Source organism: Euleptes europaea, chromosome 20, assembly GCF_029931775.1.
Source record: "Euleptes europaea isolate rEulEur1 chromosome 20, rEulEur1.hap1, whole genome shotgun sequence".
Taxonomy (NCBI): Eukaryota; Metazoa; Chordata; class Lepidosauria; order Squamata; family Sphaerodactylidae; genus Euleptes; species Euleptes europaea.
Window position 1 is genome coordinate 7,722,140 of NC_079331.1, and position 121,896 is coordinate 7,844,035.

At 47.9% G+C, this 121,896-nt stretch overlaps 2 protein-coding genes across 3 annotated transcripts; one reads left to right on the forward strand and one right to left on the reverse strand.

Annotated features, from left to right (window-relative positions):
* The first annotated feature begins 25,859 nt into the window (after positions 1 to 25,859).
* ZNF609 (zinc finger protein 609) lies at positions 25,860 to 99,965 on the forward strand. 2 transcript variants are annotated; one of them, XM_056865887.1, is made up of 9 exons: positions 25,860 to 26,638; positions 77,764 to 77,989; positions 91,045 to 91,132; positions 92,197 to 94,561; positions 95,629 to 95,995; positions 97,221 to 97,396; positions 98,546 to 98,756; positions 99,303 to 99,381; positions 99,876 to 99,965. In XM_056865887.1, exons 1-8 carry the CDS (start codon positions 25,895 to 25,897, stop codon positions 99,374 to 99,376), a joined length of 4,251 nt encoding a protein of 1,416 aa, XP_056721865.1. In that variant the 5' UTR covers positions 25,860 to 25,894; the 3' UTR covers positions 99,377 to 99,381; positions 99,876 to 99,965. The 2 variants fall into 2 exon arrangements, with proteins under 2 accessions (XP_056721865.1, XP_056721867.1); XM_056865889.1 differs by having other exon boundaries at positions 98,675 to 98,756.
* A 4,944-nt stretch (positions 99,966 to 104,909) lies between these two features.
* On the reverse strand, positions 104,910 to 121,665 carry OAZ2 (ornithine decarboxylase antizyme 2). The gene is given in 7 exon segments (XM_056866073.1): positions 104,910 to 105,284; positions 105,515 to 105,600; positions 107,573 to 107,748; positions 109,992 to 110,072; positions 110,074 to 110,149; positions 120,286 to 120,347; positions 121,255 to 121,665. Coding segments are annotated over 7 exon segments (1,023 nt in total). The 3' UTR covers positions 104,910 to 105,153.
* Between the last annotated feature and the right edge of the window lie 231 nt (positions 121,666 to 121,896).

The following is a 121,896-nucleotide window of genomic DNA, read 5'->3' on the forward strand; positions in this document are numbered from 1 at the left end:
ATCTGAAAGGAATGACTTACTGAACAACGCCACAGAGGTGTGACGGTCCAGCTGCCGATTCTTTCCGACGCCAACATCTATTCTCTATGGGATGCTGGAGTTAAAAACACACACGCATAAGTTCGCTTAGGGCCAATGTAAACGCTTAAGAGCTTAGCTGTGCTGCTTTTGAAACCAAAAACTTGCCGTAAACAAAAAAGGAAACCGAGATTCTCGGATATATTGCTGAAGGTACCTATTTCTACGCTTGTGAAGCACAGTTGTAGAATATATATCGCCTGAACTACTGAACAGCTGCTACTGTGTGCCTTTTGCTCCTGCGGGGTACTTTGTTTCCTTATTTTTTTTTATTATGATATGTAAATAGTAGGAAGTTTCAGTTTGAGCTCGCAGCTGGCATTTTTCTTAGGGCTTGTGGTTTTCAAGGGAGGTATGCCGGAGCCCACCACAGACAGTCAACTGGGGCGAAGAAGAAGAGTCAGTTTTTATATGCCAACTTCCTCTACCACTAAAGGAAGAATCAAACCGGCTTACAATCACCTTCCCTTCCCCTCCCCACAACAAACGCCCTGTGAGGTAGGTGGGGCTGAGAGAGCTGTGACTAGCCCAAGGTTACCCAGCTGGCTTCATGTGTAGGAGTGGGGAAGCAAATTAAGTTCAGGAGATTAGCATCCACTGCTCATGTGGAGGAGTGGGGAAACCAACCCGGTTCACCAGATTAGCGTCTGCCGCTCACATGGAGAAGTGGGGAATCAAACATTTCTCCAGATCAGAGTCCACCACTACACCACGCTGGCTCCAGTATTTCAGATTACCAGGGCACGACTCTGTTGCTGACCTGAAAGCCACCTTTCTTCAAAGGGGGAATCTAAACAGAAATGGCTGACATAGAATTTATCAGTAGGTTTGATTATATAAGCCAGGTGTTAAACAGAGGTACTACAGGTGTTGCATTGTTTATCATAACTCGGTTATCACCTGTAGCTGTGGTGAATGGTCCCCATGCTTATCTTGTGTATATTGGACAAAAATGGTGCAGTCTAAAACCCTGCCATCCTAAACAGAGTTACACGTTCTAAGCCCGTGGACTTCAATAAGCTTAGAAGGGCGGAACTCGACTTAGGACGGTGCAGTACATCTTTTGCATTTCGTGGTCTTTTAACCAACTTTTGACGTACACATCTCAGCCTTTCCTCTGCTGTGTGTGTGCCACTTGACAGGTTTCCTTTCATGCCCCTATACCCCGAAACCCTTGTTGGTCTTGAAGGTGCTACTGGGGTCGAATCTGACTTCCATGCCCATGTTGAAGTGGACTCACACTTTATGCTTCAATAAAATCTCTTTGTCTTCAATGAACCGCAAGACAACTTTTGTTCGATTGTTCGTTTGGCTGCAACCCCCTTAACACTGCAAACCTCCCATGATCATAGAACAGAATCATAGAGTTGGAAGGGACCACCAGGGTCATCTAGTCCAACCCCCTGCACAATGCAGGAAATTCACAACTACCTCCCCCACACACACACCCAGTGACCCCTACTCCATGCCCAGAAGATGGACAAGATGCCCTCCCTCTCATGATCTGCCTAAGGTAATAGAATCAGCATTGCTGACAGATGGCCTTCTAGCCTCTGCTTAAAAACCTCCAGGGAAGGAGAGCTCACCACCTCCCGAGGAAGCCTGTTCCACTGAGGAACTGCTCTAACTGTTAGAAAATTCTTCCTAATGTCTAGATGGGAACTCTTTTGATTTAATTTCAACCCGTTGGTTCTGATCCGATCTTCTGGAGCAACAGAAAACAACTTGGCACCCTCCTCTATATGACAGCCCTTCAAGTACTTGAAAATGAATGGGTAGCCTACCAGCTGTCTGTCTTATAGCAATCAAAGCTTCAATCGTTCAACATATTGATCTCTAGATGGGTCTGGAGCATCCCAAACAGGCTTCGCCGGGCCTTGCCTGAAACTGCTGCAGCAACAGACTCCGGAGAGCCTATTTTCGTGAGACCAGGCTTACCCTGAATTGCTCTCCCATCCTCAGGAAGGAGGGATAATGTACTGCCATCTGAAGGGAAGCCAGGACCAGACTAATTTACAGAAGTCTGATGAAGTTCTTGAGAGGCAATAAATCTCCCCCCTCCCTGCGACAAAGATGGGTCAGGCCTGCTGCGCTTCCCTTCCTGGAGTAAGTGGCTTTTATTTATGGCGCAACTGGCCAGAACAATCTAATCAGCAATCGGTCTTGTAAATCAGGCCGTCCGCACCGAGATGGTAGGCAGAAGGGAAGAGCTGAGCCAGGCAATGTGGGCAACTGCTCCTCCCTGGTTCAGTGCTAGATTGGGCAGGAGGGCAGTGAGCAGTGCATGGCGCAGGCCAATGCCGTCTTGATCTGGCAGCTGCCCAATGAGTGCGTGTCGTCACTTTGCTGGCAATTAGAACGGCTTCCATTCATTTTAATTGGGTTCATCCCATATTAACGCATAGTTAAATGGTGGAACTCCCTGCCCCAGGATGTGGCGATGGCTGCCAACTTGGAAGGCTTTAAGAGGGGAGTAGATATGTTCCTGGAGGAGAGGGGAATCCATGTCCGGGAGGGAGCAGGAGGACGAAGGGAGAAGCAGTTAGTATGGGCAAAGATTTGTGTGCTGCTTTGAGGTACTTAGAGAGTCTCCAGAGTGCTGATGCGTGTTTATATACACATGCATCTTACAAGAGGGTGGATTTCATGGGCACTTCACTACTAGTCATGATGCATACCTATTCTCTCCAGGATCAGAGGAGCATGCCTATTATATGAGGTGCTGTGGAACACAGGTGGGATGGTGCTGCTGCAGTTGTCTTGTTTTTGGGCTTCCTGGAGGCACCTGGTTGGCCACTGTTATTTATTTTCAAGGCAAGAGACATTCAGAGATGGTTTGTCATTGATTGCATTAGCGACCCACAAATCACAAAAAAAATCACACAAGGTTGGAAGAGACCACAAGGGCCATCCAGTCCAACCCCCTGCCATGCAGATCCCACAGTCAAAGCACTCCTGACAGATGGCCATCCGACCTCTGCTTAAAGACCTCCAAAGACGGGGACTCCACCACCCTCCGAGGCGGCGCATTCCACCGTTGAACTGCCCTCACCTTCAGAAAGTTCTTCCTAATGTTTAGGTAGAATCGCTTTTCTCTCCCATCCAAGTACTGACAAGGGCCGACTCTCCTTAGCTTCTTATGGCATCCCCATACGATTTACAGGGCAAGAGCTGAAAAGAGGTGGTTTGCCGTGGCCACCTCTGCTCATCTCTTGCCTTGAAAGCCCTACAGAGTCACCATAAGACGGTACACAATTATTTATTATAAACACACAAAGAAATTACACTGCCTGTGCCGTCTGATGATTAACTGGTACCCTCAGTATGGGGGTAAAGGTCCCCTGCGCAAGCACTGGGTCATTCCTGACCCATGGGGTGATGTCACATCCTGACGTTTCCTAGGCAGACTTTGTTTACGGGGTGGTTTGTCGTTGCCTTCCCCAGTCATATTTCCCTTTACCCCCAGCAAGCTGGGTGTTCATTTGACCGACCTCGGAAGGACGGAAGGCGGAGTCGACCTTGAGCCGGCTACCTGAACTCAGGTCGTGAGCAGAGCTTGGACTGCAGTACTGCAGCTTACCACTCTGCACCACGGGGCTCTCAGCATGGGTGTAACCCAACATAAGTTAGTGACTATTAAGGCTTCAATTCTAAAAAATGTATTATATACACACACATGGATACAGGCCATGGCGTAGTGGTTAGTGTAGGACTAGGACTGTGAGACCCGGGTTCAAATTCTCATTTGTTAGAAAACTTACTGAGGGCCCTTGGGCTGGCGATTCTCCCAGTGTATCCTACCCCACAGGGTCGTTGTGAGGATGAAACAAAGGAGGGGAGGACTGGGTGCCCTTGGGCCCGTGATTATCTCGGAGCCAAACCTCTCTACCCCACAGGGTCATTATGAGTATGAAAGGACAGTGACCTGTTCTCTGAACTCCTTCGAGGGAGGGCAGGATTTTTAAAAGGCACCAAATAAGAAATATAGTGACAAAAAAAATGTACGTGGTGCGGCCAGAAGGCCCCAAAACTGCAAGAGGAGCCCGTCTGTGCTGTGTTGGAAAAACGAGCTTGTTAGATCTTGGCACCCAAGCAAGAAAACTGGCAACACACCGGCCAAACAGGTCTGTCAGAGGGATAAGATCCAATAGTGTAAAGCATAGCTGTGATCGGGCATGCCATCTGGGTTCGCAAACATGCCTGCTTGGCAAAAACCAATCAACAAAACAGGGTATCCCTCATCGCAAGTTGTCTTGTAGCCCCTTCCTATGTGCATCCCCCCCCTTCCCTTTGTGATTCAGCCTTCCTTGTTTGAAGAAGAAGAGTTGGTTTTTATATGCCGACTTTCTCTACCACTTAAGGGAGACTCAAACCGGCTTACAATCACCTTCCCTTCCCCTCCCCACAACAGACACCCTGTGAGGTAGGTGGGGCTGAGAGAGCTCTAAGAGAACTGTGACTAGCCCAAAGTCACCCAGCTAGCTTCGTGTGTAGGAGTGGGGAAACAAATCCAGTTCACCTGATTAGCCTCTGCCGCTCATGTGGAGGTGTGGGGGAATCAAACCCGGTTCTCCAGATCAGAGGCCACTGCTCCAAACCACCGCTCTTAACCACTGCACCACGCTGGCTCCCTCTCTCCAGCCCAGCCTGCTCAGGTATTTTCAGATTCCTGCTGTCTTCTGTGCAGCCAATGCTGCTTCTTTTGCCACCTGGCTCAAAGAGGCAAAATAAAACAGGAGTGCTGTGGCCCTTCGGAGACTGACACAGTTTATTCCTTCTGTGAGTCACAGCTCACTTCATCAGACGCACGGGAGTGCATCTGTCAATGGGTGGAAAGTAGGAGGAGGGGAATTAAACAAGAGAACAGTGGCTCCATACAAAAAGCGCCCTGAGTCAGAGGCTTGAATGGAGTACTCTTGGTCAGCTGACATGAGCTCTGCCTCCTGAAAACCATTTTTTACCCCTGGCATCAAGTGGCAGCTGACTTAGGGTGACCCCATGGGTTTTCAAGGCAAGTGACATTCAGAGGTGGCCTGCCTCTGCATAGCAACCCTGGACTTCCTTGCTGGTCTCCCACCTAAGTACTAACCAGGGCCAATGGCCATAGGGTTGCCAGGTCCCTCTTGGCCACGGACAGGTTTTTGGGGTGGAGCCTGAGGAGGGCGGGGTTTGGGGGGAGGCTTCAAAGCCATAGAGCCCAATTGCCAAAGCGCCCATTTTCTCCAGGGGAACTGCTCTCTGATGGCTGGAGATCAGTTGTAATAGCGGGAGATCTGCAGCTACTACCTGGAGGTTGGCAACCCTAATGACCAGGGCTATTCAGGTCAGGGCCCTGCAAGCTTCCCTGGGATAAAATTTTGTTGGCCTTTCAGGTGCCACTGGACCTAGGGTTGCCAACCTCCAGGTACTGGGGAACAAAATAAACACCACTGTATCCTTACCCTTCGTGGGATGTGCACTAGCTCTTTACCCTTTGTGGGACATCTGATGTAACCTACTGTACATTTTGAAAAGGAAATATGTAGAAATATATGGAGGACATTCAATGAAGGACTGAAGAATTGTTTAACAGCTAAGAATTTGAAACGGGCGTATCCTCCATAAACTGTTGGCCTCTACCTTACTACATGACATTTGCCTTCAAAAAGAAGAATTTGTACTCATAATTGAGACAACTTTGAAAAACTATTCCTATTGAACATATGGACACGTATATATGGCTTTTGTAGGTCTTTGATGTACATTTTGTCTTGTGTTGTCTTCATCTTCATATAGTAGCTTATAAAGAATGTTGCACTTTTGTTTTAATTGTTTTCGCTCCTGTACTGACCTCCCGGTACTAGCTGGAGGTCTTCTGCTTTTACGACTGATCTCCAGCCGATAGAGATCAGTTCCCCTGGAGGAAAATGGGCGCTTTGGCCATTGGACTCTATGGCATTGAAGTCCCTCCCCTCTCCAAGCCCTGCCCTCCTCAGGCTCTGCCCCCAAAAGGTGGCAAAGAGGGACCTGGCAACCCTAAATGGACCCTCCGTCTTTTATTTGGGGAGGGGCCGTGGCTCAGTGGTAGAGCGTCTGCTCGGCACGCATAAGGCCCCAGGTTCAATCCCCGGCATCTCCAGTTAAAGGGACTGGGCAGGTTAGGCGATGTGGAAGACCTCTGCCTGAGACCCTTCCATACCCTAAGGGTTACTCAACTGGGAAGGGGCCATGGCTCAGCGGTAGAGCCTCTGCTTTGCATGCAGAAGGTCCCGGGTTCAATCCCTGGCATCTCCTGTTAAAGGGTCTAGGCAAGTAGGTGATGTGAAAGACCTCTGCCTGAGACCTTGGAGAGCCACTGCCAGTCTGAGTAGACAATACTGACTTTGATGGACCTTGATGGTCTGATTCAGTTCTGTTCAATTCGCCTGCTGCAGTTTCCCCCAATCCTCGAAACTCCGCACTCCGGGTTTTCCCTCCGCCACTCCTTCCCCTCTTCAGGGCGTCCGCCGATCCTTCTCCCCGCCGATCTCCTCTCCGCGTTTTCCTTCCAGCCTCAGACCCGGGCTCTGCGCCTGCGCGCCTTCCACGCTCCTCTGTTCGCCCCCCCCTGCCTTCTGTGTGGCGGCCGCGCGGGAGGGAGGCCGGCCGGCTGGCTGGCTGGCTGGCGGAAAGGGCCGAGCGGAGCCGAGCCCAGCCGAAGGCGGCGCGAGGGCCTCCCTGCCCCCCCCCCCTCACCTTACCTCAGGCGGCGGCGGCTGAGGAGAATGGCGGCGGCGTTGGTGGCGGCGGCCGGGCCAGGCCCTTAGCGAGCGGCGGCGGCGGCTCCATGGAGGAAACGGCGGCTGAGGGTCGCGCCCGGCACCGGCCGGAACCGGAGGGTAAGTCTGGCCAGGGCGGGCTGGGGGGGGGGTAGGAGGAGGAGAAGCGCCGCCGTGCCGGGGATGGGCTCCTCATGGCGGGCGGCTGGAGACTGTCAGGCCGTGGAGACCGAGGGGAGTCGGTGTGAGGCAGGCGGGGAGAGGAAGAGGAGTACCTGCGAAGGGGGGGGGAGGATGAGGAAGGAACACCGCTCCCCTTCCAAAAGAAAGAGGGTCATCGCCCCCTATTACCCCCTTTATTCCCCCCTCCTATTCTCCCCCTTATTTCCCCCCTCCTGCTCCCCCTTATTTCCCCCCTCCTGCTCCCCCCTTATTTCCTCCTCCTGCTCCCCCCTTATTTCCCCCCTTATTTCCCCCCTTATTTCCCCCCTTATTTCCCCCCTTATTTCCCCCTTATTTCCCCCCTCCTGCTCCCCCCTTATTTCCCCCCTCCTGCTCCCCCCTTATTTCCCCCCTCCTGCTCCCCCCTTATTTCCCCCCTCCTGCTCCCCCCTTAATTCCCCCCTCCTGCTCCCCCCTTAATTCCCCCCTCCTGCTCCCCCCTTAATTCCCCCCTCCTGCTCCCCCCTCCTGCTCCCCCCTCCTGCTCCCCCCTTATTTTTCCCCCCCTCCTGCTCCCCCCTTATTTTTCCCCCCCTCCTGCTCCCCCCTTATTTTCCCCCCCTCCTGCTCCCCCCTTATTTCCCCCCCTCCTGCTCCCCCCTTATTTCCCCCCCCCTCCTGCTCCCCCCTTATTTTTTCCCCCCTCCTGCTCCCCCCTTATTTTTCCCCCCCTCCTGCTCCCCCCTTATTTTTCCCCCCCTCCTGCTCCCCCCTTATTTCCCCCCCCTCCTGCTCCCCCCTTATTTCCCCCCCCTCCTGCTCCCCCCTTATTTTTTCCCCCCTCCTGCTCCCCCCTTATTTTTCCCCCCCTCCTGCTCCCCCCTTATTTTCCCCCCTCCTCCCCCCTTATTTTTCCCCCCTCCTGCTCCCCCCTTATTTTTCCCCCCCTCCTGCTCCCCCCTTATTTTTCCCCCCTCCTGCTCCCCCCTTATTTTTCCCCCCTCCTGCTCCCCCCTTATTTTTCCCCCCCTCCTGCTCCCCCCTTATTTCCCCCCCTCCTGCTCCCCCCTTATTTCCCCCCCCTCCTGCTCCCCCCTTATTTCCCCCCTCCTGCTCCCCCTTATTTCCCCCCCTCCTGCTCCCCCCTTATTTCCCCCCCTCCTGCTCCCCCCTTATTTCCCCCCCTCCTGCTCCCCCCTTATTTCCCCCCCTCCTGCTCCCCCCTTATTTCCCCCCCTCCTGTTGCCCCCTTCTCCCCCACCTATTGCCCCCTTATTTCCCCCTCCTATCCCCCCTTCTCCCCCACCTATTTCCCTCCTTTCTCTTCTGCTTTAGGCAGGCAGGTAAGTCAGTTCACACACAAACATACACACAAAAGCCCCGCCGTGCCATGCACGCCTGGATCCTCCTGCAGCAGCCAGGCATGTGAGGGCCCCCCTGGAGGGGGAGAGAAGGGATGTGCACTAGCGATCGTGCCTGCCTGCCTGCCCAGCTGCCTCTCCTAACAGGACAGGAGAGTGCTCGTACATGCGCACACACAGGGTTATACTGGGTTGCCTGGGGGGAACCCTTGTATGTGTGGAAGTCAAGATCGTTTGGAGGAGGAGAGGTGCTGCTGTGAGCAGGTGGTGGGGAAGGCATCCTTCCACCTGAGAGCCTGGTAGAGCACCCGGTTGGCACACAGCAGAGTCAGTCTCCATCCGGAAGGGTCTGGGAATAGGTTGATTTGGAAGACTGGAGAGCTGCTGCTGGCCAGAGCAGGCGGGATCGGCCTGGAGGGACCGAAGGGCTGACTCAGTAGAAGGCAGCTACATGGGATCATTGCCACCATGCGGTTCCATGGTGGAAGGTCTTTGGATTCAATCCCTGGTGTCTCCAGTTGAAAGGGTTGGAGAGTAGGTGATGGGAAAGACCGCCGGTTGAAACCCTGGCACAGTGGTAGAGCATCCAGTTGGTGTGTGGGTTCCGTCTCTGGCATCTTCAGTAAAAAGGATCAGGTAGCAGGTGATGGGAAAGACTTCAACCAAAGACCCTGGAGAGATGCTGCCGGTCAGAGTACACAGTGCTCCAGTGGGCCCTAAGGGTGATTTGGCCCCTCAGAATCTTGTCCCTCCCAGCAGCTGGGCATCTGTGTCTTGGTTTCTTAACTCTTGGGGCATCATTGCTTGGCTGCATCATTGCTTGGGTGGGCTCTGGTTTGTATCTCAGATGAGATGTAACAGAAATATTCACACATGCATGCTGTTTTTTGATGTGGTCATCCACTGATGTGTGTGCATAGCATGAATGAACCAGTCAGAGGTTTTCATTGTAGGTAGGGGGGAATATCTGTCAAGTTATGGCAGGTACTGTAGGCCTGCTTGTATGTTTCCATGTGGGCATTAGTTCTTCAGGAAGCTAAGCTGCTTTGGTTCAGTGACTGATATCATAAGTATACCTTATTTAGCATGGGAGATGAAACTGTATGCTTATACATAACCTGTGCATTACTGAAGGCTGAGTAATAGTCTTGGACATTGGACAAGTTGGCTTTATGCCTGTGGAATAAAATGCTGTTAATTTCAGTATCTTGACCAATGGTATAAAATCACAGGCGCTGTCCTGAATGAGTTAACTTCATTGCATCATGTACAAATGACACTGAGAACACAGTCTTCAAACCCATCTGTGATTTTAGGGGTTCTGCTGCTTTACATCATATCAGCCTTGCTTCTTCTCCATCTGAAGCGTGCCCACCTCCAGAATAGGAGTTGACAGATTCTCAGCAGTGCCATGAGCAGTGAGAGAGGAAAGCTACTTATCAGTTGCTGACAGCTATAAGAATAAACGTACAGGCAGGTTGAAATGTCCTGGGTTATTTTCCCAGGATGCTCTGGGTTTTGTTCCTTAGTGAGCATTAACATTTGCTAGTGTCTGTATTTGAGATTTATACTTTTTGGAATGGTTATGATGCGCAAATGCATTCAGTCCAAATCCTCTTCCGCACAGTAGTAGCCAGTACTGCCTAAGAATAATTATTTGTTAAATCTGGTTTGTATTTTGTGTGCCCTGTACTAAGGATTTTCCAAACTTGCACACATTGTGCTCGCAGCCTTGAGCTGTCATGGCCCTTGATGTATTGTGAAAGAGTAACCATGATGATCTCCAACAAAGCCTGTGTTCTCAAGTTGTACATATGAAGTAGCTGGCTAGATCTTTATATTGCTCTTTTGAGTTGTATATGGTTGTGACTATGTAAATAAGAACCTGTTCCCACCCTACTGGCAATCTAGACAATCATATCACATTGGACTAATGTAAAATCAGCTGGTTAAAATCTTTTATTAGGATCTATCACATTGCTTAGCGCTTGGTGACAAATTTCCAAGTTCCCTGGAAAGAGTGCGGTTTTTCACCATGCCCTGATACATCTCTCTCCCCCATTCCTGCCCATCGAACACCCAGCCTGGTGAAGAGTTCTGGGGGCCTCAGAATCTTTCTTAGCATTCTTTAAAAATGTGGTCTCTGCTGGATTTTTACTTGCTGTTTTTCAAATTGACAAACATAGTTTTGTTTATTTAGGCTTCTTGGACAAATACTAAGATGTCATTCCCCAGTTAGACTACTATTTCAGAGCTGCTATAACCTTTTGCCATTCTTTTTGATCTCCTTTGGGTTTAAACGTAAGGATTATGTACAAGTCTCATTGTGTACCCTCGGACTGCCCTGTTTGTGAGATTTGACCACTTCTGCTTCCTATCTTACAGTTTGTGGGTGATCCCACAAAAGCATACCTATACAACATTTTGGTTCTTTTGGCTTAAAAAAAAAAAGCCAGTGTATGAACTCCCTCATCCTTATTAATGTATTCCTAAAGATTTGTTAAAGTTTCTGAGGTAGTAGTATAGAATTGGGCCTGTTCCTTAAACATCTCACATCTATCCATAATCAGTCTGGGTTTAACCAATTTGTCCAGAGGTCATATCAGGCACACCAGCCTTATAATTTCTAAGATTGCTTTTGGAATTTTCTTGAAAGAAAGGAAATTTGCATTAGCATTTGCATTAGCTATCATCCAAGCCTCTGATTTTGAGAGAGAGATGTTATAGGTTGTTGTCAAAAGTTTATGAATTTTATGTTTGACCCCTCGGAGATTTTGAGTAAACGCCATCTAACCACGTGTGAGTGTGGGACCTGGTTGTTGGGCGTCACAGGTTGATAACACTGAAGGTGTGAAGCTTGAAATACCCCTGTGTTTCTCTGGTAAATTATCTGGCGTTTGGAATATACGGCCATGTTTCCTTGTCACTTTTCATCTTGTGCTTAAGTAGCCTTAAACCTGCATATAATCGGCAATAAGGCTGGGTCTCTTGGTACTGTGTCCTGGCCATGCTTGGTAAATTCTTGACCTGGAGAGGGAGAGCAGAAAAGGAAACCAGTCTGGATACCGAAAGGTCTCTTGTAAACATGGTGTATTTATGGTTTCAGGTGAGAGTTGCTGCTGGAAGTTATGAGAAGTGCATTTCTTTTAGGGTCCCTGTCTGATGGCATAAGCTGATCACATGAATGCACAGTCAAAAGCAAGGAGGGAGGCCAGCCCTCTCATGTCCCATGCGGAGGCAGGTGATAATTTAACTTGGATCCATTGCTCATACTCTTGAAAAACAATACTAGCATGCTGAAGAGCAGACCTTGGTTCTCATTTGGTGTGTGTGTGTGTGTGTGCGTACTGGGGCTGAAGCCAGGTGACTGCTTCGCTGTAGTTGAGGGTCCTTTGTTGAACAGCTTTTGGAGCACAGGGAGACACGTGGCTTTTCTTTACTCCTGTCTCCATAATTGTCCCCGTGTTGGAGGGAGATACTTTGCACATCCTGGGGGACCCGCTGAAGGACTAGGTCATATATTTTCTGTGCTCTCTGTGAACTGTTCCTCCGCTATTAAGATCAGAAGTAATCCTGGAGAGCCTGTTCCCACAGAAGTGCCTGAGGCTTGCCACTTGTGCTTTACTCTTTTTTTAGTTTACAAAAAATGTTTTTTTAAAAAACTATAATACTGAACAGAGCTGTCAGCTGTTGGATGAGATTTGCTAATGTGTTTTTCACTTGCTTAGGACAGCCTGTTCTCAAGTGTTACCTTGGTAGAAGTTGTGTAGAGAAGGCTATTTAATTCACTGATAATGTCTTTCAAGTGGAGCTCTTCTTAGGCATCTGTTAGGGTCTTTTATTGAGCTGTGCCTGAGCCCAAAGACCTCAGCCATGCTACTTAAAAGAAAAACATATCTTTCAATATTGTGGTGGCACATGCTGGTGGGGCCGGTTATCAGTTGGTGGTCTCCTATCAGCAGGCAAAGACTTTCAGGGGTTTCGAACACTCTGTGAGTATGAAACAGACCTAGGTTCCAGATGCTGGTGTTAAGACTAAAAGGAAAGGCACCTGAATATGGAAATTGTTGGGCTGAAAGAGCTCTTGAAAATCACCTGCCTTATCCCTGGCTTTTTCCTTCAAGAGCAACACTGTGGCTTTTCTTTGTGTGTTTTTGTAGTTGGATTGCCAGCATTTCTCTTGTGAAGAGGAAGGTTCATTGGGGAAACGACCCATCCTTGCAGTCAGTGTTGATTCATACAAGGAAACGTGACTGAGTTTTAGGGCAGTGTTTGTTCTGGAGGGCATTGCCTGCCAACTGCTTTTCCTCCTGACGGTTGCAAAGGGATGGGCTGAGTGCTGTTGAATGAAGAAAAAAAAAGTAGATCCCAGAAAGTTTAGCAGACAGTTTTTCATGTCTAAAGTAACCTGGCAATCAAAAGAACCCAGTTAGCTTTGTGGGTTATGTTTTGGCTGTTCTTGTACTTGTTAGGTGTGCCATATGGCCATTGTCTCTTCCAGTAACTTCAATTAAAATTGTTGAATGCACGAACATTTTCCTTTTACATTGAGAAAGGCAACATTCTTCCTTAAGAAAGATTAAAAACTGAAAAGTGCAAATGGAAGTATAAATATACACTTTAAATTTAACATACATATCTCTAAACATTTTTAACGAAGTCAGCTTCAAAAATAGCCATTTGAAAGTGTGAAGTTTGTTTGACTTCTTTTACAAATCTCTACACTACTGGTGGTACATTGCCTCAAGGTGGGCACAAATCAGTCATGTTTACTTTTTCTTAGGTTAAAATTTCTGCTATTCTGAAGGTCTGTTCCAGTGTCTCTCTGTTTAAATTTGATAACCAGTACCAGTTTTAGGACAAGGAATTTTAGATAGTGCCGCGTGAAGAAAATCTGTATTCCCTCTTTCAGGTTAGTTGCATAGATGACCTTGTATGGTTCTGCATACATGTTTAATTTAAGTGACATTGTTTTATAGCAGTCATTGGACTTTTTGACTTGGATGGGGAAAAAACAAGAGTTTGGGGACAAGGGCAGGGAGTTATACTAGCTAGGCACACACCTTCTGGGGGCAATCTGCTTCAGGCTCCCTCAATCTTTCTGCAATATTGGGGAGCATGTGCACCACAAATAGCTGTGTAATGAATAATAGGGGGAATGACCAAAGCAAACATTCACAAAAATCATGAAGGACATGTCATAAGGTGCGGATTAGGTAGCTAACGCAACATTTGCTAATGCTGAGGCCTCCTCTTTTCCATATTTCTTATTAACCTGCGTGAACTATATCTGTCTCAAAATGTATGCAGGTTGGAAGCCTGTTGACATTTTCCTTGCATGTGCTGTGAACAATGCATTTTCATCCTAAAACCCCTGGAAGTTAAAAGAGGCTGGCCACAAATATGTTTTGTCTTGCAGTGATGACTTCAACTGTCTGCTTGCGGTTTAAACCTGGAGTAATTCCAATGCAACCTATGGTTGTTGTTGAAAACCTGTGCCTTCAGAGGAACAAGATATTACGCTCTTAATAGTTATTTTTTTCAAATTTGAAGCTAATGTTAAATACAAAGTTTGCTTTTAGGTGATCCCTTAATAAGATTTGGTTTTATTTCAATATGCATTGTTTCTCAGACAAGCAGGCATCTGTGCAGGCCCTTTATGGTAGGGAAAGGAGAGGCATGTTTGCATTTGAGTTTCACAATGAATTTCAAACATATGTCCAAACCCAGAATTCCACCCCTTCATCTTCTTTTGCTCTGTTGTGACGAGGCAGCCCTTCCACTTTCGGAGTTTCCATTTTAGACAAACAAAATCCGTGTTAATGTTTCTAGAGCTGTATTAGCTACTGTTGATGTGCTCATTATTTAACTAGTAATTTATTTATTATTTATATGCTTTTTCTTGGACAGCGCTGCGGATAAAAACCTAACCAGTAGCAACAGATTTAAACTCTACAACATAACTTCAGTTTCCAAAGGCCCTTTTGAATAATTGAGCTTTACTCTCCCCCCGCCCGAAGAACACCAGGGATGTGCTTTCCATGGATAATTTAGAAGAGTAAGAATCCTTTTGCTATTGTGTGTGTGTGTGCACCATCAATTCACAGCTGACTTACGGTGACCCAGTAGGGTTTTCACGGCAAGAGACCAGCAAAGGTTGTTTGCTACTGCCTTCCTTTGCATAGCAACCCTGGTATTCTTTGGTGGTCTCCCAACCAAATATTAACTAGGGCCAACCCTGCTTAGCTTCCAAGATCTGACCAGATTGGGCTATTTATTGTAAGTAGTCAAATAGTTAAGGGGGAATTATCTGCTGATGGTGGTATTTTGGCAGTATAAACTTTCTCTTGGTGATAACTGTGCAAAAGCTAGGTTACTCACACTGTCAAGGGCAGGGTATCACTTGATGAGGTAGAATTATCCTGCACATTATTATGCACATTTATTTTATTTTTTCAGATTTATAGCTCGCCCTCATCCCCAGCGGGCCAGGCTCAGGGCGGGTACCCCCTCATTTGATGAGGTAGAATTATTCTGTGAGAACCTGCATGCGGTATTATGGGCACCTGTCGAAGATGAGACGCATACCCTTCTCTCCTAAGGGATGCTAACGACTCCTTCCTGCTGCCTATTGTGTAAGAAAACTGAGCATACTTGGTCAATAGGAACAAGAGCCCTTTCCATTTCTTCCAGCACACTTTGCAAATTTTAGCCCTGTGCGCAACACAAGAGAATGTCCCTGACCTCTACATGGGTATATTGATGTGGCTGTTAGTAAGCACCTGGCTCTGTTTGCAGTATTTATAACAATGGTGCTATTCCACAGATGTTACCATTGCTGTCAGCAACAGCATGAGTACAGCTGTTGAATTTCTTTCTTTTCCATTTTTACAGAAGCAAACATACCGTGGATGTTAAAAGCCTCTTTTGTTTCTTTAATTGCAGAGCCACCAATTTAGGGTGTTACCCCCAGTCTTTAAATGTTAATGGTTCTGTATTGCCCCCGTTTTAATAAGATACTTGTTGCATTTTACACTCACATTTTTCATAGTGGGTGTCAGTCCTGTGGCCCTACTCATGCATCTTGATTTAGAAAGCGATCCTAGTGAGAGAGCAACCCTTGATGGCCTCGAAGAAGCACAGAGCAGCACTCGATTCTAGTACCTGTATTCTGGGCAAAGGGAGATAATTGTGCCACTCTCTGCCCATTAAGGGTGTGTATTCCCCCCCCCCCAAACACACAAATAAACCGCCGTATTTGAAAAATGTGCGAGGCCTGAAGCAGCCGTGTAGCCCCATAAGCCAGCGGGAAGGGCAGGAGGGAGCTGCACAGCCTCTGCCTCTTGACGCTGCTAAATCCGGATTAGCTTCAGTGCTGTGCTGCAGGGCAGACCCGCTACTCCAGGGTGGCAGTATAACACGAACCGTTCCATCCCAGCATCCAGGCTCACGCATGACAGCGGAAAAAATATGGCAAGGGCAGGTAAGCATTCTGCTGTGGCATACAAAACCCCATCCAGCTCCAGCCTGCCTCGCTTAATTAGTTATTGAACGAGTGGAGCTGAGGCCATTATCCAATAAAGCAACAGACCCTTCACATTCAGAATTTGGTAATTGTGTGTGTGTGTGTCTGCTGAAGGCAGTGAGGCTGCCCATTTGTGATCTCCCTCAGGAGGCCTTCAGTCAGGCCCCTCCGCTGTCCAACGGCCGCTGGACCCAGGAAGACGTGAGCCAGCCAAGCCATAAAGCAGACAGCTTCCAGTGACCTGTTTGAAAGACCAGGCTGTGAGGTCAGCGCAGAGGTCGTTCCCCGGGCAGTCTGGGGCTCTCTTCCTGCAGCTGCCCCCACTGAACCTAGTCTGTGCTGTCTGCTGGCCAGAACTGTTGGGGTTGCCCACACGGCTGATTTGGATTGATTTGTTCCTTTAGCTTGCCTTTGCCATGGGTGCCTTGAAGTTAGACTTGGTTTTTTTTTTTTAAGCTGTTCCTGTAATAATTGCTTTTCCCCGGGTGCTCATTGGTGTGGAACAGGCATTTAGCTTCGAATCCTACAACTGCGCAAAGTAGCCGTCCAGAATACTAAAATTGCAGCGAGCTCAGATAATCTCCAGCACTTCCTTCTCTTCCCCCCATCCCCTCCTTTTACTTCAATCATGGGAGTTGTCATAATCGTGAGGCAAGTCCTAAATTTTGTGAAACAGCATGGATGGCCACAGCCAATTTTGTAGAGCAGCTTTTCCCATAAGCTAGATAGCAGAGGCTTGCTGGATCGCACCCAGTCTAGCATCTACCGGAGAGGATTTCTTGAAGACCGTGAGTCCTTTTGAGCTTCGTAATTCTTTGCTTGAGGAACACTAACAGCAGTGAGGTCTAGTGGCTCTGAGCCACTACAATAATTTTTTTTTTGCTGTCAAGTCACAGCTGACCTACGGCGACCCCATAGGGTTTTCAAGGCAAGAGGTGGTTTGCCAGTGTCCACCTCCTCATCACACTCCTGGTATTCTTTGGAGGTCTCCCAACCAAATACTTGCCGGGGTCGAGGCTGAGAGCGTGGCAGGATGCTGCTTCCTAGAGGCACCTGGTTGGCCACTGTGTGAACAGACTGCTGGGTTTGATGGGCCTTGGTCTGATCCAGCATGGCTTTTCTTATGTTCTTATGACTGGCCCAAGGTTACCCAGCAAGTTCCCATGGCAGAGTGTGGATTCGAACCTGGATGTCCCAGATCCTAGTCCGTCACCTTAAACCACTACACCACGTTGGCTCTCTACTACAATAATAGAATGCAGATATGTTAAAATACTGATCAGGATGCACTTTTCTTCACAGTGTTTCCAGATAGTGACCTGTGAGCCCTGCCGTCTTGTACAGCAGAGGGTATGTTACCCTGGGTTTGCATTTGTTAATGGACGTAGCATGACTGCTTACAACCTGCCTAAAGCTTTGAGCCCGTCTTAGAGGCGGCTCTTCCAGACTGCCGTAGCGGAGCACTGTGTTGCCCCCAACGCCCTTCTGCTTTGCACGCTGGACTATCTGAGCATATTTTCTTGAAAAGCCCGGATGGCCAAGTTAAGCCCTTCCTCGCTTGGATGCAGAGCGGTTGTGGTTATGGATCATATTGCTCAGTGTTCTAAGAGAAGGTGCGGCGAACGCTATTTATGCCGACAGATTCCTGACAGAGATGCCTGCTCTGCAGCCCTTCATTTAATGCTGATTTGGCGTTGTGCTGTTGGCACTGGTTATTTGTTGCTTAGGAAAGCGGGTCAGGCATGCAAAGTCACATCAATCCAGTCATGGGTCGGTTCTTTTTGCCCAGCGTACGAACTTAGCTCAGTGGATTGTTTTTGGAGGATCACTTTCTAGATTTCACATTCTGTGCAATTTAGCGAGGGGGGTTGGATCAATTCTGTTCCATCTACGCACAGCCCGGCTTGTCCTTGAGCATTTATCGAAGTGGCAGGGGATTGGGAAGATGAAGCTCTTAACTGCGCAACGCAAAGTGCTGACTGGCATCTTTTATTTGAAAGAGCTCAGGCCAAGGGATTACAGAGTTAAACCAATTTGAAAGAGGCATGTTCCTCAGCGGACTTGACTTGGCAAATGAAGCCACCCAGAAGATCAATAGACTTCTCATGGATAATATAAATGGGTATCGTCAGCTATTACAGTTTCTTACCAGCTGCCTCAGCTGTTCATCTTAAAAAAAAAAAAATTCTTGCAAAGGCTCTTGAAGGAAGACCTGGAAGAGTGAAGGTCGTTCTGAGCAAGCGTTAGAGCTTAATGAAGAATATGGCATTATTGATGGAGAACGTCAACTACGTGACTCTATCTTCCATCTCTGTATTTTCAGGAGTTCTTGACCATCTGTGGCAGATGGCATTCACTTTGTAGGTTACTGCAGTATTGAATGTGTATATCCTATATATCGCCCTGACCTGGATGGCCCAGGCTAGCCTGATCTCATCAGATCTCAGAAGCTAAGCAGGGTCAGCCCTGGTTAGTATTTGGCTGGGAGACCACCAAGGAATACCAGGGTTACTGTGCAGAGGAAGGCACTGGCAAACCACCTCTGTTAGTCTCTTGCCATGAAAACCCCAAAAGGGGTCGCCATAAGTCAGCTGCGACTTGATGGCACTTTACACACACACACATCCTATATATCGTTCTTGTTTCCTCTTCATAAGGATTGTTTTTGCCATGGTGTTTATTTTGCGGTAGCTACAATGGAAACAACGTTGTGTAATTGTAACTGTGTTACTTTAAATTCTGGTAGATATAGATTCGACTAATCTCAAACTGTTGAGCAACATTCAACTTTGTGTTGGTTGTCAGATACAGGGCTTCTATCAAATGTAGCATGTGGTGGAAAGCGTGTCTAGTGGCAGCCGGCTAATGCAATGTAAAATTAAATAAATGTTACATTTTATCTTTCATCTTTTTTTAAGGCGTTGTAGAAAAATCCAGAGCTAAACTGTTCTATAATCTCTAATGGACAACTTTCTTTGAAGGAAAATAAATGGAGTATCGAGCATGAAAGCAGATGGCAGAATTAAGAGAGGATGGGCTGTGGCATAAAGGAGCAGGAAGAAGGATGTGTTTCTGCCTTTCAGCTTGTAATGCCAAGATCGGACAGCTGATCGGATGGAGTGTTACCATGCTCATGGCGTTCATTTCAATAATAAAGAGAATGATTACAACTAGGAATTTCATTCTGTTTCACAGGACTCTGTTTATATAAAGTGTTCAATTCTGACCTTGTACATGAGGGCTAAATTCAGATTTCAACATCTACAGAATAGAGCCTGGTTATTGATGTTTAAAAACATACATGCCACTTCGCCAGAGACCTGCTGAAGGCAGCATGCAAAGTAAAGCAATACAACAAACCCTAAAAACAACAGCACACAAATTACCCATAACAAACCATAAAAAAACAAGCCTGGCCATAAAACCAGCATAAAATAGCAGCCTAAAACTGATAGTCATAAAAGAGCCCTCAGGCTACAAGCGGACCATAAACACACCTGTGAAACCCCTCTGTTAAAAGCCTGGGTAAAAAGAAATGCTTTTGGCCTGGCTCCAAAAGGGAGTGGAAGGTGGGAATCAGGTAAGCCTCAAGGGGCATGGCATTCCAAGGGCAATGTGCCCGCACGTTAAAAAGCAAAAACGTCTCTGGTTGCCACCCACCTCACCTCTGCAGGTCAGAGCAAAGAATAGGGCTTGGGAACTGGACAGTATGGGAGAGGAGGTGGTTCTTCGGGCACCCCAGTCCCAAGCAGCTCTAGGGCGTTAGCGGTAAGCTCTAGCATGGAGGACCCTACCATATGTGATGGGTCACATGAACACATGAAGCTGCCTTATACTGAATCAGACCCTTAATCCATCCATGTCAGTATTGTCTACTCAGACCAGCAGCGGCTCTCCAGGGTCTCAGGCAGAGGCCTTTCGCATCACCTGCTTGCCTAGTCCCTTTAACTAGAGATGCTGGGGACTGAACCTGGGACCTTCTGCATGCAAAGCAGATGCTCTGCCACTGAGCCACAGCCTCTTCCCCTTAGTCTTAATGCAGGACCTGTCAGCACAGCAAAGAGGTTAGAAGAGAGTGAGGCAGTTCTCTACAATGAAACAAAGGAGTTTAATACAGTAGAGAGGGGAAGAATAATTTAGTTTAAGAAAAAATATAAGAACAAGCAAGGCTGGAAGTATTCCATGTTCCCAGTTGCAAACAGTGTTATTCCTATGCCTAGAAAGTTTATGTATTTCATTTTGTTAGGGCAGTTGCGTAACTGTGATGCTGACACCAGCAAACGTCATGCTGCTGACTGGCTAGGTTTTGAAATATTTTTTCCAGTCATGGGCACAAGAACCTTTAGGCATATAATGTCAATGGATGAATTTGAATTGGGAAAAATTGTACTTTCCTTGAATGATTTTAGAAGTATCTTTTCTGAATGTAACTTATGATTGAATCTGCAGGGGTATGTGTATACAAACAAACATTTTTCATCAGTAGGGGTTATTGAAGTTACAAGTGTTGATATTAAAAATGTTTGCTAGGTGGGTTTTAATGTTTGAATAAATCTGTTAATGTATGACAAGAAGCATAGAAATTCACTGAGAAACAAACTTCCTTCCCTGATGAGTAATGAGTACAGTAAAATATTTTCTGCTTGTTGTATGTTTGCCTTTTTGAGATATTCATTGCCCAGTGGATGACAAATAATGCCCTCACGTACAGTCCTTCATATTTAAAATGAATCTGTGGATTATCACTGTGGATAATCTGTGGATTATCATTGGTCCGGATGCTGCCTATGAGACTTCTCAGTTCCAAGGTACAGTCTTCTGAACCGAAAGATTCCCACGAAGCATTTCCCCTCTTCTTAAGAGGTGCGACAGCACAGCATGCTGGGACCTGTAGTCTTTGTCGGCTGTGCCTCCACATTGAAGGCAATAGATGGCTCCATTTTATTCCAGCTGTGTAGCCATTGTTTCCAGCACAAATTGCACCAAGGTCTGTCTGATTTATTAGATTAGAAGAAAGGTGACAGATAAGTCCTGCTACTGACCTCTTAGCCGATTCTTCTTTTAGTTATTTAGCCATTTCCTTGTAAATCTGGCTGTGTGTCCCAGCATTTCAGACTCTGTGTCTTGGTATGAGAAGATCTTTCCCTGTTTGGATGGTGAGAAAATGGGGTAGGGAAGATCTGCCTTGGATAGGGAGAAGCGGAGATTCCCCCCCTCCCCTGTGGACAATCCCTTGAACCAAAAGCAGCGAGTTAGGAAGCTCCTTTGTGCCGACTTCTCCGTCTCCTCCTCTGGCTGCCAGCTGGCTTTCATTCAATATTGTTTTCATCACTGGAGAGAGAGAGAGAGAGCTACAAAAAGACATGAGAGTTGCTTTAAAAAAAATCCAAGCTAAACAAAGCAGCTGGAGAGAGCCCTGCTCTGTAGTGTGAAGAGCTAAGAGCGCTGCAGTTTCCTCTGCAAACCATGATGCATCCCCCTGAGTTTCTTTAGTCGTAAAAGGAAACAAAACAAAAAAAGATCCTATGGAGAGGAAAGCCATGGGCTGGCTGCCAGCAAGAGAAGGCGGGAGGAGCAGCTGCTCGTGTTTCCATGCCGGCCTCTGGAAGAAAGGGCTCTAAAGGGACTGGATGGGGTTAACCAGAGCTCGCCACTGGCAATCCTGGGCTCCTTCTGGGCAACAGACGTCGCTGCTCCAAGCTTGTCCTATTCTGCTCCAATTGTTGTGATCGTCCCCGACTTATCTTCCTAAGGGCCGCCTGGAGCCGGAGGGCACGCTTGCGGTCCCGGACTGATCCCAGTAAAGCTGAGCGGTTTTCTGAAATCCTTTCAGCTTTGCCATGCTGTGGAGCGGCAGTCGCCTGGCTAGAGCAGCCTGCCTGGTGCAGGAGATTTTTTTCCCCCCACTGCTCCTCAGTGCAGGCATTCCTGAAAGTTAATCAGGGTGAAAATTACAGTCAGTCATGTCTGGAAGCAACCAGAGGCTAATCCCAGAACTCTGCCGATCTGAACACACTGGTAGGAGACATTCTGTTTATATGCTGCCTAACTGCCAGTGGAATCGATTCACCTTTGAGTGTCAAATCATTCTTGATTAGGTTTTCTCTGCATCACGTTTCACTGCAAAAGGTCAGAAGTAATGCAGGCTGTTGTGGTTAGGCTTGGAGCGGCAGGCGTGTGTGTTAAGGCACAAAGAGCCCCTGCTTCTTGGCTGCAAGCTGATCTGTTTGCCAGGGCTTTTTTAGCACTGCCTGATGAGATTTGTTAGCGGTATTTTGATAGGGGCTTGCTAGTTCAAAGCGAACTTTTCAGATGCAGTCTCTAATGAGGGGCTCCTTCTCAGAATGCAGACATGGTTTATAGAGGTTGTAGCCCTTTAATGGAGCTGAATGATTTATGTCTGGCGCTGCATGTGTGCAGTGTTCCCAAGTGAAAAGCCGTCTTCCTTCAGTATTTCTGTTCCAGGATTTCTCTTAGAAATTCCTCGTTGGCAGCTCTCCAGCTAGGCAAGTGAATGCATGTGCTTTCTGTTGTGTAAGGGATGAATTTTGTGTGGCATGGTGGAAGTGGAGAAGGATTTTGCCCTTGGATTGGGTTTCCCCCCATGTGATTTCAATACGTTCCTCATTTCCGAGTGCCTTTACTTCTCCCCTCTCATGTACTCTTCGGAAGGGCAGCGTGCCAGGAACCTGAGGGCTGAATGGGCCGTTTCTACCATTTTTCTAAGTTTACCGTGCGGGAACCTGGTTTGAATTTACTGCATGTCCCAGCATGCCGTGCTCGGTTTGTTATAATTTTTAACAGAGTTGTGTGCTGGGACTTGTAGTATACAAAAGTTGAACTCTTGAATTTAGTAGAAAGGTGACTGCATGTATGGTTTGTGTCTGTCTCGGGTCACCAGACTGACTCGTGGAGCTGGGCCCTAGGATAATGCATGTATTGTAAAGCAACATAAATTATGATTTTATAGGACTTGCCATCCTGTGAACTGTTTGTCTTGCACCTCAGATTTTCTTTTCTTGCCTGTTGTTTGTTTCCTGTGGAAACTGTGCATTTGTTCACCAGGAAAGTTTTTCTACCCCCTGTTAATGTTGTACATTCATGAATGCTAGAATCTGTATGCTCAGTCACGTATGAAGCCCTGTACGTCAACTTCTGGCAAACACCACAACTCCAGAAGAGAACAGAACCAGCTCTTTAATCCTACTTTATAGCAAAGCCCAAGGTCCAGGCTTTGGAACGCCAAAGAGAATGAACTGCCATTATTCAGAATGACTTGCAGTTATGCTACAATAGCTGGTCACAGGGCTCATTTAATTAGAAGGCCTTATGCTTTCACCAATACAGAGCGTTGCCTTCTGGTGCTAGAAGACTTTTTTAGGTTTCACAAATGTATTGAAGGAGGGAGCTAGCGACTACCCTAAACCATGCTAAAGTGTTTACCAAATCCTTGTCAGAGTAATTATTGAATACCCTGATGAGGATGAACTTGGCCTTTATCTGAGCACCGGCCTGCAAAAACTGGGTTCTCTTTGTGCATGACACAATTGTGCTGTTGTACGCTATAAGTCCCTATCTTGGTCCCTTCAGGAAAAAGGAATTCCATGAAGTTAGTGAAGCTCCAAGAGCTCTTACTGCAGTGGCTCTCAACCTTTTTTGCTCCATTCCCCACTTTCACCATTGTTCAGAATATAATTCCCCCCTTCCAAAGATAGTTATAAACTTTATTGAATGTCACAGATTAAATTAAAAACAAACTACAATTTTATAGATTGTACATAATCTACAGGACATCACACTTTGCTGAATAGTGGTCCCCATCCCCCCCGAACCCTAAAATCCCCCCCGGGGAAGAATTCCCCCCTTGTTGAGAACCCATGTCTTAGTGCAGGGATGGGGAACCTTTTTTCCGCCAAGGGCCATTTGGATATTTATAACATCATTCACGGGCCATACAAAATTATCTACTTCAAGCCCCAAGCAGGCAGCTGCCCCAGATGACCCCCTCGTGCAGGCAAAGGGTTAACACAAAGGGTTAACACAGTTTCTTGAGCGGTCCTAGCAGCTCCATAGCTGATGACTCTTCTGCAAGGCGGGAAAAAAGGTTCCTTTTCTTGGCAAAACAAACTTATATCTGCCTTGAATAGAGGCTATACTTGTCCGCGGGAGGGGGCGGATCACCAGTCGTAGATCCTTCTGAGCTAGAGATCTGCCAGGACCCATGAAGGGCCAGACCGAATGATTTCGTGGGCCTTAAATGGCCCCCGGGCCTGACGTTCCCCACCCCTGTCTTAGTGTGTGTATGCAGGGGCTTACTCGCTGTGATTTTGGCTGTGACGTGCCTCCTGGTTGTAACCTTGACAAAGAATAATAAGATATCAGCCATTATGTGGCTCTGACCTTCCTCCATACTAGCCCATGTAAGGAGGGGAGGTTGCTGATGATCTCAGTTGGAAGAATGACAGTATCTCTTAACAAGTCAGGCGGCTAGATCTTTCTAGGGCAAGCAGGTAGCACTAAGCTGCTGAGGTTGAGTTGCGGGGAGGGGGAGGACTGCAGCCTTTGAAATCTGTTACCCGACTCCGCAGCTGCTCGTCACCTCCTGATTTTGCACTTTCTCTGCCATTAAGATGAGAAGCCAGTGTATTTTATTTCCCGCTCACCCCTTGGCTCACGGGTTCAAAATCTCCATAATGATCTGCCGGGTCGAGCAGGGATTGTTAGCAGCACGTAACTGGTGAAGCGGGGGTGGGGGTGGGGAAGTCTGTAGGGGAATGGATGGAAAAATAGTCTGGCTACTGCAGCCCACCACGTGAATGAATCCCTGGCTTTTTACAGGGTGCCTGTCTCTGGATATATACTCCGCTGGTTTGTCTTTTTGGGTTTGTAAAAGGGAAGATTTCTTTAAAGAAAAAGAGAGCCACTAGCTTTAAGTGTTTCCCATCAGCAACTATGACACAGATCATCTGCCTCCAATGCCTAGTGGGGAGGAGCAGAGGACAATAACGCTTACAGAGGAGCCACAGCTGGAGGGGCAGCCATGGGTTTCACAGTCTTGCTTGGCTGCAGCTACCCATGGCTGGGGCTTGGCTGGCTGAGGGGGAATGCTGTGTCACCTGCTAATTACCTCTTGTAAATGTAATTGCCACATACTCATCTTGTGGGGCGACTTTGACTTGCTGCTTCATCGCCTCCAGGGAAATATCCAGTGTACCAGAGCCTTCTCAAGGATCGTGTTTTTTGGTCTCTTAATAATTTTCAGGGATGGTGCAGTGGGATCAGGTCTCCTCCGTTACCACTGATGCGTTTTGGTCTTCAGATGCAGCCTGTCTGCACATCTCTCTGCTGTGCGCTTTTTAGTTTGGTTGCCGACAAACTGTACGTGCCAATTCGGGTTTGTCTTGACTGGTCAGCCTTGAGGTGGGAATCACTTCATTTGTCTGTGTCTGGTTTGAATGTGAACGTCAGTATTTTGATTTACTCATGGAAAGAATTTTGGTGCTCGGAGTGGTGCAGAGCTCAGATAAAACTTCAGGGTGGCAATTCTCCCTGCTTAACCCCCAGATCCATTGGAGCGTAGGCACTGTGATGTTGGTTGGTAAATGTGGTATTGATGCAAGCCTGGGGGAGCCAACAAAAACATGCCCAATTGATCTGTGGGCTTCCTTTTGGGACTGAAGGCACAAGGGAAAGCAATAATGCTGAACTTAGGCAGGTCTAGGTCTGGTCAGTGCCTGGATTGAAGACTGCCTGGAACCCCTTAAGTGTGCTACTTTTGAGTTCTACAGAAGACTTGTGGGATATAAATAAATAATGCTCGTGTTGGTGCATTCCATTCTTGGACACAGATTTCCACATAACCATGGTGTAACATCTGTTCTTGCTCTCCATTTCAGCAATGATGCTGTCGTCAGGGCGCCCCACGACCGTTGGAGGTTCGAGAACATAGCTGAAGCTGCTACTTCATACCCTAGAAGGCTGAAGGCAGCAGAGAAGGACCTTGAACCTTGAGGTGGGTCGTTAACTCTAAGATGTCCTTGAGCAGTGGAGCTTCCGGAGGGAAAGGAGTAGATGCAAACCCAGTCGAGACATATGACAGTGGGGACGAGTGGGACATTGGAGTAGGAAATCTGATTATTGACCTGGACGCGGATTTGGAGAAGGATCAGCAGAAATTGGAAATGTCGGGCTCCAAGGAGGTGGGGCTTCCAGCGCCGAATGCTGTGGCCACACTGCCGGAGAACATCAAATTTGTGACCTCGGTACCGGGCCCGCAGAGCAAGGAAGGCAAGTCCAAATCCAAGCGGAGCAAGAGCGGCAAGGACAGTGCCAAGGCCGCCCCAGGATCCTCTCTGTTTGCTGCGAGTGAAGGGACCAGTGGCAAGAAGGAAGCTCAGGGGCGCCCTGGGGACGGTGTGAACTCTGGCGGCCTGGTGGCCGCCGTCGGCCCAAAGGGCTCGGAGAAATCGGCCAAGGCTTCTCGCAGTGTGGCCAGTTCAAAGAAAGACAAGGAGGGTAGTTCGTCCAAGAGTAAGAAGGAAAGGAGTGAGGGGGCGGGTGCTCCGGCAGAGAAGGAGCCCGGTGTCCTCCAGCCTCTTGCCTTGGCTGTCAGGGTCGGGCAGTACGATGGGGGCCAAGGGTCGGAGCCTGCTGTCGAGCAGCTTGGGAGTATCGCTATTGACACGGGATCTGCACTCAACCCTTTGGGAATTAAATCAGAGGTGGAAGATGGCGATGGCGAGTGCCGGCAGCTCAAAAAGGTGAAATCGGAGAAGGTAAGACGTGGGCTGGTGGTTGGGCCTAGTTCCGGTGGTGCTGGCAATGAGGACGGTGCTGGGAGATTAAACCCCTTCCCCAGGTTGTTCCTCATTGTAACTGTGCAAAGATGTTGCTCCATAACCTGTGATTGGTTTGGTTGTTGGCCAGGAGCAGAAATCTCAAGGCCGATTCCTGCAGTTTCACTGGGACCACATTGGTTTGCGCACCAATGTAGAAGGACTTGCAGGAAGGGACATTTTGAGACAAAATCTCCTTTGAAAAACGGGAAGGTGGTGTTTTGAAAGCCAGCAATGTGCCCTGTGGGGCTTTGGTCTGCCAGCAGCAGATTGGCCTAGAGTACAGCATATATAGGACCTGTAGTTTTCTGTTCTGTACCATAAAGATTGGGTCTTTGTTCATCTTAGCTGATGAGCACCGTTTTTGTTTTGTGTCGATACCATCCTCATCCAGTTTTTCTGGATTCTCTTTCAAAGCATGCTCAGTAGCTGCAAAATAGTACCTCATAGTTTGGGCTTCAGGAATGGACACATTTTTTTACACGGGTGTTAACTTCTGCATTAGGAGCCCCGTGGTGCAGAGTGGCAAGCTGCAGTATTGTAGTCCAAGCTCTGCTCACGACCTGAGTTCGATCCCGAGGAAAGTTGGTTTCAGGTAGCCGGCTCAAGGTTGACTCAGCCTTCCATCCTTCCAAGGTCGGTAAAATTAGTACCCAGCTTGCTGGGGGTAAAGGGAAGATGACTGGGGAAGGCACTGGCAAACCACCCCGGAAACAAATCTGCCTAAGAAACGTCGGGATGTGACGTCACCTCATAGGTCAGGAATGACCCTGTGCTTGCACAGGGGACCTTTACCTTTTAACTTCTGCATTAAATGCTGTATTTAACACACACAGGATGACTCTTTTGACAGGTGTACATGTAGGGAACCTGTGATTGGCTGGGTTTCCAACAGTAAGCACCTGCAAAAAGCAGACATGTGCAATTGAAACATGTCCCCATGTACATATGTACTTTGTAACATGGAGATTTATATCCATGTAGGAAACTTGGCTTGTGTGAAGTGGCCCTTGGAAGCACTTCCCCTTTATACCAAAAAGAATAAATCGCCATTCTTTCTGACACCATGCAAATAACATTTGGTACGCTGAAGCCCTTTTGATTCACTGGCCTAGATATTCCTTTTATTTTCTAAGTTAATGTCTAATTTGCCCCCTTGCGCTTTTGTTTTATTTGGGTTTGCCAGCTGTGTGATTCTTCTTCTTTCTTTTTTTAACTGGAAGAGTAGGAAATCTTCCTTTGCCTGCATCCAGTAGGCTTGGCTGTGCTAGCTGCTTCCCTGGGAAAATGCGGTAGAATAGTGGTCTGGCTTGTGCTCATTCTGGTCCAGCTGTGCTGTGCCAGGAGAGCGCTGGGCCACAGCTGGAAGAACTGGCCTGCAGCTGAGGGGTAATAGGGAACAAATAAGAGAGCTCATTGCTGGAATCTCTCCAGGATCTGGGAAGAGCATCTAGGGACAGCTGGAGTCGATCTAACAAAGTCCCAAACTTGGTGGAACCTTTGTATACTTAAGAAGGGCCTGATGACTGATAGAGGCACAGTCACAAATTTCCTCTTAATTTAGGCTAATTCTGAGGAAATTAAAAAAAAATCTGCTCTCGATTCTGTCATTGCAACCTGCTAGTTGCTTTCCACATTGATGTATGAATTCCCTGTCATGTTCGTTGTAGGGTTTCTATGCGCAGTGGGGCCATAGGGATATTTGTCTGCCTTGTGACAGTGGCTTGTCATCCTGTTTGGATGTTTGGAGGGTATTGAATCACTTTGGCTGAGAAAAACAGAAGGCATGAGCCAACAAAGCAGCTTGGTTGCATCACACGGCGTCAAACCGGGCTCCACTGCATCTTTCCAGCACACCTGCGATACACCACCTGTTCATACTCTAGCGCTTGTAATGAGGTGCATAATGAAAGAGATTGATGTATTGTGTGTCTCGGAACTTGAAGAGCATTTTGTTAAAATATTTTGTCCTTGTAACATATTACAGTTGCTTGCTGTTGCGCATCTTTTTTGCCTATGAGTTCTTCTTTTAGTATTGTAGAAGGAACTGTTCTTTGAAATAAGAAGCAAGGGCCGTGCCTAGACACACCCTTCCCTAAAGGTGAGCACTGACAGAGCCAGGTGAATGTTGATTCCCCCCCTTATGATCGCACAGTAATTTCTGTATTTTGGAGCTTTTTGGGTTGTAACTACAGGTATGACCACTGACCATTTGTGTTCAGACTAAAAACTGTCATTGGGTCAGATTTCTAGCGCTGATTATGCTCTTACCAGGTTTATTGCTGTTACTTCCAGGATCTAGGTAGAAGTGGATGGGCCCTGGAGACAAGTTGAGTAAATGCCTCACCTGGCCTTTGTCAAGGATTCATTGGCTCATACTAAGCAAGGAAGCTTCATTCTAGAGATATAAACTGAAACTAAAGAGTGCTGTATCCTTTGGTTGCCGGTGTGATGAGAAAGAAGAAGAGTTGGTTTTTATACCCCGATTTTCTCTACCTTTAAGAAGTCTCAAATGGGCTTACAATATCCTTCCCTTCCTCTCCCCACAACAGACACCTTGTGAGGTAGGTGGGGCTGAGATAGTTCTGCGAGAACTGTGACTAGCCCAAGGACACCTGGCATGCTTAGTGTGTGGGGGTGGGGAAACAAACCTGGTTCACCAGATTTAGAGTCCGCCGCTCTTAACCGCTACAACCATGTGAGATGGGTACTTCATACAGAATGGAAGATACAGGACTTGAGCCTTTACGGTATGTAGAGTGGAATCTGGCAGGGTTTTTTGAATACTTGATTTCGAGCTAGGGAGGGGGTTTGGGGGCTGCTTTTAGAAAGCGATTCAGTTTTCCCTTTCTCCGAAGCTCTGTCAGGATTCATCAGATAGATTCCGAAGGCAAGAGAAGGTAGCAGAATAGAGCTGTATTCCAGAGCAAGTGCTGCAGGAAGCCTATTCAGAGTTAATAACGAAAATCTCTTCCCTTTCCAGGGTACTGGATTTTAGAATGCATAAGGAAGTCTATTCTTCCTCTTCTCTTTGCGTTCTATAGATAGTGACACTTTGGGGTGCATTGCACACAGGCGGGCTGTCTACATGGTATTGTACATAGAAAGGGGTTAGTGGCAATGTTGGGGGTGTTCAAAATAAGATGTGAAAGAAGAGGTCCCCTCCCTCCGTGCTCAGCCAGCCAGCCACCTGCTTCCCCGTCCAGGTCTGGAGGCCAGCTCGCTCGGGAGCATCGCCAACAGCTGGTGCTGCATGATCACCGTGCCCTGCTTTCCACTGAGGAATGCCAGGCAGCTGCCATGATAGTGAAGATGGCCATGGCAGCAGTGCCGACTCCTACTGGGAACCGATTTTGTAGCCAGGCAAATGATAAATGAGGGCCAAGCCAAAATCTTGGCAACTCCTTGTAACAGCCATTCTTGTCACCCCCCCCTTTCCCATATTGGCCTTAATGGTCAGGTTCAGTACTCACGGCCTCCGTTGCCTGGCTGGCAGAGTGAATAGTGGTGATTTTTTTTTTTAACTCAGGTTTTTAAGATATTGCACAATTTTTTTTCTCCTCTTCAAGAGTAGCTGGATTAAAATTAAATACGAATACATGCATTTTAAAGTTGCCACAAACTTTGAAGACTGGATCAGTCGCCCTCTATTAAATATACTTATGTCTGTCTATCTATCTATTACAATATACTATTGAATTAAAGGCTGCTTTTCTGTGTAAATACAGAATCGCGATAGGAAAAATGTCCTTTTTCAGGTCAAACAAACATGGGGAAAATATATGAGCACATATGAGTAGCTGATAGTAGAACTTTTGTGCCACTCCAGTATCAAACCCATAACAATACAAAGGGCCAGGGATTTGCACGTCGTTACAGATACTAGAGTCCAATTTGGGGAGGTGTTATACCCTGGAGCACTAACAGGGTTATGCTTTGTGCCCACATAGGTGAATTGTATATGCTCCTGTTTTTGCACTCTAACAGCCTAACTGCTGTTTTCTCAATTCAGAATATTTACAGGCCTTACTTTCTAGTTATTTTATGAAAATAAATTGCTCTGCCCAGTATCTACTGATCCTCGATTGAGAAGAGTTCTGGAATTATAGCTGTCTGTAACACAGAGATGTGCAGAGATGTAAAGGGCCCCAGGGTATGGTTGGAAGGGGGGGCGATACACCAGCTATGCTGAAGATCAGCAATACATGCCTGGTCATCAGCTCGATGGGAAATCTCCTGGGGACAATCTGTATGGAAGAAAGATGGGATAGAAATACAGTACATAATAAATAAAAGTTGCAATAAGCAAATTTTTGTACGGTTAGCCATTATTGTTTAGCTAATTCTTAAAAGTTTTAAGGACTCCCTAGAGCATTGGGGGCACTGTTGTAAATGTGAAACATTAACGTTTAAGGTTATTTAATTTAATAAAACGTGTGGCATTTGTGTATGTGTTTACTTATAGTAAAATATTCCTCATGCAAAGTAGCCTGACACACACCAGCAGCAAAGTTGTTCATTTAGATCAGCGCGTTAAGATTTTGTAAAATTAATAAACATCTATAAAATTATGAAATGTACATATTCCTGGATAATGTAAATGATCGAATTAGTCACAAAGTAGAGTGTTTTAGGATTAAATTAAATAGCATGGGTAATTGTTTGAAATATGAAGTACCAATGGGCAATATAGTTTACATCAGTGCTTTAGGTTGGCCTCCCCCCCGCTTAGTTATTTAAATCGGTCCACCTGATTGCTGTGTTTATTCCCTCATCCAAGGAAACAAATCACAGAGCTATGGCAGCTACACTCAAGATTCTCTCTCTCCCCCCATCCCGAATAAGGACTAAAGGCTGAGAGCCGCAGGTGCAGTTGCTGTAGCGCTGCCTGGTGTGCCCTCATCCCAGGGAGCGGCTGGAGGACAGGCACGTGTGTTTTATTGCTTGGCAGCTCTGCAGTTTGTAATTGCTACTTTTCTGAGGTGAGTAAGTGGCTATAGCAGTACGTGGATGTTGTTGGAAAATGTGCCCATCTGGGACGGTGTCACTTGCCTGCACATTTAGAGGGGGGACTGACCAGAGAGTCATGTAGATAGACAGGACTCAGGAGGTTATCTCTAGTTACACCTCACCCTCATTTCCTGTCTCCTTTGATGTTTAGAGATATATTGTCAGGGAAACGTCCCCTCTCTCTCTTCTCCCCTTTGCCCATCATCCAAGCAAGACCTAGAGCCGGGCGCTCCGCGCATCCAGGCCTTCCCACCCCAAGATGGAGTAGAAGGCAGATACCTTTTTAGCCTAGAGAATTAGCAAGGTAGATTAGGATAGGGGACCCTTGTTTGTCCTTTCCTATCCACTGTGTTATTCAACAATAAATGTACTTTAGTTTAATTAGAGCAAACGACTGATGCCCCTTTTATTTCACACACGCACGTGAAGGCTTCTGCTGTTAGCTAAGCTTAATGCACTCTGCTAAATATCGGAATATCGCCACGATAGGTATTCCAACGGATGTTACATCAAAGAGGGAGCCAAATCTGAAGAAAGTTGTTTATCAGCACACAGGAGTTTGAGCATCTCCCTCACTTGTCCTTGCAGGTCAGCATCCATTTGCACTCCCTCAAAACTCATTCCCAGGATGGGAGATTGTTTTGGGAGGACCGGAGCTTATGTGCAGAACTACAGCTCTAGTTGTGCTCTTATGTGCATGTATGTTACACATTAAAAACTCCCAAAGCCATGTATGTTGCTTTTATGATTGCTTATGTAAGGAAGAAGAAGAAGAGTTGGTTTTGATATGCCAACATTCTCTATCACTTAAGGAAGAATTAAACCAGCTTACAATCGCCTTCCCTCCCCCTCCCCAAAACAGACACCCTGTGAGGTAGGTGGGACTGAGAGAGCCGTGACTAGCCCAAGGTCACCCAGCTGGATTCATGTGTTGGAGCGGGGAAACAAACCCAGTTCACCAGATTAGCCTCCGCCGCTCAACGTGGAGGAGTGGGGAATCAAACCCTGTTCTCCAGATCAGAGTCCACTGGTCCAAGCCACCGCTCTTAACCACTGCACCATGCTGGCTCCCAAAGAATGCTTGTACTAAACACATGTGCCCCATGAAATCAGGTTAGGAAGTGGGGCTGCGTTATCGGAGTTGTTTCATGTTTGCAGCGCTGTGCTGATTTCTTTCTTTGGCTTCAGAAAGCAGGACCCAATTCCCTACGACAATGCTGGAAGGTTCTGGTGAAATAGGCCCCAGGACAAGAGCTTCCCAGCTGCTGCTGTGTCTCTGCTTCTTCCGCTGTGGTTTCCCTCTCTGAACCGAGTCCAAAGAAGCTGCCCCCTGGAGCTGCCAACAGGGCCGCCTTTGGAGGACTTGCAAACCAGAGTGTTCGCTTCCTCCCTGTCCTCTGACCCTCAGCACCGAGCCTTCTGTTGCTGGAACAAGGCGAAAACGTGGCACGCAGCCAAGATGTCAAGAGTTACAAAGGAGGAAATTGGACTTCCTTGTTTAAACCATTGACATTTGGCTCCCAAAGAGAGAAGTGTGTGTGTGCTGCTGCTTAATTGCTAGATTTGACGGCAGTCGCCTCTGGAGGTTGGTTAAAATCGAGGACAATAAGGAAACCCCTTCCTTTTTTTTTTTTCTCTTTTCAGTATCTACCTTGTGTGAGTAGGAGGGGGCCGGCAGTATGCACCCATGCGGGAAACCTGTCTGATATTGCTGTTTTGTATCCAGTTCAACCGTTGCTGGCCTCTCCCTCCAATGGGCAGGGCCACGTCTTTTCCGCCTCAAGTGGAACCATTCAGCCCTGTTCAGTAAATGGCCTATTCCTTCCTCCTACAATTTGAAATACAATTTCTTTTGGAGGTAGCTGGAGGTCCCTCTCTGCAAAATAGCATCACTTGTCTTTTTTATGGGTTTCCAGACTGGTTAATCTGATTCTGTGCCCATCTGCATCTTGCCTTCTAAAGTCGTTGCACTGATGATACGAAAGCATCTAAATACTCCTCGCGGTCGTTAAGGCAGATGGCTTTTTGTTCCTCTCCTCGTTTTCCCCAAGTCTGCTTGCCAACGGAGGTAGAAGGAAGTTGAAGAAGAGCGTGGTATGTCAGTAGATGGAAGGGGGGAAATTTGTGCCCTTTCCCATATCTGGGAAATGGGCCAGCACTGGGATCACAGTTGGGTTGGCAGCAAAAGCAAGAGGATTTGTGAAAGCTAGCTGGTGCAGATGAAACGCTCTGGCAAGCGATCACGTTTCTGAGCTGGGAGGCAATAGGAAGAACATGACCCAGGCAACTCTGCCTGAGGAGGAGGGAGTGCTGCTCTGCCATTCTTATAGGGAGCCTTTGTTTTCTGATAAGGCTGTGTTCTGTTCCGTGATAGCAGGAGAAGGTTCCATCAGGTTCAGTGCCAGCAAGGATACGAGAACAACATTTCGGCCTTGGAAACAACCATGTTTGCTCTGTTGGAGCAGCACTTGAACCTAGTGCCTGGCTTGAAAAGGAGTCCTAAATGTGTTTGAGCCTTTTAGTGGTGTGAGAATGTGTGTGTGTGTGTGTGTGTGTGTGGGAATTCTTGAGGATGGTCATCCACCTCTCCTATTTTTGAAGAAGAAGAGTTGGTTTTTATATGCCGACTTTCTCTACCACTTAAGGGAGAATCAAACCGGCTTACAATCGCCTTCCCCTCCCTACAACAGACACCCTGTGAGGTAGGTGGGGCTGAGAGAGTGTGACTAGGTCAAGGTAACCCAGCTGTGTAGGAGTTGGGAGACAAATCCAGTTCAATGGATTAGCCTCCGCCACTCGTGTGTAGGGGGTGGGGAATCAACCCGGTTCTCCAGATCAGACTCCACCACTCCAAATCACTGCTCTTAACCACTTCACCACGCTGGGTCTCTTGCTCTCTCTCTCTGTCTCCCATGCTGCTCCTCCACTCTTGTGGCATTGGCTGTATCTTCTCTCACATACCTAGAACTCCAGGACTCCCTTTGCAATGCCAGGACATGGTAGCATGAAGGGAGGTAACCCACACCAGGCTCATTTTTTATTTGCATGGGAAAGAGTGTGCCTTTCAGCCTGATGAAAGCAACTTGTGAATGTGGTAGAAGAAAGCAAGCTACGTTCACAGCCCTGTTTTAAATCCTTCAAGGTGAGCCCTCAGCTGTCTAAATGTCTTTTAACCTTTAAGAGGAGTTGCTCTTCAGAGGTAAAAGGGGAAATGAGAGAGAGAGCCCAGGCAGCTTTATCCTCAGAGCTTAGGTCATTACCTGGGGACAATCATTACTCATCACAAGCAGCCAGGTAAAGAGTGAACGGCAGGCCACATGCACCTTCGCTTGGAGGAAACGCTTTTGCTATTGTCCATGGATTTGTCCGTTACAGTTCATCATTTGTGCGACACAGAAGGCTAAGGTATTTGAAAGCTTTAGCTGCATATTTGGAGGACATTCTTAGGACTGTGAGCCAGCGTGGTGTAGTGGTTAAGAGTGGTGGCTTGAAGCAGTAGAGTCTGATCTGGAGAGCCGGGTTTGATTCCCCACTCCTCCACATGAGTAGCGGAGGCTAATCTGGTGAACTGGATTGGTTTCCCCACTCCTACACACAAAGCCAGCTGGGTGACCTTGGGCTCCTCACAGCTCTGATAGAGCTCTCTCAGCCCCACCTACCTCACAGGGTGTCTGTTGTGGGGAGGGGAAGGGAAGGTGATTGTAAGCCAGTTTGAGGCTCCGTTAAGTGGTAGAGAAAGTCGGCATATAAAAACCAACTCTTCTTCTAATGTGAAGCAGTACGTGTAGGCCTGACGCTACTTCACAGAGAATCTTGTTCTTTGCGCCAGGTTGGTAAGGAGCTGTGCTCTTGCCTTCCATTTTATTTCTGTGGAGTGGTTGTGGGTGGTGGCTGTTGCTCAGGATCTCACCCATGGCTCTTCCCCAGTTGGCTGACTCGAAAGCAAAGAGGGACTACACCTGTCAGGTCATGTGGAAGCAGAGTCCTGAAGGCATGGCAACAGAAAGGATTAAGGAGGGAAAGTGAGGCCAGGTTTCCTTTGCCAGTGTGCGGTTGCCTGTTAATATGTTGTTTATGTGCATACCTTTTTATTCTTGGGGAAGAGAAATGAGCAGCTGGGGTATATATATATATTGCGTGATTTCATGAGCGGCATATCTCTGCCACCTCAGGTACGACCTGCAAATTAGCTTGCTCTCTGCAGCACAAGGAACTGTCCCAGAAACCTAATGACTTCCATTCTGATGTTCCACTTGAGGTGTACCAGATACAGTGATGAGAAACGCTTGAGTTTAAGCTTGATTTTTTTTTTCAGCTGAAGGATTAAAGGGGCAGCATCTGGATTTGATAAGTAAACCCAGGCATGCATTGGAGTCAATTTAAACCTAGTCTCAAAGAGGCCATAGAAATATTTCTGGTGTGATGATTAAGCAGATTTTGGTAGGCTTCCAGAAAGGAAAAAAAGTAGCAAGCATGAAAGCTGTTTGAGAGTAGAACTTTGTTAGTAGGTTTGGCGTGAAGGCGTAGCTAAGATACACAGCTTGGGACGTATACAGTCAAGCCTTTACACAGGGGTGGGTCTGGACATTATAACAAGACAGGGAAAAAAAAGAAAATGAATGCAATCTTGAGAAAGATCTGCGTGCATAGGTACTAATCTAAGCAATTCAAACCTGTCCCTGAGCATATCTGCTGGAAAGTAAATCCGGTCAAAAGAATTGCAGCCACACTGATAGATCCAATTGCAGGCTTTCCAAAGCATTTAATGTAGCCTTTATGGAAATCTGTTGAAAGTTGCTGTGCCGTGTCCCTGGCTGTAAATGTGAAAACTAAAGTATTCAATCTCACGTGTCCAATCTTGTATCACTTGCGCCGATTTTGTTTTCTGATTGTAGAATTAAAGGGGCCGCGGATTCAACATAGGACTTTTGCTCATACCAAGGGTCCCTCCCTTTCTCCTGATTTGTTGTCTGTGTTCCAGGCTGGAGCAAAATGCCAATCCTAGGAATAACCTGTCCCCTGAAACTTCCAAAAATCCCATTAGTCTTTATTCAATTACTGTTAAATGTGTCCCATTCTTATGTGTCTACTTGATATACGCAAGTCCTTCTCTGTGATTATTGGCCAAGCCTTCCTCATGCATTCTCCCTCTTAGGAATCAAGCAGACCCCAGAGCTCCTGAGGTTTGTATATCATATATTCCTGGGATCACTGGAGAAGAATGGCATTTTACTTTTTTTGCTGACTGCCCCTTTAATGACAAAATCTGAACAAGAACAGCAGCTTGCCTGAACCACATAGCACGTGGTTGGATTCTGCTGTTCTTTGTTCCAGGGGATCATCCCCTCACATCTGTTCAGCAGATGGAAGTTGTTTGCTTCAGAATGAGCTAGCTGTCTTGCTTGTAACAGGCCTCCTTTCACAGGTAAGACAGCTCAGGTGGGAAGGTTCCTGGCAAGGTGTGTAAATTGTTCCAGCGTGTCTCCAGTGTTGGGTGGAGCAAAAAAAAAAAAAAAAGGTCTCTCTTTGAAATTACGGCACGGAGAATTTTTTTTCTTGGGAACGCATGTTCCGCCCCTCGGGTACAAGAGCATGGAAAAACTCTAATAAAATGCATTCCGGGTTTGTGTTGTGTTAGATCCCTCTGTGTCCTCATTCTGGAAATGCCGAAGGCTTTATTTGCTTTTGCAGCCAGAGAGCAGGTCCTTCCTGCATAGCTTAGCTGTGCCGTTTGCAGCCCTGCCGCTCCCCCCCCCTCCTTGCCGCAGCCCGCCAAGTAAATCTGCATGAGGGAGAAAGGGCACGGCAGCTTAGTGAGTGTCAGAGTTACACAGCAAGGGCCAGGCAATTACCTTGAGAAAACGAGAGGCCGGGCTTGGAGCATTCTTGTCGGAAGGCCTGGAAAGTCCCATTTTGGAGTCTGAAAGGATCCCGGAGGGAGAGGGTGGGCAGGGAGCCAGTCGGCTCTTTGAGGTGGTAGCAAGCTAATAAATAAGAGCTGGCATGTGGGCCAGCAAACGCTTTCCTCCTCTCTGGGGAGACGGGCTGATCTGGAGAACGAGTTTGGAGAGCTTAGAGCTCCGTTTGCTATTCTCATGTTTGCTGGCAGAAAGACCTTTCTTCTTGGGTATTAACACATGAAGGCACAGGAAGCATTTATGTATTCAGTATTTATGGCCCCTTCAGAAGTGGCTATTAATCTTCTATGCTGTGCTGGTTTCTTGGGGGGGGGGCAGAGAGCGAGCTTCAGAAATCTGTACTGTTCCATCTCGATGAGACCAGGAGGAATTCTAGCGCTTAATTAAAAACCTGGCCTCTTTCTCAGTAATCCTTCTGCAGATGACACTGTTTCTCCAGAATGGGCAGACTGGATGCTGAGGCATGGGAAAACTAGTATGTAGATGCTTACCACAGACTTTTACGGGCGGTGATTGGAGGAGGACCATTTTTGCCAGAGCTTTGACCCGTATACTCATTCAAGCGTTCAAGGCTTGTTCCTGACTATGAATGACGCTGTGTTGTGGGCTAACTCGCTTGCCCCGGGACTTGCTGTTTTGTCCGTTCTCCTAGAGTGATCCCATCAGTGTTCAACATCTGGTGACTGCAAGAGGACGTAGTAATGAATGCAAAGCTGCCCTGATGGCGACCATGTTCAGCAGCACTCCTAGACAACATCCATTTTGCTTCATGTTCTAGCTACGGAGGCATGGGAAAACTAGTGTGGATGCTTATCACAGACTTTTATGGGCTGTGATTGGAGCGCCATTTTTGCTTTGCTTTCACCAGTATACTTATGCAGGGGTTCAAGGCTTGTTCCTGACTTTGAATACCGCTGTGTTGTGGGCTAACTTGCTTGCCCCGGGACTTGCCGTTTTGTCCGTTCTCCTAGAGTGATCCCATCAGTGTTCAACATCTGGTGACTGCAAGAGGATGTATAATGCAAAGCTGCCCTGATGGCGACCATGTTCAGCAGCACTCCTAGAGGACATCCATTTTGCTTCATGTTCCTAAAAGGTAAAGGTCCCCTGTGCAAGCACTGGGTCATTCCTGACCCATGGGGTGACGTCACATCCCGACGTTTTCTAGGCAGACTTTGTTTGCGGGGTGGTTTGCCAGTGCCTTCTCCAGTCATCTTTCCTTTACCCCCAGCAAGCTGGGTACTCATTTTACCTACCTCGGAAGGATGGAAGGCTGAGTCAACCTTGAGCCGGCTATCTGAAAGCGACTTCCGTCGGGATCGAACTCAGGTTGTGGGCAGAGCTTTTGACTGCAGTACTGCAGCTTACTGCTCTGCGCCACTGGGCTCTTCAATTCATGTTCCTAGCTACAGAGAATGTCTTTTACCTCAATACAACGCATTACAGAAGGTGGCTTTCAGATCCCCCTCCATCCCAAAAACTCTTGGCCTCTGTTACCTTTTTCAGTAATGTGACCAAGAAAGGAGCTGTGGCTCAGTGGTAGGGCATCTGCTTGGCATGCAGAAGGTCCCAGGTTCAATCCCCAGCATCTCCAGTTAAAGGGACTAGGCAAGTAGGTGATGTGAAAGACCTCTGCCTGAGACCCTGGAGAGCCATTGCCGGTCTGAGTAGACAATGCTGACTTTGATGGACCAAGGGTTTGATTCAGTATAAGGCAGCTTTATGTGTATTCAACCAACTGCCGGCACACTTCTGCTGGCTGGGTTACTTTTCTTCCTTTTGAGTGTTAGTCAGTGAAGAGAATGCCAGTATTTGAGAGAGCTTATATCTTTGCACCATGACCTGCAGACACTGGCAGTTGGTTATCACTGTTTGGATGGCAGTTGAGGCATTATCCCTCTGCAGGAGGAGATGTTTTTGGACCCACAAAAAGGTTTATGGAAACCTGGCTCTGTATCACACGATTGACTCATAGCTATGTGGACTACTTTATCTCTTATACATATTGTTTTGGAGACAGACAGGCTTCTCCATTATTGTTTCAGCAGTTCTCTGTTGACACATCCTTATGTACTGCTTTGGAAATTTTGATTAAAACTCTGGCAGATCAAGCAATTTTGGAGGGTAGCATGGACAGACTTTTCTCACATTCAGTTAACTGTCTTGTCTGTGAACTCATCCAAAGGAACTACATGCAAGGTGTTATGACAAACCTACATTTGTTCACGACAGGCACAAATGTGGCTTCCTGGCCATACCCAAGTGTGCCCTCACATGAGGTGCACAGTTGAAAGCATCCAGGTTTGGGAAGCCTCCAGTTAAATGCCAGTTTTCTGTGACATATGAATGCAAGCTGGAGTTCATTCCTGTCCCGCAAACCAGATTTTTTTTTATTTATGGGGAGGAAACAAACTTGAGTGCCTGCATTCAGATGTGGCCAACTGGAATTTGGTTGAAGGCTTACCAAACCAGGAAATTTTCAGTCACCCTCCATATATGAGGGGAAGAGGGAGGGATGCGTGCAAGTGCAGCAAACAAGCCCATCATGAACAGAGGTTTGTGGCAACATCTGGATGCAGCCTAGCACTGTGGCAGGATGTATTCCCATGCCGACACCGTTTCCTGTCTTTCTAGCTTCGCTCCTGAGCAGTGATGGCTTTGGCATTGATAGGTCATTGATACCACCACAGGGGCATGTTTTTGTAGGGGTTCATATATGTAAAATAAATAAATTTTATTTGCGGCTAGTATGCCAGATAAAACAGGTAAAACAGAAACTGACCATACAGAGTAGATGTTTACAACCAAGGCCAACAAAATTAGGAATCACCCAATTTTACATTTCCACAGGTTAAGGAAGTACATTAAGGCGACGTAGCTTCATTGCTACTGCACAGTATTTTGCGACCTGGGTGGTGATTGGTGAGCTGTCTCCCATCAGAATGGACTTTTGGTCCATTCACCCTCATAGCCAGAGCCCATTTCCCTAATCAAAGGATTGAAGTGGACTGACTTGTAGAGGGGACATCTAAAAAATACATGCTCAATGGTTTCCAGCTCCCCTGTGTTACACGGGCAAAGTCTCTCCACCCTGGGGATCTTCTTAAATCTCCCTTCTAATATGGCAGATGGTAGGGCTGCACATCTGGCCAGTGTATAGGCCTCCTATGTGTGTTCCTTTCCAGGGAGATTCATATATGTTAAGAGGTCAGAAAATGCAATAAACTTGAACTTCACTAACGAGAAATATTCAGATGGCATTCTGAATTTTTTTTTTTTAAGATTACATTTATTTCTCAATTTCTATCCCGCCCTCCCTGGCCTAAGCCAGGCTTAGGGCGGGTAACAACACTTAAAGCCATATATGAATAGAAAAAAGGTAAAGATCCCCTGTGTAAGCACCGGGTCATTCCTGACCCATGGGGTGACGTCACATCCCGATGTTTACTAGGCAGACCTTTGTTTGCGGGGTGGTTTGCCAGTGCGTTCCCCAGTCATCTCCCCTTTATCCCCAGCAAGCTGGGTACTCATTTGACCAACCTCGGAAGGATGGAAGGCTGAGTCAACCTTGAGCCGGCTACCTGAAAGCGACTTCCGTCGGGATCGAGCTCAGGTCGTGAGCAGAGCTTTTGACTGCAGTACTGCAGCTTAACAGCGCCACGGGGCTCCTGTACATGAATAACATTAATACGAATACACTTGACTGCTTCAGGGTTCTTAAAATCCATCACTGTTTGCGATTGGTGACTAGCTTTTGAGTCCATGTTTGTAGGGATTTGAGGGGGAAACTATCCCTGTCCCCCTCCTCTAATGGCTAAAGGAAGCAGGACAGCTGAGTGGCGATTTTTTGAAGGGTGGAATAAGATGGTTCAAGATGGAATAGGCCATCCTGCTGTGAAGTGGTCTCTCTTACCTTGATGGTGCCACATCCTTCGGCTTCCTTTACCTGTGTTACGTTGGACAGGGCCGGTGATGGGAGGGAGAATCACAGCAGCACCATCGCAAGGGCATCCGTTTCTTGTCCATTGACGCCCGTAGCACCAATAATGTGCTATTCCATACTAAAATGTGCACATAACATAATCCCCATGAATATACAACCCTGACAACCACTGGCATGTCTGTGGGATTGATGTTTGAAACGAGGTGATGTCGAAATATAAAACCTGAAAAATGAGAGGACCCCCGGCGCACTTAGTCAGGGCACAGCACTCTCTTGTTCCTCCGTTTCATATTTATGGTATTTTCCTGACTTGCTGTTAATCCTGGTATCTGAGAAATTAGTGTGTGAGAAGTCAATCCTTCAGTGCCTCTGTGCTTATTGCCAGAGCAGAGGCTGTTGTGGGGCCAGAGAACTCCTGTCAGGTCTGTTCTAGGGAACTGTGAGCTTGTGCGGACTGGAATGAGTGTGCTCTTTGTGTTGAGATCTTTTGGAAAAACCAGCTGGAATAGAGCAGGGAAAGTTAGTCTAGCTGCTGTTGGATGTTCTTGTTCTGGGGCCAAGAATTTCCAGAAGCAAATTGATCTGTACTGGAATTGGACTATAATGGCATTTTAATGATAGATTTATGATTATTGGCAGAAGGCTTCTTAAGTGTCCAGTGGAGCTTTCAACAGCTGGTTCGTTGCTAATGGGGAAAATTATTTGTTTTTCCTAGAATGAAACACAAACCTCAGGTTAGAGTGATTCCTTAGAATCCCCCCCCCCTCGTTTCTCAGTGGGAATCTTTGCCCCCTTTCTGTTTTTGGAGATATTTTGTGAGTGATGGTGGGGGTGGAGGAGATAGAGACTGCATCATCTTCTGTCTGCATCATCTTCTGTTTTAGCCTGTGAGATTTCCAAATTCACTATCACTCTCCTAACATGTATTTTCTGTATTTATGTAGCACATACATAGTGTTTTTCTAGATTTCAGAATTCCCCAAGGTTTCAGTCTTTAAAGAATAAAATGTTTTCTCAGGTAAAATGAAACTGACAGACACCATAAGGTAATTGACATGATTTTACAGTCTGTTCTTCCTTAATGTTGAAGACTGAAGTGTGTGTTTTTAGTCCATTTCAGGGGTAAAGATCAAAGCATGCTTCTTTGTAGCAGCATGGACACCTGGTTTTCCTGCAGATATGTGTGGCCGTCGGAGAATAATAAGAGAAGCCAGGTGGATGGAGGCTGGTACCTGTTTTCAGGGAGTTGTCTCCACACAGTAAGACAGTGGGTCATTCTGCGTAAGATGCATGTGATTAGAAAACATGAAAGCAGCTGAAAGCTAGAACCCCAAATAGATGTAGTGGGCAGCAGGGAAATGTACAGCCAAGATGGGGACCTTTGGTTCCCGACACACAGATAGGTGCAAATCAAGCAGTTTTCTTTTATTGTCTGCAAAACTCCTTAAACCTGCAGGATTTTCTGAATGTTGTCTGCCTTACAATGATGAGAACAGTATTTGTTTGTATCCAGTTGCTATTTCAGGATAAGGCTTGTTTTCTAATAAGAATGGGTCCCTTGCGAGGAGGGTCTATGTTTGGGTGGTGCAAGGGCTTCCGGAGAGTTGTTTCCCATAGGAAGGGCTGTATTTTCTTTCATTTTACCTTAATAATTTTTTTCCCAGGAGGAAAGGAACTGTGGGGGATTCAGAAGATCTGACCTAAGCCCCTACTCCTCAGTTCCTCCACTATGAAGATAGTATTAGGAGATGCATTGACTTCAGATCAGTCATAGGTACTGTTTGTGTTAACCCCTCAGGAACAAAACAGGGCGTAGTGTGGACTTCTGTGATTTCCGGTGTGAAAGCTGATGAAGTTCATTACAGCCATATTCCTGCCAAGCCAAATCAAACCCCCCCCATTCCAAATAGGGCAATTAGCTGTTGGCAAGCCCATTTTTCCATGACACTGTGGTTTTGTCAGCCCTGCTCGGATGCTTGTTGTCTCTCTCACCCATTAATCGACAGGATGTGGCAACCAATCTCCAAGTCACAGTGTTATCAGTTGGCAGGGCGGGAGCATTATTGTCTCCCTACAGCAAGGGTGTCTGTGGCAGTGCTGAGAGAGACAGCCTTTTGTTCCTCCCGGTACCCCCGTCTACTGAACTACTTGCGTTTCTTTGCACTAGGGCCGCTAGCATCAGCCGGTCCGATTAATCAATATATCATTCATTCCCCGATTGTAAAAGGCTTAATAGTAAAGGGCAAGGCAGCCTGTGCATAGCGATGCATGGATTGCACCGTGCCATGCTCGCCTGTAGATGAGAAACACTTCTAGTAAAATGCATCCAGAGAGCTGAAGCGACCAAGGATTCTTATGGGACCGAGAATGTTGTTCTTATATGTGCAGACAACCTGTCATTTCAGGTCTCTTCCCCATACCCCACTCTAGAGGGGCATGTAAGTTTCAGCCAACCCAATATCCAGCCCTTTTTCAGAACAAAGCAATTACGGAGCTGTTGCCATGGCACTAAAATCAGAAGGTGTGTGTATGTCAGTGGTCTATAGATCAGCTGCTTGGTCAGGAATTGCTGCTTCCTATGAAAGGATGAACACCACTCGATTAGACGACCGGTTGATGTGGTTTTCTTCTTCCTCTCAGCCCCTGAATTTGTTGGGCTGCATAGCCCGGTCTGGTCAGTGAGGGTGTAACGCTTCAGTTGCTGGAACGTGACCTGACTAGGTGGATGCTTTTGCAATAGCGCAGGGGACTTTTCTGCCCCCAGGAAAGTTGTTTCGGGAACATAACAGAACCTAGATTTTTATATCCAACAGTGGCCTTTGCACGGCATGCCAGCACTGGCTCTGTGAACCCTGACATTCAGCCAGTTTAGAAAGGAGGTTTTGGGATTCAGGAAAGTACCCAATAAGGTCAAGGGAAAACTGGGGTAGTTAGCTTGTGCCCACTTCCAGTCCAGGTTCCTCTGTATTTATTTATTTATTTATTTAAAACATTTTGATAATTCCTTTCCACTCAATTCAGGATCCCTGACGCAGTGAACAGCCAAAAACATTAAAACAAATTTTAAGAATGGGGGCACACTCACAGTTAAGCAAAACACAAACCCGTAGACACATAACACACAAACCCAAAGGAGGGTCTCTGAAGGAACACCCTACAAAATAGAAAGTCTTCACCCACTGGTAAAAGACCGTGGTAGAGGCCACAAACAGATCTCCCTGGGGAGGGAATTCCATAATTTTGGTGCCACAACTGAGGAAGATACAAGCAAACTAAATAAAATAGGCAAGGACACAATGGCAGAAGAGCAGGCAAGTACAATTCAAGGTGCTCACACGGACCTTGCAGCTTGACAATGGCTTAGCACCAGCATACCTTAAGGACTGCCTACTCACATATGGACCTATCTTATCCCTACGGCCATCGTCAGAGGCCCTGCTTTGGGTGCCCCAAGCATCTGAGGTTAGACAGGTAGCAGCAACCTGAGAATGGGCGTTTTCATTCTGTACCCTGCCTCATGGCAGACCTCCCCCCTCCCCCCAGGCAGCTTTGGGCTCCTTGTATCAAATCATTATTGCGTGTCCCGTAGTGCCTTTTTCCTGGTATGTTTACCCTGTAATATCTAGTATAGGTGTCATTACCTTTGGTCTGGGAACATTCTTGTGATTCTTTGTATAATGCTTTGCCATGACTGATGCTGTACGATAATCTGGGAAGGGTTCCGCCATTGGCCTAACAAGCTTCCTTGACCTTCGTGATGGCTATTTCTCAAAATTCCTGCATAATTTATATAAGCCATCAGACCTTCTGTTTGCAAACCAGACTTTGCGCTTTTGCTTTTGATTGATTCTTGTGTTACGCTGGCCTCTCTTTGTAACAACTCCCCATCCTAGAATCATGGAGTTGGAAGGGACCACCAGGTCATCTAGTCCAACCCCCTGCACAATGCAGGAAATTCACAAATACCTCCCCTACATACCCCCAGTGACCCCTACTCCATGCCCAGAAGATGGCCAAGATGCCCTCCCTCTCATGATCTGCCTAAGGTCATAGAATCAGCATTGCTGACAGATGGCCATCTAGCCCCTGCTTAAAAACCTCCAGGGAAGGTGAGCACACCACCTCCTGAGGAAGCCTGTTCCACTGAGGAACCACTCTAACTGTTAGAAAGTTCTTCCTAATGTTTAGATGGAAACTCTTCTAATTTAATTTTAACCTGTTGGTTCTGGTCCGACGTTCTGGGGCAACAGAAAACAACTCGGCACCGTTTTCTATATGACAGCCCTTCGAGTACTTGAAGATGGTTATCATATCCCCTCTCAGTCTTCTCCTTTTCAGGCTAAACATACCCAGCTCCTTCCTTTTCTGTCGTTTATACCTTTGAGTATAAATATTTGCTATAGATGGACACTTCATCTGACGAAGTGACCTCCGGCTCAGGCTGATGCTGGAATAAATTTTGTTAGGCTTTTAAGGTGCCCCTGGACTCCTGTTTAATTTTACGCTTCTGCTGTCTTTTCTCTCTGTCTTTGCAGCCTCCTTCCTAATGTATGGGCCATTAGCAGGCTTTGCCCGCACTACTTCCAGCATCAAAGCTAAGTCTAATCATTCTCTTAAATCCCCTTAAGCCATCAGCTAACAAACCCCTCCTTAAACTTTTTATCACAGGCAAGTCTCCTCGCCAGGAGGAAAGGGACCGTGGCTCAGAGACCCAGGGATTTATTGGGTGCTCAGTTGTTGGGTTTTTCCCTTGGTGACACTAAGCTCTTTTTCTCTGCTGTGGGAACACCCCTGTTCAGTGAATTGTTCAGTTGCCAGCTGTCTTGCATTCAGGACTAATGTGCCCTTTCACCTCTGAACTAGCAAGCCCCAGACCTGCCTTGGGTTCCTTTTTTGTGGCCAAAATGGAAGCAGGAAATACTACCAAATAAATACAATAAACCACCTAAATGCAGTCTCTCCCTCCTTTTTTCTGCAAGATTGGCAGGGCTACAATGCCCTCCCCCCCGGTATTTCATGAGGAAGTATTATATAGTGTTGTCCAGACTCTGCAGTCTTTATCTCACAGCCTCCTTCGTGTCCCTCTTCCCCATCTTTTGAAATTAGGCAGGTGGCCATGAAAGGGCCTTTTCAGTGCCTTCCCCGTGCTTTGGAAGGCCTTCCGGCCCTCCCTGTGTCTAGCACCTTCATCATTATATGTCTTCCAGGACCAGAACCAAGAGATTTTTCAGCTTTCTTTTAATTCACTGGAAAGTGGTTTTGTTTTAACCACTTCTGTTTTCTGCTTTTCTTGTGTTTAAGCATGTGTATGTTTAAAATATTTATATTCTGCCTCATCTCCTTAGATGCAGCTAGCAATGCAAACAACAAGTTACAAACATATAAAACAGAATGCAATAATCAGCCGCCTACCCAAAAATAGCACCCAGGATTCATATTTCAGTTGTTCTGTTCACTCTGTGAACGCCTGTTGTTTTGTTGCATCCACTTGTTTTTGAAAATGTGCAAGAATTTGTTAACTTCTAGGAGTTCCGATGGATGGTATTGTTTTTAGAATATGGACTGAAATGGCATTGTGTTGAATTTTCTTCTTGTGAGCCACCCTGGGCTCCCTGGGAGGAATAATAGAATCATAGAGTTGGAAGGGACCACCAGGGTCATCTAGTCCAACCCCCTGCACAAAGCATGAAATTCACAACTACCTCTCCCCAGTGACTCCACTCCCAGAAGATGGCCAAGGTGCCCTCACTCTCACGATCTCCCCAAGGTCATAGAATCAGCATTGCTGACAGATGGTCATCTAGCCTCTGCTTAAAAAACCTCCAGGGAAGGAGAGCTCACCACCTTCTGGGGAAGCCTGTTCCACTGAGGAACCGCTCAGACTGTTAGAAAGTTCTTCCTAATGTCTAGAGCGGCCACGTTTCAAATAAACGTGTAAGTTGCTAAACTGTCATTCATTTGGGGTTTCATTTTAAAAGAAAGCCTTTCTCATGTCTGTGATATTCTGTGTTTCTGCACAGTTAGATGTAAGCTAATGAATTAAGGTGAAGTGGCCCTGTATCGCTAATGCTTTCTGACAACGTTGCTGAATCCTTGCTGGTGTCAGGGTCGGGCTTTTGAAAGGTCGAGCTGAGTGTGGTTTTCCTGAAAGTGCGCTGCACTTTTGGTAAATGAGATGGCCACGAGTAAGCCCATTAACTGTGCAAGCTCCCAATCTGCTAATCTTTATGGCTTTGTTCCCAGTAGCTAATAGCCAGGATAGGTGGTGAGTCAATTGGCTGTACTTACGCCTGTCTGGTTTAACCAATTAAACCAATATTTTAAAAGGAATGCACGGCGGAAGTCCTGGATGCTTGGTCCCTGCTCTTTGCTCTGTTGGTGGGGAGGAAGTGGCTCTCACCCATGAAAAGTCCAGCGACTTAAGATTTTGTTTGCTAGGCATATTGCCAGCACATGTAACATCTGCCAGCGCGGTGTAGTGGTTAAGAGCGGTGGTTTGGTGGACTCCGATCTGGAGAACTGGGCTTGATTCCCCAGTCCTCCACATGAGCAGCGGAGGCTAATCTGGTGAACTAGATTTGTTTCCCAACTCCTACATAATTAAGACAGCGGAGTGACCTTGGGCTAGTCACAGCTCTCTTAGAGCTCTCTCAGCCTCACCTACCTCACAGGGTGTCTGTTGTGGGGAGGGGAAGGTGATTGTAAGCCAGTTTGAGTCTCCCTTAAGTGGTAGAGAAAGTCGGCATATAAAAACCAACTCTTCTTCTTCTTCTGCTTTGACGAGGCCACCACCAAAGCATTTTCTGCTTCATAAAACAAATGACTACCTATGAGCTGTTCTCTCATGACTGCTCTGGCAGTGTTTTCGGTGCTGCATGTAAGAGCTCATCACTCCAGCCTAGTCCAGAAAGGAGTTTTTCATTTCTTGAAAACTGTTGGAATTCATTTCTATGCTTGTACCTGACGTGTTAGGTTTTTGGCACCTGCTGGAGGAAGCGAAGCCAGCATCACAGAGGAGAATTCTTCAGTGGTTTCCTTTATGTCGCCTACTGCATTTTGAGTACCTTTCAGAGTCCCAGTATTGATAGCTTGAGCAGTGCAAAAGCAGCAGAGACTGAGTTTATTCTAGAAAAGACTTGAAAGAGAACAGAAGATAGCGGATGATGATTTCCTACCGGAGATAAAGTAAAATCAGTGATCTGCTGCTTTGTTTATGTTGGCCACATTCCCCCCCCCCTCCTTATCTTTTGTGTATGTCTTTCTTCAAGTATCCCGGGGAACAGGAGACATGGGTACCTGTCCAGATAACAAATTCCTCTCATCTCCCCTACAAAATAAACAAAAAGGCTCAGCTTCTTAAACCAACGTCGGTGCCAAGGAATTTAAATACATAAAGGGACTGGCACCTGGATATTTGTTGCCGGTTTGCAGGTATTTAATACTAGCAGCCAAGGAATTTGATGTATTTTTCCAGCCCTGCTCTCCCACCCATCTGCAAGAAATTGCCTGGCACCTTGCTGGAATGCTTGCCCACCCTCACGCCCCAACCTGTGCCGAGTTCTTTTCTGAAGCACGGGTAGCTGGAGTGGTTATTTGGGAGAGATGAGAATGAGTCAAAACAACACGTTTCTCTTGGCTCTGGTGGGCTTGTGTGCGAAGCGGAACTTTGACAAGCTTTAATTCCAAATCCACTTAGAGCGGTGTGGTACGCAACTTGGCATGCATGACCAGCGCATGGCAAAATTGCAACAGGTGCTGCAGTGAAGAGGGAGGCAGCAGCAGTAGAGAAGCGAGAAGCTATTAAACCATGAAGGAAGGAGTTAGCTGCAGACCCAGGGAGTCAGCTGGTGAGCAATTATTACAAATGCTTCCCTGTCTGATATCCTCTGCTCCTTCTGATCCAGCTTGTCCTGGTGGGACCTGGCACACACGCACACAGAGTCTTTGATTTCCCTTTTTAAAGACTGCCGTGGGGCCCTCTAAAAGCTTTTCCTATTTGCTGGGAGGCAGAAAGCCATGTGACAGCCCGTCCCTTTGTCAGGCACCGCAGCCAGCCGAGAGAGGCATGTCAGCCGTCTGCTCAGAGAGCCGTGGCGGCGCTTCCCCAGAGGAAGTCAAGACCGTTTGAGTTCCTCACTGGGTTGTTTTTTTTTTGTGCAGCAGTGATTGTGAGGCTTTTGCCCGGGACTTTGCTTCATGTGACAGGTTGGAACAAGCCTATCTGGCAAGGAACAGCCAGGTCTTTGCCCAGTTTTCCTCGTTTGGGTGCACAGTGATTAGTGCCGAATGTTGTCCTGGCCTGCTGAGAATTGGAGGATGCTTTGGAAATGTGGCAGGCTCTGTGCTAGAGAAGAACATATCACCAGGAGGATTGGCTTTATCTGCATTTCCTTCCCCTTTCCCCGTCACTCTCCCATTCCTGGCCTAATGTGGCTCTTCAGGAACAGTAAGCAGTTAGACTATAATTTCTCTTTAGGTTCTTCCTGAATATGAAAAGCTGAAATCTGCAGTTCGCAGTCTTGTATGTTTCATGCGCACCATTACATAGTGAACCTCAGAGGAAAAAATGAAGCAAATAAAATGGTGCCTCAGAGATGAGAGAGGCTGTTTTGTATATTAATTTTTTGGGATTTCTATTGATTTAGTACAGTCATCTTGTCTGTACACAAAGCTATATAGGAAAGAAAAGCTACCTCTGGTCAGCAGGTAAGCTTCTAGGGTCAGCTTGTTTCAGTTCCAGCCACATGTGCTGCCGCTCGCTGTTTCACTTCCTTTGAATGAGCTTTCTGTTTCCTTGGGAAGGGAAGGAAGGAGTTGGTTTTTATACCCAGATTTCTCTCTACCTTTAAAGGAGTCTCAAGCAGCTTACTGTCTCCTTCCCTTCCTCTCCCCACAGCAGAAACCTTGCAAGGTAGGTGGGGTTGAGAGAGTTCAGAGAGAACTGTGACTGGCCCAAGGTCACCCAGGAGGCTTCATGTGTAGGAGCGGGGAATCAAACCCGATTCTCCAGATTAGAGTCTACCGCTTTTAACCACTACGCCACGCTGGATGCCAGATAGTATCCTGTTGAAGGTTTGGTTAGTATGGCTAACTGCATCTTGCTTATTTATTTATTTGTTTTCCTGTGTTAGCTACTTCTCACTGCTGCATCTAATAGTGGCCAGCATGAAAACATGAACCAAAGCTCACACCAGTTTTTAAACTACATGCATTGTGATGTCAGGAGCCCTTTTCCTGCAAAATGGCAGATCTCTGGCTACCTTTGGTTTCAGTCTAGTGTGGCTAAGAAACTTTACTGTGAACATGTCGATGAAAAATAGCAATGTATATCTACAGGAAAGACAAACTTTGGTAGTCTTTTGTAAACCCTAAACAGCCTTCCTTGAGCCGCCATTTTCTTTATGAGAAGCTGTAACAGTGTATAGATCTACTGGATATGTCTTTGATCCCAACGGAAGTCAGTTTTATGTAGCCAGCTGAAGGTTGACTCAGCCTTCTCACTCTGAGGCGGAGGGCATCTTGGAGACAGATGGGTGATTCCTTTGGATCCCGACGGAAGTCGGCTTCATGTAGCCGGCTCAGCGTTGACTCAGCCCTCCATCCTTCTGAGGTTGGTAAAATGAGTGCCCAGCTTGCTTGGGGGTAAAGTGTAGATGACTGGGGAAGGCAATGGCAAACCACCCCATAAACAAAGTCTTGCCTAGTAAATGTTGGGATGTGACGTCACCCCATGGGTCATTAATGACCTGGTGCTTGCACAGAGGACTACCGTTACCTTTTAAAAGCTGTTACTTTTTCTGGGAAGCGTGCATACATGTGTGTGTTCACTGGGGTGGGGGCTCTAGTTGTTTTATCTCCTCTTCCCCCTTGGGATGTTTGCACTGAGAGGGAAACCCTACCATGCATGAGGAGTCCATTGTGGAACTGGCATTGTTGAGTGTGTCTTGTATGCCAGTGTTCTCAAACTGTGAGCCTGAACCCAAAAGCAGTTCTCTCATAAATGGGTTACAAGGCCAGGAATGAGAAGGGGGAAGAAGGTGAGCCAGGAGAAGAAGCTCAGTGGCAAGTTTGGGTCCAGTAGCACCTTAAAGGCTAACAAAATTTCTGGCAGGGTATGAGCTTCCATGAGCCACAGCAAGTTTGGGTTTGCCTTTGCATAACGTGCAGAATGGCTGTGAAATGCAGACTGTTGTTCGCCAATGCTTTGCATTTACAGATACCAAGCATGAAAAATAAAATGTAAATGTTTCCATTGTTGGCTGCTGTACCCTCCTTGCATTTGATGTTGCGGATGGAGAGGAGGAAAGCCAGTACCGCGCTACTTTGCGAGTGGATCCCAAAAAGTAGAGCAGGTTTTCAAAAGTGGGCCCCATATCAAAGAAGTTTGAGAACCAGTCTTGTGGTCACTATGAATGCATTGCTTAATGCTACCTCTTAACACTAAAGGGTAAAGGTCCCCTGTGCTAGCACCGGGTCATTCCTGACCCATGGGGGGACGTCACATCCCAACATTTACTAGGCAGACTTTGTTTACTGGGTGGTTTGCCAGTGCCTTCCCCAGTTATCTTCCCTCATTTCCAAGAGCGATTAAGGATTTGTTGAGAGGGAAAACAAGGGAAACTCAAGCATCTCTTTTCACTAAAAAAAGGAGAAAAAAGACCAGTTTGACTCTTTCATGTATTTGTCACACACCAAGATGACCAACAAATGGAAGTCTGTCTTGATTAGGTGTCTGAATATAAAGTGCACGTGTATTTTTGCTATGGTGTCCTCATCAGCAACAGAACTACCACTTCTGAGTGGTCACTCGATGCAAAAGAGTTAAGCCTTTGCCTGTGAGTGAACCATATCCACTCTGAATTTTTGTGCCAAGTAGCATAGTGAGAAGACAAAGAGTCACTGGAAAAGACAGTCATGTTAGGAAAAGTTGAGGGCAGCAGGAAAAGAGGAAGACCCAACAAGAGATGGATTGACTCAATAAAGGAAGCCGCAGCCCTCAGTTTGCAAGATCTGAGCAAGGCTGTCAAAGAGAGGACATTTTGGAGGACTTTGATTCATAGAGTCACCATGAGTCGGAAGCGACTTGACGGCACTTAATACACACACACACGCACACACACAGCATAGTGCCATCAGGAGAACCACATGATTATGAGGCAGTTTTTCTGGGGGGTGTCAGACTGCAAGTGTGTGTAGGAGGGTTATAGTGGAATGGACCCCCATATATTACAAAAAAAAACCTAACCCTCAACTGCATCTAGTTTGCCATTTTATTCTGGCTTTAACTGGAAAGCTTTTTAACTGTTGTTGTAAGCTGCCTTGAAACACGGGGAAAGGCAGAGTATGGATGTTTTAATAAATAATTTAAAAACGGGCAATAAGAATGGTAGGGAGGCGGCTAGGATAAAACCTTTAATCTTGGACATGCTGGTAGTCTGCGTGCTGCTTCTCTTGGATAAAATCACCCTGAGGAGGAAGCCGGTGAGTTTGGAAAGCCCCCAGGGTTAGCTAAAGAATGAGTTCATAAGCTTCATGTTGATTCTAAAGAATGGCAACAGCAACTCTGAACTCAGCACCCCCATGAAACGCCATTAGTTAGTTCTCTCTTTTGAGAGAGAAGCCACTCAATGGCCGGGCCTGGGCGTGAGTAGTCTTGTTGGCTCTTTGGATCATTACCTTTTGCAAATGGTGTACTGTTAGTCTCTGATTTTTTAAATTTTTGTTTATTTTCAGCGAGAAGGGTTAAAAGTACTAGTGAAAAGCTCAGTGTCAGAAAGATACAATCTTACCTTGCTGCACATTAAGAATGCCAGAGTTTGGGATCAGGGTCTGAGGATGTCCTGTCTATATGCGGACGATGCCCCTTTGTGGTATGGCCCTGTTTGGAAAGGGCTTGTTGTCTAATTCTCTGAGTGTGTCATCCTAAGCCCTTTTCCTGAGATGGACTCATGCCTGTTTTTATTGCCCCGAATTTCCCGCCTTTCTTGCTATCATGGATGGTCTTGTTTTCGCTACTCAAGTCCCTGGAAAGCTGCTGCCACTTGAAATGGATAACACTGATCTACATCAGTGGTTCCCAAAGTGGGCAGTACCACCCCCTGGGGCGGTGGGATTACCTAGGGGGGCACTAAGAGGCAAGGGGGCAGCAGGGGGGCGCTAGAGGTGGACCTCTTCAACTGTGTTGTTACTAATTTACAATAGATCACGCTATGGCACCATGCTGGCAAATTTGGTGGAAACTTATCAGAATTTTTTCCCAGACTTTGAAGGGCTGGTACCACTGGATCAAATTCATCAGTTTTGTTGAATAAATTTCAACCTAAAAGTTTCAGTTTGATTTTGAATAGATGTGTAATTAATTGTTACTGTTTTGAAATTTTATTGGTATTATCTTCTTTAGTGAGTCATGCAAACCCCTATTTTGAATAATGCTTTTTATAGGATAGGGTACAAGGCACTGGGGTTAAGTTTGGGAAACCAAGGGGGCGGTGGCCCAAAAATGTTTGGGTCTCGCTGATTTGGGAACCACTGATCTAGAGAGATCAGTGATCTCGCTCAGTACAAGGCAGCGTCATATATTCAAATTACTGGTTGATCCCCTACCCCCCACACACACACCCAGCACAGAGCTGTCAACAGTGTGTGAGGAAGCAATGATTCATATAGGTAACAGCACATTTGGACAGTTGAAAGGCCCTCCATTCAAAAGCAGGTTAATGCGGTGGGAGGCCAGTATTCTTAGGGAAAAGGCCCTGTTGAGCATTGCAACTCCCCATTTGCATGGCAAGCAAAGAAGGCTGTGAAAGCATCTCACACCCAGAGAATCTGTAGGCAGGAGAAACCGTGGGCTGCCGGGCCCTGTTGCAACAGCGAAGTTCTGTAAAACCAACCACAAACAAATGATGGGAAAAAGATTTGTGATAAGCTGCAGCCAGCTTGTCTTTGCTTGTGGGGAGCCCTGCAGTGCAGCGGGTGGAGCTATGGGGAGGCTTCTCCGTTCTGGCGTAGTGCATCTGGAGCAACTGGCTTGTAAGAACTTCTGCTTGCTTTTTTTGGTGTGCGCGCGTGCTTCTCGTTTTCTCATCACAGAGGTAATTATTCAGGCTGTTATCACCCGGACCTCTGCTCTCCCAAAAATTTGGGAATGCAGATGGCTTGCATCAGTCTCGTCAGAGTAATTATCCAGAGTATCCCGTGAAGTAATATTTTGAGGAGCAACGCAGCGTGATGACTCCTGGTATGTTTCCCATCCTGGTGAATGTGTGGGTAGCTATGTTGATGGGCAAAAAGGGCATCTGGCAGTATACGTCTCTTTGGGCTTTTAGTGTCTAGGATCTATAGCTGGAATTAAGGTTTGGCTTTCATAATCAGCAAGCCGGATTTCTGACTCTGGTCGCCAATGCCATGAAAGGTTGAGGGCAGAGAGGGCCTTTGGATTGCTAAAGGTAAAAGCAAGTTTAAGGGCACCGGGAAGCAGCACTCCTTGGCTGTCCTTGAGCAACCTCGCTGAAGCAGGAGCAAAAATGCTGTAGGAGGAAGCATCCGTCACAGGAAGTTGTGCGTTTGTCTTCACCTCCTGTCCCAGTGGGCAGAATCACCCGTCCATCTGGTCATTAGAAACCTTGACAGATGTCTTAGTTTCCCCTGTGGCATTAGCTACAACCACGAGATAAAGCAGGCATCCTCAAACCGCCTATTTCACACTAACCACTGGAGGCACTCTTGTTAAATTCCTAGAGACCTACCACCCTCCTCCTCTCTCTGCTTCTGATAGTAAAGTGCTACTTTCAGAATATTCTTGTTGCTGACATAGAAAGGCCTTTTGTGCAATGAAGAGGGCTTCACAGTTGTGTCCTTGTAACAAGTTTTTGTTGTGCCTGCTGTGCATCTAACTCAGTTCAGGCATATGAACTTGAAATTCTTTGGGAGGCCAACCGTGCAAAATCCTAGAGCATTAAGATCGTACGGTCTGCTGCTTGCCTGTTGTTCCTGCAGATCTGGCAGGTGATCACCAGGTTGCAAGTCCCGAATATTCTGAAGTATATCTTGCTGGTCTTCTCCCTTGGAAATCATCCTTCTGTTAATCAGGCTTATCTTTTCCAGCTTCTGTATGAGTTACTCTTCCAAGGGAAGCAAAAATAAGCATGAAAGTCATGGCACCTTTCAAGGATATTGGGACTGTTGGGACTCCTTGAAATGAGCCTTTCCTAGGCGTCAGCTCAGCTGCTAAGGTGTTACGGAATGTTTGCAAACATTCCAATGGTTCAGCGGTTTAAAAAAAGCATCAGTGCATAAGGCATATGAATGGAGCCAGGCGTTGTTGGTGGGAAGGGGCTCAGCAGAGATGGAATTATTCAGCCCTGTCCAAGTGTTGGTCAGCTGTTAAATTGTGTGTGTGAATGTTGTTTGTGCATGATAGTGATATTCAAATATGGGTGTGAGTACTCACACAGTATATATGTTATATGTAAGTAGTTCAGGTATGTGATATGAATGGAATAATGTCTAAGAATGTGAAAGGAATGTACTAGAAGTTATTATACCAAAGCAGATGCATCTCTGTGGATGTCTGCTTGTTCTGGCTAGTCCAGATCTACATCAGTTCTTGGAAAAGGCTGCAAATCTGTGACAAAACCTGGATGCTGAGTTCTAACAGTGTGTCTAGGAACTAGTTACGCTCATACAAATAGCCATTTGAAGTAGAAGCAAGAAGCATCTAAATTCATTTGCCTACACTCAATAGGTTGGGAGGCTTAAGTGTTCACTTCTTAAGTGTTTCTTTCTCTCCCTACTCCCTACTATATAATTCTAAAATGTATTTTATCTGCGGTGTTTGTTATGCAAGATTGGCTCCCTCCCCCTCCTTTGCTCTTCCTATCAATATAAATTAACCTGGGTCAATTTGGGGAACAATTATGCAATTTTTTTCCCCAGGCAGCAGCTTTGCACAGGTTGTCTGGCTTCATTTGAAATTAACTCTAGCAAATGTCTATGATAATAGATAACTGGGAAACAGGAGGTTAACAGTCAAGTGGTACAGTAAATATAGTCTGAAGTTCACTGAAATGCTACACTGGAAGCATTTTAGGAAGCTACAATGAATATGGTAAATGGATTTGCCACAGTAGAAGAAAAAAACAGATTGTATTGTCCACACTAGCTCTTAAATTTGCAGCAGTCCCATTTTGACCATTTCACTTTCCATTGTACTTGGTGTTCACTGTGCAGTAGATTGTTGAATGTAGCAGCTTGAAGCAAAGCAGTAATTGATTTGCACTTGTCCAATAGCCTTATATCTTCAGAACATTCATTGTAAAACAATTTTTCCCAGTGCCTTAGTGAGAAAATGCCGTTATGTCTTGGAAGTAGAGGGCAGCTTGATTGATGGGTGATTCCTCCCGTTGGATCCAGAGGCAGGGCGAGCTTCCAACTCCTAGAAGGAAAAGCCAGCAAGGTCAGAAAAAGGCCTAGAAGCAACAAGGCATAGCTCTTCTGGTCCAAGATAAGGGCCTTGATTTCATAAACATGTCACTGCAAGCAGCCTCTGATTTGTACACACCGGAATCTCATTTCTTGACCATATGAGATGATGAGAGCTTGCGTGCCTGGCTCAGAAGAGTACATCTGGGATCACAGCACTTTGAAAGCAGGGATTTTGCTCCAATTTCAGTGCTTAATTTAGAGGGCTGTTCTGTGTGGCAGGAAGAGAGAGGCCCATCAAAGCAAGAACTCATTAATAATTTTAAATAAATCATCATTTTAAATTAGAATTCCCTGTCCTGGCTGCTGTGGATCCTTTTACTGGTGGGGGGGGGGGGCAGCCAGAACAGACCACCTTTATGAATGATTAGTGAACGTGGGTAATGTGGCTAGACTCTTTCTCTCTTGTTGATATTGTCCCTACACAAAGTCAGCTGCTGTAGTGCCTATAAGGGTTTGATGGCTTAATTCTTAAAGGATGTGCTTTCTTTATGGACCCAGTTTAGGGTAACCCATGTTCAAATTCATTTCAGTGGTGCCTGTGAAGAGGGTGTGTGTGTCTAGCAATACTACTGTTTTACATCTTTCTTAACACTGGCTGGTAGGTGGTATACAGAATGCAGAGGGGACCATGGTTCCTATTCACAGGGGCTGCGGGTCTCTGAACAATAAACAGGACATTGGGAGGGGGGAAAGAACGCAGGGCTTAATAAGGAACTGCTGAACAAAAAATTAATGGTATCCTGAGAAGGAACCTGTTGGAAGACTGTTAAGAAATAAAATGGTTGGTATCCTGGGAAGGAACCTTATGAAGGATTCTTGGATATGGATTCTTTAATATGAAATAAGAGATGGGATATATAAGGTTGGGGAAGCAGAACTGATGAAGAACTGAAATGGTCATCTTCCTCTTCACTTTTGATCCCCAGCTTTGGGACTGAGTAATACTTACCTGGAACCCACACCTGAAAGAAGAAGAAAAACCTTGAATTGGTACCTGTTGGACTTTTTGTCTGTCTTTAGGATAGTGAAACTGTCTTTTGGAAACCTTGGAATATTGTGACTTTGTATCTTTATGCTTAATAAATAGGACTTTTTGTATGTGCTTGTCAATGTTGTTGTGTAATACAGTCTGTTTAGCTATACTTTGTATGGTTGATCTGTGTTGGATTTGGAGTAACTACATTTATACACAGAGGTGTCTATTTTGGCTTATGGACAAAACATCATAGCACTAAGTGCTGAAAAGGAGACTTGGTTGTTCCTGGAAAGGTTTGGGGGGGCATAAAGAGGGTTTGAGGAAGAATGTGTAGGAGGAAGGCATGGTGGCTTGATGGGTAAGTTCTGTCATGTGCATAGGGAGATCCATGATGGAAGAAACAAGGAGAGTGGTGAAGGATTAACTTGTGCAGCGAAGGCAACCTTCAATGCAGTGACCCTAGAAGCTCAAATGACTAAACTGAGGCTAACGTATTTTGGTCACATTGTGAGAAGACCAGAGTAACTGGAAAAGACAGTGATGCTAGGAAAAGTTGAGGACAGCAGGAAAAGAGGAAGACCCAACAAGAGATGGGATTGACTCCATAAAGGAAGCCATGGCTCTCAATTTGCAAGATCTGAGGAAGGCTGTCAAGGATAGGACATTTTGGAGGGTGTTGATTCATAGGGTCGCCATGAGTCGGAAGCGACTTGACGGCACTTAAGACACACACAGTGAAGGCAACAACAAGGGAAATATGGCGGGATGGGAGGGGGGAAGAGAGAAGATAGCATCAGGACTGAAAGTCTGAGAGCTTGAAGTAGGCAGATTGAAAGCTGATGCAGTTACTGAACTAGAAGATTTACTTTGGATGTGGGAGATTCAGCTTCCAACTGAAGCTTGCTGGGTGATCTTTGGCAAGTCACTGCCCCCACCCCCCCATGGAGCATGATGAAGGTATCTTGATTAGAAACTAACTCTACCTATCCATAAAGGTGCACAGGTTAACCGGTCCTCCCCCTCCACTCACAGAACACTAAACTGGGATTAAATTTTGGTTTAGAATATCACTTAGTGGGGGGGACCTTATTCAGAAGAAGAAGAGTTGGTTTTTATATGACAACTTTCTCTACCACTTAAGGAAGAATCAAACCAGTTTACAGTCCCCTTCCCCTCCCCATAACAGACACCCTGTGAGGTAGGTGGGCCTGACAGAATATGACTTGCCCAAGGTCACCCAGCTGGCTTCATGTGTAGGAGTGGGGAAACAAATCCAGTTCACCAGATTAGCCTCCACCGCTCATGTGGAGGAGTGGGGAATCAAACCCGGTTCTCCAGATCAGACTCCACCACTCCAAACCACTGCTTTTAACCATTACACCATGCACCTGTATTCATGTATAATCGGTAGCTGGAGTTAGTTTCTAACCAAGATTCCTTCTTCCCACTCTGCATAAGAAGTAAGGGTGTCACACAAGCGTCTGTGACTACAAGCCGGGTTCATGTCCAGTCTACTTGATCCCAGCTAAGCTTGCCACCTGGATGATGAACCGACAGTCTCTCTCTGGAGAGCACCTTAAATTTAAAATAAAAATGATTCCTAAAGGAAAAGGGAAAGCAAGCAAGCATCCTCTTCTGAGGCATACGAGCCTGCAGAAGCCTGGGACGTGCACGTCATTGCAAGCTCCAGGATTTTAATATTTAATAGACTGAAGGAAGATGTCTCTTCTTGCCTGAGGGATAAATAGCTCGGAAATGTCTTGTCTTCCTCGCTTATCATAAGTGAAACACACACATCTTCTTCCTCAGAAATCAAGTTATCTTCAAATCTCTAGCCTTCTCTGTGTACAAGATATAGTCAGTCATTTGTTGGTACGGCACATAGCCAGACATATAAAAACAAAAAAAAATCAGCAGTTGCAAATATACATATAAATGGTTGCTGAAGTACAGTGTGTTAGTGTGTTCGGTCCGGTCCTTGTCTCTGTTAGTTCTGGGAATAGTCTGTGAGTAACGAATTTGCTCAAGATATCAAAGGGGACAAACGGAAACCTACAACTCTACAATGTTACATGTTTGTAATTAGCGTCCAGCTCTCATCTTAACTCTCAGATCACAAGCAGAGAGTAAATATCAAATAATGTCATGTGCACTGTTAGTTCTATAGTAGTAAAATTATTGCATGTTTAAGAAATGATATAAAATAGCACCCTTCTTAGATAATATAAGAGAACGATTTACTTTAAAATCAGCATCCTACAATAACTACATCAAGTGATTTATATGCAGTCTTCTTTGAGAAACCTGAAGTACAATTGAGAATTTAGGTTTTAATCAATGGTTTTCTTTTTGTGTGGTGATTTAATTCCTGTTGATTTTTAAATCAGTTCACCCTGGAGCTTTGACAAATAGCTTTGATTTGCAAGGAGCCCACACAGTGGAATCAGCTTCCATTGTAAGGCGGTGTTAGTTTTTGTATTTTTTAAAAAACCTTCTAGCTCCTTGCCATGATAACATTCCTGAAGATACGAATCTACCTTATACTGAATTGGACCATTGATCCATCTGGCTCGGTATTGTGTGCTCTGATGGACAGCGGCTCTCCAAGCTCCTTTTCAGCAAGTGCCAGGTTTAACCTTTGGCATCTCCTACATGCAGAGCCAAGTGTACAGCCATCACCGAGCTGAACAATGGCTTCGCCCACAAAGTGACAGGAACTGCCCAAACCAGCACAGGATATCAGAATGTAATCCTCAACACACATGTTAGAAAGTAAGCCCCATCCAACAGCTTGGAACTAGGGTGGATATGCAGCGGCTCTGGACAATCTAGCAAAGAGACTCTCGCCACCCACATTGCTCACTCGGGACATAGAAGTCTACTGATGCATCAAACCAGTTGCACTTGTTCTGTGGCTCGTGAAGAGCCACAGTTCACGATTACCATCAATCAGAAGAGCCATATTTACTTCCATTCCTGATGAGAGGCCTGAACCTCAGAGAGGCTTGTAGCTCTTTTAAGGTGGGAACCACCAGCCAACTTCAATCCCTGCCTGAAATGTAGGGCAGGTGCCACACTGGGGAACACATTTTCTGTACCATTCTCTAGTTGAAGGAGGTGGATCAGAAGAAGAGTTAAAACAACAACAGTTAGAAACCTTAATCAGAATTCCATCTAGAAGTGGCCCAATATTTTCTTTCACAGAAGACAAATGTGTCTTTTGAGCACAGCCAGTACGGCTATCACATGTGGCACTAGTTTCTCTCCAGTGTCAGGCGGAAGCTCAACTTGAAATGGTTATTCTGCTTTTGAAATGTAAATCAGATTTTCCTTTTAATCCATTTGTGTGTCCTCTGACAAGCCTGGAAATAGACAAAGTGTTAATCCAGCCCATTCATCCTGCCACCCTGGGAAGAAAAAAAAATCTCACACCAGGACTATGTGAGATCCCTCCAGTCCCAATCGACCTGTCAGTATTGATAAAGAAACACCTGAAGTAATACGTATTGTATAGTACTCACTTCCCAGATATGATCCTTAGCTGAGAAATTTTACTCTGAATTTCTAAATGTATCTGCAGTTGCTGCATGAGAACTGAAAATGTTTTTAAATGTAAGCAAGCACGACAGCAGATCAGTATTTCAAAGGCACAATAAATCCGACTGACTTCCAAGAGGAGAGTCCACAAGAAACATCTTAAATATGTGCAGTTCATAGATGCATCATGAGGGCAAAAGTGAAATACGACTCTCTAGTTACTTATAACAGTATGTGGCTTGGTTACCTCCAGTAAATAAGAAATCAGGCCTTGGATGCTTGCCCAGTTTAAAAGGAATCCAGACACCACACCCTGGACGTGCACAGATGGGCTAAAATAGCCCCTGCCTTGCTTGAAAGCTTACAAAGGCAGGTCATGTCAGCTAACTGGAAAATGTCCCAAACGCTTGGGCCTGAAGTGACCCCTGTCATCCGTGAACTTGATAGGGCCTGGCCAGCTGCGTCCTCCTCTGTAGCTTAACAGCTCACGCAGATGGATCAGCCAGTCAGCAGTGGAGAAATGTTGATAATTCCCTGATGGCAAAAGGAAATAATCTCTGTTTTAAGAGCCATATAATATGTTTGAGTAGAAAGAGCAGTAGTCTTATGTTTTTTTTTTAATCCTTCCCTGATGTCATACCCTTGGTAAACGTGGTGTTTGCATAAAGGCTAGCTTGTTTGCTGCTGCTTCTCATTCAGGCCGCTTTGTTCATCTTGCAGATACTCGGTTCTTGGCTGTGCTTTCCTACAGGCAGCAGCGATAATGCAAAACCTGGCATTGCATGTGTACTTTTCGACAGTGGCCTCACTGTTACAACTTTGTGTGTCTGTGTGTGTGTGGTGTATGTGATATCAGCCATTTTGTGCATTAAAGTGGGCTGTCGTCCATGAAAACTTACACTGTAATAAATCTGTTAAGTCTGAGATTCCACGAGGCATTATTGTTTGCAGTTATAGGGCCTCCTTGAGGATGGGAAATGTTTCAGAGCTATAAACAACTAAAAGGTTCTAGGGCACAAATAGAGGGGACAAACTGTCACAAACCCCCAATCTATATTGTCAAAGATGAGCCCCTTTCACCTCTAAAAGGTAAAGGTAAAGGTCCCCTGTGCAAGCACTGGGTCATTCCTGACCCATGGGGTGACATCACATCCCGATGTTTACTAGGCAGACTTTGTTTGCGGGGTGGTTTGCCATCACCTTCCCCAATCATCTTTTCCTTTACCCCCAGCAAGCTGGGTACTCATTTTACCAACCTCGGAAGGATGGAAGGCTGAGTCAACCTTGATCTGGCTACCTGAAACCAACTTCCGTCGGGATCGAACTCTGGTCGTGAGCAGAGCTTGGACTGCAGTACTGCAGCTTACCACTCTGCACCACGGGGCTCTTCTTTCACCTCTACTGCCCATTTATTCCTATTTTCAAGGGAAGTAGATTCCTAGATAGCAGAGGGGCTAACCATCTGGGGTCCTAAACAGTGTCTGCTACAGTATGAAAAGAGTTTCAGCTCCGGGACCTGCCACCAACACAGAGGATCATTTATATCTGTTAGCTGGAAAATCCCGCCTGCCGGCCTGCTGCGATAGATTCGGCCCCAAAGGTAGCTCTGGTCTCTTACCTGGGGATACTGTCAATGCAGTGGTAAATTTTGAGATTCCGACAGCTTGGAGACCAGTTTTTGCCTCTTAATACATGGCACGCCAATTTTTGTGTGTGCCATCAAGTCACAGCTGACTTATGGTGACCCGTAGGGTTTTCAAAGCATTGCCTGCCTCTGTGTCACAACCCTGGTATTCCTCGGAGTTTGCCCATCCAAATACTAACCAGGGCCGACGTTGCTTAGCTTCTGAGATCTGATGAGATCAGGCGAGCCTGGGGCTATCCAGGTCAGGGCATGCCAATGTGTGTGTGTGTGTGTGTAAAGTGATGTCAAGTCGCAGCCGACTTCTGGCGACCCCTTTTTGGGGGGTTTTCAAGGCAAGAGACTAACAGAGGTGGTTTGCCAGTGCCTTCCTCTGCACAGCAACCCTGGTATTCCTTGGTGGTCTCCCATCCAAATACTAACCAGGGCTGACCCTGCTTAGCTTCTGAGATCTGGCGAGATCAGGGGCATGCCAATACAGAACCATTTATTTGAATGTACAGCCTACTCTGAGGTGACTTGGTACGGTTGCTGAAATGGCTGAGTTGACTCCTGCAACCCTTAATTGCAAGAAAATAATAATAATAAGTTTGTTGTTATCATCCTCATTATTATTATTATTCCATCTTCTGGGCTTGGAGTAGGGGTCACTGGGGGTGTGTGGGGGAGGTAGTTGTGAATTTCCTGCATTGTACAGGGGGTTGGACTAGATGACCCTGGTCATCCCTTCCAACTCTATGATTCTTTGATTCTATGGTCTGAGTCAGCTGGGCACTGCCTAAAGGAAGAAGTAAAGACCTTTCAAAAGTGGGTGCTCACTCCTGCTGTTGGGTATAGCCGTTAAACTGAATTTTGTTTAAGGTGACCAGGATTGGAACTTCATATTAGTTAATTTTGAGTGGTGCAAACCGAATTTTAATTCTCTTCTAAAAAGTATTAATGATTGTCTGTCTTGGCCAGCTCCTTTAGTTATGACTTCAAGCTGTTCCAGACAGTTAACATTCTGTCTTACCTCTCTTCTTCCCCCTCCTTCACCTTTTGCAGTGCATCAACACTAAAGTTTCATGCTTCATAGGTATTGTTGTGTCTGTAAACTGTGTAGCACTTTCTTTGTAATATGAGGATTGTATGCTCTTTGAGCAAAATGCTTTGAGATTTAATACATTTTTTTTTAAGTGGGTGTTCCAGCCACACTGGCAAGGTAGGCTGATCTGCCCTTCTGGTTCCTTGCCGTTATAGAATGAAAGGTCAGGTACTTACTGTGCATTTACTGGATTGCATGGAAACACACATCACATTCTGGATGCTAATTCAAACTCTCCAGTCTTAACATGAGGCTCTAATCAGCTGCGGAGGATTTGCTGCTAGTTCTTGCTATGGGGCCCATGCCTTGCCGGGCCAACCTGTGACCACTCTAGGCTTATGTTCTCTCTCATGGTTGATACCTTTTAACTGCAGGCGGTTGCATGGATCAGTGAAAAAGCACACCCCAGGAACAAGGCTGTCTGCCTCTCTTCTTTTGGTATGCTTATTCTCTTACATCCTTTTCATGTTCTTTCTTTGAGTGAGATGTCTGCTCTTTGCAGTCACTCCTTAACTGACCTTCCTTTTTTCTGTCAGGGCACATACCTCTTGCTGAGAAGAGGTCTCCCAGACATCTAACTTGCTGGAAGTGATAATCAGAATGTGCTGTAGAGAGGGTATAATAATAACACCAAGAAGCATAAACTGGTTGTTCTTGGCTTTTGGTCTGAACTGGTAAAGTTGCTCCCAGATTCCTCTTTTGTAAATAGGAGCAGAGAGTTTACAAAATATGCTCTGGTTAAGATGGTACTATGTGTTGTGATTTTTAATTCTTGAATAGTCCTAATGGGAATAATACAAATTACAATGAAGTATCGTTGTTTAGTAGCTTTAATTTCATGGTACTTGGGAGAGGTATAACTGGAGTAAGGTTCTGTATTGTGCTGTTGGAGTACCTGCTGCTATAGACCTTGGGTAGAAGAAGAAGAGTTGATTTTTATATGCCGACTTTGTCTACCACTTAAGGGAGACTCAAACCGGCTTACAATCACCTTCCCTTCCCCTCCCCACAACAGACACCCTGTGAAGTAGGTGAGGCTGAGAGAGCTTGACTAGCCCAAGGTCAACCAGCTGGCTTCATGTGTAGGAGTGGGGAAACAAATCCAGTTCACCAGGTTAGCCTCCGCCACTCATGTGGAAGAGCAGGGAATCAAACCCGGTTCTCCAGATTAGACTCCGCCTCTCCAAACCACCGCTCTTAACCACTACACCACTCTGGTAGGGGAGTCTTTCCCTGTTTGGGGTGCATGTGGCACACTTCAGTAAGCAAGAGCAGTACAAAGTATGCCAGATCTAGGTGTTTTCCTGTCCGTAGGATGATACTGATACCTTGCACCACCTGTGTCCTTTGTAATTTCAGTATTGGCGACGGAGCGAAAGGGGAGCTTGTGAATGTCAAAGGCCTTGGCATATGTGATGGATAACACCACAGCGTGGTTTCTTCACTGAGGTCATGCAAGTCACTGAGCTACTGCTGGATAATCAGGAATCAAAAATGCATAAGAGGATGTACCCAGAAGGCTCTTGCCGTAGTTTGTGGTATGTGGCGCTGACAGGCTCTGATGATTACTAAGGAGCTGGTTCTTGGCCAACTTCTGGAAAGCTGAAGTTAGAAAGCAGTGATGGGGATTTATGAAATGCCGCCTTAGCTCAGTTCAAGATGACCGGTGGGTAAAGTTCGCTTTGGTTGCTTTTACACGCTGTCCTCCAGGCCACTTTACATGATTCCTTTTCCTCCCATAGCTACCCACAATGTTGTGCTCCTTGCGTGTATGTACTGAGTATCTTTCAATTCTACATTAGTGGAAGTTAATGGGAAATTGCTGAAATGTTGCTAGTGACCATTGTGTTCTAGTGCAGGGTTGCACTTACACAGAGAAAGAATTGGGGTATTGCTTTTTGTAATGTACTTCATTCAGCTGAAAACTTCCCTGAAGATATGAATAGGAATAGGGGGATGGATCTTGAATGGTAAACACCTTTTCTTAACTGCTGCTTCAGCATAAGGTCTAGGTCTATTATGGTTACATTTTTTATAAAGTCTGGGTCACGTAGTCTGCCTACTATCTTGGATGTCCTTACTTCATTTTTCCTTTTCCTTCATAAAGGTAAAGGTCCCCTGTGCAAGCGCCGGGTCATTCCTGACCCATGGGGTGACGTCACATCCTGACGTTTACTAGGCAGACTTTTGTTTATGGGTGGTTTGCCAGTGCCTTCCCCAGTCATCTTCCATTTACCCCCAGCAAGCTGGGTACTCATTTTACCGACCTCAGAAGGATGGAAGGCTGAGTCAACCTCGAGCCGGCTACCTGAAACCAACTTCCGTCGGGATCGAACTCAGGTTGTGAGCAGAGCTTGGACTGCAGCATGCAGCTTACCACTCTGTGCCACGGGGCTCCTTCATTCAAATGCAAAAACACCCACTTATACAGTGGGAAGGGAGACTGAACAGTCATCTCCTTTAGGAGACAGTATGGAATATGGTGTAAACATATAAAGGTGCTTTACCAATTAGTCTATTGGACCATCTAGGTCTGCCTGCTTTGACTGGCACCAGCTCTTCAGGGTCTTAGGCAGAGAAAAGGATTTTCCAGTCCTTCCAGCTGAAATAATTTTTAAGTAAAGAGATCAGGGATGGAATATGGGGCCTTCTGTACGTTACCGTTCCCACATAAACACACACTCTCTCTATATTAATGAGCCTCGTGGTGCAGAGTGTTAAGCTGCAGTACTGCAGTCCAAGCTCTGCTCACGACCTGAGTTCAATCCCGACAGAAGTTGGTTTCAGGTAGCCGGCTCAAGGTTGACTCAGCCTTCCATCCTTCCAAAGTCGATAAAATGAGTACCCAGCTTGCTGGGGGTAAAGCAGGGGTGGGGAACCTTTTTCCTGCCAAGGGCCATTTGCACATTTATAACATCATTCGGGGGCCATAACCAGGTGTAGATCTCCTGGTGGGGGGGAGGCTAGGGTTGCCAGGTCTCCAGCCACCACCTGGAGGTTGGCAACCCCAGGGGAGGCAATGCAGAGAAGGCCTGGAGGGCTCCCCCGCTCCCCCCGTCCTCCCCCCTCCCAGGCGGGAGGGCAGCCAGCGGTGGGCCCGAGCAAATGAGGCTCCAGGGGGGCACAGCCCACAGTTGATCCACAGGGAAGGAAGGAAAACAGAGAAAGGAAAAGGGAGGGAGGGAGAAAGAGAGAGAAAGGGAGAAAGAAATGGAGGGAGGGGGAGAAAGAAAGAAAAGTACGGAGGGAGACACAAAGACAGAAAAAGAGGGAGAGAGGGAGAGAAAGGAGAGTGACAGAAAACGAGGAAGAAAGAAAAGCCTTCCCCTACACACACACACCCACGCACACCAGCCCCACGCAACCAGGCCCCAGCCTCCACGCCTCCCCCCCCACACACACACCCGGCCCCGGAGCTCCCGAGGGCCAAGGAAAATGTCCTCGGGGGCCTCATATGGCCCCCGGGCCTGAGGTTCCCCATCCCTGGGGTAAAGGGAAGATGACTGGGGAAGGCACTGGCAAACCACCCCGTAAACAAAGTCTGCCTAGTAAACATCGGAATGACCTGGTGCTTGCGCAGGGGACCTTTACCTTTTAATATATATATGGTGCCCCCCCCCCTCAGCATATAACACTCACAACGTATGATATCAGACTATTGGTCCTTTCAGCTAGTATTATCTTTTCTGCCTGGCAGCAGCTCTGCAAAGCACTGAGCCTTATCCAACACTGTTGTTTGAGACCCTTCATTATGAAGATATCGGAAATTAAACCTGGTACTTCTGCATGCGAAGCATGTGCTCTGACTGGCCCTGAGTAAAAGGGCACATTATGTCGGCTATTATGTCCCTCTTTGAAATGACGTGGGGAGAAGGCTGTCCCTCAGAGGTACCGCTAATGGTGCCATTAAGTGCAGGCAGCTAGTTTAGACTGGTAGAGAACACTGCCACTTAAGGGCTGTATACGTTGAGGTGGTGGCAACAGCTGTTGTTCTGTATGTGCCTGCAGTGCATCCTTATTTCATGTTTTTTAATTCAAAGAAGGGGGCATCTGCCGGATGGCCTCACTTGAATTGGGTTACTTGGTCACTCCCTGTGAGCGACTCCACTTGAAGAAACAAGTATATTTTCCCAGGCTGCTCTGAGGATTTTAACAGTTGCTAGCATGGTCCTTTAGAGTTGTATGCTTTGTGGTGTAGTCTGTAGCCTGCACGGGTGTCTGAGTTTTGTGTTGAGTCTTCTAGGGTGTGTCATAGTTAATTTCTTTAGTATCATGAGTGGCAAATACTACAGCTGCCTTAAAAGATCCCTGAATTCCTTTTGCATGAGAACTTGGCCCTTTGTATTTCACCTTGTGCTGTAGCATTATTAGTTGAGTCCTCATGGAGATCATAGCTAGAATGTTAACTACTTCTAGACACCTTATCCATATTTATACTGGGTTTTTTTTTCACGTGGACAAAGTTGGAATGTTATTTCTAAATCTTTTGGAAGGGGGGTTTTGGGACTGCAGTGCATCGCTTCCATGAAAACAGGTCACATGCTGAATTTAATCTTTTATATCTGCTTTAGCTCAGGTAGTGTGCAGAATAAATGCCTAACTAGCCATTAATTTTACCAGTGGGCTGCTTTGAATGCTGGGTCGGGAATGAAGCATAAAGTCCCACCGTCAAACTTACCTGCTGGCAAATCCAGTCCTTGGTTCCTCTGTTCTCTTCCTGTGGCCTAAAATACAGTGGTGGGGAGAAAGGAACAGTGACAGGGAAATCAGCTTGCAAGCAGAAAATGGGTCTCGCCTCTCGCTAGCATGGGGCCCCCTGTGTGATCTTTCCCTGGTCGTCTTGCTCAGGAAGACCCAGCAGGGAAAGCAGATAAGACTGGAGTATGCCTTTTCTGCCTTCTGTCCAGTTTTCCTTCTAGGGAAGTCAAGATACACCAATGAGAAAACGGTTCCTCCTCCTGCATGTATACATGTGTTTCTGGGGCAATATTATGTTTTACGTGCAACCAGTTTTTCAAACCCTTAGATGATAGATGTTGTATCTGACAGCCTTGGGATTCTGGAAATTCCTTATATTGCGACAAGAAGTGAGCTGAACAGGTCCCTAGATCTCTTTCAGGTTGAACCTTGGTGATATTTTGAGGCTGAAGTTAAATCAAGTTGTTTCTTTCTAGTTGAGCTTTTACTGATCTTTCCTATTTCCATACAGAAACATTGTTGGACTTCAGTACTTGCTTGGAAATCACAACTGGGCCACCAGAGAGAAGTTAAATATAATATTTCATTTTCTATTGGTGTATGTCAGCAGGGTTGCAGTAGGTATGTCCCTGGCTGGCTTATCTCATGTATGAGTATGAAGGTGTAAGTACTTACTTCATGTAAGTATGAAGGTGTCGACTCTTAAAAAGTCATAGAATTCCCTGCTAGTAATTGCTGAGATCCTATTTTGCATGCCACATCTTCCTGCCTTTAAGAACTGGCTGCCTTTCCTTTCTATCAAGTCGCTTCTTTTTCTTCTCTCTGCTGCATTTAGTATTATAAATTCATAGGATTCAACAAGATCCTATAAGAGGTTAGGGGCTATTTAAAAACTGAGCATCACTTGGTATAATACATTCTAAAACATGTTTAAACAAATCTGTCCCTAGTTATTAGAGTGTTGCTTTGGTAGCATGCTAAATTTATGTAAATACATAAGGAGGTAGCATTCTTTTAAGCACACCTGTTTAGGCCAGATGTGGATCAAGCTTGTTAGCTATCACTGTGTAATTATCTCCTCTGGCTGGCTCCTGTCTTAAGTGAAGAGATGAGGGCCTCTTCTAGGCACCATCTACATAGCTTGCAAAAGACTGGCTCATTTTGTTTTCATGCATCTCAGTAAAGTAATGTATAAATGTCCAGCAGTCTGAATGTTCGATGCTTGCTTTATCTTGGATTGCTTCCCTCGGTGTTGGTATCTTTTCTGCCCTTCAAGGCAGCTCGCAGCAATTTGAAGTCATTGAAACAAATTAAAACTATTGGAACAGACATGCAATAAAAGGCAGATGACAAAATACGGCAGAGACGTCAGCAGGTAATAAAGCCAGTGGGATGTTCAACCACTACGCCCAAACACCCTGTGAAAAAGCATCTTAAACAAGCAATGGGGGAAGCTGAACAGGGCACCTGCGGAAGACAGTTCCAGAGCCTGGATACCGTGTAGCTGGCTGTTAAACTCGAAAGTGCAGATAAACCCTAAATATGTTCAATTTGGCTTCACATCTTTTATAAATCTGACCACAGCTGGTTAATTTTCAGCACCTCCATTGTTTCATCAGTAGCCATTGATCCTGAAATGGAGGATTTAAAAAACAACAACACGTATATAAAGCACTGGCAGATGTATATGGAGTGTTTGCTTTCAATTTTGCATTTTATAGAGAAGCCATTTCACGAGGTTGCATCTCTCCCCCCCAGTTATACTTTATTTCAGTGACCTTTGCATAACATGTTCAGGTGGCACAGAGATCTTCAAGGGCTGAGTGCGAAATGACTGGGAATCTCGCTCATTTACTTTCCTGGCTTTCTGTGTCTAAATATGTATGTTATATAGGTAGCTTTGTCATCATTTCAACGTATCTGGTGAAGGCAGAGAGGTAGTGCTGTGATATAATAATCTTGTTAGCCACCCAGGATTGTCGTCATCAACCTTTATTGCTCATTGACAGAGTCTTAAGCATATACATTGTACAAGGGAAACAGTTTTGCGAAAACAGCCTGATCCCATTTAAGCTCAGCCACCCAGGGTTGCTGGACAGGCAGGATATACATATTTTAAACAAATTATAAACCCCAAGGTTGATTGGTTGGTTGGCCACATGAAGCATTCCACTGCCACTTGCTCATGTTGCAGATGCCGGGGAGATGCTGGAGAGGGGCGGTGGCGCACTAGGCAAGTAGGTGATGTGAAAGACCTCTGCCTGAGACCCTGGAGAGTGACTGCCGGTCTGAGTAGACAGTACTGACTTTGATGGACCAAGGTTCTGATTCAGTATAAGGCAGCTTCATGTGTTCATGTGAGCCTTAGATGGGATTTAACTTGTTCCTTTACCAGTCTCTATTATGTTTACAAAACATTTATAATGTGCGGAGGCTTTCGCATTATGGTGGAAAACAGGTAAGGAGACTCTTAAGAGCTGCTTCACATGATACGTAAAAAGTGTGCTCCCATTTGTCATCCTTGTATCTGAACATGTGTGTTAACACGTGAAGGCACATGTGTTTTTCAACATGGCTGTCATTCATATGTTGGGACAGTCACTGGGGAGACACGAGAATGGATGAAAATATTTTTCCCATGAAGTGGCCACAAGGCAGCCACTTTGAGACCTAGAAATAAGCACTGTTGAAATAATCCATGTGATAGATTAAGTAAATGTTTAGGATTGGGAGAGTAAGTAAACTGTCGGAATTCCACGGAAGACAAGAGAAGAGATGGGAATGCAAATATTTACACATGCTGGGTCTGGAAAGTCTGCCTTTACTGTGGTCTCTTGTTGAATGAGGAGAAGATAGTGACTGAGGCTTCTGGAGTACAACCTTAAATAGAGGTATGTGTGTGTTTGTGTAAAGTGGCTTCAAGTCGCAGCTGACTTATGGCGACCCCTTTTTGGGGTTTTCATGGCAAGAGACTAACAGAGGTGGTTTGCCAGTGCTTTCCTCTGCACAGCAACCCTGGTATTCCTTGGTGGTCTCCCATCCAAATACTAACCAGGGCTGACCCTGCTTAGCTTCTGAGATCTGACGAGATCAGGCTAGCCTGGGCCATCCAGGTCAGGGCACAAACAGAGGTATACCCTCCTTAAATCCATTGAAGTCAATGGGCTTGCAAGGCTGTAACTCCACTTAGGGTCGGACTGTAAGGGGACTGGGAAATAGGTGTATGGGGAGTGCACAGCTTCTGGTGTTCTGTCAGTCACTGCCTGGAAACGTGGGCTTTGGAACAGTTGCTTGTCCTGCGGCTGACAAGCATTTTGGGAGAATTGTTCTCAGCTGTCAAACCTCTGTATTTGCCAGTAGTTTCCATTGCATGTCTGGCTCTGGCAGGCCATCTGTTTGGATCCTGAGCTTGGAAGGAGTTTTTTCTTTTTTTTTGCAGAGGAGGAGAACAGAGTGTATAATTACTACCTATAGGGAGATTAATGATTCCCAGTTTTCTTCTTTTCCTCAAGTCTGCCTGCCTTGGTTTAGGTTGACTAAATGTCCTGCTCTTGTCTGCAGCTCAGTAATGTGTGGAGATTCAGAGCTTTGCCAGTGGGAGATGAGCAGCGCTCAAGGAGAAGCCAGGCATTGATCCCCCCTTTTTTTCTTTCCTCCTCTGCCTTTTTTGAAATGTAATCTGGGCAGCAGGGTGTATTCTCTCATGGCCTCTTCAGGAACTGTCTCAGATTTCTCTTCCTCCCCCCTTCCCCAATCTCTTCAAAAGCCGCAGGAAAGATTGAGCCAGACGCTCTCCTCCTCCTCCCCTGCTTTCTGGTGCCCCGACAGCTGATAAACGACACCGCGTTTGTTCCATTGCAGAGTGAAATATGAAATCCCATAAAGCCACCTCACTTATTAGATGGTTCTCAGCAAGCTGCTTATTATGCGCTGTGGCATAATGCAGATTACAAATGTGACCAAATGATAATTAGCAGAGCTGGAGCGGCAATTAGCGTGCTTCTGCTGAGTACTGATTACCTTTCAAAGGAGAAAGCAGCTGAACAGTTTGCAAACCTGCGAATACCCTGACTCTTCTCTCTAAACACACCAATAAGTGCCCTGACTCTGCCTCTGGGGATACGTTGCAGTGAGCCAGTTTGCGTCTTCCAAAATGAATCAACTGTCCGAGCTGCCCTGCCAAATATTTTTGCTTTTAATATTTAAGAGGATGGAACATCTGCTCCAGATTAGGCAGCGGGGTTTTTCTGGAGCATCTGGCTAGCTCCATCCTCTTCCTTCCAGTGTATCTGATCTTCAGATAGTGGCTGCTTGTGGTCATTGGTCACCTGAGCTGCCCAGTGCCTGCTCTGGTTCCAGGATCTTGGTCTCTGGCAGGCTGTGCTGGGTCCCAGTCTGGAAGCCTTTCAGATGCACTGTCCAACAGGCAGAAACATTGGGTTGTACAAACCGTACTCGGTGGGAGTGAAGACCATGTTTTCCTAGAGCTGATATCGAAGCCATCACTAGGCATAAGAACCTAAGAAGAGCCCTGCTGGATCAAATCAGTGGTCCATCCAGTTCCAACTGTCTCACACTGTGGCCAACCAGTTATTATGGAGTGCCAACAACAGGGCATAGAAGCCAAGGGCTTCCCCAAATGTTGCTTGCCAGGTATTCAGAGGTTTTCTACCTCTGAACAAGGAGGTTCCCTTTGGTCACTATGGCTAGTAGCCATTGGTAGATCTCTCCTCCATAGATTTGTCCATTCCTGTTGTTTTTGATGATGATGATGTTAGTTATAGTCCACCTTTCTCACTAGGAATCAAGGCGGATTACCCAGAGTAAGTCAATACAATCAACAGAATGGGGCATCCAATAAACAGTGCAATAGGATTTGTGTTGTATGCAGCAAGTGTTGCCGTGGCTTGGATTACTGTGAGGCCTGCTCTAATGTCTTTTCTCAATAAATGTCTCAATTTGTTCGCTCAAATGAATCAATTTTTGCACCCAAAACTTTGGAGACTCAGTAAATGCATGATGAATTTGCAGAGTCTTCAGACAGCCCAATTTTTACCCCTCTAGGAGCCATTCTGCTGTCATCTCAGAGTCCTCCTTAAGCAGGAAGCTAGGCGAATCGGCAGGCTTCCATAAATCCACTCACCAGGGAAATACCCCATTTATTTGATGGAAGCTTCTCTTCAGCACATGAGATTCTCCTTCCCCCCTATGTACATTCAAAGGACTATGTACATTCAGTGCCATGAGAACTGCTCCAGAGATAAAGGCAGTGGGTTTTCCCCCCCTTTAAGCACCCTTTCAGTATTTTATTATACATTAAAACCAACACTAAGTATAAAATGCAAGGTTCCTCATGACAGGAAACTTAGACTAAATATTAAAATGGAGGCCACTGCTTACCAAGGACAAACATTTTAGAGGAGACCATGCAAATTGTAAGGAAAGAGTGACCCGACATCAAATCTGGATTTGTTTCCCCACTCCTACATACAAAGTCAGCTGGGTGACTTGGGGCTAGTCACAGTTCTCTCAGCCCCACCTAACTCACAGGGTGTCTGTTGTGGGGAGGGGAAGGGGAGGTGATTGTAAGCCGGTTTGAGTCTTCCTTGGTAGAGAAAGTCGGCATATAAAAACCAACTCCTCTTCTTCTTAAACAGGGGGGGGGTTCACATAAGGCATTTTAAAATACAGTACATTTATTAGGTTCGCCACAGTGATGTAGGCTCAGACATTGCATTGTGATCTTCTCCAAAGACTGTTTTGAAATAGAGAGGTGTGTTTCAGACTTGCACGCTGATTCCCTCTTCCATTTCTGGTTTCCTCTAACCAACCAAACAGGTTTGCTTAAAACTGGTTTAATGTGGCATGAGGTTTTGAAGGCAGGAGCCTATCAGATCGGCTGCATGAATTTGTACTGAGCTGGTGTTTTCGGTGTGTATATGTAAATCACAGGGGGTACGCGCAAGGATAGTTTTAAAGTCTGGCCTCCTCCTCGACAGGCTGGTTTTCAGTGTATAGAAATGTGTTTTCATGAGAGAGTGTTCAATCGTGTGAAACCCCCTCCCCCAGTTTGCAGGCCGAAGTCGTACAGCTGAGACGCAGGTTTCCTGCTCCAGGGAGAGCTGCGGCACAGGTTCTGCCACCCTCCTGTGCAGATCTGTCCAGCTCTGTCACCTTCAGTTAAACTGGCAGCCAGTCTTAAATGTTGATCAGATTATATTTGCCTTTGTTCAGCTGTCCGGAGCAAGGACGTGTACACAGGAGCCAAATGCGGGTGAGCAGGCAAAAGGCACTCTTAGTGTTTTTTGTTCTGCTGTGTTAACACGACTGGAAGTGAAAATCCATCCCCAGAGCTCAGCGTAGCCCACGTTCCCAGGCACCGAACCTTGCCAAAGGGGAGGCAGCTGTTTCACTCCGTTATTGCTTTTTGTGACTGTAGAAGTTTAATGAGAATTGTGTGCGCTGGAGGGTAAACGTGAGAGCACCTCTCGCCTCTCTTAACAGGGCACTAAGCTGGCACTGCCGGAGCTCCCGCCATTTTCTTCTTCAGTCTCCAGGCAGGAGCGTAACCGAGAATCGTAGAAGACTTCTGTAATGCATCAGCTAATGAGTTGCAAACCCTTCCTCTGTCACTGTTGCAAGTTTAATGTGGAGGGGAGGGACTGTGGCTCAGTAGTAGAGCCTCTGCTTGGCATGCACAAGGGCCCAGGTTCAATCCCCGGCATCTCTAGTTAAAGGGACCAGGCAGGTAGGTGATGTGAATGACCTCTACTTGAGACCCTGGAGAGCGGCTACCGGTCTGAGTAGACAATACTGACTTGGATGGACCAAGGGTCTGATTCAGTATAAGGCAGCTTCATGTGTTCAAATGTGCTTCTCACTCGGAGGAAGACAGCCTCTCTATTCATGAGTGCTTGCTGTGATCGGGATTCTGGAGGTGGGGTGGTTGTCTGACGTCTGGTCTCAATAGGAGGATGTCTCCTCTGCCTCAGTTTTCTTCCTGCCCTGGGACTTGCATGGAGCTCTGCTTCTCTAAGCGTCCTTAGCTAGGCATTTCCACCCTTCAGAACTCTGATTTTTTCACCAGCATCCAGCAGCATCTCTTCAGCTCTTTCCCTTCTCATCGCTCCCTCCCCCATGGGAGAAAAGAGCTGCCTTTTAGTTGTCAAGGAAAAGGCTGTGGCTCAGTGGGTGAGCCTCTGACTGGCATGCAGAAGGTCCCAGGTTCAATCCCCGGCATCTCCAAGTAAAAAGATCAGGGGCAGAGTGGTAAGCTGCAGTACTGCACTCAAAAGCTCTGCTCATGACCTGAGTTCAATCCTGACAGAAGTCGGTTTCAGGTAGCCGGCTCAAGGTTGACCCAGCCTTCCATCCTTCTGAAGTTGGTAAAATGAGTACCCAGCTTGCTGGGGGTAAAGTGTAGATGACTGGGGAAGGCCATGGCAAACCACCCCGTAAACACAGTCTGCCTAGTAAACATTGGGATGTGATGTCACCCCATGGGTCAGTAATGACCCGGTGCTTGCACAGGGGACTACCATTACCTTTACCTTTGGTAGATGATGTGAAGGACTGAGAGCCTCCGCCAGCCTGAGTGGACAGTACTGACTTTGATGGACCAATGGTCTGATTCGCATCATGTGTTCGTCTGTGTGTTCCCTGTGGTGGGAGGTGAAGTGGCTGGTCCTCCAAAACCTCTGAAGGAGTGGATGCGTCTTTATTATTAATTTTGTTAATATGCAAAATCTGTATGTCACCTTTCTGCCCAATCAGGGCCACACCATCTTGCACATATACACACATTAACATTAGGGCACCGGGGAGTACGTAGCTTGCCATTGCTTACACAGTAGCTACTGAGGTATTTTATAAGCTGTTGTGAACACACTGTAAGGCAGCTGCATTTTTCTAGCATATATTTAAGCACAAACACTTTCTGGACTTTTAAAGGTGGGCAGGACAAGTAGATTCTTTTAAAATGTGGTGTTGGAGGAGAGTGTCACGGATACCGTGGTCTGCCCCAAAAACCAAATCAGTGGGTTATAGATCAAATCAAGCCTGAACTGACCCTAGAAGATAAAATGACTAAACTGAGGCTACCGTATTTTGGTCACATTATGAGAAGGCAAGAGTCACTAGAAAAGACAGTCGTGCTAGGAAAAGTTGAGGGCAGCAGGAAAAGAGGAAGACCCAACAAGAGATGGATTGACTCAATAAAGGAAGCCACAGCCCTCAATTTGCAAGATCTGAGCGAGTCTGTCAAAGATAGGACATTGATTCATAGGGTCGCCATGAGTTGGAAGCAACTTGATGGCACTTAACATACACACACACAGGCCAAGCTACATTGCTTGAAATGTAGTATGCAGTAGGTTGGAGAACAAAACTGTCACACCAGAGAGAACAGTGTGTTGGAGAATGAATTAAATGTGATTGGAGCTTCCATGCCAGATTTCTGGCTGTGTATGAACATTTGAACAGATGGCTGCGACGACGTCTCCAGCTATCAAGGCTTTGTAACATGCTGGATTTGCAATGCCAGTCGGGGATGTCAGCAATCCTACTGGATTCTGTTCTCCCATCAGCAGATTTACTAGATGCAGACCAGTCGTGCCTACTTCTACGGATCAAGCCCAATGGCTACAGAGGCCTGACCAGCCAGGACAATCCTGGTTTGGGGATATTTCAGAAGAAAGGGACATCCAGCTGCCCCTCATTCATCTCCTCCTCACTTATTGTACAACTACCACATTTCTTTCTTTCTTTTTTTCCAGATGGAGTCTCCAGTGTCCACCCCCGCAGTGCTACCGCTGCATCTTCTTGTCCCCGTTGTCAACAGTGATATCTCGTCCCCTTGCGAGCAGATCATGGTACGCACTCGCTCTGTGGGGGTGAACACCTGTGACGTGGCCCTGGCTACCGAGCCAGAGTGCTTGGGCCCCTGTGAACCTGGCACCAGCGTCAATCTGGAGGGCATCGTGTGGCAGGAGACGGAGGACGGTAGGTCCCTTCAGTGACATCTTGTTTTAAGACCATCTTTGGTCAAACGGTGCCCCGGATACAGTGCCTCGCCCCGCCCCAGTGGCGCAGTCTATTGCACAAAGTGAAAACGTGCCTCGGGGCACTCTGCCATCTTGTGCCGTGCTCTTAGTCTGGGCGGTGCTGCTGCTCACAAGAACAGGCTTCTCTCCCCACACGCAAGTGAGAGCATTCCTCAGAGGCTTTTGCAGCACGTGCTCTGCGATTGCTTCCTGACCCTTCCACCACTGGCTCCGCCCCTTCTCGGTTGACCCCCCAAGTCCAAGCACCTGGCTCTTGAGGTGGAGAGCCACCCAAGGTCTGTGCAGTTGGCTCTTCCTGCTTTAGGCAGTTGCCTTGATTCGTTGACTTGGGCTCCTAAGCTTAGGCACAAGAAAGCCTTTTTAAAAAATTTCCAGTGGTGGTGTCTTGTTCGGCATTTAAGAGCTAGAGAAAGCATCTCTTGATCTACGAGCTGAGCATTTTACCTGCTAGGAGCTTGAAATCATAGCATCATAGAGTTGGAAAGTACCACCAGAATCATCTAGTCCAACCCCCTGCACAATGCAGGAAATTCCTAACTACCTCCCCCGCCCCAACACCCTCACTGACTCATATTCTATGCCCAGAAGATGGCCAAGGTGCCCTCCCTCTCATGATCTGAATTATTCATCTACTTCTATACCTTAAAAAGGTAAAGGTCCCCTGTGCAAGCACCAGGTCATTCCTGACCCATGGGGTGACATCACACCCCGATGTTTCCTAGGCAGACTTTGTTTTTACAAGTTGGTTTGCAAGTGCCTTCCCCAGTCATCTCCCCTTTACCCCCAGCAAGCTGGTTACTCATTTTACTGACCTTGGAAGGATGGAAGGCTGAGTCAACCTTGAGCCAGCTACCTGAAACCAACTTCCGTTGGGATCGAACTCAGGTTGTGAGCAGAGCTTGGACTGCAGTACTGTATCTTACCACTCTGCACCATGGGGCTCATTCTTCTATACCTGGCATCTACCAAAAAAAAAGACCACCCCTTGTTCCAGATCTTTGTTCAGGTTAAAGATTCTTTCAAGTCAGCCCAGCACCACAGACAAAGTAGTTGTTTGCCAGATGTGTAAATGAGCTCTCTCCATCTTGGAATGACTTTGTTTTCAGCTGGGGGGGGGTGAATAACAGGTGCATTCCCCTCCCTGAAAGCGTCCGCGCTCCCACGGCTGCCAGCGCCGCCCCATCCTCTTTGCTCTTGAAGAGATGCAGTTCTCCCAGGCAGCCAGCCAGCCAGGACCTGGGAGGTAGTCAATTATCTTGAGCGAGAGTGATGGCAGGGACAGCATCTTGCTGAGATGCAAAATGCATCTCCTTGGCCTGTTACAGATCCATTTTGATGCAATGCCAGACAGGCTGGAGTTGACAGATTCTAAGAGGCTATAATTTGATAAGACACCAAAAGAATGACAAGTATTCTCCACCTCCCGCCCCCCCCCCCCAACTGGGACGATACACTGGCGTTTTTACTGCCTCATGCCAAATCCTGTGAATAAAGAGCAAATCAGGTTAACTGATCAATAACACCGGATTATGACCCTAGAAGCTAAAATGACTAAACTGAGGCTATTGTATTTTGGTCACATTATGAGAAGATGAGAGTCACTGGAAAAGACAGTCAGGCTAGGAAAAGTTGAGGGCAGCAGGAAAAGAGGAGGACCCAACAAGAGATGGATTGGCTCTGTAAAGGAAGCCACAGCCCTCAATTTGCAAGATCTGAGCAAGGCTGTCAAAGATAGGACTTTTTGGAGGACATTGATTCGTAGGGTCACCATGAGTCGGAAGTGACTTGACGGCACTTAACACGCAAACACATGTCTATACCAACCTTTTTTAAATCTCTGGACTTGCCTTGGTTGATGGTCCCTCCCTATTAGCTTTCTTTTTAACTTGTTTATTAGACTGAAAATAAAATCTTGTTGAAGACATTATGGAAATAAAATCTTGTTGAAGACATTATGGAACAAGAGGTGAACATAATAATAATAATCCCTCTTGGTGTTTTTCTTCCACACTCCCCCCCCCCCCATACATTTTATTTTTATAATTGGGGTACAGAAAGAAATAGGGAAAGGAAGGGGAATTAATAGTAAGAACTTTGTATCTGTGTCATTAAAGCATTACATATAAGCATCCTTCCACTCTTTGATAGCTTAGCTGGGCTTCAAATGAGAATTTAGATTTGAGCCTTCCATGTTTTAGAAGTGACAGTTTCCAAAGATTGGATCCTGCCGTACTAACCAAGAAGCGCAGAGCAAAAGCCGCTGACTAGATTGTCTGAATCCGATTGTCGGCCTCCTCCCAGAAAGCCCCAAGCATTCCTCGTCTTATCCCCTGCCTCTGAAATAACCAAGAAACGGCACAGTGAGAACAGGGGAAATGAAAATGATTTCATATTTCACACTTTCCAGGCAGAGGTTATCGAGAAGGTGGCATGTGGGGGGGGGAGGGGTATGCCCTTGGGACCCAGCTCTCTGGAGGTGAAAATGCCATGAAAGAATCCAGTCCTTCCGGAGGTCTGACTATAAAGCTGCATCTCTTGGCCTATGCTGATTCCCAGTTAAGCCCCCTGGTTTTGCAGCCCATGTTCTTGGAGAAAGCATCTGCGAGAGGCAAATGGGGTGTGACACCCGCGCTACGCTGCTGGCTGCCATCCCTCTCCCCGTCACGCTTTAATGGTTTTTTGCAGCCTTCCGCCCTCTTCCCCCCCCCCCACCGCCGATCTGAGCCTGTCCTTCCGCGTTAGCCCTTTCAGAGCAGCTATAATTTCAGGTCTTGCCTTGGAGGCATTCTGCGATTCCTGCCGCTTTAGCTATTTTTAGCCTCCGCTCGTTTTCCGTGAATGTGTGCAGAGGTCTTGCCTGGCGGGCCACTCTGGTTGCTGCGTGGTCCCTGCTGTCAGAAACCGTGTCTTTCCTGCGGGAGGCTGCGTGTCTTTCAGATCTGAACTCTCGCGTAGGGTCCAGTTGGTGTGATTGGGCAAGAAGTATGCCGCCCACCCCCATTTAGTTGTGCTGCGTGGATGTCGGGCTGGTTGAAGCATGTTCACTGGTTGAAGCATTTCATTTGCACAGTACTGAGCCTGAAAACTGTGGATGGCAGGAATTTATTTTCCTCCTCCCAACAAAAGGGACAGGAGAGAAGTGATCTAGACATTAGGAAAAAATTTCTAACAGAGCGGTTCCTCAATGGAACAGGCTTCCTCAGGAGGCGGTCAGCTCTCCTTCCCTGGAGGTTTTTTTAGAAGAGGCTAGGTGGCCATCTGTCAGCAATGCTGATTCTATGACCTTAAGCAGATGATGAGAGGGAGGGCATCTTGGCCATCTTCTGGGCATGGAGTAGGGGTCACTGGGGGTGTACAGGGGGAGGTAGTTGTGAATTTCCTGCATTGTGCAGGGGGTGGGACTAGATGACCCTAGTGGTCCCTTCCAACTGTATGATGATGCTGTGATTGTATGGTCTGTTCTCTTAAGAATCAGCAGGCCAGACCTTACTTTTCTTCCTTAGGAGTTTGACGGGCAAGCACAGTGCCCTCTTGTAAGCCTCCTCCTGTCTTGTCCAGCCTGCCAGTTGAGATCCTCTTCTCGAGCCTGCCCTCTGCGCTCCCACCTGCAGAGGTAAGGCCAGTCAAGGGTCCTTTTCAGGGCTGATATCCTGCCTGCAGAATCCTTCCCCTTGGAGGCTCACCTGGCACCTCCTTTCATTGCCATTAGGTGCCAGGCCAAAATATATCTGTTTGCCCACGCATTTAACTGAGGAGTTTCTTCAGCTGCTTTATGGTTTGCTCTTCGGCTGAATGCTCTTAGGCGGTCTGCTCTTAGGCTATAAATACCATGTTAGACTGCTCTGTTTTATGTGCTTCTATGCCTTTGGTGGGTGTTTTTAATTGGTGTATTTTAATTGGCTGTGTTATTTATTACTTGGATTGGTTTGCTTGTGTTTTTATTGGTGCAATTTATTTTTGTTTTTCCTGATTTCGCTTCATTGATTTAGCTGTGAGCCCCCTCGAGCAGGGCAGACAATTTTTTAAATAAATAAATAAATAAGCCTGTATCCCCCATTCACTTCTTGCAGGGCGGCTTCTGCCCTGCTACTCCCTTGCCTTAAATGTTGCTGTTTGTCAGGTTGGGAAAAGCCATAAAAGTTCCCAATAGCAGCAAGGTAGGGAGGGGCCCCTGGACTATTTCATCGGGGCAGGGATTGTAGCAGGGATTGCTCAGTGTGGGTCGGTGGCGAAGTGGAGAACCGGGTTTGATTCCCCACTCCTCCACATGAGCGGCGGAGGCTAATCGGGTGAGCTGGATTTGTTTCCCCGCTCCTACACACGAAACCAGCTGGGTGACCCTGGCCTAGTCACAGCTCTCTCAGCCCCACCTACCTCACAGGGTGTCTGCTGTTGGGAGAGGAAGGGAAGGTGATTGTAAGCCGGTTTGAGTCTCCCTTAAGTGGTAGAGAAAGCTGGCATATAAAAACCGACTCCTCTTCTTCTTTCAGGGCCAGGGATGTGCCGCCAATGACTTATACAGCTATTTCTGGCTTGGGGAGTGGGGACCAAATAAGATTTGTTGCTGAGCTGGTGACCCTGTGGCCATAAAGCCTCTCTCTTTCTGTATCTGCTTGATAGCTAGCGTGTTCATCCCCTGGGCCTGAATGGAGGGAGTGCAATTCTATCTTAGGAGAAAAATCATCCGGGTTTCGGAGGAAGAAAAAGCAGGACGGAAGCATGTTCCGTCGGGACGTATAGAGAGTGGGGTGGTGTCCCTCATAATGTCCAAAATCCCTTCCTGTGGCTCACAGCCGACATGAGGGTTTCATCCATTCTTCCTCTCTGCTGTATCCTGAGGGGGGCATCCAGTTTGGTGGCCATCTGCTCTTTCGATTCCATACGGCAGCAGACTCTGCGCTGCAGCGTGTTCTGCCCGCCCGCCTGCCTTTTGCAGGACAACGTTGTGTAAAATGCTCCGAAGGACATTTTAAGACAGCTGTCCTAGCAGGCTCCCTAATTCTGTTAGGCTGGAGTCTGATCTGCCGGGATCATTAATGGATCTAATTATCCTGGAATGCGGCACTCCTGTCGGCTGCTTCAGTCGATGCCAGGATCCCTTTTCCTCTTGTTGTGATTAATGCCACCTGGAGTGAAGCCTGGCAGCTGAAGAGAGAGAGAGCCTCCAGTCTCCCCGGACCTGCTTGTGGGGGGGGGGCGCAACCGTTGCTGCCAACTCTTTCAACGGATGATTCAAGCACCAGCCCTGTTCACCTGGGAAATATCACAGCCAATAGCAACAATGCTGGGAGCTAAAAAACCATTGTCTGACATGGAGATCTTCATAGCAACAAGGATCACTGCATGGCAACGGCAGCTGCTGCACAAAGGAAACGTCAGAAGCATGTTCCTCCAAATCTCTCTCCCTTTTATCTCGTGGAGGTGAGAGGCACCCTGGCTTGCAGTATTCCTTTCTTTCTCCCCCCCCCCTTTTTTTTTTGTTCCAAGAGGTGTACGTTTTCTTTGAAAGAGGAGAGGCCGCTCTCTGGAGTCTCCAGGTGGAAATAAAAGGGAAAAGGTGCTGCCGTTGCGGAGGAGCTCGCCGTGTACAAAGCCCTTTCAATTGTGCATAATTCAGTCTCAGGCTCTACGAGGGAACTCAAAACTTAGTGGCTGGTTTGCAGTCTACAAATTAGAGAATCGATGGCCATTTTCTTTTTTAAAAACCTGCATATTTCTAGCTGTGGGTAACGTTAATAGCTTTTACTGAAACGCGATCTCCCTCTTTCCTCCCTGCCTGTAAACTTCTAGTGGTTTTATAAGCATTGAAATGAGAATAGGAAAGGTCTTGTAAAAGAGGGTTATTTGGAGCAGGAGGAGAAAGGATTCTCAAACTGGCACTTCTTTTCCTGGTTTCTGTGGAAACTAAGGCCCAAATTATGGGAGATGTGCACTCCCATTACTGGAACTGGGGATGGTATTTAATGTATTTTTAAAAATGACTTTATTTGTACCCTGCCTTTCTGCCCAACGAGGATTTAACGGGGATCCAAAGTGGCTTAAAGTGTTCTTGTCTCCTCCATTTTACCCCCACAACAACCCTGTGAGGTCGGTTAGCCTGAGAGTGTGTGACTGGCTCAAGGTTACCCAGCAAGCTTCCATGGCACAAGTATTTATCCAAAATAAGTTACAGACAGTTTCTGTCTGCAGGCTTATAACCAAACAGTCTTGAAACATAAGAGAAGCAAGGACGAGGCAGATGCATAGACTGGAAAAAAGCTTGAGTGATATAAAGTACTCAGCCTGGGAATAAGCAGAAACAGAGAAGAAAGGAAATCCAATAAAACTTTAAAAGCATTGACCAAATGGGACTGGGAGGTCAAGGAAGAGAGGAAAGCCTGCAGTGCTGTACTCCGTGATGTCACGGGCATTATTCAGCAGGAATAGCGAACACACATGAACGCATGAAGCTGCCTTATACTGAATCAGACCCTTGGTCCATCGAAGTCAGTATTGTCTACTCAGACCGGCAGCGGCTCTCCAGGGTCTCACCACCTATTTGCCTGGTCCCTTTGACTGGAGATGCCGGGGATTGAACCTGGGACCTTCTGCATGCCAAGCAGATGCTCTACCACTGAGCTACAGCCCTTCCGCAAGGGCCATGACACTTTCGTAGGGAGACTTACGCAGTCCCATTCCACAAAACATTCACAGACACTGCTGGGAGAGGGACACATTTTCCCCAGCAACATGAAATTGTTATCGAGTGGCAGGGAAGCGCATCAGGAGTGCTTCCGTGGGGAAATATGTCAGGATCCCCAGCGCCCCCCCCCCGACATACCCACTGCAGACGAGTCACAAAGTGGATATTTATTATGTAGAAAAACAGTGGTCTCGAAAGATCCCCACAATCATCATGGGTCATAACCGAACTGGCATCCGTAAATGGCTTTGGTTTGGAGTCTCAGGCGACCAGCCTGCACCAACCCAACGAATTCAGGCTTGGCAGCTGGCCTGCTGAAGTGATTTTTAGACAAGCTGATGCATCTCTCTGGCCCTATAACAGCAGGGACTGTTGCCCTGATTCCCTGCTTTGCAGAGTGCTAGACAAGAGCTAAGGAAGAGTACAAAACGAAAGGGGTTGTGCAGGAGGGTTGGCAGCTCTGCGATTAAGTCTTCCCTCCGCCAGCGTGCTGTTCTGCATGCCTTAATCATAATTGGCTCTGGATTAGTAGAGCTTGCCAAGCATGGCCCCTCCCCCCTTCTCTGCCTCTCCTCCCCCCCAAAGAAAAAGGTTTCTTCTTCAGAAGCAGGTGGGTTAAAAGTCTTGCTTTGCAAATTATCTGGCATTTCACGAAATAGTCCTGCGTTTGTTTGCTGTGGGAATTTTTTTTGCGCGTGATTGATGGAGGTAGGTTAAATCTAGGACACGGAGTGTCAAGCGAGAGTTACAATTAGTCTGGCGCTTTGTTTGGTTGCCAGAGCAGCAGGCAAAGAAGGGAGGGTGGGGGGGGGAGACAGTTCAGCCACCGCTGAGGTCTCTGCTTTTACAGAGCTCTTCATCTTTTCTCCTGTGATCATGGCAGCGGGCAGGCTGCCAGAACGTCCTTCCTAATCTGACCTGCCAGCTCAGAGATGGAAGCAGCTGCTGGCGTCGTGCCACGCAATTAACTTGTAAGGCTCTGCAGGAAAGCGGCGTGTGAAGCCCGAGCATAAAGGCCTTACGGAAAGAAAAGAAAAAAACAGCCTCCCCATCGAATGAGCCGTAGAACCGGTGCCTGCTGGTTGAGGGTGTCACCTGCAGGAAGACAGGTCCTGGAGCATCAGGGTGATACGGTGGGGAAGGAGATGGACCAGTCCAGGGTGCTGCAGAGGAGCCCACGGGAATGAGAAGGACCAGTCCAGGGCGTGGCAGAGGAGCCCACGGGAATGAGAAGGACCAGTCCAGGGCGTGGCAGAGGAGCCCACGGGAATGAGAAGGACCAGTCCAGGGTGTGGCAGAGGAGCCCACGGGAATGAAAAGGACCAGTCCAGGGTGTGGCAGAGGAGCCCACGGGAATTAGAAGGACCAGTCCAGGGCGCAGCAGAGGAGCCCACGGGAATGAAAAGGACCAGTCCAGGGCGCGGCAGAGGAGCCCACGGAAATGAAAAGGACCAGTCCAGGGCGTGGCAGAGGTGCCCACGGGAATGAGAAGGACCAGTCCAAGACGCAGCAGAGGAGCCCGCGTGGCACTAGCAGGCAAAGCAGGCAGAATACCCTTGTGTTCCATCAGTGGGGAGGGCATGCATTCACCTGCGTCCAGGCACGCTCTGGGTCTGAGATAAGCTGGATTTAGAAGTAGCTTGCTGGTCGGGGATGTGAATGTGTAATTGCTCCTTTTCAGCCCTTCCTAGTGGCAAGGGCTCCGCGTTCCTGGCACCCTGCCTATAGCGAGGGGCATGTATTCCTCTCCCCTGCTTGCCCAAGGCCACACTGGTGTTTTTGTAGTTTCAGGGGTCTGGATTCTGCAACGGTTTGGTACCTAAACTGTCGCCCTTAAAACCCGCTGTGGCAGAGAATAGATTTTGTGTAGAGCCGTGCCTGAAGTTGGGAAATTTATGTGAGACAATTTTACCTTCCTCACTGTGGGGAAAATGTCAGCATTCTTTCACTCTGAAAATCAATTTGAGGCTCTCCAGAGTTCTTGGAGATGCATATCCCTCCATGGCTCTTTGGTATTTAGTGCCGCGGACTCCATGGTACGTGTAGCAAGCACGCTTTCCACATAGAGTATAAATTGCACCAACATAGGCTCACTGCCCATTGAACATTCGCACATATCTCCAATGAACTCACTGGTCCCCTCCACCCCTACAAAAAAGTTCTAGCAACTTGCAATACTTTTCAAGAAAATGGGATGTTCATCGTGTGTTAGCTATACTGACTGCTTATGTGCTTTTAAGCAGTACCTATCCACTGTAGGAAAGTGTGCAAGTGTGAGTAAGTAGGTTTTATTATATATTTTTCGAGAAGGAGGCAGGAGACCCCTGCCATGCACACACCTTAGAAATGGGACCAGACACTGTGGGTGACATAAGAAATGCAAAAGTTCTAGAAGTCTGAAGTGATACAAAACACCTTACTGTATCCTTTGTTATTCTAGAAAAAGGGAATATTGTTGTGGTCAAGAGCGGTGGTTTGGAGCAGTGGAGTCTGATCCGGAGAACCGGGTTTGATTCCCCGCTCCTCTGCATGAGCGGCGGAGGCTAATCTGGGGAACTGGATTCGTTTCCCCACTCCTGCACACGAGCCAGCTGGGTGACCTTGGGCTAGTCACAGCTCTCTTAGAACTCTCTCAGCCCCACCTACCTCCCAGGGGGTCGGTTGTGGGTAGGGGAAGGGAAGGTAATTGTGAGCGGGTTTAATCTCCCTTAAGTGGTAGAGAAAGTCAGCATGTAAAAACCAACTCTTCTTCTTCATGTGTGGGGCTGGTTCAAGGAAAATGCCGATTTTAAGTTCCTGTGCTTTGGGTGGGGTTGGGTGGCTCAGTAGCATCTGGGAAATCTGGGCTGTGATCAAAGCATCCATCTGCTGCCGGCGGTGCCTTTCTGGTCCCCTTGAATATTCATCGTCACAGTCCAAGCAGCACCGGTATATGCCTGGCCTCACCTGCCTTTCTTCCTGCAATTACTGTCTGATGGGGTTTTATCTCACTCGGATAAGGGCACCTTGCTTAATGGGTCTGGTATGCATGTGAATCAGTGTTGCCGTCTTCCGAGCAGGTCATCGGTGGGGGTGGGGGGCAGGGGGAAGACCCACTTGAGCTGGCTCTGCTAATGACACAAGATTATTTAGCATAATTGTTTTCTGATGGAGATGGGCACAAGCCAGACTTCTCTCTCTGCCTCTGCACGAAAGCTGAAACTCATATTCATATTGCGCACCAAGGAGATTTCAGATTCCAGGCTCAAATTTAAATTATGCAGACGTGCTTCTTTTGCATAGAACCATTCAATTTGCACGCTTTCTCCGGAACCTAATTATCGGAGGCTTCGCAGCATTTGGAGTCCTCAGGCAAGGAGCAGAGGTGGTGAGGAGGCGTTGGTGTGTGGGAACGGAGCTCTTAATGAGAAGCCAGGAAGCCACGCGTTGTGGGGAGGTAATTCACAGTGGGTAGCCGTGGTAGTCTGTCTGCAGTAGTAGAAAAGAGCAAGAGTCCAGTAGCACCTTAAAGACTCACAAAAATATTTTCTGCCAAGGTATGAGCTTTCGTGAGCCACAGCTCACTTCTTCAGTGGGGAGGCATCGCTTTCTGCTCACTGGCGTCCTTTGCGCACACTGCCTGCGCTTTCTTTCTTTTCGGGTAGCTGAGATGGCCAGAAACGAATGCACACTATATTTATCTTCTCTGGTTTATCTTTCTCATGAGAACTGAACACCGTGGACAATCTGGATTCCGCGCAAAACTCTACATGTACAAAATTTAGAAAAGAGATGCCTTGAAATCTCATAGCCACAGGGGGAGCATTTTCATAGGTGCTGCAGTGTTGATAAGCTTTCACTATGGGAACCAAAGTGGTTCTGATTTTTAAGCTGTACCTTAGGGACACCTGGCAAAATGGAGCCAGGGTGGGTGCCAGAAATGCACATTAGCATTTGGGGAGGGGCTGTGGCTCAGTGGTAGAGCATCTGCTTGGCATGCAGAAGGTCCCAGGTTCAATCCCCGGCATCTCCAGTTGAAGGGACTAGGCAAGTAGGTGATGTGAAAGACCTCTGCCTGAGACCCTGGAGAGTCGCTGCCAGTCTGAGTAGACAATTTTGATTTTGATGGACCAAGGGTCTGATTCAGTATAAGGCAGTATCCTGTGTTCATGTCTTCAAGCCTCAGAAATAGTTGTGAAAGGGATTTGTCTGGTTCTCCCTCCTCCATTTCCCAAAATCAGGGCAGTTTGCCAACGTGGATAGACCTACAACCTTGCTTGTCAGACGAGCTCTTACCAGCCCATCCAGCCTGACCCTGACAGACCACCAACCCCTTGGACCTTAATATAAACGCTTGAGCCTTTGTCACTTTGGGGGAGGTCTAGGATGTGTTGAGATATGATTGGCATCTCTGCTGGTGACTTTGGTCTAAGAAGACATCTTGGGGAAGCTAGTTCTGTGGTTGGACTTGTGAGTAATGGTGCTCCCACCCTCGGCCAACTTGGCTGTTTGACACACACACACATGTTGGAAAGACAGTGGTGTCATTCCTATTAAATCTGCAGTCGTGTCCAGAGACAGATGGCAGCTACAGTTGTTACTCTTCCCCCCCCCCCCATCCCAAATATGTAAGCATGGATCAGCCAAGGCTGTGGTCTATTTGGGATCCAGAATTACCCTGGCCATCTCTCCTCTAAGTTTATATTTTAAACAAAGTTCCAGCAGAAGCCAATTTTTTTCTTTATTCTCCTCTCCCACTAGTGGGGTGGGGAACAGAAGAGGACAGAGAGACTTCCCTCCCACATCTGTCCTTCAAAATGAGTGTGGTGCCGTTTTGAAGGGCCCCGTCTTCTCCTGTGAGTGCCTCCAAGAGTAGGAGGAGATTCAGAGTGGCAGCGCCAGCGTTCTTTGTGCTCTCCGTGTCCCTTGTGCACATGGGCTCTTCACTTTCTCAGAGCATCCCTCGGGAACTCTGCGGAGTCCTGAGAGTGGGAAATCCCATTCCTTCCTCCAGCCCCAAAAGCTGGGATTGCAGGCCACAAAACACGTTGGCTGTTTTGTAGAGCATTGTCGTTTTTCAAGCCTGGTCTGAAGTGGGAATCCCGAGGGGGAATCCTTTATGTGACATCCCAACCGGTACATCTGGCTTCTGTGTTCCGGTCCGGGGCCGCAGTTGGATCACAGGGTGGGTATTACTGAGCATGCGAATCTGTGGCGGAGAAAAGCCGACGGCTGTCCCTAATGTCAGATCCTCTCACAAGTCATCCTGTTTTCCCGTACCCATTATAAAGCCTTTTTGATGGGGGGGGGGGGGAATCAGGGCAAGTCTGCACATCCAGCGTAAGTGATGTGTTCTCATGAGATTAGTGGTCTGCTTGGCCCTTCTCGGCTAGACAGGCAACTGCCTGAGATCAGAGGCAGGCACAGGCCGTGACGACTCATCCCATAATCTGAATGCGCGGAATTGTCATGATGAGCTACGGAATGACTGCAGTGGTGTGAAATAAAGCATAAGCTCATCCTTCTGTTTCCCCTTCCTACTGAGCCCCCAGTGCTAGGAATCTGCTTAGAGGAGGGTGCTTAAGCTCAGGCCTTTGTTACCTGTGCTGGGAAGGGGGTCGTGCTTTGCAGACAGAGAAGACGGTCCGACGTTCAGGGGGGAAATGGTCTGACTAACTCCTCCTGTCCAGTGAGAGACTGACTCCTTCGGGGGGGGGGGGCTTGTTCTGGGCTCAGATCTGGTTCTTGCTGCACTGCTGCTGTTAAAGGAGGCAGGGGAGGGGGCCATGGCTCAGTGGTAGAGCCTCTGCTTGGTATGCAGAAGGTCCCAGGTTCAATCCCCGGCATCTCCAGTTAAAGGGACTAGGCTAGTAGGTGATGTGAAAGACCTCTGCCTGAGACCCTGGAGAGCCACTGCCGTCAGAGTAGATAGTACTGACTTTGATGGACTAAGGGTCTGATTCAGTAGAAGGCAGCTTCATGTGTTCATGTGAGGCCTTTTCAGATAACTGATAGCCGCCTTGTGACGTTTGCCTCTTGTTAAAGTTAGTAACTGTCTGTTTTACTGACTGGGAGTCCCAGCCTTGATGACTGTGCTGAATGGGCTGCATGTATGGCAAACTTGCAAGGGGAAAGTCTTCACCTGTGTTCATGGCTAAAGAACAAAGAAGATATGAAGCCTCAAGCAGGTAGTACTTGAGTTCTTGAGCAGTCTGGAGTAGCTGCAACCCAGGGAATTACTCTGTTCCTGCACTGGTTCAGACCTGTACTAAGCAGTAGGCTGGGTCAAGGGAAGAGTTGAGCATTCACCGTCTCCTACTTTGCTCCCACAGGTATGCTGGTGGTGAATGTCACCTGGAGGAATAAGACTTATGTGGGGACGCTTCTGGACTGCACACAGCACGATTGGGCACCACCCAGGTAAAGCACAGAGCTGAGAGAGTCTGTCCTGCTGTATGTGTTTGATGCCTTTACTCCATGCAGCCCTCTCGTCGACTGCCTACCACGTGGTGTCCTGCTAGAGAAAAAAGATGCCTTGGTTCTGGACTGCCTTGAGAGAGTGTTGTCGTACGCTTTCTCTTCCTCTTTCAGCAAACGTCCCACTCCAGGTGGTTCTCCTGGCAGTCTCCAGGTGAAGCATGTCCTGTGTAGGCAAACTTTGCCATACAGATAGCTGCACTTTCTCTTTAGGCCCCATGGACTGTCGTGATCTTTGGCTTTCACGTATTTGTTTTTTTACCTCTTTTCAAGGGATTGGGAACAAGGGGCAGGCACAGTTAACTGGCGAGCAAGTGTGTGTTTTGTTCTTCACATATTCAAACGTTCCTGCAACCTTTGAGTTTTAGAGGGGCCATGGCTCAGTGGCAGAGCATCTGCCTGGCACGCAGAAGGTCCCAGGTTCAATCTCCAGTTGAAGGGACTGGACAAGTAGGTAATGTGAAAGACCTCCACCTGAGACCTTGGAGAGCCGCTACCAGTCTGAGTAGACAATACTGACTTTGATGGACCAAGGGTCTGACTCAGTATAAGGCAGCTTCATGGGGATAGGCCATGGCTCAGTGGTAGAGCCTCCGCTTGGCACGCAGAAGGTCCCAGGTTCAGTCCCCGGCATCTCCAGTTAAAGGGAACAGGCAAGTAGGTGATGTGAAAGACCTCTGCCTGAGACCATGGAGAGCCACTGCCGGTCTGAGCAGACAAGGGTCTGATTCAGTATGAGGGAGCTTCATGTGTTCAAGCTGGGAAGGTTCTCATTAAATCTTAAAGTAGCCACCAGGACCTTAAAGTAGCCACCAGGACCTTTTCCTACTCTTAAAACTGTGCACCTTCTCCTGTTTCTTGCCTCTTCCTGGCAAAGGGGGTCAAGGTGCATATAGCAGCCCTTGCTAAGACTAGTAGACTGGTGCCAGTTGCCTTCAGTGCTCACTCAACCATTCTGTGGGCGCTCCAGAGCAATCTCCTTAAGTCCCGTCTGTGTTGCTTTCTAGGTTTTGCGACTCTCCCACCAGTGACCTGGAGATGCGGAATGGCCGCGGGCGGGGCAAGCGCATGCGCCCCAACAGCAACCCCCCCATGAACGAGAGCACGGCCGCCTCAGAGAGCAAAGGGACCAGTAACAGCAGCAAGACCCGAGCGGGGGCCAACAGCAAGGGGCGGCGGGGGAGCCAGAATTCTTCAGAGCACCGCCTCCCACCCGCTGGGGCCTCCGAGGATATCAAGGCCAGCCCCTCCTCGGTGACCAAGCGGAAGAGCAAGCCCCTCTCTGACCTGGAGGTGAACTCCAGCTCTGAGGACTCCAAGGGGAGCAAGCGGGTCCGCACAAACTCCATGGGCTCGGCGGCTGCGCCTTTGGTGGCTGCTGCGGCTGCCGCCACAACAGTCAAGCTGGAACCCGCCCTTTTGGACAGGAACTGCCCCTCCCCTATACTGATCGATTGCCCCCACCCCAACTGTAGCAAAAAATACAAGCACATCAATGGGCTGAAATATCACCAAGCCCATGCGCACACAGACGACGACAGCAAGCCCGAGGCTGACGGTGATAGCGAGTATGGAGAGGAGTCATCTCTCCCAGCAGACCTGGGGAGCTGCAACGGTGCCTCCGGTAGCCAGAAGGGCTCCCTGTCCCCGGCTCGGTCAACCACCCCCAAAGTGCGCCTGATGGAGCCGCACAGCCCCTCGCCGTCGAGCAAGTTCGGCACGAAGGCTCCTTGCAAGAAGAAGCTGGCCGGCGAGGGAGACCCCGACTCGGGCGCTCTGTCCAATGATGGGTCCGAAGACGGTCCTCTGGCGGCCGATGAGACGAGTAACGACGGCTTCGACCTCGTGGAGAAGCGGGGCGGCGACAAAGAGAAGGCGAAGAAGCCCGTTGGTGTCAAGTCGGAAAAGGCCTCTTCCAAGAGCATCAAGTCTGCCCGGCCCATCGCCCCAGCCATCCCTCCGCAGATCTACACCTTCCAGACGGCCACCTTCACGGCCGCCAGCCCCGGCTCCTCCACTGGCCTGACCACCACGGTCGTCCAGGCCATGCCCAGCAGCCCCCAGCTGAAGCCCATCCAGCCGAAGCCGACCGTGATGGGAGAGCCTTTCACGGTCAGCCCTGCGCTCGCCCCTGCCAAGGACAAGAAGAAGAAGGACAAGAAGAAGAAGGAGTCCAAGGAGATCGAGAGCCCCTTGACTCCCGGGAAGGTGTGCCGGCCTGAGGAAGGAAAGAGCCCCTTCCGGGGAGAGCCCGGGGACCTCGGGGCCAAAGGGGAGAGCCTTCCGAACGGCTCCGCCGACCCTCACCAGAGCCGCCTCGCGAGCATAAAGGCCGAGGCGGATAAGATCTACAGCTTCACCGACAATGCCCCGAGCCCATCCATCGGGGGCGCCAGCCGGCTAGACAGCGCGGCGCCCACCCAGCCCATGACGCCCCTTCACGTGGTCACCCAAAATGGCGCTGAAGCCAACTCTGTGAAAACCAACAGCCCTGCCTACTCGGACATCTCCGACGCAGGGGAGGACGGCGAAGGCAAGCCAGACGGCGTGAAGGCCAAGGACCCCGAGCAGCTTGCCAAGGACGGGGCCAAGAAAGCCCTCTTCCCCTCCCAGCCTCAGCCCAAGGACTCTCCCTATTACCAAGGCTTTGAGGCTTACTACTCCCCAGGCTACGCACAGTCGAGTCCTGGTCCTGTTAACCCCAGCAGCCAAGCCGGCGCTGACAGCCAGGCCTTGAAACTGAAGAAGGACGAGGAGCCCCTGAGCCCTGAGGTGAAGGTGAAGAACGAGGCCTGCGAGGAGAAGAAGGCGGAGCTGGGCCCTTCCAGCCAGCAGCCCTCGGTCATCCAGCAGCGGTCCAACATATACATGCAGTCCCTCTACTACAACCAGTACGCCTATGTGCCTCCTTACGGCTACAGTGAGCAGGGCTACCACGCCCACCTGCTGAGCACCAACCCTGCGTACCGGCAGCAGTACGAGGACCAGCAGAAGCAGCGCCAGAGCCTGGAGCAGCAGCAGCAGCGGAGCATGGACAAGAAGGTCGAGCTGGGGCTGAAGGAGAGGGAGGCGGCCCTCAAGGAGGAGTGGAAGCCGAAGCCGTGCCTGCCCCCCACTCTGGCCAAAGCCCCGAGCCTGACGGACCTGGTCAAGTCGGGGCTGGGGAAGGTCAAGGACCAGGGGCCCGATGGGGCCAAGTCGGTCATCATTCCGAAGCTGGAGGACTCCTCAAAGCTCCAGAGCCAGGCGGCGGAGGGCCTCAAGGGGAAGCTGAGCGAAAGCAGCCACCTGGGCAAAGAGACGGTGGAGCCCAAGGCCAGTTCGGACTGTGGCCGGCAGGCCGAGGTGGACCCGGTGCTTTGGTACAGACAGGTGATTATGGTGAAGAGCGCCGGGCAGGCCGGGCAGGGCAGCGGGTGCTTCTGAGTCCCCAAAAGTGTCTGCCTGGCTGTGAAAAGGGCGCAGACAGTGGTGGGGAGGGGCCCGTGGCTCAGTGGCAAAGCATGTGCTTGGCGTGCATAAGGTCCCAGGTTCAATCCCTGGTGTCTCCAGCTAAAGGGACTGGGCAGGCAGATGGTGTGAAAGACCTCTGCCTGAGACCCTGGTACCTGAGCTGCTGCCGGTCTGAGTAGACAATACTGACTTTGGTGGACCACGGGTCTGATGCAGTATAAGGCAGCTTCATGTGTTCATGAGAAAGGAGAGGAGCCACAGGGCTCGCCCAGTCGGCTAAGGTTCCGGTTCCTGGTCTGTTGGATTGCTACAAATGTATGTAGATGGCTAGAGCAAGTCCACGTAAGCCAGCCCAGCAGCTTGGCGCCTTCTTGGGTGTTTCCGCTCCCTCTTTCTTCATTATCGTCTGACCCTGAGCTTTAGATATCTCTGTCTGTCAGGCCCTGTGTTCAGGTATAGCATTCCAGCCGTTTTAAAAGTAGCTGTAGTGTGTGTATATAGGAGGGAAGGCAGCATGGTACAGCCCGATCTCGGAAGCTAAGCAGGGTCAGCCCTGGTTAGTATTTGGATGGGAGACCACCAAGGAATACCAGGGTTGCTATGCAGAGGAAGGCACTGGCAACCACCTCTGTTAGTCTCTTGCCATGAAAACCCCATAAGGGGTCGCCAGAAGTCGGCTGCGACTTGACTGCACTTTACACACATACACATATATACAAATATATATTATCCATGGGCTGGTATGGCCCTTATTATCTTCCTGATGGGTGGTACTTTTTTTCACACATGCAAAGTGCATTAAAAGTACATTATGCAGCTTGTGGGAAAGCACTCTATGGCTGTGCTGATTATTTTGCAGATGCCTGTCTGTGTAAGTTGTACCTATGAGGGTTGCCTTTTTAAAAACCCAGAGGTAGACTTCCAGGGCTTCTGCAGCATTCTGTGTATTCTAGGCCCCTGTCTGACATCACTGTGTGTTGCCACAGGAAGCAGAGCCCCGCATGTGGACCTACGTTTACCCTGCCAAATACTCGGACATCAAGACGGAGGATGAGCGGTGGAAGGAAGAGAGGGACCGGAAGTTAAAGGAGGAGAGGAGCCGCAGCAAAGAGGCGGCTGCAAAGGAGGACGGGAAGGAGAGCACGAGCTCCGACTGTAAAGTGCCCTCCGGCGAGGAGTCCCGCATGGTGGGGAAGGAAGCTAGGCCCAGCACCCACGTGCCGGTATCCTCTCCGCTTAGCCAGCACCAGTCCTACATCCCATACATGCACGGCTACTCCTACAGCCAGTCGTATGACCCCAACCACCCCAGTTACCGCGGCATGCCCACCGTCATGATGCAGAACTACCCAGGTACGGGGGTCTTGGGGTGGGTCCTACGAGTCAAGGGGGCTTCGGTCACAGAGGGCTTGCCGTTTTTCGTTTTGGAACTGGATGGGAATCGGGGCTGTTTGATTGCTGGGACAGGCGCAAGATGATCATGTGACGCCATCAAGATGCAAAGTTAAAGCATGCATTCAGAGAGACTGGGGCTGCCAACTCCAGATTTGGACATTCCTGGAGATTTGGGGGGGGGGGAGCCTGGGGCAGGGTTTGGGGAAGGGACCTTAGCAGGATATAATCTCGTAGAGTCCACCTTCCAAAGCAGCCGTTTTCCCCAGAGAACTGATCTCTGTAGTCTGGGGATCAGTTGAAATTCTGGGAGATCTCCAGGCACCACCTGGAGGTTAACAACCCTTATTGAGAACCCAGAAGTAAACTTTTGTATATTTGATGGAGGGCTTCAGAGGACGTGAAGGGCTCGTCTTTGACGGATTGTGATAGAAGAGAACGAGAAGGGAGGGAACAAGTGAGGAATGAAAGGCCCTGGCATGGGGGGATGATGGGTGAGGCGAGTCCATAGGGAAAGGGATACACACCCACAGGCCGTGAACTTTTGAAACCTTAGAAGCTTTATCCAGAGGTTCTGTGGTTTCTGCGTGGTGTGGCTGAGGTTGCCTCGCGCAAACAGCGACGTCTTACGAATCTTCTTGTATACAAAAGTAGCTTCCCAGGATGCTTGGCTCTGCAGCCAGGAGATCAGTTACATGCATGGGCCCTTCCTTCAGCCTCTCCCTCTGCCGAGCCTGCGGCTCAGCCCTTTCATCCCATCTCCATAACGTGATTTGCAATGAGGACTGTTCCCTTTGAGAGCCCACGACCATTCTGGGATGAGCAGGAAGCCCTGACTCTGGCGTCTCCCCTCCCAGCCAGAGAGCCAGCGTGGTATAGTGGTTAAGAGCTTTGGTTTGGAGCAGTGGACTCTGATCTGGAGAACCGGGTTTGATTCCCCACTCCTCCACATGAGCGATGGCGGCTAACCTGGTGAACTGGATTTGTTTTCCCACTCCTCCACATGAAGCCTGCTGGGTGACCTTGGGCTAGTCACAGCTCTCTTAGAGCTCTCTCAGTCCCACCTACCTCACAGGGTGTCTGTTGTGGGGAAGGGAAGGTGATTGTAAGCCGGTTTGATTCTTCCTTAAGTGGAAGAGAAAGTCGGTATATAAAAACCAACTCTTCTTCTTCTTCCCTCCCACAGGTTCCTACCTGCCCTCCAGCTATTCATTCTCCCCGTATGGCAGCAAAGCCTCTGGGAGCGAGGAGAGCGAGAAGTCCCGCGCCAGCCCCAGCATCGGCTGCAAGTCCAACTCCGAGTCCAAGGCTCTGGACATCTTGCAACAGCACGCCAGCCACTACAAGAGCAAGTCCCCAACGGTTAGTGTGTGTGCGGGTGGGAATGATGACGCAACGTCAGTCCTGCATCTGGTCAACATGGAACTTTCCAGTTTGCGCTCGCTAGGTTGGCTCTGGGAATAAGCGCGAAAGCTTGGCCGGGGGAGGGGGGGCTGTTCTGCTTGTGGGTTGTGGGACTCCCTGCCCCAGGATGTGGCAGGGGCTGCCAACTCAGGAGGCTTTAAGAGGGGAGTGGGCATGTTCATGGAGGAGAGGGCTATCCATGGCTACTAGTCAAAATGGATACTAGTCATGATGCATACCTATTCTCTCCAGGATCATAGGAGCATGGCTATTGTATTAGGTGCTGTGGGACACAGGCAGGACAATGCTGCTGCAGTCGTCTTGTTTGTGGGTTTCCTCCAGGCACCTGGTTGGCCACTGCATGAATAGACTGCTGGACTTGTTGAGCCTTGGTCTGATCCAGCAAGGCTTTTCTTATGTCCTTATGAGCATGCCTATTCTATTAGGTGCTATGGAACACATGCTGGATAATTCTGCTGCAGTTGTCTTGTTTGTGGGCTTCCTAGAGGCCCCTGGTTGGCCACTGTGTGAACAGACTGCTGGACTTGATGGGCCTTGGTCTGATCCAGCAGGGCCTTTCTTATGTTCTTATGTGGTGATGGCTGCCAACTTGGAAGGCTTTAAGAGGGGAGTGGACATATTCATGGAGGAGAGGGGTATTCATGGCTACTAGTCAAAATGGACGCTAGTCACGATGCATCCCTATTCTTACCAGGATCAGAGGAGCATGCCGAATCTATCAGGTGCTGTGGAACACAGGCAGGATTGTGCTGCTGCAGTCGTCTTGTTTGTGGGTTTCCTAGAAGCACCTGGTTGGCCACTGTGTGAACAGGCTGCTGGACTTGATGGGCCTTGGTCTGATCCAGCAGGGCCTTTCTTATGTTCTTATGACAGGGTGGGGCCAGAAGTGTGTAGGAGAGAGGCCAGCAGGGGAATTTCTCAGGGGAAGCCTACCGCCGGGGAAGCCACGCAAGAGTCAGCTCGCCACCGCGGCCTCCTCGCGGCAGGCAGGGAGGCAGCTGACCCCCCCCCTTGCCGCATCCCCCCACACACAGGTTCATGTGTTTTGGCTTTGACGTTGCCCGTCTCTCTGTGGTTAACTTCCAGATAGGCGAGAAGAATCCTCAGGAGCGCGGCGGCTGTGGGGTGGGAGGAAGCAGCGCAGGCTGCAGCAGCGTAGGGGGCGCCAGTAGTGCCGAGCGAAGCGTTGACCGGCCCCGTTCGTCTCCTTCGCAGCGCCTGATGTCCACGCACCACCACCACCACCACCTGGGTTACTCGCTGCTGCCGGCCCAGTACAACCTGCCCTATGCAACAGGTGAGAGCAGAAGCAGGGGAGGGATTGTGGGCATTTGGCCAGCGGGGAGGGCCGCAGCTTTGAGCTGAGGTTTTGCCATGGGTCTTGCCTTTTGCCGAGTGTCCTGCTGCTGGATCTGGCCCTGCATGTTCCTCTCGCAGGCACCTTGAAACACCCCCATCATAAACTTGTGTGTTAGCCAACTTCCACCTCTCTCTTTCTCCAGCGTGGTGTAGTGATTAAAAGCGGTGGTTTGGAGCAGTGGACTCTAATCTGGAGAACCGGGTTTGATTCCCCACTCCTCCACATGAACGGCAGATGCTAATCTGGTGTACAGGGTTGGTTTCCCCACTCCTCCACATGAAGCCAGCTGGGTGACCGTGGGCTAGTCACAGCTCTCTTTGAGCTCTCTCAGCCCCACCTACCTTACAGGGTATCTGTTGAGGGGAGGGGAAGGTGATTGTAAGCCGGTTTGATTCTTCCTTAAGTGGTAGAGAAAGTCGGCATATAAAAACCAACTCTTCTTCTTCCTGCTCCATTGCTCACTGTGGTTCTGCTTCTCCACAGGCCTCTCGTCGACAGCCATCGTGGCCAGCCAGCAAGGCTCTGCTCCTTCCCTATACCCCCCGCCCCGGAGGTGAAATCGGTAAGGCTGCCCCCCCCCCCCGCACCCTCGCGTCACTGGATTGTGGGGGGGGTCATGTAGTTCTGGTCTGTTTCTAGATTTACAACCGTCAGCCACAAGTTCGCTAAACATGATTTGCAACCCAATAGCTCTGGAGAAAATTGTGAGATGGCCGGAGGGCAGCATCTTGCAGGAAAGGAGCTGAGCCAGGCAGAGTGTATCAAAGGTCACACGCAGCTGTGGGAAATCTCTTTCATTCCCACAGTTCCCAGCAGCGACATAAAGGCTTCAAGGGTTCTGTGACCTGTGTGGCCTTTGTCTCTCCTCTCCTCCCCAGCCCCGCATGATTAGGAGTCTCTCCTTCGAGCTTCAGGCGCCTGCGTGCCTCCCAACCGGTGATGGAAGCGAGGAATAATTTTCCGGTTGCTGTCAGTTTGGCACCACCCTGTGGCTGAAACGCCAAGCGCTGGGGTGGGGAGGCTGAGTTTGTTTCTCCTCTCTTTCCTTCCCCGCAGGACGTGACGCGACGGGATAACCTAGGCCGCACCAGGTCATGTGACTGGCTCACGTGAGGAAGCGCTGGAAATTGCATTAGACATCAGTTGAATGGTGTTGAATTTGTTCTGCTTGATAGTCCTGCTGTAATGTGAGGCAGGCTATGCCCCCTCTCCTGATTGAACACAAGCTGAGCCCCCCTGTATGTGTTGAATTGTGGAGCCGGGACTTGCGGAAATATTTATTCACCTGACTTGGGGGTGGGGTGCAGGGGGTGTCGACCGGCCTTCATTTCCAGAATTCCTGTGGAGAGCGGGGACTGTGCAGTGGTGGGCCCAGCAAAGGGGCCTCGCAGGACATTTGGAACACTAGGGAGGGAGTTGCGGGTGAGTTTCCAGCCCCACTTACCTGCTCCCGGCCTGCATCTGAGATGGCTACTCCACAGAACGTGGAGAACAGTCCAGATCGACACGTTTGTACTCGCGATAAGCGATCACCTCGCACAAGCAGGTAGGCAGGCTTCTTCAAAGGCCACGGGGAAGAGATGGGGAGAAGAGGCAGCAGCGGGCTGCAAACAGCGCAAGCCACCAATGTGCTCCTTGGCCAGGAACAACCCTGAAAACTCTCCGTAGCACTTTGCCTTCAGGACTGCCACTCCCTCGTCCTCTTCCCACACACCCCTGAACGGTTCTTTTCCGCGCGTTTCTTTTCCAAGAGCTCTCCCTGCAGGCGGGACCCGCGTGCTGCGGTGGCAGGTGCTTCTTTGCTCCACAGCACAAAAATGTGTCATCCCGGGTCCTGCCTGAAAGATGGGGCCTTTCGGCAGGCTGGCCCTGCTCCCGCTGGGACAGGCCGCCGCCGCTCTCATGGCCCCTCCCTGTCCACTCTGCGGGAAGGCTGTCAGCTGCATATCTTTCCCGCCTTCTCCAGCCCCCCTCCCCCCAATAGGTTAGTTTCCCTAGGACATGTGCAGATGGGGCTACTTACGTTTCGGGCAAGCAGTTCTTCACGCCTGTCACGGTAGTCTTTCCCATCGGGGAGCCAAGGGCTGGATGCCAGGGCAAGTGAGAACTGGCCACTGGAGGCCCAGCTAATCAGCAACTCGGCCGTAGCTGCAGGCCCTGCTTGCCTGGAGCTCACCGAAGACCGCCAGGGATTAACCTGCTCTCGCCAAGCTCCCCATGGGCGTTTCGTTTTTTTCTGCTTTCACCGCAGGGAAAGACTCTGCCTGTGCTTTAGAGGCCAACGGTCAGCCCCGGTGTTCCTTGCTGAAACGGCCGGCTGGCACCCTACCCAAGCTCATGGGAATTAACTTCCCTACTCCCTTAGCTCTCCCCGGGCAGCCTCTTTCCTTCAGAGTGGTCAGCTGAAATAGCGGTGACGGCCTTTGAGGAGCTGGAGTTGCGCGCCTGTCCTAACAACGCAAGCTCCCGGCTCAGCCCTTTCTGTTCCCATCTGTACGTTGTGTGTGAGGCCAGCCCCTCTGCCTCTCGGACTTTGTATATACTGTAAAAAGGAATTGTTTGAAATCTGTTGTCTGTTTTTGTTTCTTCCCCAGCTTGGGGGCTCAGTCTGGACAGGTAGGAGAAGCTCTGTGAGTGTGTACACATGCATGTTTTTTTTTTGCGGGGGTGGGTAGGTGGGATGGAACAGCTGTTTCCTGTAGCCAGCCAACATCTTTATTTCACTGTGGCCCCTTTTGCTGAAGCACCTGGCGAACCTGACCCCAGGAAAAGTGTACTGCCGTCTCTTCCCAGAGAATGCAAACTCCCCCCCCCCCTTACACTTTTTCACACTTGTGCAGAAGAGAGACTATCCGGTCTTGTCCCTCTGCCCCTCTTTAACCAAACAAACATTTATGTCCAGATTACAGTGTGCTTTCTTTTCTTTTGAGGATTCTGAAGCACTTTTCCACACACACAAAATATTAAAACTGCCACCAAAGACAAGTTTAGCGAAAGCCAGAAGGTCCACGGCTGCTTGAAACTTTTCCATCTCTTTGTGAAATACCAGCCTGGTTCAAAAGCTGATGGTTCATGTGTTCAACCCCGCAATATTTCCCAAGCAGCACTAGCAATTAACAAATCTGGGCCGGGAAGCAAGTACGTGCCAAGCGAAGAATAGCTAATTGGTGTTTTATGGAAGGGAAATAAGTGACTTGTTCGCCTGTCTTCAGTGGCAGGTAATGAATATTGGTTCTGTGGCTGTGGAAGAGAGAAGCAAATGAGGGAATGGCACTGAAGATCTGTGGGTTTTTTTCTTCATGACAACTGATTTTTTCTGGACAAAGGAAATATAGGACAATGTATCTATTTTGAGCCTAAGGGGGCCATCTAATAACATGGAAGAAATTAGGACGGGCATTCACAAATGTACTGTGACTGCTGCAGTGTGGGCTAAGACAAAGTGGAGAGGAGATCTTGGTTAAAAGGCAGGCATGGGGCTACCTGGTCACAGACCAGGAAGAACAAGCTGCTTACATGTCACTGAAGTTCTTTGAGCAGTCACCTGTGCCGTTACACACAGGTTTGAGTATTCCTTCATGTAAGATGCTTAAAGAGCACAAGCTGAAGCTTTTTAGGGGTATGTTCTGAATTCCCCCTCCAGTATTTTCATACCGAGGGAAGTAGGAACGGGCGGTAGTCGGTGACTGATCCTCATAAAATACCAGCATCAATACACAATTACAAAAAAATTGGGGAAATGGCTTGTGCAGTTGCTGACGATGCAATCCGGAGAATCACCAACAGAAGAAGTCAGTTAACTGCATGTTTACATTTGGAGACAAACGATTTTGAGCATGTTTTGTTGCAAGCTAAAATGTGGGCTGTTTCTTGATTGGTGCCATGAGATATCTGGGGAGAGGCAACAGGCAAGAAACTTCAGGAACGGAGAGGCATCCACGGCGGCTGTTGCAGGCTGGTCCCGTGTGACCTGTAGTGGATTGGCTAGGTCGACGGTCCCAACTCGGGAGCTGCTGCTTTATGCTGTTGACAGTGCCGTGTCCTTTTCAGCAAGAAGCCGGAGATTTCTTGTGCGAGGGCAGAAGGTGGTAGGGGATACATTCCCGAGTACAGAGATCAAACTTCATAAAGTTGGAAAGCTGAATTACAGTAAGACTGAAGTTTACTGCTTATACAATAGTCAAAAAAATGGGGGAATTATCCAGCTTGCAAAAGGGGGAGGGGAGGGGTGATCTACAGCATGAAATGGCAGGAAATCCTCAGTACATACTCAGACAAAAGTAATCTCTTGAACGGCTGACAACCGGAGATTGAGGACCGAGACATTTCAAAGCAGCAAGGTTAACACAAGTCTTTGGAGGGATACTCCTGTGGTAAGACAGATCAATGCAGTTCCAGGGTACAGTCAGCTAGGAAACACCACTGATAGAAGTGTTAGTTTGTGCAGTAGCTAAAGCCAAGTACAAAAGAGCCACCAAAGCTCAAGGAAGTAATAAAAATGCCAAGAGTATGTTTTTTGAAAGGGGGTGGGGGGAGAGACACACAGTGACACAGAAAGAGGAAGTGGTGGAATAACACACCATGAATGTCAGGAAGTGAAACTGAACTGCTTTGAGACAGTTTACCAGATTGGAAACCACTGCGGTAAAACTGTCTTCTGCCCTGCTGTGGCTCGAAGAAAACATCACACTTCTGCAAGCAAGCTACCAACTTCTCACCACCCCTTAGGAGATCTGGGAATTCCTAGTTTTGATGCTCTCTCCTTCTAACAGCCCAGTGGCTGTTTTACGGCTGCCAGGTTAGGAAGAGTCCCTCTGGCAAAAAAAGCTGCACGCCAGCCGCTTCTTGAGTAAAGCAGTGGAATAAGTTTGGCCTTCCTGCCAGCTCGACCCAGCACACGAGTGTGAACATCACACTGCACAAGAGTCGCATGACTGGTTCAAGACTGAGCCTGTTTCACAGCGTGGTTCCCTCTCAGGACTGGCTTGCGTTATCTTTGCTTTTGATACTAGCCACGCCTAGATCTGGTACGGGAGATGACCAAATCAGCGCAGGAAAGGTCTCTTGGAAGTTGCAAACGGCATTTGGTTGCCATCAAGGTGGTTAAAAGTTTGGTCACTGTACAGTACACACTGCAAACAGGCTGTTTAGTTTCAGGGAAAACCAGCACGCTGGCTGACTTTTCTGTTCTCGCATACTAATATTGTCGTGTTCATACTAAGAACAGAGCATTCTACGTAAGGACATGTTGGATGGATTCACTAATGTGAACCAGAATTTACTTTTCTGGAGGGCGGGGTTGGATTCCCTAGCTCCTCCACAGGATCAGCGGACTCTTAATTTGGAGAACCGGGTTCGATTCCCCACTCCTCCACATGAAGCCTGCTGGGTGACTGTGGGCCAGTCACCATTCTCTCCGAACTCTCTCAGCCCCACCTACCTCCCGAGGTGTCTGTTGTGGGGAGGGGGAGGGAAGGCGATTGTAAGCTGCTTGAGACTCCTTAGAGATAGAGAAGAGCAGGGCAGAACAACCAACTCTTCTTCTTCTCCCACCTCCCGCATATAACTCCACACTCACAAAAGAGGGCAACTCTCCTGTGGTCACATCCAGGGACGATGCTTGTGTGTTACGAGGCCATGTTCCATTTCCTCTTAAAAAGCAGGCCCAGCTTCCCAGCTTTGTTTGAATGCCCCCCCTTTTTTATTGAAAGCTGCACTAACGCAGTGTTAATAGTTACTTACTATAAGGCTTAGAAGAGCAAAAAGCTTTTGAGAACCCAAGCCCCTCCCCCCCCCCTGACGGTTAGCCTGGTGGTGCCAACTCTGATTTGCTAAACAGGGCTCGCGTTCTTTGCGCCTCTAACACTCAAAGCATCCTGTCCCCTGCTTAAGAGTGAGGGGGGGATGCCCGGGGAAAATATTTACATGTGAAAATGAGAGTCAAATGAACAGAAAAGCCCAGCGCTAATTTTAACAATTCACGAAGCCTGTCTCCGCCTTCTCCCCCCCCCCCTTCACCTGTGAGCTCCTCGCTACTGCCTGCCAGGACCGGATGTCTCCACAAGGCGGTCTGGCGGTCCGGACAGCTGTCACGAAAGGGCTCCATTCACCTTCCATTTAGGATTGTGCGGTTACATGTGCAGACTTTTATATCATTTGCTAGGTAACACATTTCAATGGAAAAGTCAACTCAGAAGATATACAGGTCACTCTAACAATAAGAAATACAGTTTCAGTCCAGGAATTTTTTGTTTTTGCTTTCCTCAGAAAAGGAGTCTCGCCCCCCTCTCGTCTCCGAAGCATGTTCAGGTCCCTCTGAAGCGCTGCACAGGGTCTAATCGTCATCGGAAGAGACCTGATCCAGGGGGTAGACCATGAACAACACATCTGGCCGCGATGGGACACAGGGGTGGCCAGGCCTCACAATTTCAAAGCCCAAAAAACTGAATGTTTTCAGTAATGGAGCTGCAAAGACAAAATGCCAGCATCAGGAACGAAGAGTATTCAGACACCCGGCCATTCCAACCAAGTTTCCCGCCGCACCAGCCCCCTTTCCCGGGAAAAATACAAAAATCCAAGACCCTCAAACTCCACATCACAGATTGCATGCCTCCAGGTGGGGAAGTAGACCGCAGACTGTGAGCATGAACCGTTTCTCCTTGGCCAAAAGCAGAATAAAGGGACGAAGAGCTCACCTCGGTCTTCTCTGCTTTTGCGGAAGCAAATGAAGACATAACTTGCTTTCATTTTCTCTTCAGCAAATTCCAACAGTGCTAATAATCTGCCGGGATGGGGGGAGAAAAGAGGGCATCAGACGGTGGCAACCTTTTGCTGGCACAGCCTTTAATTAAGCCTAGTGCATTGGTTACATGATGCTGCCTTATACTGAATCGACCCTCGGTCCATCGAGGTTAGTATTGTCTACTGGCAGCGGCTCTCCGGGGTCTCAGGCAGAGGTCCTTCTCATCACCTACTTCCTAAGATCCATTCAACTGGAAGATGCTAGGGACCGAACCTGGGACCCTCTGCGTGCAAACCAGGGGCTCTTCCACTGAGCCACAGCCCCTCCCCTCAAGGAATGGGTTGGGACCATCTCAATTTCTATCCTTGGCAACTGATAAGGCGAAGTAATATGCACGCAAAGAAGAGTCATGGGTGGTGGTGGGGCTAGGGGTCAATCTAAAATGGCCCCTATTACTTTTGTAGTGGCAGCGGGCATAAAAGGCAGCAGAATATCGGGAGGCGGGGATTAAAAATAAAAAAATTGGGAGGGGCCAGTCTGGAGAAGACTGCTGACTAGCTACTTCTGAGCCCCTAAAGGGGATGTGGCCACCAAATCCTTCAGTTTGCCACTTTACTTGCCCAGAGTTGCATCCGAAAGAGCTCTTGGGCAGAGAGCCTGTAATTGACAATATTCTGGCTCCAGGCCAAGGTCAGCTGAAGTTCCACGGAGCATCAGCCTTGCAGACAGCTTGGTGCCCTTCAAGCCAGAGCTCTGACAAGCCCCGGACAGCTTCCTTGTTCACTAGCTGATGCTGGTGAGGGGAAGGGAGCAGGGATAAATTACAATCTTGCAGTGGCCCTGCCCACCTCACAGCCAGACCAACCTCACAGCCAGACCAATATCCTAGCTCTGGGCAAAATCGTGTTTTCTGCAGACAGGAGGTCAAGAAACACACCGCCTTGCTTCAGGATTGACATGGCTTGGGAACAAAGCTTTCTAAGCAAGAACGGACAGCATATCTGGTTTGTATTTGTCTCTCATTTAAGCTGAAGTTTTTTAAAATGAGGGTGAAGGGCAAAGAGAAAGGAAGGGAGAATGCCAGACAAATGCCTCCTGCCTCCAGGATTGGGTAGGCGATATACAGGCACCCCAAGTCAGTCTGCTCTGCATCAGCTTCACCCCCGGTTTCTGAACTACTGTCCTCTAACATGTCAAATGGCAGGACTCCAGGTTCAATCCCCGGCATCTCCGGTTAAAGGGACCAGGCAAGTAAGTAATGTGAAAGACCTCTGCCTGAGACCCTGGAGAGCCGCTGCCGGTCTGAGTAGACAACACTGACTTTGAGGGACCAAGGGTCTGATTCAGTACAAGGCAGCTTCATGTGTTCATGTGCCCCTTTAATGAAGACCTGATTGAACGGTGGCCACTAAGATTGGAGAACAGCGGCAGGTGGAGATTAACTTGGGACTTACTTGGTTAATATGATCATGGTCCATTTTAATGATAACCTCTACCAAGCATATTTTAGAGAGCTAAAATAACCAGTTATCCAATTGTACTTAACCATGCTCGAAGCGGAAGTACTAATGGCCAAAAAAGATGTCACAAGAAACAGACAGGTGAGGTGAAGCACCGAGGAAATACAAAAGCGTTTCTCTGACAGCTTAAATGGAGATAGAAGACCACTGGGATGGAACCAGCAAGCCCAGTGGCAAACTCCAGAGGGGGATCCAAAGATGAGAGTTGAAGACTACCCTTGTGTGTGGGGGGGGAGTTGTTGACTTGAAAACATCAAGGACGTTTTAATTGGTCACATATTGGCCTAAGCATGCACGAAAAGATTAGGTCTGCTCTCCGTCGATTTTTCCCCACGTGGCATGGTTGTGCAGCTACTTGGACTCCTCCCCAATCGCGCACAAAACTCCCTCTGTTTATCCTAACTGAATGATTTCCATGATAGTTACCAGCACGTACACGCTCTTCTCTATGGTTTGTTTGCTTTTCAACCAAGTTGCTTTGAGACTCTTACCCTTCTTTGCTCCCATCAGCTAATAAACCATCAGGGATTTCCACAAAAAGACTCTGATTGGATAGCACTGCATCCCAGGAAGAGATCTTGACTTCGGTCACTTTGTACTGGAAGTGAACGATGTGTGGTTTCCCATCATGCACTGGAAGATCTTGGTTAACAGTGAGCTTCTCATCCTTTGTGTTTTATAGAACAGAAGAAAAAGTTATTGTCTTAAATCACAGGAAGAGTTGCTATGATTAGCATTTTTCAGTTGCTTCATTTACAAGGCCTGGCTACCACCTATTATTGCTTATATTTGTTAAAATAATAATATCCCTCAATGCTCTTCAGAAGAACAACTGTTACCAACAATGCTCCAGTTCAACTAGAAAGTTATCTTCATTACAGGGCGAGTAAGTTTTAGACACAGTTCCATGTGGGCATTTCAAAGAGGTGCCATCCTCTGAGGTTCTGCCTGAAAAATTTTAAGTCAGACATCCAAAATTATAGACATTTTTGGCCATGTGTAGCAACAGTTTTTACATACGCACACCTGTCGGTTTTAGGCATTCTCTGCTACCAACTGCACTGTACCGAAGCAAGCCTCTGGGATGACAAATGAAAGTTTTATAGAGGGGGAGACGGGTGGGCTGAGTGTGGAAGCAAAAACTTCCCTCCACAAAGGCACAAATCTGCAGGACCTCCACTGCTCCAGGCAGTAAGATGCAGAATAGCATCCGTAGTTCAATGAGAGGCCAAGTTGGACCAAACCACACATAATGTAAGAACATAAGAAAGGCCATGCTGGATCAGATCAAGGTCCATCAAGTCCAGCAGTCTGTTCACACAGTGGCCAACCAGGGGCCTCTAGGAAGCCCACCAACAAGACGACTGCAGCAGCATTGTCCTGCCTGTGTTCCACAGCACCTCATATACTAGGCATGCTCCTCTGAGCCTGGAGAGAATAGGTATGCATCATGGCTAGTATCCTTTTTGACTAGTAGCCATGAATAGCCCTCTCCTCCATGAACATGTTCATGAACAAAGCACTAAAGCCTTACTGACAGCCAGGCATCCCCAGCAGAATTATGGCCTTCTATAACCACTATCTGAAATGGATACAGAAGGGTTGTAACTCAGGACAGCATCGTCAGTCTCTTGGGCCCAGCTGGGGCTTTTCCAGATCCGGTCTTGCTACCCACCATTTGTAGCACCGGAAAGGAACCCAATGGCCTATTTATGCCTTCTCTCTGGCTGCAAGACATCCCTTGTTCTAAAGGTCAAGATAGTAGCTGTAGAAGTGTTATGGAAACACAGAGCCCACAGGGAGAACAGTCAGGTGATTACTGAGAGCAATCCAGGGGGAGAATTGGAACGTTGTTATTATGAGCGCTCCGAGCTGGCGTCAACTTAACTTGCTGCAGAGAGCCATTTCACTGTTATTTCCTAGAGAGCTGCCGCCTAATGAAAACAAGCACGGTAAACTCTCCGGGATGCTGGAAAGGGTTCCAGAAACCCCTTGTCTCCAAAGGTGGCCAAGGCCGCCACCTCAAAATGAGTCAACAGCAGGGACCAGCTGCTCATTACAAAGTCCTTTATATCTCATGTGCAGTGGACATTTTGTGCCTTCCAGGGACACCCCTGACTCCTTTCTGTTTGCAACCACGGTATGCAGAAAGAAGTGGCAGGAGCTCCCCTGCCCCCGGCACTGTTTTCGCATCCTCAAACTGCTGCATGGAATAGTTTGTGGGTCCGCTGTAAAGCTTACATAGCTTGATCTTTACAATGGAGCCAACAGCAGGTCCATGGGGTGGATTGGGGACAAAAAACAGCGCGGAGGGGGCAGTTTAAAGTCGCTTCTCCCTACCTGCTGTGGTCGCAAACAGAAAAGACCCGGCGGGCGTCTGAAGAAGAAAAAGAGTTGGTTTTATTATGCTGACTTTTTCTACCACTTAAGGGAGACTCAAACTGGCTTACGATCACCTTCCCTTCCCCACAACAGACCCCCTGTGAGGTAAGTGGGGCTGAAAGAGCTCTAAGAAAGCTGTGACTAGCCCAAGGTCACCCAGCAGGCTTTGTGTGTAGGAGTGGGAAAACAAATCCAGTTCACCAGATTAGCCTCTGCCGCTCATGTGGAGGAGTGGGGAATCAAACCCGGTTCTCCAGGTCAGAGTCCACTGCTCCAAACCACCACTCTTAACCACTACACCATGCTGGCTCCTGTAGTCTGGGAAGCTACAAAACTCCCATCACACGTGCAATGCACGGTCCTCATGTCATTCCCCAACAAACACGGGGACCTTGTAATGTGTAGACGGAGCCAAAGAAGTAACGTGCTTGACTCTACCCCATAAGGAGCTGCAGAGTTCTGAAGCGAGGAAATAACCCATCACATTGCCACCAGTAGTTAAGACTCTAGACACGTAATGAGACTCACCTTATATATCAAAGCTGAGGGAGAAGGATCCCTGCCAACCCCTCGCCCACCGGGGATCTTCGACAGTGGGTGAGGGGCATCAGGAGCACCACAGAGGCCCTGGGACGATGTGCCTGCAGCACTGGAGTTGAGGGGAGTTACTCAAAGGCAAAATACTACTGCAAGAAGAAAGAAGAAAAAGGCATATATGGTTAGACTCGGGAGCCCTGCTAAGATGTCTTAAGAGCATAAGGCCATATACTGGATCAGACCAAGGCCCATTGAGTCCAGCAGTCTGTTCCCACAGTGGCCAACCAGGTGCCTCTAGGAAGCCCACAAATAAGACATAAGAACACAAGAAAAGCCATGTTGGATCAGACCAAGGCCCATCAAATCCAGCAGTCTGTTCACACAGTGGCCCAATCAGGGGCTTCTAGGAAGCCCACAAACAAGACAACTGCAGCAGCATTGTCCTGCCTGTGTCCCACAGCACCTAAGATAATACCCATGCTCCTCTGATCCTGGAGAAGATAGGTATGCATCATGACTAGTCGCCATGGATAAGAACATAAGGGAAAGCCCTGCTGGATCAGACCAAGGCCCATCAAGGCCAGCAGTCTGTTCCTACAGTGGCCCAACCAGGTGCTTCTAGGAAGCCCACAAACAAGATGACGGCAACAGCACCATCCTGCCTGTGTTCCACAGCATCTAATATAATAGGCATGCTCCTCTGACCCTGGAGAGAATAGGGATGCATCATGACTAGTATCCATTTTGACTAATAGCCATGAATAGCCCTCTCCATGAAAATGTCCACTCCCCTCTTAAAGCCTTCCAGGTGGCAGCCATCCCCACATCCTGGGGCAGGGAATTCCACAATTTAACTATGCGGTTGTGTGAAGAAATACTTCCTTTTGTCTGTTTTGAATCTCTCACCCTCCAGCTTCAGCAGATAACCTTGCATTCTAGTATTATGAAGGATAAAAGCTTCTCCTTGTCCAATCTCTCTATACCATGCATAATTTTATAGACCTCTTAGCTAAGTGTCTGCACCGGCCAGTCCTCTAGCTCAGCCTGTGCACAATCCATTTTGAGCAGGAGGCCCTCAGACACAAGGAAACAAAAGGGAGAGAGAGAAGAGAATCCCACTGCAACAGAGAGGGCCGGGCACGCAGCCCTGGTAGGAGGCCAGGGCGACTGGAGACATGAGCTGATGAGCACACGTTTTTCAATAAACATCTAGAAATAGAGCGACAGATTCTTGAAGGGGCAGAGTTAGGTTTCATGTTTTCAGAAAGAACGACATGGGTGGTGGTGGTAATCCTTCAAAGCATTTGTAGTAGCACTGTTTTAACATTTGTGCAAGGCTGCAACCCTTAAGGAAGCCTGTGCGCTTCTCCATGTGGGCCTTTTGCAACCCCACAGAGAGAGAGAAAGGTATGACAGCCAACCGAGAGACGCATGCTGGGGCTTGCTTGCAGGGCCTCTGTGGAGAGTTGCAGAGACAGCTTGTACCTCTCCCACACAATGGAGATGCACAATTTGCCTCTTTGTACATTAGGAGAAGAAGAGTTGGTTTTTATATGCCGAATTTCTCTACCACTTAAGGAAGAATCAAACCGGCTTACACTCACCTTCCCTCCCCCTCCCCACAACAGACACCCTGTGAGGTAGGTGAGGCTGAGAGAGCTCTAACAGAGCTGTAACTTGCCCAAGGTCACCCAGCTGGCTTTCATGTGTAGGAGTGGGGAAACCAACCCGGTTCACCAGATTAGCGTCCACTGCTCATGTGGAGGAGTGGGGAATCAAACCGGGTTCTCCAGATCAGAGTCCACCGCTCCAAACCACCACTCTTAACCGCTACACTGCTCCGGCAATTTTGACACGGCTTATGATGCAGGCCTAACAAAATGGAAGCTTCCCAAGCAGATAATGCAGCATGATAGAGAGGCCACGGTTGTGAACAGAGACAAATGTATTAAACGAATAGTCCAATGCATTTCTGACCAAAGGTGCCCTTCATCAGGGGAATTTTATATATTTAGAAGCACACAATCTTGATAATGGGAAAATCCACAGAACATGACTGTGGAGCGCTCATTCCTCCGCTACTCTGGGCCTGAAACACACTGGGCTCTTTGTTGAATGCATGTGTCTTTGCACCCTTCCTACAGATCTTATTCTTTTCCTTGAGTCCAAAGATCCTGCTGTCGTCACTAATACGATCAGCACCCTGCTCCTTACCATTTTGGCATGGTAAAGTCACAGCATTTCTTCCCCATCCATGTCTAATCTGCAAGTTCAAAGATATGTACAGGCACATCTTATTTTATTGCTCTTTGCGGACATTGCATTTTCGAGTAAATCTACTGGCACCATTTCCCCAACAGCATGTGCTCACTTTGTGTCTCTGTGTCACATTTTGGTAATTCTCGCAAAATTTCAAACGTTTTCATTATTATTATAGACATAATGCTATTGCACACTTCATAGATTACGGTATAGTGTAAACCTTGAAATGTGGTGTTGGAGGAGAGTGTTACAGATACCATGGACTGCCAAAAAAAAACAAATCAGTGGGTTATAGATCAAATCAAGCCTGAACTGACCCTAGAAGCTAAAATGACCAAACTGAGGCTATCGTATTTTGGTCACATTATGAGAAGACAAGAGTCACTGGAAAAGACAGTCATGCTAGGAAAAGTTGAGGGCAGCAGGAAAAGAGGAAGACCCAACAAGAGATGGATTGACTCAATTAAGGAAGCCACAGCCCTCAATTTGCAAGATCTGAGCAAGGCTGTCAAAGATAGGACATTCTGGAGAACACTGATTCATAGAGTCACCATGAGTTGGAAGCGACTTGACGGCACTTAACACACACACACACAGTGTAAACCTAACTTTTATATGCACTGGGAAACAAACAAAAAATCCGTGTGAATTGCTTTATTGCAACATTCGCTTTATTGCGGTGGTCTGGAACCAAACACGCGATAGCTCCGAGGTATGCTTGTATATGTTTACTTCATTTACACCAGGCCTTTCCCCCCCAGTGGCTAAGATCGTTCTCCCCTTCATTTTATCTTATTATAACATCCTGGCACTGTCACCCATTACACCACGCTGTAACAAGACTACTGGGAAACCTTGGGTCTCAGGGCCACATACAGGTTCTACTGATTCAAGGTCAATGTATGGGTTCTCCGTATCTACGTCTACGTTCCTCCTACTGGGAAACTTCAAAGGTTTGAGCCAGCTGTACACACATTAAGATGCCATTCACTAGGTCAAAATCATTGGGAAAGGGACAGGATAACAAAGGATGCATATCGGCTAGATGAAGATAATGCTTCACGCATCAGATGAAGTGGGTGAGCAATTCACAAAAACTTAACGCCACAATAAAATCAGACAGTCCTTAAGATGTCCTGAAACTGTCCGTTCCACGTGTCACATTCACAAACCAGAGGCTAAGCCTCCAAATCCCTCAGGCTCCCGCAACAGGAGTGGGGCTTTGTGCTACAGAAAGGCTCGTTTCTGTCGGAGAACCACCCAAACCAGTTCCCAGCACCTCTGTGTTGAAGGCAGACGCGCACCTTGAGGAAGGCTCCAAGTCAACATGTTCCAGAGTCCTTGCACGCTGACGGCACTAGCTTCCAGCTCTGCATCCCTGAACAGCAACCATTACCCATGCTGTGCAAAGTAAAATGACTGCATGCGACTGAATTGGGGCTAACTGAGAAGCCAAATGGCTAGTCTGGAACTGGAAGGGGTTTCTTGCCGAAGTTAACATGCCGGCGTGGGCCGATCCAAACCAGCTGTACCGAAGGTGCCTGCTACTTAGCACGGGCACATAAAGTTGGCAGGCCTGCATCAACTGTATCCACTGGAACAGTTAACTAAAGAAGCAGGGCCCTGCTGTCCTGGGTGGAGGAGACATGTGTGGCAAAACGCTTGGCACTGCGTTCCCTGCCATCCCTCTCTGGCCTCCCCAATACGGCTGGCAGATGCATTTGCTTTCTCCAGTCAACAATGCAGCATTATCATTGCTGGAGGATGTTTGAATCATCAAGTGTAGTAGTGAGAATCCAGATTTCCCTCCCATGGGAAGCAGTTCATTCTTGCAGCAGCTAGTCCCATAAACAGCCTCAGAGGGCCAGATCAAGATATGCAGGCCCAGACAGATATGCCTGCAGATGCCCCATTAGCTCAAGGAAGCACGATTCTGCACCAAGAAAAGCCAGATTCTGCGACTGGTATACATTATGTGAACCCAAACACCTTTGCGTACTTTGTAGCTGGTCTGTTTTAGCTAATCATGGGGGAAGGGAGGAAGAGCTATGTGTAGCAATGAAGCCCCACCCCCTTCCAGTTGCCACACACTTTAAAAGCATGGAAATTAAAACTCACGGGGAGAATGTGTTCTGCACAGTACATTCTGCATTTCTGGCCGTGACTGCAGAATTTACAGTCCTGGGCATGCTCAGTAAGGAGGAACCACCCACCGCCATCATATGAATGTTGTGAACTTCTATGGAAGTAGGGTTTAGTCAGCAATATATATCTCGTCTATCTCTGCTACGTGGCAAGGCTTTCCGCCACCTAGACAGCACATTCATCTTTGCACAAAACAAAACAGGAAAACATCCTTTTATCTCTCTATTGAGAATGAGATAACTCTGAATTCAAGGGAGAATTTATTAATTTAGTTTCAGAGGATAGGCGTGTTGGTCTGCAGTAGGACAGCTAGATTCGAGTCCAGTGGCACCTTAAAGACTAACAAGCCCTTGTTAGGTTCGAGTCCAGTGGCGCCTTAAAGACTAACAAGCCCTTGTTGGTCTCTAAGGTGCCACTGGACTTGAAACTAGCTGTTTTATTTACTTCATTTATACTCCACCTCTCTGCCTGATGAGGTCCCAAAGAGGAATATCATTCTCCTCTCCTCCATTTTATCACAACCACCCTATGAAGTGGGCCCAAGATCACCCAGCAAGCAGCCGTGGCAGAGTGGGAATTCGAACCTATACCACGCTGACAGCCAGCGTGGTGTAGTGGTTAAGAGTGGTGGACTCTGATCTAGAGAACCACGTTTGATTCCCCACACGAGCGGCGGAGGCTAATCTGGTGAACTGGATTTGTTTCCCCGCTCCTACACATGAAGCCAGCTGGGTGAGCTTGGGCTAGTCACAGCTCTCTCAGCCCCACCTACCTCACAGGGTGTCTGTTGTGGGGAGGGAAAGGGAAGGTGATTGTGAGCCGGATTGATTCTTCCTGAAGTGGTGGAGAAAGTCGGCATATAAAAACCAACTCTTCTTCTGTCTAATACTAATGTGACACTCTGACCACGATACCATACTAGATGACCATCTTACTCAAAGAACAGAGATGGAAGGTTTTAAAAATTTCAGAGTTGAGGCCTGCTCATGCTAGATGAGTTCTTTTCCCCCCAGTCCCGCAGTCTCTGATCAAACTGGCTGCTGAAGAGCACTATCAGTATGACTCGCACGTGGATTTCCTCAGTTTTGCTATCGTTTCCGGTTAAAAACAAGTTTTGCATTTCCCCCCTAAATAATAACAATCTGCAAAACCACTTTGACCAGAGATTATAGCAATACAGTGGAAGCATGTGTACATCAAGAGAAGCAAATGGTTTCCCCAGTTTGTCTTCAACTCCCTGGAAAAAAATATCCCTTGAATCTTATATGCTGAGCTCCACGGGCATTCCTGAAACCATTTTTATACCCCACAGAAGAGCAGCCCACACTAATCAATCTCCAATAATAAATTTGTAGTGCAATTGATATCCCCAGATATCCAGTTATTGCTTTTTGATGGGGACTGAAAGGGGCTCGAGGCTGCAGGGTGGATACTGGCACATTGTTTGGCGTGCTTTATTTAAAAAATGGGCTCAGTCTGCCTTTCTTGTGGCCTCTTCAAGAGACAGCTGCAGGGGATGAGTTGCAGAAGGAGCCTGAAATCATATAGGCAGAACAAAAATGATCCCTAGTATCCAAAGCACCTAATGCCACCAGCCGTAAGGTTTAGTTGTCCTTAGGCAGATCATGGGTCACTGGGGGTGGGGGGAAGGTAATTGTGAATTTCCTGCATTGTGCAGGGGGTTGGACTAGATGGCCCTGGTGGTACCTTCCAACTCTATGATTTTATCATTATTTAATGATTCTTAGTGGTGGCTGCAACCCTATGCTAGTCTGCAAGTGTATACACACACACACACCAATCCTCCAGCTCTGTTTTTTCAAGCAAAAGTACAAGAGGTCACAGAGAAATACGCCTGATTGTGCGGAAAAGCTAGGTCCGGTAACAAACTGAGATCTCAAAAGGTAAGTTACGCTGCAAAGTAAAATGTGTTTTAGACAGCAACAAATCTTTGCCTATTGTGTGCACCTGATGATATTACACCAACAGCGATGTTAAAAAAAGGTCTAAAATTAGTAGGCGCTCCTGCTTCGAAGAGAGCGACCTATGCAAGACGGATCGTTCGTTTACTATAGTGAATGTTAAGAGGATCACCAGCCCCACCCCTCCCGGCTGACCTGATTTCCAGACCTCTAGATGGATGGAATTACCTCACTGTTTTATGTAACACCCAAGGCCCTGAGTGGATTTTAGAAAGCATCCAGAGGAGTGTCTTGCCATATACCCATATTTAACTTTAGCAATCATAGTGGCCCCGTATTCCAGCTTGTAGTACACAGACGATAATGTTAAGCTGCTGTGTTTGTTTGTTTGCATATTATTACTTGAAAGCGTGCACGCATCACGTTTTGGAGGAGACCTAAGGAAACCTTCCCTGGAACAGCAAGTAAACAAAGGGCCTTCCTGTTTTACAAACCACTGAGATATTCCAAATATTCCCTCTAAACATTTGCCAGCTCGAGTGACAAACTGGCTTGCAAGCAAGATGCTCAGGGTAAGCTTTACATTATTCAGGTCCCAATAAAAAATTAATTTATTTTGAGGAAACGGGAACTGCATTTATTTTTAGAAAATGCTGTTCCTAAAGCAACTGTGCTCAGACTAAAGTCTGAAAGCTGGATTTGTGCTTCATAGCTCTGTGTACCAATACTATTAACTAGCAGGCTTCCCAGGTAAGATTTATTTGTTCAAACTCAATCAGAAGAAGAAGAATAGGTTTTTATATGTCAACTTTCTCCGCCACTTAAAGAATCAAACCAGCTTACAATCACCTTCCCTTCCCCTCCCCACAACAGACACCATGTGAGGTAGGTGGGGCTAAGAGAGTGTGACTAGCCCAAGGTCACCCAGCTGGGTGGAGAAGTGGGGGAACAAATCCAGTTCACCAGATTAGCCTCCGCTGCTCATGTGGAGGAGAGGGGAATCAAACCCGGTTCTCTAGATCAGACTCTCTCCCTGTCTCATATTCTCTTGGACTGCCACCTTTATGATTCACCAAGAGGAAACCTAATAAAACCTATAGTTTTTAATTTCTCCTCAAATAATACAAAAATACTTTACAAACTATTAGCTGATAAGGACCCTGAGATAACCGAAAACGTGGCAGAATTTCTGAAGATAATAGTCAACCGATGGTCGAAAGCAGACTCACAACATTAAGGAACAATTTATATTAATTTATTTATTTTACTCTAACTTTTATCCTTTTATACACTACAGATTGTACTATGCCAATAAAGGTATTTGAATTTGAGATCAGACTCCACCACTCCAAACCACCGTTCTTAACCACTACCCCACACTGGCTCACTGCCACAAAAAGCATTTTACGTACGCCAGGCTAGTCGAATCTTATCGGGTCTTGGAAGCTAAGCAGGGTCAGCCCTAGTTAGTACTTGGATGGGAGACCACCAAGGAAGTCCCCGGTCATTATGCAGAGGCAGGCAATGGCAAACTACCTCTGTCTCTTGCCTCGAAAACCCTACAGGGTCGCCGTAGTCAGTCATGACTTGTCGTCACTCCCCACAACCACCAACTCTCCATTTTAAAACACGAGAAAAAGCACGTCTCTGCAACTAAACTGCAAAATTACTTTTGTCTACATGCAGTACAAGTAAATAATTTGAGACAGGTGTCCACGTGGGCCTGCTGCAGAAAACAGGAGTTTAGTGGCCCCTTCAAAGTTACAAGCATAAATGTGGGCGAACTACAGCTCACTTCTTCAGATGCAGTGAGTGGCTGCTCTGTAGGCAGATGTATTAGCCAGGATGTATGAAAACAAACAAGCGAGAACTCGTCTCTGGGCCATGAAGTGGACGAAGCAAAGGGTGACATGTAAGGATGCAAGATGAAAGTCTAATCAAGAATACCGGACACATTTACTTTTTTTTTTGCCATCAAGTCACAGCCGACTTATGGCAACCCCATAGGGTTTTTAAGGTTAACACAGGTGGTTTGCCACTGCCTGCCTCTGTGTAGTGATCCTGGTATTCCTTGGTGGTCTCCCGTCCAAATACTGACCAGGGCTGACCCTGCTTAGCTTCTGAGATCTGACAACTCCTATATATATATTAAAAAGAAAACCTCTGAACAGAACAGGATGTAGAACAATATCGAAAGTCCCATTTCTTTTTGCACCGTGAAGAATGCCTCGTTTTAAAACTATGCCTTTTTCCTAAGTTTGGCTTCTTAGCAAACCCATGTTCTGCAACCCCCATTCTTTCAAGAAGAAACTCTTATCATTAGACCCAGTCTGGAATCTCAGTGATTAGAACGTTCCCCATGGGGACGGGGAAGCAGGCACAGTGGAAACTATATTTACCTGTTTAACAAACCTGTACCACACCTTTCTACCAATGCGGACTTGGGTTTATCGAAAAGATAAACTTTCAGAAATTTTTGTATCTAGCTCCACATCTCAATGGTGAAAATATTACAGCCCCAAATCTAAGCTGGGTCATAATCTGCGATTCCACAAAGCAACACACGATTGCAGGGGAGCAGTCTTTATTCTGAAAATCACTTCACTGACCCGTCTCCTAGAAGAGGGTTGCTACAGTCTCCTCTGAACAGGAAGCTCTCTGGTGACAAGAAGTCATTTGTCCTTTCTCAGAATTATCTCCGTAGACAAAGGGAGACCATCTTTTCACACCAGCGGGACGCTGTGATTATTCCCAGATGCCAGTTTCTTCCATGATGCCTACTACCCCCCCCCAAAAAAAACTCAGATCACAGTGGAGCCTTATTTCCTTTAAATTCGCGCCAGACACCTGTTTATTTTTGGTGGGTAGCCCTTCTCGGCCTGTAGTAGCAAAATTCAAGCCCAGTAGTGCTTTAAATGCCAACAAAATTTGCTCAGTCTTGTTTCTGGAGGTCCAAGAGCATGCTCCGGATCACAGTCTGAATCTTCCAGTTAACGTTCCCGTATGACCCACTTCACCAGAGGCAGAAATGCACAAGAAATGGACATCCAAGCTAGAAAAGCAGCACACCTCAAGTCAAGGGGTTTGCCTTTCTAATACTGAACATACACAAGCCATTTGCATGCAACTACTGCGTGTCCTCCCTCAGCTTTATGAAATGTTCATGGCTAGCCTATTTTCCTGTAGAACACCAACAATAACCTGCGCACCCACCCCACAATGCCCCAGGAAAGCTGATGCTCCACCAGCCCCAGATATACATGAACACACGAAGCTGCCTTCTACTGAATCAGACCCTTGGTCCATCCAAGTCAGTATTTGCCTAGTCCCTTTAACTGGAGATGCCGAGGATTGAACCTGGGACAGTCTGCATGCCAAGCAGATGCTCTTCCACTGAGCTATGGCCCTTCCTAAGATACTAAGCTACTCTGCTGCAGAACCACAGCTGGCGGAGTAAATGCTCTCCCTCCGACTAATTCGTGCCGGGAGGGGGGGGGAGAGTCTTCCCAAGATACCCAAAGTGAAAAGAACCCGAGTAGATCGGTTTATATTTGTATCTGACAAAGTGACACAACACTTATGTACCCTGGTTGGGGGGGGATCAGTCTTTAAAGCGCTACTGGACTTGAATTTTTGTTCTACTGCTACAGACTAAGGGTCACCCACCAAAAGTAAACAGGCGACGAAGCCAAAAGACGGACAGCATTTTGCTCATGAACACATGAAGCTGCCTTATACTGAATCAGACCCTTGGCCCACTGAAGTCAGTATTGTCTACTCAGACCGGCAGCAGCTCTCCAGGGTCTCAGGCGGGGGTCTTTCACATCACCTACCTGCCTAGTCCCTTTAACTGGAGATGCCAGGGATTGAACCTGGGAACTTCTGCATGCCAAGCAGATGCTCTACCACTGAACCACAGCCCCTCCCCCTCAGTATAAGGTTTGTTGGACTAGTACCCGTCTCTCAGCAGGTGCGGTGAGAAGTTCCCGACGAAGCCGCCTCCAAGGCCCCGGAAGGCCTTTTAAAAATGGCCCTGTTCAAAGGCGCCAGGGGGCTCCTGTTTATTTTGGCAGCGACGTCCCCCCGACCTGTTTTGCAAAACATCCGATCCTGACACCCCGGGGGACTAGGCGGGCATCCCGAGGCCACCCTGGGGCGAGCCCTGCAGGCCAAGCCTGGGTGTATTTACCAAGCAGCCAGAGCTTCCCCTGCATTTCGAGGAGGCGGGGGGGGGGGCGGTCCCCACTGGCTCTCCCCCTCCCCAAACTGGCTTCAGGCATCTCATGTCAAGAGACACCCACCAGAGGCGGGGTCGGAAGGGCTCTTGGCTCCACCTGCTTGCAAGAAAAAGAAACAAAATATTCTAGCTGGCAAGAGGATGGGGAGGGGGGACGAAGGGGAGAAAGGAAACGCAAGAAGGGGGGTGCGTGGGCGGGGAAGCGAAGGGGGGGAGAGGAAAGAAGCCCCCCCTCCTCGGAAGTCCAAACCTCCATTTTGGGGGGGGGGGGCGGAGGAGAAATGGGAGAGAAAGGAGGCGTCGGAGTGCACGGGCGCATGCACGCACGCCCCTTTAGCCCCCCCCCCATTTGCACAAACCGCCACCCCCCCGGTCGTGCAAACCTCGCCTCCTGCAAACATTTAATCCTCCCCCCTCTCTAATTTTGTTTTCCTTCTTTTCTTCTATTTATTTTATCTTTTACTTTATTTATTTCATCTTTTATTTTATCTATGTTATCCTCTTCTTCTGTTCCCCCGCCCTCCCGGTCTTTGTGCATCATCCGGGTCTCTGGCGGAGGAGCGGGGGGAGGGGGAGCGGCCACGATCCTGCGGGGAGGGGGAGGGGGGAAGGCCCGTTGGTCGCTCTCTCCCCCCCCCCCCACCCTCACCGCCCTCGAAGGCGGCCGCCCCCCTTCTTCCCTCCGTACCTGTCCTGGGTGTTTATCATCCTCGGGGCTGGGCAGGGCGGACCGGGGGGGGGTCGGGAGGGAGGCGCTCCGGGTCTCGGGCCTCTCAGCTGCTCCTCGCTTCGCGAGCGCCCAGCTCCGACTGACGGGGCCGAAGCGCCGGGCCCCGCCCCCCCGCCGCCGCTCATCTGCATGGCCACGCCCACCCGGCCCGCCTCCACCTCCCCGCCGCCAGGCTGCCTGGGAAACAGACGCTCGAAACAAAGGCGGACGGCGCGCGAGGGGCGGGGGGAAGGGAAGGGAGAAGCCGCCGCCGCTCTCGCGCCCTCCGCCGGCAGCGCGCAGGCGCGAGGAGCGGACGCGGTGTGCGCACGCGCGTTGGAGGAGCCCCGTTTCCCCCAGTCTCAGGAGGACGCTGAGGGGAAGTCGCATGGACGTTCGTGATATATATATATATATATATGTACACGTAATACAGAATAATTTATATATAGTTTTATATATGTGTGTGTGTATATATATGTGTGTGCGTGTGTTTGTGTGTATATGTATATATATATATATCCAGGGAGAGCTCCAGGCCCTATACTTATAGGATATACATACATACATATACACATACATACACACACGCATACATACATATATATATATATGGAGATA

Excerpts from the sequence above, each read along its gene's own strand:
- ZNF609 (XM_056865887.1), top strand. The coding sequence starts at position 25,895 with ATGTCCTTGAGCAGTGGAGCTTCCGGAGGGAAAGGAGTAGATGCAAAC. Across the intron at positions 94,562-95,628 it reads CGGTGCTTTGGTACAGACAG|GAAGCAGAGCCCCGCATGTG; the intron begins GTGATTATGGTG and ends GTGTTGCCACAG. Across the intron at positions 98,757-99,302 it reads CAACCTGCCCTATGCAACAG|GCCTCTCGTCGACAGCCATC; the intron begins GTGAGAGCAGAA and ends GCTTCTCCACAG.